This window comes from Dasypus novemcinctus, chromosome 11 (genome assembly GCF_030445035.2).
Source record: "Dasypus novemcinctus isolate mDasNov1 chromosome 11, mDasNov1.1.hap2, whole genome shotgun sequence".
Taxonomy (NCBI): Eukaryota; Metazoa; Chordata; class Mammalia; order Cingulata; family Dasypodidae; genus Dasypus; species Dasypus novemcinctus.
This window is the reverse complement of record NC_080683.1, coordinates 7,348,518-7,485,061: the sequence shown is the minus strand read 5'-3', so window position 1 is coordinate 7,485,061 and position 136,544 is coordinate 7,348,518. Positions and strand designations below refer to the sequence as shown.

The following is a 136,544-nucleotide window of genomic DNA, read 5'->3' as shown; positions in this document are numbered from 1 at the left end:
GATTGATGTGGAGACGGTGGCGGTGGGAGCTGCTGAGCGCAGGGAGAGGGAAGAGATGTGATGTGGGGGCATTTTCAGGACTTGGAGTTGTCTTGAGTGATACTGCAGGGTCCGATGCTGGACATTATATATCCTGCCATAACCCACTGGATGGACTGGGGGAGAGTGGAAACTACAATGTAAACTATAATCCATGCTGTGCAGCGGTGCTCCAAAATGCACTCACCAAATGCAACGAATATGCCACAATGATGAAAGAAGTTGTTGTGGGAGGAGTGGGGTGGGGTGTGGGGTACACGGGAACCTCTTATATATTTTTTTTTTCTTTTTTTCCTGTCTGGTTGCATCATCATCTTTTTGGCGTGTCGCTTTGCCACACCATGCAGGTCTGGGATGCCTTTTTTCTTTTTTTTACCAGGAAGTCCCAGGACTCAAACCCAGGTCCTCCATATGGTAAATGGGCACTCGATTGCTTGAACCACAGCTGCTTCCCAAGAATTGTCTTTTTTAAATTTTTTCTATTTAAGTTAATTTAATTTTTATTTATTTCTCCACCCTTCTCCGCCCCCCCCCCCCCCCGTTGTCTGCTTTCTGTGTCCGTTCACTGTGTGTTCTTCTGAGACCGCTTCTATCCTTTTCAGCAGCACTGGGAATCTGTGTCTCTTTTTGTTGCGTCATCTTGTTGTGTCAACTCTCCGCATGTGTGGTGCCACTCCCGGGCAGGCTGTGCTTTTTTCACATGGGGCAACTCTCCATATGGGGTGCAATCCTTGCACGTGGGGCTCCCCTATGCGGGGGACACTCCTGTACGCCATGGCACTCCTTGCGCACATCAGCACTGCACATGGACCACCTCACCACACGGGTCAGGAGGCCCTGGGTTTGAACCCTGGACCTCCTATGTGGTAGGCAGACGCTCTATCAGTTGAGCCAAATCCGCTTCCCTTATATTTTTCAATGTAATATTTTTGGTGATATATGTATCTTTTTTTAAAAAGGCAATTAAATTAAAAAGTACATAAAAGTAGAGCAAAGGGGGCGGCAGACTTGGCCCAGTGGTTAGGGCATTCGTCTACCACATGGGAGGTCCGCGGTTCGAACCCTGGGCCTCCTTGACCCGTGTGCAGCTGGCCCATGCAAAGCGCTGATGCGCGCAAGGAGTGCCCTGCCACACAGGGGTGTCCCCCGCGTAGGGGAGTCCCCGCGCAAGGAGTGTGCCCCATAAGAAGAGCCGCCCAGCGTGAAAGAAAGTGCAGCCTGCCCAGGAATGGCACCGCACACACGGAGAGCTGACACAACAAGATGACGCAACAAAAAGAAACACAGATTCCCGTGCCGCTGACAACAACAGAAGCGGACAAAGAAACAAGATGCAGCAAATAGACACAGAGAATAGACAACCAGGTTGGGGTGGGGAGGGAAATAAATAAATAAATCTTTTTTAAAAAAAGAAAAGAAAATAATTTGGTAAACATTTAAAAAAAAAAAGTAGAGCAAAGGGAAAAAAAGCTGATGTGGCTAACCAAGAAACTAATGAAGATTAACCTGCAGAAAATGGAGGAACAAGAAATGGGGAAAGTCTAGCCTTCGATGAAGCAGGAGGGAAAGAAGCCAAGTCTTACTAATATCCTATACATAATGGTCCCAGTTTCTTCCTTCTTGTACAATCTAGAGGAATATTTTTATCAACTATTTTGTAAATGCAAGTTTTTTAGTAGATCTGGAAGAAACATTTTTCAGGAGATTGTACTCTCCCCTCAGCCCATTTTGTAAGAGGAGAAATCAATGGCTGGTTATGTATTTTTTGGTACAACCAGAAAATAGTGGGATTTTGAGTTATGGGAGGCTTTGACTCCTTGGATGTCACCTTAGCGTTCCGTAGGGTGGGGGCAGCAGTTTTTATGCCCTGTAATACAATACATACTAAATGGTGATGTGGAATCACAGTTATCCATTTAAAATGTGTTGAACATTTTTAATTACTTCTATTTCCATGTTTTTTAGAATTGTTTCTTAAAACCACTCCTTGATCTTGGCTCTCCCTGTCAGAATTGCTTGTGCTCTGTAACATCCTTGGTCATAGTCATCCAGTTTTTCTAATAACTTTGTTACGTGCAGTGAAAGATTGGAAATGTGAGTACGTAGGGTGTATGATACTCAAATTTGAATTTATGGGACTTACGATATAACAGCTTATCAACATTTGAAGATGTTGGTACTTGAGATCCTTTTTTTTTTTAAGATATATTTATTTCTGGCCCCCCCCCATTGTTTGCTCTCTGTGTCCATTCGCTGCGTGTTCTTCTGCGTCTGCTTGTCTTCTCTTTAGGTGGCACCAGGAATCGATCCTGGGACCTTCTGGAGTGGGAGAGAGGTGCTCATTCTCTTGCATCACCTCATCTCCCTGGTCTGCTGCATCTCTTATTGTCTCTCCTCTGTCTCTTTTTGTTGCGTCATCTTGCTGTGCCAGCTCTCCGCTTGGGCCAGCTTGCCACACAGGCCAGCTTGCCATCACCAGGAGGCCCCAGAAATCGAACCCTGGACCACCCATACGGTAGTTGGGAGCCCAATTGCTTGAGCCACATCTTCTATCCTTGAAGTCCTTTTAAGGAAAACTTGCCTCCAGATTTAAAGCTGGAAAGTCACTGAAATAACTTGAGAAAATAATTATGACTGCATGACTTTTTAGATTTTCTGTATATACATTATTGTGTGCAAATTGTTCATAATGTCTACATGCTGATCTTCAAAAAACCAATGAAATCTCAATTATGAAATAAAGAAATGATACCACTTTCACTTAACACCTACAGACCTGCAAAAAATAAAAACACAAATATGGGGGAAATTACTATTATTATGCATTGCTGGTGAAAACGTGTATCATTACAGCTTTTTCAGAAAGCCATCTGAAAACAGCTGTTAAAATTGAATTACCCACAGTGTCTGACCCAGAAATCCTGCACCTGGGAATCAACCCCCTTAAAAATAGAAGCAGGAGGGAAACGGACTTTGGCCCAGTGGTTAGGGCGTCCGTCTACCACATGGGAGGCCTGCGGTTCAAACCCCGGGCCTCCTTGACCCGTGTGGAGCTGGCCCGTGTACAGTGCTGATGCGCGCAAGGAGTGCTGTGCCACACAGGGGTGTCCCCCGCGTAGGGGAGCCCCACGCGCAAGGAGTGCACCCATAGGGAGAGCCGCCCAGCGCGAAGGAGGGAGCAGCCTGCCGAGGAATGGCGCCGCCCACACTTCCCGTGCCGCTGACGACAACAGAAGCGGACAAAGAAACAAGAAACAAGACGCAGCAAAAAGACACAGAAAACAGACAACCGGGGGAGGGGAAGGGAATTAAATAAAAACAAAAATAAATCTTTAAAAAAAAAAAAAAAATAGAAGCAGGGAGAGGATGTGGTTCAAGCCGTTGAGCACCTGCTTCCCACAGGAGAAGTCCTGGGTTCGGTTCCCAGTGCCTTCTGGAAAAAAAAACATAATTCAGGGACGCTGATGTGGCTCAGTAGTTGAGCGCCAGCTTCAACTGGGTTGAAGGTCCCGGGTTCAATCCCTGACGCTCAGTACCTCGAAATAAAAAAATGAATAAATAAATAAAAGCACAAGTGAGAATGGATCATACAATAATATGTCTTGTAGTATATTCTTCCTAGTGGCAAAAACAAAGCAAAGTCAAACAGCGGGAAGACGGCAGAGGAATCAGTCCCTCCACCAGAACAATTTCTAAACAGGCAGGAAGTGACTCAGTTAACTACAGGCATACCTCATTTTGTTGTGCTTTGCAGATATTGCATTTTCTACAAATTGAGGGTTTACGACCCTGTGTTGAACGAGCGTCATCAGCACCTTTTTCCAACAGCGTGTGCTCCCTGCACGTCTCTCTGTCACATTTGGTAACTCTCACACTATTTCACACTTTTTCACTGTTGTTATAACTGTTGCGGTGATCTGTGATTGGTGATCTTTGGTGTTACTATCGTAACTGTTTTGGGTGCCGCGAGCCACACCCATACAAGACAGCGAACCTAATTAATAAACGCGTGTGGCTTCTGACTGCTCCACCCACAGGCCATTCCCCCATCTCTCCCTCTCAGGCCTCCCTATTCCCTGAGAAACAACAAGACTGAAATTAGGCCAATTAATAACCCTACAGCGGCCTCAAGTGAAAAGAAGAGCGTCACTCTACATCAAAAGCTAGAAATGATTACGCTTAGCAAAGAAAGCATGTCAAAAGCCAAGACAGGCCAACAGGCCTCTGTAGTGAATGCAACAGAGACCAAACAGCCAGCCAAGTTGTGAATGCAAAGGAAAATGTCCTGAGGGAAATAAAAAGTGCTCCTGCAGTGAATACTTGAATGAAAGAAAGCGAAACAGCCTTATGGCTTATATACAGAAAGTTTTAGTGGCCTGGAGAGAAGATCAAACCAGCCACTGTATTCCCTTAAGCCAAAACCCAATCCAGAGCAAAGTCCTAACTCTCTTTAATTCTGTGAAAGCTGAGAGAGGAGAGGAAGCCACAGAAGAAAAATTTGAAGGTAGCAGAGGTTGGTTCATGAGGTTTAAGGAAAGAAGCCATCTCCATAAAAGTACAAGGTGCAGCAGCAAGTGTTGATGTAGAAGCTGCAACAAACTATCTAGAAGATCTGGTTAAGATAATTGATGAAGGTGCCGCCACTAAACAACAGATTTTTTAAAAAAGATTTATTTATTTATTTATTCACTGCCCACCCCACCCACCCCCCCGCCTCGGTTGTCTGTTCTCTGTGTCTGTTTGCTGCATCTTCTTTGTCCACTTCTATTGTCAGCGGCACGGGAATCTGTGTTTCTTTTTGTTGCGTCATCTTGCTGTGTCAGCTCTCCGTGTGTGCGGCGCCATTCCTGGGTAGGCTGCACTTTCTTTCGCGCTGGGCGGCTCTCCTTACGGGTGCACTCCTTGCGCGTGGGGCTCCCCTACGCGGGGGACACCCCTGCGTGGCAGGGCACTCCTTACGCGCATCAGCACTGCGCATGGGCCAGCTCCACACGGGTCAAGGAGGCCCGGGGTTTGAACCCTGGACCTCCCATGTGGTAGACGGACGCCCTAACCGCTGGGCCAAGTCCGCCGCCCCAGATTTTTTAATGTAGACAAAAGAGGCTTTACTGGAAGGAGATGCCCTCTAGGACTCTCGTAGCTAGAGAGAAGCCACTGCCTGGCTTCAGTGCTTCAAAGGACAGGCTGACTCTCTCTTATTAAAGATTATGCAGACCATGACTTTAAGTTGAAGCCAATGCTTATTTACCATTCTGAAAATCCTAGGTCCCTTATCGCTGGGAAGCTGATGTGGCTCAAGCAGTTGGGTACCTGCCTAGCACACAGGAGGTCCTGGGTTTGGTTCCCAGTGCCTCCTAAAGAAGAAGAGAGGGAAGCAGACATGGCTCAATGGATACAGCATCCGCCTACCATAGGGAGGGTCCAGGATTTGATGTCCAGGGCCTCCCGACCCATGTGGTGAGCTGGCTCACGTGCAGTGCTGCTGTACGCAAGGAGTGCCCTGCCACGCAGGGATGTCCCCGCATAGGGGAGCCCCACGCACAAGGAGTGCGCCCCACAAGGAAAGCCGCCCTGCGTGAAAAAAGCACAGCCCGCCCAGGAGTGGCGCCGCACACAGGGAGAGCTGATGCAGCAAGATGACACAACAAAAAAGAGACGTAGTTTCCTAGTGCCTCCTGATAATACAAGCAGATGCAGAAGAACACGCAGAGAATGGACACAGAGAGTAGACAACGGGGGGGGGGGGGGATGGGGAGAGAAATAAATTGAAATAAAATCTTTAAAAAATAATAAAATAAAATAAAACAAAGAAGAGGAGCAAGACAGCAAGCTGACGTGATGGGCTGGTGCCATGAGTTGACCCAACAAGATAATGCAATGAAGAGACACAAGAAAACACAATGAGAGACGAAACAAGCAGGGAGAGGAGGTGGCTCAAGGGATTGGGCCCCTGCCTCCCACATGGGAGGTCCCAGGTTTGGTTCCTGGTGCCTCCTAAAAGAAAAAAAGACAAGCACACAACAAACAGACACAGAGCAGACACGAGTGCAAACAACAAAGGAGGGGATTAATTATTTTTTTTTAAAAAAAGAAGTATTCTAGGTCAACTCTGCCTGTGCTCTTTAAATGGAGCAACAAAGCTGGGAAGAAAGCTCATCTGCTACAACATCGTTTACTGAATATTTGGAGCCTATTGTTGAGACTTACTTTCAGGAAAAAAGAGTTCTTTCAAAATATAACTGCTCATTGACAATGCATCTGGTCATCCAAGAGCTCTGATGGAGATGTACAATGAGATGACTGTTGTTTTCCTACCTGCTAACACAACATCCATTCTGCAACGTCCATGGATCAAGGAGTAATTCTGTCTGTGAAGTCTTATTTAAGAAATACATTTCGTAAGGCTATAATTGCCATAGGTGGTGATTTCTCTGATGGATCTGGGCAAAGTAAATTGAAACCTTCTAGAAAGAATTCACTATTCAAGATGTTATTAAGAAGTTTTGTGATTCATACAAGGAGGTCAAAATTTGAACATTAACAAGAGTCGGGGAGAAATTGATTCTAGCCCTCATGGACAACTTTGAGAGGTCCAAGACTTCAGCAGAGAAAGAAATGGCAGATGTGGTAGAAATAGCAAGGGAATTAGAATTTATCATGAAATTGCCGGTGAAATCTACTCCTGGTGAAGAAGCCGTGAACACTGTTGAAATGACAACAAAGGATTTAGAATATTATGTCAACTTAATTGATAAAGCGTGGCAGAGTTTGAAACAATTGGCTCCAATTTTGAAAGAAGTTCTACTATGGGTAACATTCTATTAAACAACTTACATGATACAGAGAAATCTTCCATGAAAAAAGAGTCGATTGATTTGGCAACTTAATTATTGTCTTATTTTAAGAAATTGCCACAGTAACCCCAGCAACTCTCACCCTGAGCAGTCAGCAACCATCAACATTGAAACAAGATCCTCCACAAGCAAAAGGATTATGACCTGCTAAAGGCTCAGATGATGGTTAGTATTTTTTTAGCAATAAAGTATATTTTAATTAAGCTATGTACATTGCTTTTTTAAGACACAATGCTGTTGCACACTTAACAAGCTACAGTACAGTGTGAACATAGCTATTGTATGCACTTGGAAACAAAAAAATCTGTGTGACTCACTTTATTGCAATACTGCTTTGCTGTGGTAGTCTGGAACTGAACCTTTAATATTTCTGAGGTATGCCTGTTCATTGGTAACAAGTACCAAAAAAGGAGGGGGCATAGAAGTGTATAGGAAACGTATATGTGTATGAATATATTGAAGCCAAGTTGGTATCAAATCATATATGATTGTTTTATATTTAGGATCTTAAAATTTAACCTCCTGGTAGCCACGAAGAAAATATATGAAAAATATATCCAGATAGAAATAAGAAAGCAATCATTACAGTACAACACAAAACAAAATCAAATAAATATGGAAGTAGGCATTAATGGAAAAACAGAGGGACAAAAAGGTATAAAACTCACAAAGACTGCAGTAAAATTGCAGGATAAAGTCCCACATCAGAAGTGACTTTAAATGTAGAAGGATTAAACTCCCTAGTCAAAAGGCAGAGATTGGCAGAATAGATATAAAAGTACGGCCAACTATATGCTGTCTGCAAGAGAATCACCTCAAACTCAAAAACACAGGAAGACTGAGACTGAAAGGATGGAAAAAATATACCATGCAAGTATGTAACCAAAAGAGAGTGTGGCCGCTGATAAGGATAGAAGCGGTCACAGAAGAACACACAGCTAATGGACACAGAGATCAGAGAACTGGCGGGGGAGGGAAGGGGAGAAAAATAAATAAATAGATAGATAAATAGATACATAAATAAATAAATAAGAATCTAAAAAAAAGAAAAAAGAAATGCAAGACCTGAACAATACCTTAACCAATCTGACCTATCAGCTATATATTGAGCACTTCACCCAATAACAAAGTACACTTTCTTCTTGAGTGCATATGGATGATTCCCCAGACTAGACAATATCTTAGTCACAAAACAAATCTCAATTAATTAAAAAATACTGAAATCATATGATGTACTTTCTCCTGCCACAATGGAATGAAGCTAGAAATCAATAAAAGAGGTAGAAATGGAAAATTCACAAGTATGTGGAAATGAAATAACATATTCCTGAACAAACAATGGGTTAAAGAGGAAATAATAAAGAAAATTAGGAACTATCTTGAGGCAAAAAAGAAAGTGGAAACACAATATACCAAAACATACGGGATGCAGCAAAGGCAGTGCTGAGAAGGTAATTCATAGCTGTAAATGCTTACATTAAAAAGAAAGATTTCAAATCAGAGATCTAACCTCAAAACTGGAAAATCTAGAAAAAGAACAAAATAAACCTAAAGCAATCAGAAGGAGGGAAATAAAGATTAGAGTCATGATAAAAGGAGTAGAGAATTGATGGATGCCCCACTCTCACATCCATCCACTGTCCAACCACACCCTTCCACTTTATCATAGATTTTGCCCAAACAATAGAGAGAATCAACAAAACCAAAGTTGGTTCTTTGAAAGGCCAATAAAATTGACAAATCCTTAGTTAGACTGACAAAGAAAAATAGATGCAAATAAAGAAAATAAAAAATGAGAGAGGGAACATCACTACTCACCCTACAGAAATAAAAAGGATAATAAGAGGATACTATGAACAAATGTATGCCAACAAATTAGATAACCTATATGAAACAAATTCCCAGAAACACATGAACAACCTACACTGACTCTAGAAGAAGCAATAGACCTCAACAAACAAGTAACTACTAAAGAGATTGAATTAGTAATCAAAACCCAAACAAAGAAAAGTTCAAGGACCAGATGGCTTCACAGGTGAATTCTACCAATCATTCCAAGAAGAATTAACACCAACCCTGCTCAAACTCTTTCAAAAAATTGAAGAGAAAGAACATTCCCTAACTCAGTCCATTAAGCCAAAATCACCTCATATCAAAGCCAGATAAAGAGACTTACAAGAAAAGAAAATTGCAGATCAATTTCTCTTATGAATACAGATGCAAAAGTCCTCAACAAAATACTTGCAAATTGAATCCAATAGCACCTCAAAATAATTATACACCATGATAAATTGGGTTTTATCCAAGGCATGCAAGGTTGGTTCAACAAAAAAAAAGGAGAAAAAAACACATGATCAGGAAGTGGCTGTGGCTCAATCAGTTGGGCTCCCGTCTACCACATGGGAGGCCCTGGGTCCACATCCCACGGCCTCCTTGTGAAGGCAAAGCTGGCCCATGCACCGCGGAGAGCTGGGGCAGCAAGATGATGCAACAAAAGGAAGACAAGCAGATAAAGAAAAAATGTGCAGCGAATGGACACAGAGAAGAGACAGCAAAGAAAGGAACAAGCCAGAAGGGGGGGAATAAATAAATAAATCTTTAAAAAAAAACCCACATGATCATCTCAATTGATGCAGAAAAGGCATCAGACAAAATTCAGAACTAATTCTTAATAGAAAACACTTAGAAAAATAGGTATAGAAGGAAACTTCCTCAATATGATAAAAGGCATATATGAAAAATCCACAACTAACATCACACTCAATGGTGAAAGACTGAAAGCTTTCCCTCTGAGATCTGGAATAAGACAAGGATGCTCACTGTCACCACTGTTATTCGATATTGTACTAGAAGTTCTACCCAGAGCAACTAGGCAAGAAAAAGAAATAAAAGCCACCCAAATTAGAAAGGAAGAAACAAAACTTCCGTTATTTCACAGATATGATCCTATACCTAGAAAGTTTTGAAAAATCTACAACACAGCCACTAGAGCTAATAAATGAGTTCAGCAGAATGGCAGGATACAATATTAATATAAGATGGCATGATCTTGTATATAGAAAATCCCAAGACATTCACATACTCACAAAACAACTAACAGAACTAACAAACAAGTTCAGCAATGTTGCAGGATAGAAAATCAATATGAAAAATCAATTGTATTTCTATATACTAGCAATAAACACTCGGAAAATGAAATTCCAAAAATGATTCAATTCACAATAGCAGCAAATGGAATACTTAGGAATACATTTAGCAAAGAATGTCAAGTTATATTTACTGAAAACCACAAAAAAATCATTGAAAGAAATCATAGAAGACCCCAAATAAGTGGAAAGATATTCCATGTTTGTGGATTGGAAAACTTAATGTGGTTAAGATGGCAATACTGTCCAACCAATCTATAGCTGCTTCAATGCAATCTCAATTAAAATCACTGATGGCCCTTCCTTCCTTCCTTCCTTCCTTCCTTCCTTCCTTCCTTCCTTCCTTCCTTCCTTCCTTCCTTCCTTCCTTCCTTCCTCCCTCCCTCCCTTCTTTCCTCCCTCCCTCCCTCCCTTCCCAGTTTAACTCCTTTTGAATACAAGTCAATTTTTGCAAGCTAGGAAGCAGAATCACGCTAAGCCAGTTTAGTCCTGTAGAGATATAGGCCCACTGTTCGATCTTCAGCAGAATGCCGTAATACTACAAGGTGTTAGCAATGGGTTGTAAAGAACATTTTGATCTACAAAAGGGACAGAATGACCCAAATGATATGCTAGCCACCCTATCAGTGAACCATACCAAAGCTAGCCAAGGGTCAATAAAATTGATTTCTTTAAAAAAAAAAAAAAAAAAAAAGACGAGGGAACCGTCAGACCCCTGAGGGCGCTGGGTTTTCACACCCGTCTTCCTGCACCAAAGCTGTTGGTCCACATCGACTCGTCCTACAATTCCTCCAGAGGGGACAGTCGAGGGCGGGGAGGGACGAAAAAAAAAAAAAAAAAAAAGCTAGCCAAGGATTGGTGAAAGGAGAAAGTGGTTATGTTTTGAAAACCTACTCCAAGGTTTTAAATTTTCCTGGTTGCTGTCAATAAGAAAGCAAGTAAATATATTACAGATGCACCCACATTAATTTTTTGTTGTTGTTGTTTTTAATATTTGATTTTACCTCAGTCTTCCCTAGTATACAAAATTAGAGATAAGTGTAGGAGATAAGATGCTTGGATATTTTCAGAATAAATTACTAAGTAATAAGAATGTATGGGGTGGGGGTGGGGGGTGTATGGGAACCTCTTATGTTTTTTTTAATGTAACATTTTTTGTGATGTATGTATCTTCAAAAAATACAATTTGCAAAAATGATGGTGGTGAGGGGGTGGGGAGTGGGTTATATGGGAAACTTATTTTTTTTTAATGTAACATTCTGTGTGATCTATTAATTTTTAAAAATGTTAAAAATAAAAAAAAAAGAATGTATACATACTGCATTTTTTCCATTTGCCACAAGAACAATTTGACAGTGAGGACTATTTAAATGAAACACTCATCTGTAAAAAGGGCAACAACACTTCCCACTACAGAATGACTTCCCACTTCCTATACAATTAACACTGCTATTCTTCCATGATACAACTCAAGTGGTAAAACTTGTCAGGAGTTTTTGCCAGAGCCAGGAGATGGAAAATGAAGCATGCCTAGTTGGCTAATTGTAAGCTCCGTTAACATCTTCGGGATGGACCCATAAAACCTGGCCATAGTTTCGTTAAACATCTGTGCACTGCAGAATTCCTTAGCCCTTAGCCATAGTTTCTGCCCAAGGTCTTATAGCTGGGCTCAGTCCCATCTCTGACTCTTCTCTGGGCTGAGGTGGGTGCTAGTCATCAAAGTCTGGAATGTCATATCGAAGTAACCCTGGTAGCCTTTGAATACATAGTGGTGGTGGGCAGATGGTAAAAACACCAGGACACCAGTGAGCAGGATGGGAACTCGCTGGTCGGCCTCCTCTGCTGATGTAGCCCACCAGCAGGAGGGAGCCTATGGTCATGAGAAGGGCACCAATCAAAAACAGCATGGTTGGGAAGTGGATGTGGCTCAAGGGATTGGGCTCCCATCTACCATATGGGAGGTCCCGGGTTCGGTTTCTAGGACCTCCTGGTGAAGACAAGCTGGCCCGCACAGAGAGCTGGTGCAACAAGATGATGCAACGAAAAAGAAACACAGAACAAAAGGCAATGAGAGACGCAACAAGCCAGGGAGCTGAGGTGGCTCAAGCAATTGAGCACCTCTCTCCCACATCAGAAGGTCCCAGGATCGGTTCCCAGTGCCTCCCAAAGAGAAGACGAGAAGACCAGCAGACATAGAAGAGCATGCAGTGAATGGACACAGAGAGCAGACAGCAAGGAGGGGGGGAATAAATAAATCTTTAAAAAACAAAACCAACATGGTAGGGAAGAGAATGTAATTCAAGTGGTTGAGCACCTGTTTCCCATGTATGAGGTCCTGGGTTCGATCCCTGGTACCTCCTTAAAAATACAAACAAACATGAAAAAAACCAACTCTCCCTGGAGAGTGGATGTAGCCCAGTGGTTGAGCGCCTGCTTCCCTTGTACAAGGTCCTGGGTTCAATCCCTGGTACCTCCTAGGGAAAAACAAAACAAAACAAAAAAACAGCATGGTGGCAAGTCAATAACCATATAAGAACCTTAGAAGGGCTTTTCTTAAACTGAAGGTCAATGTAGCCATCATCTGGGCCAGAGAGCCTTGAGTATTTCAATTTACTACTGGGGATTCCCGTAGCCAGGTTGGTGCAAGACGGCATCATAAGCTGACACAGCTACAGTCAGAGCACAGCAGCAGGCCACCCGTGCAGGGAGAGCTTGCCCAGGTAGCAGCCCAGGCATCAGAGCCTGCAGGGCACGCCCCACCTAACTGCCACCCTGCCCACCCCAAACCCAACCTGCTGGCTTTTTGTGGCAGATATTGATTGGCTGATCCTAAAATTCATATGGAAATACAAGAGACCCAGAACCCCCAAACCAAGAACAAAGTCGGGAGACTCACCCATTCTGGTTTCAAAACTTACTACAAAGCCATAGTAATCAAAACCGGGTGCTGCCAGCATTAGGGTAGACAAAAGGATCAAGGGAATAGAACTGAGAAACAAGAAATGAATCATCACATTCATAGTCAACTGATTTTTAACAAGAATGCCAAAACAATTTAGTGGAGAAAAACAGTCTTTTCATCAAATGGTGCAGCGGCAACTGCATATCCACATGTAAAAACATGAAGCTGGACCCCCCACCTCATCCCATATACAAAAATCAACTCGAAATGGATCAAAGACCTAAATGTAAGAGCTAAACTATAACACTCTTAGAAGACAACGTAGGGGTAAATCTTTGTGACCTTGAATTAAGCAACAGCTTCTTAGATGTGACAATGAAAGAACGAGCAACAAAAGAAAAGGTAAATAGGACTTGATCAAAACTAAAAACTTTTGTACTTCAAAAGATACTGTCGAAGAAGTGAAAAAGATAATAGCAGAACAGCAGAAAGTTTTTGCAAATCATATATCTGATAAGGACTTGTATCTAGAATATCTAAGAACTCCTTCAACTCAATAATCAAAAGACAAATAACACAATTTTTTAATGGGCAAAGGATCCGAATAGATAATTCTCCAAAGAAGATATACAAATGAACAATAAGCACATGAAAAGATGCTCAGCATTATTAGTCGTCAGGAAAATGCAAATCAAAGCCACTAGAGATACCACTTCACACCAACTAGGAAGGCTATAATAAAACAAACAAAAAAATGGAAAATAAGTTGTGGCAGTTTGAAATTATTTTATGAATCCCCAAAAGAGAAATACTACGTTTGTAAATTAATCTATTCCTCTGGGTATGGATACCTTTTGATTGCATTAAATTCAGTTGAGGGGCCTTTGATTAGATTACTTGATAAGATTCCTTTAGGGCTTTTGCCTAGACTACTACATCAATGAGCTGTGACTCAGGCTGAGTCTCCACCCCCTTGCTGGGTCTGATATAAATGGACACATAGACAGAGAGAAGAAAAAGGCAGCACTGCCATATTAGATGCTGCCATGTGACAGATGGAAGAGGCTCAAGGAGCCGAGGCCCTGGGGAAAGGCGAGTCATTTGCCTGAGAGCTTGCAGCTGAAACTGGGAAGAAAGTGAAGCAGCAGAGCCTAAGAGACCCAGTAAGAGATAAGCCTTATGCCTGGTTGTCCTCAGCGGAGCTCTGGGAGATGTACAACCCAGGGGGCAGGGACGGCGGAGGCAGAAACCAGGCAGAGAACGCCCGCCATCTTGCTTCAACGTGTGGCAGCTGACTTGGGTGAGAAAGCACCTCTTATGGTGCCTTGAGTGGGACTTTTCACAGCCTTTGGAACTGTAAGCTTTAATCTCAAATAAATACCCTTTATAAAAGCCACACGTTTCTGGTATTTTGCATTAGCAACCCTTTGGCAAACTAAAACAGAAGTGTGGGTAAGGAATTGGAGAAACTGGAACTTTAATACATTTCAAAATGGTGAAACTGCTTTGGAAAGGTCTGGTAATTCCTAAAAAACTTAAACATAGTTGCCATATGATCCAGAAATTCCACTCCTAGGTGTATACCCAAGGTGATTGAAAACATGCATTCACACGAAAACTTGTACGTGAGGGAATGGACAAAGCCAAGTGGTTGAGCACCTGCCTCCCATGTACAAGGTCCCAGGGTTGATCCCTGGTACCTCCTAAAAACAAAACAAACAAACAAATGAAAAAACCAATTCGGGGGAGCCAATGTAGCTCAGTGGTTGAGAGCTAGCTTCTCACATATGAGGTCCAGGTTCAATCCCCAGCTCTGGTACCTTAATAAAAAATTTTAAAAAAACCTTGTACATCAATGTTCATAGCAACATTATTCATAATAACCAAAAAGTGGAAACAACCCAAATACCCATCAAATGATGAATGGATAATCAAAATTTGGTATATACATTGAATGGATTATTATTTGACCAGAAAAAGGAATGATGTTCTGATACATGCTACAAATGTTGATGAACCATGAAAGCAATATGAGTCCATTCATATGAAATGTTCAGAACAGGCAAGTCTCTAGAGACAGGAAGTAGATTAGTGGTTGCCAGGGTTCGAGGGGAGTGGGGAATTATGAATGACTAGTAATTGGTATATTAGCCAGGGTTCTCTATGGAAACAAAACCAACAGGTGATATCTGTAAATAATATGAGATTTTACAAAATTGTCACACGATCATGGGGATGCACAAATCCAAATTTTGTAGGGCGGGCTGTAAGCTAGGGGCCCAAATGTGGGTCCTCACTGAGTTCCCAGGAGATGCTGGCTCTCTGAAGCAGAGATGGGGATTCTCTCCCTGAATGCTGAAATCACTTCTCCTTTTAAGACCTTCAAATGATTGGATGAAAAGGCACTCGTTGCTGATGGCAGTTTCCTCAGTGGATTGTAGATGTAAATAGCCATATATGCAATCAAGTCACTGATGATTAAAGTCCATGAAGTGCCACCGTATTACAATTAGCCCAGTGCTTGCTTGGCCGAACAATGGGGCACAACTGCCTGGCCAAGTTGACACAGGAGCCTAACCATCATAGTCTACTCCTTGTCAACTTGGCAGCCATACCCTTCAGCTTAAACATACCTAGTCTCTAAATAAAAACAATAACAGACATACTTATATATTTCCACCTAACAATATTTGACTATCCTCTGTACAACCAGAAATGCACTAAATCCCTTCAAAGTAGGGTACAAGTCATTGTGTAGTAGTCACTCCTAAATCTAACATCTTTAAATAAGACAACATGAAACTAATACAACTTATGACATAGGTTAAGGGAAAAGGATATGGAAGAAAACAAGATACTCACTTTATGTACGTATACAAACATAACAAAACAAGGAAGAAGTGTTCATGACCATTACAGTCCTCGTTTCTGTAACTGGTCCTGTGGTCAAAGTTGGTATTTATCGCCACCTTCTCCCACTCCCCATTCCATGTCCCCTGCACTCTCAGCAAGCTCCTCAGCTGGCCGTGGTTCTTTGCCTGGTGGGGTGACCCAATTTTTCATTTCTAAAGATTCCGGGCCATTGTTGGTCCTGCCTGGACTGGGCTGTTGCAGTTTTCCACTGGCTTTAATCACAGGGCCTGGTAGTACTAGGAGGTGCCCTGGGGGATCTCCTGCACTCCGGGCAGACTCTTCTTTACCTCCACTGTGTAGGTGCCGTCCTACTTCCCCTTGATAGTCAGGATCAATCACCCCAGCCAGTACCATAATTCCCTCCTTTGCCTGCTGATTCAGAGGCAAGAGGAGCCTAAGGTGGCCAGGTGGCGGTCTTAACTTCCAGTTCAAAGAAATCATTTTGTTCCCTGGTGAAGCACCCCTCCTGTTGGCGCTAGGACCTGTAGACGAGCAGAGCTTAAGGGTGCAGGGACAAGAAGCAAAAATTTTCCTAGCAGGTCACTCCAGGTACCAGTGAGTGGTGCCACTCCCGTTTCTACCCTTTGATCCCTGGACCTGAGAATCCTGCTATGGGAGAAACAGCACCATAGCGGGGACGCTGACTTAGAGCACACACCGCCTCCTGGAGAACAGTGCCCCAGCCCGGCAAGGTATTGCCACCTAGTTGGCATAGTAAGTGAATCATTCCAACCGCTCTACACATGCCTCTGCTGTCACTTTTACTGAACCTGTGATTGGCGCTGGGGTTTCTGTACACTCAGGAGACTGGAATCTCTGGGCCCTGAGGCTCAGCAGAGTTGCAACACCTACTCTAGTTGGATGTACCCAGGTAAGCTGAAGGGGAGGTGAGAATGGTCAACCACCTCACCAGGGAACCAAGAGTGTCTACAACTGCAAGCAGGAGAATTGCATCCTTCAGCCGTGTGGGATCTAAGCCCCCTCTCGATTTAGAGGTGAAATGGACATTGCCATCCCAGGGTCCACAAGAGGGGGGAATATAATATAGATTGGAATGGACTTGCTGGTATTCTACTATAGAACTATTGTGACTCTAGCAATGGAAGAAATTGTATCACTGACATGGAGATGATAGCCACAGGAGTTGCTGAGGGCAGGGAGAGGGAGAAAGAGGTATGATACGGGGCATTTTGGGGACTTGGAGTTGTCCTGAATGATATTGCAGGGACAGATGCAGGACATTGTTAATCCTTCCATAACCCACTGGATGGACTGGGGGAGAGTGTGAGCTACAATGTAAACTACGGTCCATGGGGTGTGGCCGTGCTCCAGGGCATATGCACCAAATGCAATGAATGTGCCTCACAGATGAAAGCAGATGTTGATGTGGGAGGAGCAGGGTGGGGTGGGGAGTGGGGTATATGGGAACCTCTTATATTTTTTAACATAACATTTTGTGTGATCTATTTATCTCTTTTTAAAAAAGACAATAAAAAACGTTTTTTAAGTTCATTCCAGAAATGTGTGGGAACAAAAGCAAGATGGGGGCAGAGTAAGAAGCTCCTAGAGTCAGCTCGTGCTACAGAGCATTTAGTAATCACCCAGAGCTATGTAAAGCACCTGTCTGGGGACTCCAGGAGACCAGAACCAGGAACAGCTAAAGTTTGAACCTGTCCAAGTCAGAAAGAGGCCAGTGGCCGCCATCTTAACTCCACCTGGTATGAAGGGAAGCGGGGTGGACTGAAAATCACAGTGATGGTAGGGACCGGTTTCTTTCACCCAGATCAGCCTGCAGCCCTAGCCTAGAGCAAGGAGGAGCTGGCAGGCCCTGCACCAACCTCTCCGGGTAACTGCAGGTTCAGCTGGCACAGACTGAATAGTTGGAAGTCTACTGGGGCAACTGCGGTCATCTTGGACCTGCACTGCACAGACTGCTGCCCAGGCCTGCAGCTCCATCCCTGCCCCAGGCAAGAGAGCAAGGGGTGTGAAGCCTCATCAGTCTCTCTGGGCAACTACAGTTTAGGCCTGCACGACTTCGATTACTCTACACAACTGTGGTTCTTCCCCTGCCCCTGGTGAAGGAGCAAGTTGGGAGAAGCTTCATTGGTGCCTGGTGCAATGAGGGCAGCTTGAGCCTCCACAGCTTACAGCACCAGCTACATCCTTGGCTACTACTGTACAACCAGCAAGGGAGAAAGGGCAGGAAGCCCTAAGCTAAAGAGAGAAACTACACCCAAAATAAATACATCTAGGAAGCCAGATGCCAAGACACCAACAAAAAATTACAATCCACACCAAGACACAGGAAGCTACGGCCCAGTTAAAGGAACAAGATAAGCCTCCAGGTGACATGAAGGAGTTGAAACAACTAATCATAGATGTTCAAACAAATCTCCTTAATAAATTCAGTGAGATAGCCAAAGAGATTAAGTATATTAAGAAGACATTGGAGGAAGCAGATGTGGCCCAACTGATAGAGCATTCACCTACCATTTAGGAGGTCCAGAGTTCAAACCCAGGGCCTCATGGCCCATGTGATGAGCTGGCCCACGCGCAGTGCTGCCACGCGCAAAAAGTGCCATGCTACACAGGGGTGTCCCCTACTTAGGGGAACCCCACGCACAAGGAGTGCACCCTGCAAGGAGAGCCACCCTGTGCAAAAAAAGTGCAGCCTACCCAGGAGTGGTGCTGCACACATGGAGAGCTGATGCAGCAAGATGACACAACAAAAAGAGACACAGATACCTGGTGCCACCAAGAATGCAAGTGGACACAGAAGAACACACAGTGAATGGACACGAAAGCAGACAATGAGGCGGGGGGAGGGGGGGAAATAAAAATAAATCTAAAAAATAATAATTTTAAAAAAGAAGAAATTGGATGAGTACAAAGAAGATTTGAAAGCATACATAGAAAAATAGCAGATCTTATAGGAATGAAAGGAGCAATAAATGAAATTTAAAATACACTGGAATTATATAATAGCATATTGAAAAGGTAGAAGAAGGGATTGGTGAGCTTGAAGATATGGCCTCTGAAAGCGAACAACATAAAAAAGAACTGATGAAGAGAAGAATGGAAAAAATTGAACAAGGTCTCAGGGAACTAGATGACAGCAAGAGACATGCAAACATGTATCATGGGTGTCCCAGAAGGAGAAGAGGGGAAAAGGGGTAGAAGGAATATGTGAGGAAACAATGGTAGAAAATGTTCCAACCCTATTGAAGGACATGGATATCCATGTCCCAGAAGCACAACATACTCCCATCCAAATAAACCCAAACAGACCAACTCCAAGACACACACTCATCAGAATGTCAAATGCCAAAGACAAAGAGAGAATTCTGAGAGCAGCAAGAGAAAAGCAATGCCTACCATATAAGGAATACCCAATAAAATTAAATGCCAATTTTTTATCAGAAACCATGGAGGCAAGAAGTCAGTGGTATGATATATTTAAGATACTGCAAGAGAAAAACTTCCAACCAAGAATCTTATATCCAGCAAGACTGTCTTTTAAAAATGAGGGTAAGTTTAGAATATTCACAGATAAACAGAAACAGAGAGTTTGTAAGCAAGACACCAGCTTTGCAGGAATTACAAAAAAGTGTGCTATGGGGGAATGGGGGGAAGAGATGAGAAGTGGAGGCATTTTCGGGACTTGGAGTTGTCCTGGGTGGTGCTACAGGGACAATTACTGGACATTGTAGATCCTCTCATGGCCCACTGAATGGAACATGGGAGAGTATGGGCTATGATGTGGACCATTGACCATGAGGTGCAGCGATGCCCAGAGATGTACTCACCAGATGCAATGGATGTGTCATGATGATGGGGGAGAGTGTTGCTGAGGGGGGAGTGGTGGGGTGAGGGCGGTGGGGGTGAATGAGGACCTCATATTTTTTTAATATAATATTTTTTAAAAATGAATTAAAAAAAAAAGTTTTAAAAAAGTGTGCTACAATCTTAAAAGAAAAGACAGGAGAGAGTGGCTTGGAAGAGAGACTAGAAAAGAAGATTATATCAGTAAAAGTAACTAAAAGTCTCAAAAGAGTGGTGAAAATAAAATATGATAGATAAAACCCAAAGGTCAAAATGGGTGAAATAAGAACTGCCTTTAGAGTAATAACATTGAGTGTTAATGGATTAAACTCTCCAATCAAAACACACAGACTGGCAGAATGGATAAGGAAATATGAGCCACCTATATGCTGTCTGCAAGAGACTCACCGTAGACCCAAGGATACCAATAGATTGAAAGTGAAAGACTAGAAAAAGATATTCCATGCATTCAGTAACTGAAAGGAAAAAGAAAAGCCAGAGTACCTGTACTTATATTAGATGAAATAGACTTTAAAAGACACTAGGAATGTGCAATCTGAGAAGGAAGTCAAGGGGAAAAAACTCCATTTACAATAGGAACTAAAAGCATCAAATATTTAGGAATAAACTTAGCCACCAATGTAAAGCACTCGTATTCAGAAAACTACAACTCATTGTTAAAAGAAATCAAAAAAGACCTAAATAATTGGAAGAACCTTCCATGCTCATGGACTGGAAGACTAAATACCATTAAGATGTCAATTCTACCCAAACTGATATATACAGATTCAATGCAATCCCAGTAAAAATTCAACCAGCATTTTTTAAATAAATGGAAAACATGATTATCAAATTTTTTGGAAGGGTAAGGGGTCCTGAATAGCCAGAAACATCTTAAAAAGGAAAAATGAAGTTGGAAGATTCTCCTTTCCAGACTTTAAATCATATTACCTTACTACAGTGGCAAAAACAGCATGGTACTGGCATAAAGACAAATAAATAGACCAAAAATCGGGGAAGTGGATTTGTCCCAATGGATAGGACCTCTGCCTACCACAGGGGAGGTCCGCGGTTCAAACCCCGGGCCTCCTTGACCCATGTGGAGCTGGCCCATGCGCAGTGCTGATGCGCGCAAGGAGTGCCATGCCACGCAGGGGTGTCCCTGCGTAGGGGAGCCCCACGCACAAGGAGTGCTCCCCGTAAGAAGAGTCGCCCAGCGGGAAAGAAAGTGCAGCCTGCCCAGGAATGGTGCTGCACACACGGAGAGCTGACACAGCAAGATGACGCAACAAAAAGAAACACAGATTCCTGGTGCCGATGATAAGGATAGAAGCGGTCACAGAAGAACACACAGTGAATGGACACAGAGAGCAGACAACTGGGGAAGGGGGCGTGGGGAAGGGGAGAGAAATAAATTAAAAATAAATCTTTTTTTAAAAATTGATGGTTAAGAAACACACTCTCACAAGTAATATTTGTCAAACCCACCCAGCTTGGACAGAACAGTTCATTCAACAAATAGTGCTGAGAGAACTTGATATCCATAGCCACAAAAAGGAAAGAGGACCCCTATCTCACACCTTATACAAAAATTAACTCAAATTGGGTCAACAACCTAAATATAAAAGCAAGAATTATAAAGCTTCTAGAAGAAAATGTAGGAAAATATCTTCAATACCTGGTGGTAGGTGGTAGATTCTTAAAGGAGGTAAGAGCAGGACTGAAATGGACTACTGATGTTTAATGTATGTAGAAAAGTTTTAATTAGCTTTATTGTAAAAGTGTGGAAATGTATGGAGTTGATGGTAACACATTAGAGTAACAGCTGGTTTATAAATGGGAACGTGGCTGAAAAGGGTAGTCTAGGGATGTAAATGCCAAATGAAAAAAAGCTGTAGAATAATCTAGGGACTAAATAACACAGTAAACCCAGAGGTGGATGATAATTGTGGTTGATGGTACAGATGCAAAAATGTCCTTTTTGAGCCAGAGCAGATGTATGTCAATATTGCAGGGTGGTGGGAATGCGAAGTATGGGAAAAATACAACTGGAGTGACCAGTGAACTGTGGTTAACAGTAATAATGTAACAGTCATGCATCTAAGCCAAAGAAGTACTGTGCTGATAATGGCAGAGATTGGAAAAAATGTGCCAAATGTACGCTATGGGCCTGGTAAGTCTCATGATATTATCTCATAATCTGTAACAAACGTTCCACTATGGTGTGGCCTGTTGATAGAGGGGTATTGCATGGGAATCCTGCACATGTGCATGATTTTTTTGTACATTTACAACTTTTGCCATAAAAATATATTTGAAAAATAATAATAGGGTGGGTTGGGGGAAAATATACCACATGTAAGATAAATATTATAGTTTTTTTGTGTGTTTTTTAACATTTTTTTAAAAAGATTTGTTTATTTATTTATTTATTTCTCTCCCCTCTCCCCCCCCCGCCCTGGTTGTCTGTTCTCTGTGTCCATTTGCTGTGTCTTCTTCTTTGTCCGCTTCCGTTGTCAGCGGCACGGGAATCTGTGTTTCTTTTTGTTGCATCATCTCGCTGTGTCAGGTCTCCGTGTGTGCAGCACCATTCCTGGGCAGGCTGCACTTTCTTTCCCGCTGGGCGGCTCTCCTTACGGGGCGCACTCCTTGCGCGTGGGACTCCCCTACGCAGGGACACCCCTGTGTGGCAGGGCACTCCTTGCGCGCATCAGCGCTGCGCATGGGCCAGCTCCACACGGGTCAAGGAGGCCCGGGGTTTGAACCGCGGACCTCCCATGTGGTAGACGGACGCCCTAACCACTGGGCCAAGTCCACCACCAGGACTATAGTTAATAGTAAGATTTTGATGATATTCTTTCATCATTTGTAACAAACGTCTCACAACAATGCAAGGTACTGGTAGTGGGTTGATGTATGGGTCCCCTGTATGATGTTGTGCATGTTTGCTTTGTTAAGTTTACAACTTTTACTATACACTTATTGCTTACATATGTTCACATATAAATGATATAAATAATTATAATAATAATATGGTAGGTTGGGGGAAAATACACCAAATGTAAGATACTCTGGTTGGTAGTAATATTTTGAAGATGTTTTAATCATTAGTTAAAAATATTTCATAACAGGGGAAACGGACTTTGGCCCAGTGGTTAGGGTGTCCGTCTACCACATGGGGGGTCCGCGGTTCAAGCCCCGGGCCTCCTTGACCCGTGTGGAGCTGGCCCATGCGCAGTGCTGATGCGCGCAAGGAGTGCCGTGCCATGCAAGGGTGTCCCCCGCGTAGGGGAGCCCCACGCGCAAGGAGTGCACCCATAAGGAGAGCCGCCCAGCGCGAAGGATGGAGCAGCCTGCCGAGGAATGGCGCCGCCCACACTTCCCGTGCCGCTGACGACAACAGAAGCGGACAAAGAAACAAGACACAGCAAATAGACACCGAGAACAGACAACCAGGGGAGGGGGGGAAATTAAATAAATAAATAAATCTTTAAAAAAAAAAAAAAAAAATTTCATAACAATGTAAGGTATTGTTTGTAGGGTAAGGTATGATGTCCCTGTATGATGTTATATATATTTGTTTTTTGAGTTTACAACTATCACTATATACTTATTGTTTATGTATGTGTGATACACTTCAATAAGACCAGTGAATTCCATGGGCATGTGTCATTCCTGCACGACATTTGCTGTGAGGTGGGTTCCTTGATCGGAAGCAACACTGTGTGGAACGCCATGGTGGTGGATCAGACATCTGGTATGACCACAGACAGTAGATTGGGAAGAAGCATTGAGTGCTGGGAAGGCAAATCCATATCCAGAGTATCTGTCCATTCCCGTTAGAACAAATCACTGCCCCTTCCATGGTGGAAGTGGTCCATGTAGTCAACCTGCCACCAGGTAGCAGGCTGGTCACCTCGAGGAATGGTGCCATATCGGGGGCTGAGTGTGGGTCTCTGCTGCTGACAGATGGGGCACTCAGCAGGGGCTGTAGCCAAGTCAGCCTTGGTGAGGGGAAGTCCATGTTGCTGAGCCCATGCATAACCTCCATCCCCACCTCCATGGCCACTTTGTTCATGAGCCCATTGGGCAATAACAGGAGTGACTGGGGAAAGAGACTGAGTGCTAGCCACAGAGCGGGTCATTGTATCCATTTGATTGTTAAAAATCTTCCTCTGCTGAAGTCACCCTACAGTAAGTATTCACATGGAACACAATATTTTCATGTTTTCTGCCCACTCAGAAAGGTCTATCCATACCTCTTCCCCAGACCTCTTTGTCCACAATTTTCTGTTTCTTTGAAGTCCCTGACCATCCAGCCAAACCATTGGCAACAGCCCATGAATCAGCCTGGAAACGTACCTCCAGCCACTTCTCCTTTCAAGCAAAATGAACGACCAGGCATCGTGCTCGAAGTTCTGCCCACTGGGAGGATTTGCCCTCACCACTGTCCTTCAGGGACATCCCAGAAAGGGGCTGCAGTGCAGCTGCTGTCCACTTTGGGTAGTTATATGCATATTGTACAAAACCTTCTGTAAACCAGGCCCAAGTTTTCTCTTCCTCAGTCAACTGATTGTTAGGAATTTCCCAAGAGGCCATAGCTGTGGGCTGGCAAAGAGAGGTTTCTTTGGAGGTAGATGGAACTGTTCTAAAATTAATTGTGGTTTTGATTACACAACTCTATGACTACACTAAAAACCATTGACTTGTATACTTTTGAAAGAGTGAATTTTGTGGTATGTGAATTGTACTCAATAAAGCTGTTATTAAAAAAAAGTTAATATCATTAAAAGAAATGTTTGTGTTTTTTAATTGAATGATAGTGGGTATCAAATTACTAAAGTCTTTAGATTTCACTTGATATAAAAGAGTGATGTAACAGTTTTATTTTTAAATGTCAACAATTTATAGTATTCCAGAAATTACTTCTTTTAAAAAGTTTTTATACTTAAATGAAAACATTTATATGTGAATGTAAAAATGTGTGATGGCCTACACAACTTTTTTCAAATTATTTTAAGGAGTATGCAAGCAGAAAAATTGGAAATCACAGGTGTAAACAAGGCCTTCTAAAAGAATGGCTGTTTATTACTATTATTATTATTGAAATAATGAAAATGCTCTAATAATGATTGAAGTGGTGAATATACACCTATGTGATTATACCAAATACACTTTGGATGAAGTGTATGCTTCATTAATATGTACCAATAATACTGATTTGTTTAAAAAAAAAAAGAAAAGAAAAGAGTGATTGAACAGGAGAAAAGGAGATGGCAGGGCCTCAAGGGGATTGGACAGATTCCAAGATGTGAGACTTGAGCATGTTTATGTGCTTATGGGAAAGGGCCAGAAGTGGGGGGAAAGTGGACGGATGGATTGGGGGAAAAATGAGTGGGGCAGGTCCCATAGAAGCTGGAAGGTGGGGTCTGGCCCACGTCCTCGAGCTGGCTGCGCTTTTCCAACCTTCACATCTGGGCCCAGCTGAAAAGGACTGACTCGGGCCGTCGGAAGGCTGAGCCCAAGAACCAGGGCTCTAAACACACTTCCTCAACAGCCTAGGAAATATATCAATTATGGAAGAATATGTCTAACAAAAGACTTACACGCAGGATATGGAGGAAAGATATTTAAATTAACTAACTGTGGCGTGTAATCCCTCACATCTGGCATCACACATACACACCACGTTCAAGGACTGGGAAACTCGAGAGCGCACAACGCACTCCTCTCTAGAGTCGATGCAACGCCCAGCCCCAAGCCCTCGATTTCTGTGCGGAACACGACAGGCTGATTCTAAAATACGTACGGAAATGGAAGGGCCGGGAACAAGGGCCGAGATTTCCGACAGAACCACAGGGGAGGACTTGCTGTCCCGCACGTGGAAACTTCTCAGCGGCGGCCCCGCGCGAGCGGCGGGGACGGGCGCGGGGACAGGGGGCCCCGCGGCGGCGTGGGCGGCGGGGAGCCTCGGCTGCCGGCCGGGGGCGGGGAGCGGGCCCTGGAGACGCCCGGCGCCCCCGAGGAGGAGCACGAGGGCGCCCCCGAGGGCGCGTGGCCGGCCCGGCGTGCGCGCGCTCAGGCGGCGTCCGCGCTGCGCCCCCGAGGAGGAGCACGAGGGCGCCCCCGAGGGCGCGTGGCCGGCCCGGCGTGCGCGCGCTCAGGCGGCGTCGGCGCGGCGCCCCCGAGGAGGAGCACGAGCGCGCCCCCGAGGGCGCGTGGCCGGCCCGGCGTGCGCGCGCTCAGGCGGCGTCCGCGCTGCGCCCCCGAGGAGGAGCACGAGCGCGCCCCGAGGGCGCGTGGCCGGCCCGGCGTGCGCGCGCTCAGGCGGCGTCCGCGCTGCGCCCCCGAGGAGGAGCACGAGCGCGCCCCCGAGGGCGCGTGGCCGGCCCGGCGTGCGCGCGCTCAGGCGGCGTCCGCGCTGCGCCCCCGCGCGAGGCCGGCGCTAGGGCGGCAGGAGCGCGGGGACGCGCGGCCACGTGGCGGCCTGGCCGGGACGCCCGCGCAGAGGCCCGCAGGCCTGTGACGCCGTCCGGAGAGGTCGTCGACTGTCCAGGGAAAAGGGACCCCAACGCGGTGGCCGCGGGGCTTCAGCCCTCCCGAGCTGCAGCGGGCGTGGAGAAGGTCTCAGGGCGGAGGGAGCAGCGGCTGGACGGCCGCGGCCTCGACCCCACAAAGGCCGCGGAGAGGGACGCCGGGAAGGACACCCCGCAGCCCCTGAGGGGAAGCTCTGGGACCACTTGGGCGGGCTTGGAGAGAGGGAGGCCACGGGGCTTCCAGGGAGCCAGAGTCGAACAAAAGACGGGGCTTCGTGCTCGTCGCCTTTAAAGACGAGGAACCTGTGGCGAAGGTTCTGGAGAAACAACGGTCCAGTGCGAGCCAGTGTGAAATCAAGGTGGCCCGGCCCAAGGAAGTCTGGCAGCAGCGGCAGCAGCGTGGCTCTGGGGGCGCGGAAAGCCACGCGCGGGGCGGCGGGGGCGAGGGAGCGGGGTCAGGGTGGTGCAGGGTAAGGCGCGAGCCAGAGGCGGCGCCACGAGCGCGACCGCCAGCCGCAGAGGGGGACGCGCCCGACCCGCCGCTTGTGTGGCTATTGGGGGCACACAGTTATGTCCCAAATTTAGCTGGGCAGACTTTCTGTGGCCTGTCCCGTGGGCAGTTTACTTACTATTTCACTCTCCCGGTTACTCTTTCCAGAGCGTTCGTTGTTCCAGAGCGCTCGTTGTGTCAGGCAGCGTTTGGTGAGGCCGAGGCAGCCCTGCACGGCTGGGAGCAGGTGCCGCAGAGCGGGGGCGGAGGGGCTGCGTCCAGCTGCGGCTCTCCAGCCCCGACCTGGGGCCCTGGCCGAGAAGAGTCACCTGCATCTAGGAAACCAGTGTCACCATTTTTCACCTTGTGATTTTATGTTATTTACGTCATAGATTTCCTGTAAGGGAAGTGTTCATTTTCCTGTACTTTTGGGTACCTTTGGGGAATCTAATGCATTTTCACGGGTCCTGATTTTGCCACGACCTGGATATTGAAGCTACTGAAGCTTTTGAAATAAAAATTTAAACCCCCTCCCCCCCAAAAAAAAAGTTTTAGGGGAGTGGATGTGGCTCAGGCAGTGAGCACCTGCCTCCCACACAGGCATCCTGGGGTGGGTTCCCCGTGCCTCCTAAAGAAAACGAGCAAGCACACAATGAGCAAACATTCAAAGGAACCAATACAGGGGAGCCAATGTGGTTCAGTGGTTGAGCGCCAGCCTCCCACATACCAGGTCCTGGGCTCAATACCCACTCCCAGTATCTCAAAAAGGAAAAAAAAAAACTTTTTATAAAAGTACAGTGATTAAGATAGGGTGGCGTTTGTGCGAGGATAGACACGAGGAATAGTCAGGAGTACAAAAACTGATGTAGCTATGGACACTTGACTTGTGATTTATGGGGCAGTAAAGGGCACAGGGATGGAAAAGTTTGGGTAATGGGCAGTGATGATGGCAGCACAACACAGTGAACATCGTACCTCAGAACTGTGGACTTCAGAGTAGCTAAAGCGGGACATTTTAGAATGCATATACACTACTAGAATAACAATCTTAAAAATATATATAGGGGAGCGGATTTGGCCCAGTGGTTAGGGCGTCCGTCTACCACATGGGAGCTGGCCCATGTGCAGTGCTGATGCGCACAAGGAGTGCCCTGCCACGCAGGGGTGTCCCCCGCGTAGGGGAGCCCCACGCGCAAGGAGTGCGCCCCGTAAGGAGAGCCGCCCAGCGCAAAAGAAAGTGCAGCCTGCCCAGGAATGGCGCCGCACACACGGAGAGCTGACACAGCAAGATGACGCAACAAAAAGAAACACAGATTCCCGTGCTGCTGCCAACAACAGAAGCGGACAAAGAAGACGCAGCAAATAGACACAGAGAACAGACAACCGGGGTGGGGGAAATAAATAAATAAATCTTTTTTAAAAAAAAATTAAAAAGAGCACGGGGAAAGGTTTGCCTTTACAATGTACAGTATTCATGTAGAAAAATGGAAAACTTGACCCTTGCCCTCACACTATAAACAAACAGATTCCAGGTGGGTTGTAGTCCTACACATGAAGGACAGAACAATAAAACTTATGGGAAATAACAGGGAGAAAAAAAATCTAGGATGAAAGCCTTATGGTGGTGAAAGATTTCATGACATAAAACAAGCCTTAAAAGGCTGACAAATTTGGCTCCGTTAAAAGTAATAAATAACTGCATTTACCTAAATCCCCAGAACTGGTAAAACTAAAGCACAGTGTTTAGGGAAACATGTATATATATTGAAAGATGGATGCTACACGGATTTGCGTGTTCTCTTTGCACAGGGGCCATGCTAATCTTCTCTGTATTGTTCCAATTTTGGTTCTTGCTGAAGTGAGCGCAGGGAAGCACATGTTTTAGGTTGAAAGTGATGGAGCAAAGCAAGGAAGCAGCGTCCATACAAGTCAGGGTGATGGTTCCCTTTGAAGGAGAAGAGGGGACGGTGCCAGGACAGAGCCAGCAGGGCAGCTTTTGGAGTCTGACCATCTCTACTTCTTGAGCTAAATGGAGTGACATGGGAGGTCACTCTATAGCAATGCATTAACTTGCACGTTTGTGTTTTATTCTGTATATATGTTATAGTTGACACGAAGATTTCAAGAGAAATAAAATCTTTCCACATGATTCTAATGAGCCACCCCCTTTAGGGAACTCTGATCTGCAGCCTAGGTGGAGGGACGAAGTGATCAAAAACCATCCAGATGGACCAAACTCAGCTGTTGATTCACATATCTGAAATATCCAAAATTACAAGTGTTTCAAGAATGGCTGGCTCTAGGCACTCCACCAAGATGATAAAGAATTTGCTTCTCTTTATCTCTTTGCTCAACTTTTCTCATTATCCCGCAGGCTCTCTACCCCAGGACTGCCTCCAGCATGTCCAGGCTTCTGTCCTTCCAGCTACGCCAATTGAGCTGAAAGAAAACATCCCCCCTGGATTTTTTTTTTTTTAATTTCTCTCCCCTTCCTCGCCCCCTCCTCCCCCCAGTTGTCTGCTCTCTGTGTCCATTCGCTGTGTGTTCTTCTGTGTCCACTTATGTCAGCAGCACCCGGAATCTGTGTTTCTTTTTGCTGCGTCATCTTGCTGTGTCAGCTCTCCGTGTGGGCAGCGCCATTCCTGGGCAGGCTGCACTTTCTTTCGCGCTGGGTGGCTCTCCTTATGGGCGCACTCCTTGCGCGTGGGGCTCCCCTACACGGGGACACCCCTTCGTGGCAGGGCACTCCTTGCACGCATCAGCGCTGCGCATGGCCAGCTCCACACGGGTCAAGGAGGCCCGGGGTTTGAACCGCGGACATCCCGTGTGGCAGACGGACGCCCTAACCACTGGGCCAAGTCCGCCTCCCCCCTCTGGGTTCTTCGCAGTAGTCCCAGGGATGGTTCTCCACAGCCTGACCACCCCTGACCAACAGCGGTGGCCAGAGGCCTGGAAGGTGGCCTGGGCCATGGGGCTGCCCCTGGAGTTGGGGAGTGGAGGGCAGGGCTCAGCCGAATCAAATAGATTATCCATGTGGGGACAACATGAATTTTTGTTCAAGGAGAAAGTGGAGCCATTACCAAAAGGACAGGGAGGGCAGACGAGTTGGGATCAGTGGGCTGGAGGCCCCAGTGGGGGTCAAAGGAGAGGTGTGGCCGAGGTGAGCAAGCGACCTGCAGGTGAGTGACGAGGAAGGAGAGGAACCTGGCGGGAGAGTGGATGTCTGAATTGTCATTTCAGAGGTGGAGCAGTTTCGGGTGATGACAGACTCCAAGGTGTGGCCGTGGCAGGAGGCGGCGAGGATGGGAAGGAGTCAAGACACCGGGTTTTAGAGGCTTGAGAGCCACGCAACCAAGTCCTCATTAAGGAAGGCGTAGCCCTAATACAGCGAGGCCCATGTGATGCAGGATCAGAACAGTATCTGATTCAGGACGTGCAGCTCAAGAGCACGAAATGCTGTTTAATGAAATTAAAAAGGAATTCCATTCTTCACTCACAGCTCTCAAAGGACCTTAAAGGAACTCACATATTCCACAGCCACGCTAGCTAAACTCCCTCTTCTCTCTTTCCTTCAGACCCCGTAGCTGCTCTGTGCCACTCATTTCAATCTCCATCTCCCAATAAATAAAACTCCCCTTCCCGGGGAAGTTTTTGAGCCCCTGCTTCCCACGTGGGAGGTCTGGGGTTCGGTTCCCAGGTACCTCCTAGAAAAAAAAAACAAAAATTAAACAACAAGCAAAACAAATGAAAAACAACTCAGGGGAGCCGATGAGGCTCAGTGGTTGAGCGCCGGCTTCCCACACACGAGGTCCCAGTTGCAGTCCCCGGCGCCTGGGACTTCAAAAACCAAAACCAAAAACAACTCCCTTTCCCACATCCAGCTCAACTTAGCTACTTTTCTACAAGGGAGAATCAGTCTCCTTTAGGACACGGGGAGACGTGGGGGGGACTGGACTGGCAGTTGCAGGACTCTTTGCAGGGCCAAGAGGGGGAAGTCTGTGCAGCCTCTCATTGCCCATTTTTGTCCTTGTTACAGAGGGAGTGGCACAGGAGTCACACAAACGCAGCCCCTGGGAGGCCCGTGGGTGGTGCAGCAAGATGCCATGGGTCGCCAAAGGACAGGAGTTTCTACATAAGTCCCCAACTCCCCCCTGCCTTGAGAGCCTGGGGCTCCTTGCTGCCTCTGCCCCGCAAGCAGCAGGAGGAGAACAGGGCTTGCGCCGATCGCGAGAACAACCGAGGCAGAAGCTCAAGGAGACAGGCTCTCCTCTTCAGAAACACACCTAGCCCTCTTCCTGCTTGACTTTAACAAAGTTATTTGTTAAGTTTTTTTTTTTTTTTTGGTGTAGTAAGTTGGGAATTAACATTTCAGGGGGAAAATTGAGAGGCTATTTGTCAAAAACATTGGTAAATTCTAGACCTTCCACTTGAGAGCTAATTAAACTTTAATGCCGATGTTAACAATGAAGTACTAGCATCTGCTAAAGAGAAAGAAATAGAATAACAAAACTCAAAGTTGTGAAGTTATTGGGGAGAAAACCTAGATTCCTGCAGTCAGTTGAAGGGGGACTTTGGTGATATTACTCAAATCCCGTTCAGTATCTTTTCCCAAATCACTCAAGGATGAAGAAAGTCAATTTGCCTCCTGCTCCTGGCTGCTGCCACCCGCCAGGGCGGCCTGAGGTTCACGCCCCTCTTTTCTGGGGTGACCTGCCTTCTAGCTCTGTGACCTCGGGCAGGTCGCTCTCCCTCTCTGGGAGCAGAAGCGGTTTCCCAGCAGGGGCTCTGGTTCATCAAGCAAGCTGCGCTTTCCTGGGAGATTCCAACTGTAGGGCCTGGCCTGAGGCCCAGGAATTTGGAATTTTAAAAAACCCACAAGAGCCTCAGGTCATGCTCATAATCACGCAGGTGTCGGCGCCACCAGACACAACCATTCCGAGGCCCGCCGGCTCTGCCCTCCAGGGACCTGAGCGCCCGGAAGAGCCAGTTCAAATCCCAGCCCAGCCGGTCCCCGCGGAGCCGGCTCGAGTGCCTCACCTCCCGGGGGAAGGCGCGGCTCCCACCTCGGGGCTGCTGCACAAGCGAGAGGACACCTAGAAAAGGCTTCGCCCCTTCCGGAGTTCTCAACACCAAACAAGCCCAGGTTCCGGGGGTCCTCCTCGGCCCGGCCGCCGGCGCCCCCGTGGTGTGCCCCTGGCGCCACCTGGTGGGAACGCGCGGTCAGTGCAGCACCCGCCCCCTGCCTCCCAAGGCCGCGCCGCCCCCCTCGGAATCCCCGAGCCCGCCACGGGTGGGAGCCCGAGGGGGGCGGGCCTGGGTCCCCCTGCGAGATCCCAGGAGCCCCGAAAGCCCGTTCCACGGCCCCATCCCAGGGCTCGTGAGCCGCCGGTGCGCTCTGCGCGACTTGGGCCGCCGCCAGGGCCTGGGGGGTGCGGCCGCTCCCCTCACTAGGCAGGCGGGAGCGGGTCCCAGCTCCGCGCTCGGGCCTCGGGGACATCGCCTCCTTCGGCCTCCGCAACCATTTCGTAAAGGGAGGAGGGGCGTGTGCCTTTTCCACAGGTGGAGAAATTGAGGCTCAGAGAAGTTTAGGTACTAGTCCAAAATCACACAGCTTGTATTGATGGAGCCAGGACTCAAACCCAGATGGGTAACCCACAGCTATTTCCATTAAGACACAACACGGAAGGCCTGGGTTCACCCCCAGAAACTCTGGTTGAGCCTGTCTGGTGCAGCGTGGGCATCCAGGTATGGTAGGCTCCCAGGAGTTCTGGACCGGCTGTCTCTTGAGAACCACTGCTCTGATACTGGTGCGTCTGCGTTCCCAGAGCTCTGCACTCTTCTCAGGGGGTGTCCCACTCCCCCAGAGCTCAGAGCTGCAGTGGCTGGGAGGCAGGTGGGCCCCAGCCTGCAGCTGGAGGCCCAGCTCTGAGCCCACCCACTGCTGCGTGCTGCTGCGTGGCCTCGGGCAGTGACTGCACCTCTCCAAGAAGTCCCCTCGTAGGAAAAACGGGTGAAAGTGGCATCCTACCACTAAGATTGTTGTATTAGACACTAATACAAGTAAAACACCACCCCTTCCTCTTAGACAGAAGGGAGTAAGCCAGGCCCTTTTGGGGGAGATTAAGAGAGAGACCTGCAAACATCTTTTGAGCCCCTGGGTACAGCCATGCCTGAAGATGAGAGTGCTCCCGGACATCCCAGTTATAGAGCCAATTAATTCCTTTTTTTTTTTTTTTTAGGTACCAGGCCTGGGGATTGAACCCAGAACCTTTTATGTGCCAAGTCAGTGCTCAACCGCTTGAGCCACATCGGCTGCCTCGAGGTGGTTTTCTCCTGCTTGTCCTTCATTTTTGTTTTAGGAGGCACCAGGGGCCAAGCCAGGCCCTGCCATGTGGGAAGCCGGCGCTGAACCGCTTGAGCCACAGCTGCTGCCTCCAGTTCCCTGCTGAGCGTCTGCTGCTTTGCGCTGGGCCCTGCCACCTGCCCTCAGCGGAGTGCCGCTGACCGGGTAGGGTGCATCCCCACTCTCACTGGGCCGTGGGGACGCAGCTGCAGGGACGTCCAGGGACCGCTTCCCACCTGGAGGCCGGGCTCTGAAGGCGGCTCACAGATGGCATTCATTGCCCGTCAGGGAAAACTGCATATTGCAGAATTACATCCCAGGGAGAAGGAAGAAAACCAGAGAGGCCCACCGCCCGCGCAAGCCCTGGCCTGGCCTCGCTGCCTTTGCCGTAGAGGATGTCATGGGGTAGTTACCCCGAGCCGAGGGCACCCCAGAGTTCCCTCATTACACTCCCCTGGCAGGGCGGGCGTGAGTTTGAAAACCCTTCGAAGGAGAGTAATCCCCTCACACATTTCGCACCGGATGGTCCGCTCGGGCCACACTCACCCCTCCGGAGCCGACGCGGGAGGAAGGGCCGAGGGCTGGGGCGCTGCGAGCTCTGCAGCGGTGCGCCAAGCCGAAGAGGCGCCCATCTAAGTGCCCGCTTTGCCCGAAACCGAGTCTAAATGCTAGAAACACTAGACTCACATTTTGTGGGACACTCGGGACCAAGACAGAACAAGAGAGAAGCAGCAGTTCTCTTCACAGGGCCCAGGCCCTTCCTGAGGCTGCGAGTCAAGTCCACAACCCACAGCGACATTAAACAGCGTGCTCGCCCGCGCTCTCCCCTTCCCACTCCCCCTTCCCCCTCTCTCTCTCCCCCTCTGTCCTTCTCTCTTTCCCTCTCACCCTCTCCCTTTCTCACTCCCCTCCCCTCCACCTCCCCACCCCGTTCCCTCTCCCTCTGTCCCTCTCTCTCTTTTTCTCTCTCTCCCTCTCACTGTCTCCCCCTCTCCTCCCCTCCCCTCCTCCCCCCCCCCAGCACTCCTTCAGCTCTCCAGCGCAGGCTCTGAGCCAGGCCTGCGGGTGCAGCAGTGCACATCTGCACAAGGCCCTCCCTCCAGGAGCTGACGTCCACAGCGGGCGTGAGGTCTCCTCTCTGTGGGGAACTGTGGAGATCTCCACCAGTCCGGGAACTGTGGAGATCTCCACCAGTCGAGTGTGAGGGATCTTTTCCCGAGAGTCTCCTGGAGGCAATGCTTTCTGTGATGACTCCCAAGCTTAGGGGTGCGTGAGCGTCCCCCAGAGGGCTTGCCGAGACGCAGCATCACTGCGCTCGAGCCCCAGAGCTTCTGAGTCGGCAGGCGGGAGTGAGGTCTGAGAATTTGCATTTCTTTCTTTTTTTTAAAGATTTATTCTTTTTTTAAATTTATTTCTCTCCCCTTCCCCGTGCCCCCCGTTGTCTGCTCTCTGTGTCTATTCACTGTGTGTTCTTCCGTGTCCACTTATATTCTTGTCAGTGGCATGGAAATCTGTCTCTTTTTGTTGCGTCATCTTGCTGTGTCAGCTCTCCATGTGTGCAGCGCCATTCCTGGGCAGGCTGCACTTTCTTTCGCGCTGGGCGGCTCTCCTTACGGGGTGCACTCCTTGCACGTGGGGCTCCCCTACACGGGGGACACCCCTGCGTGGCACAGCACTCCTTGCGCGCATCAGCACTGCGCATGGGCCAGCTCCACACGGGTCAAGGAGACCCGGGGTTTGAACCGCGGGCCTCCCATGTGGCAGGCGGACACCCTAACCACTGGGCCAAGTCCGCCACCAGAGTTGGAGCTTTTGATGTAAGGGTTTTTGATGTTGGAGTTTTTATGTTGGAGTTTGATGCTGAAGCCTGAAAGCGGAGCCCCAGTAAGTAAGCCCACAGAGGAAAGAGAAGCCAGGCCCAGGAAGAGAGGAATGCTGGGCCCAGGAAGAAGCAAGCCCTGGGAAGGAAGGAACCCTGAACCCAGAGAGAAGCAAGACCCTGGAACGTAGGAACCCAGGAAGCCTGAACCCTGGCAGCCGTCGGCAGCCATCTTGCTCCAACACGTGGAAATAGACTTTGGGGAGGGAAGTAACTTATGCTTTATGGCCTGGTATCTGCAAGCTCCTACCCCAAATACATACCCTTTATAAACACCAACCAATTTCTGTTATTTTGCATCAGCACCCCTTTGGCTGATTAATACACCCACATAATGATGACTTAAACAAGATAGGTTGGTTTTCTTTTCTTTCTCTCTCCCTCTCTCTCTCTCCCTCCCCTGCCTCTTGGGTCAAGGTTCCCATCTGGTTGCTCCAAAATTGCAGCTCCCATTCCCAAGGTCACCTCATCGTCCAAGATAGCTGCTAGAGCTCCAGCCATTTGGGCCTCTGGCCAGCCAGTTGGAAGGAAAAAGTAACAAAGAAGAGCACACCCCTCCTGTAAAAAGCACTCCCCTGGAGTTTTGTGCTTACTTCTACTTATATTCCAATGACTAGAATTTAGCCACATGATCACATGGCAAGGAAAGCTGGGGAATTTTGTGGGGAATGGGGGTGGTATCCACATGTTCAGCTACAAATCAAGGCTTTTGTTACTAAGGAAGAGACAAACATACTGGAAGACAAGAAAATATTTCCAGACCATTATTCCTCCCTCCCCACCCCCAAGTAGGCCCTCAATTTTGAACCATTTGTTAGAGGTTGAATTGTCTGCCCCAGACGACATGCTTAAGTCCTAACCCCAGGCCCATACATGTGACTTTATTTGGAGATTCGAATGTTTTTGAAGATGTGATTAGTTAAAATGAGGCCAACTAGTAGTATGGACCTTATAAGAAGGGGACACAGTCACAGAGAGGAGAATGTCGCTTGTGGGTGGAGACAAAAGCGTAAGCCCTGTGGACACGGAGGCAGAGATTGGAGTGATGCACTCACCAACCAAGAGTGCCAAGGACTGCTGCAAACACCAGAAGCTCTGAGTCCAGGAGAGGGGCGCAGGTGTGGCCCCAGCAGCGGAGCGCCTCTTCCCACACAGGAGGTCCCAGGTTTAGTTCCCGGTGCCTCCTAAAAACAAAACAAAACAAAAAAACAACACGCAAACAAATGGAAAAACCAACTCGTGGGAGCCAGTGTGGCTCAGTGACTGAGCATCAGCTTCCCACATACGAGGGCCCCCCAGAAAAATAAAAGAGTCCAGGAAGGCTCTCCCACGCGGCTCCAGGGGAGCGCGGGCCTGCAAGTGTCGCTTCTAGCCTCCAGGACCGTGAGACAGTGAATTTTGGTCGCTCTAATTAAGTCACCAAGTTTGTTGCACTTGGTTGTAGGGGCCCTAGGAAATGAGACACCATTCTGCAAAGATCTGGGCTCCTGGTGTCCAGACTCTCCGGCACGTCCCTGTCCTACGTCTTGGTTATTTCCAGAGCCAGGAGAAGACTTCCAATGCCCAGCGGCTCAGTTCCTTGGCTTCTCCCTGCGCCAATCTGTCCTCACCTTCCCTCGGCCCCTAGGTCCCATCTCCACTTTGTCATAACTGCCCCCTCCACTCCCTCCCTGCCCCCCCGACCCACCTCTCCTTCCAGCTCACGCTTCCTGCTCCCCACCTCCCACAAGCTCCCACCTCACCAGCGCCCACGTCCACTGATCTGTCACCATTTCACCGTCCCTTTAGCTTACAAACATATTTCTTCCATCTTAAAACAAAGACCCCCTCTCTTGGGCCCACCGACCCCTCCAGCCACCACCCCACCTCCCTGCTCGCCCTTGTAGCTTCAGGTGCTCTCCAACCCGCTTCAATTCCTCCTCTCTGATTCTCTCTCTCTCCTTCTCTCACTCTTTTTTCCTGGGGGAGGGGTGTACAATTTTATTGTGATTATATATATATATATAACATAGACTCTCCAGTTTTAACCACTTCCAAGGATACAATTCAGGGGTGGTAATTACGTTCACAATGTGTGTTACCATCCACTCCATCTATTACCCAAACTTTTCCACCCCTCCAACCAGAAACTCTGGACCAATGAGGCAATAACTCCGCATCCCACACCCCACCCCTGCCGCTGATAGGCCACATTTCAATTTCTGACTCTCGATTTGCATATTGGGTTTATTTTTCATATAAGCGAGAGCCTACGCAGTCTGGCTGCTTTCCCTCAACGTGAGGTCTTGAGGCTCGGCCACGGCGGCCGTGTACCAGGACTTCCTCCTTTTTACGGCTTCCTCTGTTGGTGGACACTTGGGCACCGCTGCCGTCCGGCATGGAAATAAGGCCGCTGTGACTCGTCCATCTCTCTTAACCCCGCTCCTAGCAGGCTTTCCTCACCGGCCCACGCCTCCAAAACTGTTCTGTCCGTGTCACCAGGGACCTCCAGGGAACTGAGGACCGTGACCGATTTCCTCGCTCGCCTGCCTCGGCCCCTCAGCGGCGTCGTGCTTGCAGATTTGCCCGGGGCAGCCGCGGTGTTTGTCTGTGGTTCTGGTGTGATTGTTAATAGTGCCCATTTCGCCCTTACAAGCATCTTGGCTTGGGCGACAAGTCGCATGGTCACACCCGTCAGCAGCGTCTCACACGTGGCTAACTTCTACACGTTGCTAACTTCTTCCCACACTCGCTTCTCCCCGGCCCCCGGGGCTGCTCCCGGCCAGGCGCCCTGCTGGTCCCTCCTCGTCTCCCTGGACCGCCTAACGTCGCGGTGGCCATGGGCCCAGCCCTTGGTCCTCTGTTCTGCTCCAGCCTCACTCATTCCCGCAGTGATCTCGGGCACTTTAACCACTGTCGATGTGCTCACGATTCTCAGCTTTGTTTCTCTACGTGGGTGTGTGTATGTATGCACACATACACATAAATACATCCATACACATGTGCATGCAGAGAGGAGAGAGAGCGCATGTCTACCTGCTTGTGTGACGTTTCCGTGCATCCAGTTGGCACTTCAAAATAAGTGTGTCAAACACTAGACCCCTGACCTCTCCAAACCTCGTTCTCCCTGCGTCTTCCCCATCTCGCTGATGGAATTTCCATCGCTCCCGTTACTCAGGCCACATCCTTGGCGGCACCCTTGACTCCTCCTAGGTCTCCCACACCCCACGTCCAAAACGCCCGAGGAGCCAGGGCTTCCACCACCTTCTCGCTCACCACTGCCAGGAGGATGTCAGTGGCCTCCTCGCTGGCCCCCCGCCTCACCGTCACACCCCAAATCTTTTCTCCACACAAGAATGAGCTTGTTAAAACCTGCCATGTCTTGATGTTTCCTCAGTTCTCACCAAGCAAAAGCCAGCATGATCTTGGAGGAGGATTGGGGCAAGATGGCGGAAGAGGCAGCTCCAGGAATCTGTCCCTCTGCCGAAACAGCTGCTGGCAGCATCTGTCTGAATCAACTATTTCAAACGCTGGAGTCTGGTGGAACTCCCAGGGAAGAGGTAGGCTAAGGTAAATGTCCGTGAATTTCAACCTCCACGCCGTGCCACCCCCCCACCCCCCAGCCACATGGCAGGCGCAAGTGGGGTCTGCAGCCCAATCCCCTGGCGCAGCTCGCTGGTGCTCGGGGGACTAATAGGACCCAATCTTCCCAATTCCTGGACAGTGTGATCTGATCCCTGATCGCTGCTTTTTTCAGCTAATTCGGATTGCTGGGGGACCAGCCCTCAGGGCGGCCATTGTTCCAACCTCCCGCAGGGAAACTTGGCAGAGGGTCCTTAAAAGGCAGTACCTATATTTTTTCCCCCTTTTTCCTTTCTCTTCTCCATTTGGAAGCAAATATAGCTGGGAAAAGTCACAAATAAATGGCTACAACTCTCAACAACAACAACAACATCTTACAATCCCAGAGGAGTGGGATTTCCAAAGTAATAATAACTTAATACACAGAATGCCCAGATCTCAGCTCTCTCACACACACACACAGTACAGAATACACAAAGACCCAGGAAAGTATGGACCACTAACAGGAAAAAAATAATTTGCCAGAAACCATCCCTGAGGAAGTTCATTCTAATAGTCAAAGACTTTATACATCAACTGTCTTAAATATGTTCAATTTGCTCAATGTATCCATGTACAAAGAACTAATGGAGGGTGGCAGACTTGGCCAGTGGTTAGGGCGTCCACCTACCACATGGGAGGTCCGCGGTTCAAACCCCGGGCCTCCTTGACCCGTGTGGAGCTGGCCATGCGCAGTGCTGATGCGCGCAGGGAGTGCCCTGCCATGCAGGGGTGTCCCCCACGTAGGGGAGCCCCACACACAAGGAGTGCGCCCCGTAAGGAGAGCCGCCCAGCACAAAAGAAAGTGCAGCCTGCCCAGGAATGGCGCCGCACACACGGAGAGCTGACACAGCAAGATGATGCAACAAAAAGAAACACAGATTCCCGGTGACGCCGACAACAACAGAAACGGACAGAGAAGATGCAGCAAATAGACACAGAGAACAGACAACTGGGGGGGGGTAAATAAATAAATAAATCTTTAAAAAAAATAAAAAGGAACCAAACAGAAATTTTGGAGCTGAAAAGTACAGCAATTCAAAGGAAAAAATCAATAGATGGATTCAACAGCAGATTTGAACATGCAAAAGAACGGATCAGTGAATGAGAAGACAAGAGAATTGAAATTATTCACTGTGAGGAGCAGAAAGAAAAAAATAATGAAGAAAAATGAACAGAACCTGACAGACCTGTAGGACACCATCAAGCACACCAACATATGCATCTTGGAGTCCCAGAAGAACACGAGAGAGGGTAGGAGTAGAAAAAGTATTTGAAGAAATAATGGCTGAAAACTTCTTGGCTGAAAGGCAACAGGAAGCTCCATGAACTCCAGGCATGTTAGACTCTAAGAGATCTACACCAAAAAAACATTAGAGTGAGAGTGTCAAAATCCAAAGTCAAATAGGATTTTTAATCAGCAAGAAAGAAGCAATTTGTCACATACAAGAGAACTCCAATAAAATTAATAGTGAATTTTTCATCAGAAACCATAGAGGCCAAAAGACATAAAGTCCTTTAAGAAAAAAACTGTCAACCAAGAATCCTATATCCAGCAAAATTGTCTTTCAAAATTGAAGGAGGAAAGCAGACTTGGCCCAGTGGATAGGGCGTCCGCCTACCACATGGGAGGTCCGTGGTTCAAACCCCGGGCCTCCTTGACCCGTGTGCAGCTGGCCCATGTGCAGTGCTGATGCGCGCAAGGAGTGCCCTGCCACATGGGGGTGTCCCCCGTGTAGGGGAGCCCCACACGCAAGGAGTGCACCCCTTAAGGAGAGCCGCCCAGCGCGAAAGAAAGTGCAACCTGCCCAGGAATGGCACCGCGCACACGGAGAGCTGATGCAGCAAGATGATGCAACAAAAAGAAACACAGATTCCCGTGCTGCTGACAACAACAGAAGCGGACAAAGAAGATGCAGCAAATAGACACAGAGAACAGACAACTGGTGGGGGAGGAGAGAGAAATAAATTAAAAAAATAAATCTTTAGAAAAAATTGAAGGAGAAGGTAAGACATTTACAGATAAATAAAAGCTTGAAGAATTAATTACCAGAAGACCTGCCCTACAAGAAATGCTAATGGGAGCCCTTCAGGCTGCGATAAGAGGACACTGGACAGTGCTGGCTCTGCCTTGAGCACTCCTCACCCCGTCTTGGGTGTGCACTTTCTCTTTCTTTTGCTTCACAGTAAGGCCTTTACTTGCTTGCTTAAAATACAGCACATCCTTAAATTCTTTTCTGTGACACAGCCAAGAACCTGGAAACCCAACACCAGCAGCATCTGTGGCAAGCCAGCCAAGAGAACTGGTAACACCGTCTGCCCAACGGAAGACTAGCTGGACAAAGCAAATGAACGGTCAAGCAAAGATTCCAGCCAGTTCCAACCACCGTCTCCAGTGCACTTCCCCTCACCTTCTACAGCCAGAGAGTTTCCCACCCCCTCAGGCAGAGACTACTGCCTCTAACCAGCAGAAAGCAGCTGCAGAAAAATGACCATCGCCCTTCACCTCCCCCTTAAGAAAAGGGTGGAAACTCTCCGAGGTGGAAGTTGAGGCGTGCTAGAACAGGGACCCGAGGGAAAAGGGTGCTGCAGGAGAGCGTTAGGGCAAAAAGGACAAAACGGTCAGTTCTGTATGAAACTCCTGCTTGCGGGCACCCATCTTTGCCTGCACCTGACAATGAAAAGTCCTGCCAGCAAGGGAGGAGTCAATTACCCAAGGCTGAATACATAAAGACAACAGACAACAAGAAGCCCATTCGTAGCCCCTCCCCTGACCCCTGCTGAGCCCAGCACACGCTCAGACCAATGACAATGTTTCCAGTCCTTCTTTTGCATACTCAGAACCAACGAGAAGGTTGCAACTCACAAGTCTTCACTTACATGGAAGAGGGAAGGAGGGGGAAGCCACCTTAAATAAGGCTGCAGCCCCAGTCCCAGCACACCTCTCTCTCTCTCGAGCACATCCACAGGTGTGTGCTGTCTCAGGTATGCACTTTCTTCTCTTTCACTTGACAATAAACTCTTTACTTGCTGGCTTAAAAAAAAAAGAAAGATACTAGACAGTAACTAGGAGCCATAAGAAGAAATAAAGAACATTGGTAAAGGTAACTATATTGGTAAAGACAGAACCCTGTATTGGACTTCTGATTTGTAACTGCCTTGACTGAGTGGTCATTTATATAGCCCACGAAAGGCGCGAGGACTCAGACTGAGTTACACTCTACTGATGTGATCAAATCAAAGCCCTGATCTTAACATAATTTAATCAAAGACATCTCAGCTGAATCTAATACAATCAAAGGGTATCACACCCAGAGGAACAGACCCGCTTACAAACATAGTATCTCTTTTTGGAATTCATGAATACTATCAAGCTGGCACACAAGCACAGTAATCAACAGAGAGCTGGAATTAATATATTACTGTCCAACAAAATAAAGTTTAAATTTAAAAAAAATTATAAGAAACAAAAAAAAGATTATATATATTTTTTTAAGATTTATTTTTATTTTATTTATTTCTCTCCCCTTCCCCTCCCCCTCCTCCGTTGCCTGCTCTCTTGTGTCCATTCGCTGTGTGTTCTTCTTTGTCTTTTGCGTTCTTATCAGCGGCACTGGGAATCTGTGTCTCTTTTTGTTGCATCATCTCGCTGTGTAAGCTCTCCGTGTGTGTGGCGCCACTCCTGGGCAGGCTGTGCTTTTTTGTGTGGGGAGGCTCTCCTTGCAGGGCACACTCCTTGCATGTGGGGCTCCCCTACATGGGGGACACCCCTTCATGGCACGGCACTCCTTGTGCACATCAGCACTGAGCGTGGGTCATCTCACCACATGGGCCAAGAGGCCTTGAGTTTGAACCCTGGACCTCCCATGTGATAGGTGGACGCTCTATCAGTTGAGCTACATCTGCTTCCCAAGATATTATATATATATATATTTTTTAAGATTTATTTATTTATTCCTCACCCCTCCGCCCGTTGTCTGTTGTGTGTTCTTCTGTGTCCACTTGTATTCCCATCAGTCGGCACTGGGGATCTGTGTCTTTTTGTTGTGTCATCTTGCTGCATCAGCTCTCTGTGTGTGTGACACCACTCCTGGGTGGGCTGCGGTTTCATATGGGGTGGCTCTCCTTGCACAGGGGCCACTCCTTGCACGGGGGGCACCCTTATGCTGGGACATCCCTGTGTGGACCAGCACTCCTTGTGCACAGCAGCACTGCACGTGGGCCAGCTCACCACACGAGCCAGGAGGCCCTGGGTGTCGAACCCTTGGACCTCCTATATGGTAGGCGGACGCTCTGTCTGTTGAGCCACATCCGCTTCCCACGATATTATATGTTGATAAAAGGTTCAACCCAGCAAGAAGAAATGACTATAAACATATATTCCCCTCACAAGAGAGTCCCAAAATGTATGAAGTAATAATTGACAGAATTGCAGGGAGAAATAAATTGTTCTATGTTAATAAGCTTGAGACTTAAATACACCATTTTCAATAATTGATAGAACATCTGAACAGAAGGTCAATAATGAAATAGAGGACTTGAACAGCACTATTAACCAAGGAGACCTAATGGATATATATAGAATACTCCACCCAACAAAAGCAGAATACGCAATCTTCTCAAGTACACATAGAACGTTTTCTAGGATAAGCCATATGTTAGCCACAAATCAAATCTTAATAAATTTTAAAATATTGAAAGCATACAAAGTAACAGCTTTATCAGATCACACTGGAATAAGGCTAGAAATCAATAACTGGGGCAGCGGACTTGGCCCAGTGGTTAGGGCGTCCGTCTACCACACGGGAGGTCCATGGTTCAAACCCCGGGCCTCCTTGACCCGTGTGCAGCTGGCCCATGCGCAGTGCTGATGCGCGCAAGGAGTGCCCTGCCACGCAGGGGTGTCCCCGCGTAGGGGAGCCCCACGCGCAAGGAGTGCACCCCGTAAGGAGAGCCGCCCAGTGTGAAAGAAAGTGCAGCCTGCCCAGGAATGGCGCTGCACACACGGAGACCTGACACAACAAGATGACACAACAAAAAGAAGCACAGATTCCCGTGCCACTGACTACAACAGAAGCAGACAAAGAAGACGCAGCCAATAGACACAGAGAACAGAAAACAAGGTTGGGGGAAATGGGAGAGAAATAAATAAATTAAATAAATCTTAAAAAAAAGAAATCAATAACTGAAGGAAAATTGAAAAATTTACAAATATTTGGAAATTAAACAACACACAACTAAACAACCAAAAATGATTCACAGAAGGAATCACTAGAGAAACTAGGATGTATCTTGAGAAGAATGAAAACAAAAACACAACATACCAAAATTTATGGATGCAGCAAAAGCAGTGCTCAGAGGGAAATTTATAGCTCAAATGCCTACATAAAAAAGAATTATCACAAATCAATAACCAAACTTCATACCTAAAGAAACTAGAAAAATGGGAGCAGATGTATCTCAAATGGTTGAGTGCCTGCTTCCTGTACATGAGATCCCAGGTCAATCCCCCATACCTCCTAAAGACAAAACAAAACAAACAAACAAAAAACAACTCTCACTGAAGAGTGGATATAGCTCAGTGGGTGAGCACCTGCTTCCCATGTACAGGGTCTTGTGGATTCAAATCCCTGTACCTCAAAGAAAAGAAAAGAGAAAGAGAAGAGCAAACAAAACCCAAACTTAACAGAAGGAAAGAAAAAAATAGCAAAGACTAGAAAAGAGATAAAAAGCAATAAAGAATAGAAAAACAACAGAGAAACAACAAAACAAAAGCTGGAAAAAAATAAAAAATTAAAATTAAAAAAAAAGATTGGGTACTTTTTAAAGAGCAATACAATTGATAAACCTTTAGCTAGAATGACAAAGAAAAAGACACAAATAACTAAAATCAGAATGATAGGGGGGATATTACTACTGACTTTACAGAAATAAAAAGGATTATAAGAGGGTACTATGAACAATTATATGCCAACAAATTAGAAGATATGGATGGAATAGACAAATTCCTTGAAATATACAAATTACCTAATTTGATGCAAGAAGAAATAGAAAATTTCAACAGACCTATAACAAGTAAAGACATTTAATCAGTAATTTAAAACTCCCCACAAAGAAAAGTCCAGGACTGGATGGTTGCACTCCTGAGTTCCACCAAACATTAGAGATGATTTAACACCAATTCTTCTCAAACTCTTTCAAAAAAGAGAAGAGGCAGAATTACTTCCTCAATCATTCTGTGAGGCCAAATTTATCCTGATACCAAGGCCAGGAAAAGATACCACAAGAAAAGGAAATTACGGATCAACATCCCTTATTAATATAGATGCAAAAATCCTCAACAAAACCCTAGCAAACCAAATCTCACAGTATACTAAAAGAATTATACACCATGGCCAAGTGGGATTTAGCCAAAGAATGTAAGAATGGTTCAATATAAGAAAATCAATCCATGTGATAACACCACATTAAAGGAATAAAGGGGGGTGGGTATTCCATAGGGCCATTTCAATTGCAGCAGAAAAAGCATCTGACAAAGTCCAATGTTCTTTCACAACAAAAACACTCAGAAGTTTAGGAATAGAAGGGAAGTTTCTCAAAATGATAAAGGACATTTATGAAAAACTCACAGCAAATATCATACTCTATGGTGAAAGACCAAAAGCTATCCGCCTAAGAACAAGAACAACACAAGTATGTCCACAATCACCACTGTTATCGAACATTGTATTGGACATTCTAGCTAGGCAATTAGGCAAGAAAATGAAATAATAGGCATCCAAATTTGAAAGGAAGAAGTCAAGTTATTCCTATTTACAGATGACATGATTCTATATGCACAAAATCCCACAGAGTCTACAAGAAAGCTAACTAGACCTAATAAACAAATTCAGCAAAGTTGCAGAATGCAAGACAAACACACAAAAGCCAGTTGGGTTTCTATACATCAGTAACAAATGATATGAAGTGGAACTCAAGAAAACAATTCTATTTACGATAGCATCTAAAAGAATAAAATACCTAGGAATAAATTTGACCAAGGAGGGAAACGGACTTGGCCCAGTGGTTAGGGCGTCCCTCTACCACATGGGAGGTCCGCGGTTCAAACCCCGGGCCTCCTTGACCCATGTGAGCTGGCCCATGCACAGTACTGATGCGCGCAAGGAGTGCCCTGCCACGCAGGGGTGTCCCCCGCGTAGGGGAGCCCCACGCGCAAGGAGTGCGCCCCATAAGGAGAGCCGCCCAGCATGAAAGAAAAGTGCAGCCTGCCCAGGAATGGCGCTGCCCACACTTCCCATGCCGCTGACAACAACAGAAGCGGACAAAGAAACAAGACGCAGCAAATAGACACAGAGAACAGACAACCAAGGGAGGGGGGTAAGTAAATGAATAAATAAATAAATAAATCTTAAAAAAAAAAAAAAATTGACCAAGGAGGTGAAAAACTTGTACACAATTACAAAACATTAATGAAGAAACTTTAAAAAGAAACTTTAAAAAATATAAATAAATGGAGAGACATCCCATGTTCATGGATTGGAAGACTTAATATTGTTAAGATGTCAATACTGCCTAAAATAATCTACAAATTCAGTGCAATACCTATTAAAGTTCCAGCAGCCTTTTTTTTTTTTGTAGAAATGGAAAAGATGATCCTCAAATTCATGTAGATCCATCAACTGATGAATGGATAAACAAACTGTAGTGTATATACATGATGGAATATTATACAGCTGTAAGAAGAAATGAAGTCATGAAGCATATGACATGGATGAACCTGGAGGACATTATGTTGAGTGAAGCAAGCCAGACACAAGGGGACAAATACTGTATGATTGCACTATTAACTAAATACCTTGTGTAAACTCATGGCATTAATAATAGAATACAAGTCACCAGAAAATAGAGTGAGGGTAAAGAATGGAAAGTTGAGGATTAATCTGTGCAGAATTGGTAAGGGAAAAAAAAAAGATTGTTTGTAAATCTTTGGAAATGAATAGAAATGGTGAAAGCATAACAGTATTTGTAACCAGCAGAACTATTATTATATGGGTACAACAGTGGTTGAAAGGAAAGTCCAAGATCATGTTTGTTACTAGAAAAAAAGCTAAAAAATGTACCATGGGATTGCATAACTTAGTGAAACCTCATGTAAAATATGAATGTGGGTGATATTGCATATATAAAACTGCTTTTACAAAATATAAATACAAATAAACTAGAGAGACAGAAACAGAATAGCAGCTATGTACAGCAAGGGAAGCATAGAGAGACTGAGAGGTGATGAGTTTTGTTTGATTGTTGTTTCTTATTATTGGAATAATGAAAATGCTCTAAAATGATTGAAGTGATGAATGCACACCTATATGATTATACTGAATACCATCAATTATATACTTTGGATGGATTTATGCTTTATTAATATGTATCAACAAAAATTGATTTGTAAATAAATAAATAAATAGGGGGAAAAAAAACTCATTTGGAATTGCAGTGGGCCCCGAATGGTCAAAACAATCTTGAAAAAGAAGAACAAGGTTGAGGGACTCACACTTTCCAATTTAAAAAGTTACTACAAAGCTACTGTAATTAAAACAATATGGTATTAGCATAAGGATAGATATATAGACCAAAGGAATAGACTCTAGAGTCCAGAAATAAATCCACATGTCTATGGCCAGTTGATTTTCAACAAGAGTGCCAAGTCCATTCAATGGGGAAATAATAGTCTTTTCAACCAACAGTGCTGGGACAACTGGAAATCTATATGCAAAAGAATGAATATGGGCCAGGAAGCAGACTTGGCCCAGTGGTTAGGGTGTCCATCTACCACATGGGAGGTCCACGGTTCAAACCCCAGGCCTCCTTGACCCGTGTGGAGCTGGCCCATGCACGGAGTTGATGCACGCAAGGAGTGCCGTGCCACGCAGGGGTGTCCCCGCATAGGGGAGCCTCACGCGCAAGGAGTGCACCCCTTAAGGAGAGCTGGCCAGCACGAAAGAAAGTTCAGCCTGCCCAGGAATGGTGCCAAGCACACGGAGAGCTGACACAACAAGATGATGTAACAAAAAGAAACACAGAATCCCGTGCCACTGACAACAACAGAAGTGGACAGAGAAGAACACGTAGCAAATAGACACAGAGAACAGACAACTGGGGTCGGGGGGGGGGGGGGGAACAAATAGATAAATAAATCTTAAAAAAAAAAAAAAAGAAAGAATGTGGGGAAGTGGGTGTGACTCAAGCAATTGGGTTACATGGGAGGTCCCAGGTTCAGTTTCCAGTGCCTCCTAGAGAAGATGAGCAAGACAGCAAGCTGGCATGATGGGCAGGTGTGGCAAGATGATGCAACAAAATAGCACAACAAGGAGACACAGAGGAAAGACAATGAGAGACACAACAAAGCAGGGAGCTGAAGTGGCTCAAGCAATTGAATGCCTCTCTCCCACACAAGAGGTCCCAGGTTTGGTTCTTGGTGCCTCCTAAAGAGAAGACAAGCAGACACAGACACACAGTGAATAGACATAGAGAGCAGACAGCAAGCGCAAAACCAACAAAAGAGGGGGATAAATAAATTTTAAAAATCTTAAAAAAAAAAAAAGAATGAATGTGGACTCTTACCTTTCAGCATATACAAAAATTAATTCAAAATGAATCAAAGACCTAAATATAAGAGCTGTACTATAAAAATCTACAGGACATATATCCAGGGTACATAAAAATGTTTGGATATTTTCATAGTGGATACAATTAAAAACAACAACTCAGGGAGTGCTGAGTTCCTAGCCAGGGGAGCTCTATCACAGTCCCTAAAGGAACAACAACAATCCCCCAAGTGCAACAGCAAAGGCCAAAAAAGAAGGAAGGTCCAACAATGAGCCCTTGATACTAATGACTATGCTTGTGAGCCTGTGCACCTGAAATAACAACAAGGCCTAGAGCTGCAGGGTGCCTAAGAGTTAGCTCCTGAGAGCCTCCATGTTGCTTGAATGTGGCCAGTCTCGAAGCCAAACTCAGCATGTAAATGTGTTGCCTTCCCCCTACCATGGGACATGACTCCTGGGGATGAGCCTCCCCGGTACCGAGGGATTACTACCAAGTACCAGCTGATGATGTAACTAGAAAATGACCTTGAATTAAAGGTTCAACGTGGACCAGCAGAATATCTCAATCTACATATAATACCAGGAGTTAAAAATGCTTTTTGACCTGAATCAAGGGGGAAATGGAAAGGACAAGTGAGTTTATATGGCTATGAGTCTCCCAAAAGAGCTGGGAGGTTATCAGAGGGGTTGCCCTTATGCACACCTGAGCAGAGTCCCAGAGACAGATAAAGTAGATACAACTCCAGGTATTGGTTCTTCTGAGGGCTACAGAGACCCACAGGTTCTATGGTCATGGCAGATGGAGTTCAGTTCCATGTCAGTTGGCCCTACTTTGGAGTTTGTGTTTCTGTGTGATGGAGCTGGACTCAGATGTGATCTTTGTTCACAAGCCTCTCCTGTTACTTTTACTGGAACTGTAGTTGCTGCTGGGGTTTAATATATACCCAGGGGACCTGAATCTCTGCACTGACCATGTGATAGCCAGGCCCTGAGCCTCAACAGACTTCAGCTCCTACACTCTGGTTTATTGGACTTACCCCATTCAGGTAACATGGAGTTGAAGGTGGTCAAACACCACAATAGAAAGCCAAGAGTGCCTCCAACTGAAAGCAGGAGGATTGCATCCAGCATCCAAGTGGAATCTAAGCCCCCTCTTGACATAGATGTGGAGTGGACACAACCAATCCAAGGTCCACAGGATGGAGGAATAGAGTATGGATTAGAGTGGACTTACTGATATTCTATTCATGAACTATTGTGATTAGTAATCGAAAAAAATGTGGCATTGGTGCGGAGAAAGTGGATGGTGTCTGCTGGGGGTAGGGAGTGGGAGGAAGAGATGAGATGTGGGGGCATTTTCGGGACTTGGAGTTGTCCTGGGTGGTGTATGTTCTCCCACGGCCCACTGGGTGGAATGTAGGAGAGTATGGGCTATGGTGTGGACCATTGACCATGAGGTGCAGCAGTGCTCAGAGATGTATTCACCAAATGCAATGAATGTCTCATGATGATGGAGGAGAATGTTGTCATGGGGGTAGGAGTGGGGTGAGGGGGTGGGGGGTATATGGGGACCTCATATTTTTAAAATGTAACATTAAAAATAAGACAAAAAAATAATAAAGTCACTACTGATAATAATGTAGAACTTTTTCCCATCATTTTCCTATTTAGCCTTTGTATGTCTTATGCTTTTTTTGTTCCTCAATTCTTCAATTAAAGCTGACATTTATATAAAAAAAAAAAACTCTCACAAGAAAACATAGGAAAATATCTTCAGGACCTTGTAGCAGGAATGGATTTTCAGATTTTACACCAAAAGCCCAAGCAATAAAAGAAAAAAGTAGATAAAATGGATCAGCAAAATTAAAACCTTTTGGAGCAGATATGGCTCAAGCAGTTGGGCACCTGCCTCCCACATGGGAGGCTACAGGCTCCATTCCCAGTGCCTCCTAAGAAGATGAGCAAGACAGTGAGCTGATGCAACAGTTTGGCACAGTGAGCTGACACAACCAGAAAACACAATGAGAAGATACAATGAGGAGACACAATGAGAGACCCAACAAGCAGAGAGTGGATGTGGCTTAAATGATTGGGTGTCTCCCTCCCATATGGGAGGTCCCGGGTTTCCATTCCTGGTGCCTCCTAAAAGAAGACGAGCAGACACAGAGAGCAGACAGTGAGCACAAACGAGAGGGGAAGGAGAATAAATAAATAAATCTTTTTAAAAAATGAAAAGCTTTTGTGGATCAAAGGACATTTCCACAAAAGTGAAGAAGACAACCTACAGAATGGGAGAAAATATTTGGAAACCATTTATCCGATAAAGGCTTAGTATCCAGAATATATAAAGAGCTCATACAACTTAACAAAAAGATAAACAATCCCTCCTCAAAATGGCCAAGGATTTGTATAGACATTTCTCCAAAGAAGATACTCAAATGGCCAAATAAGTGCATGAAAAGACGCTCAGCATCATCAGCCATTAGAGAAATGCAGTCGTTGGTCATTTTCTGCTGCGTAGAGGAGACGCTGCAGTCCTTGTTTCCTTCTCTGCACTCCCAGTACACGTGTCTCCCGGCTCTGAGTGCTGTGAGGGCAAAAAGTAGGTTCGAATCCCAATCTTAGCTCCAACAGCCAGCGCCACACAGTCTTCATTCATCAAACGATTGTGAAGCCCTCTGGGGACCCCAGGGGGGCTGCTCTGGGGGTCCCAGGTGGGTCTGCCAAGAGCCCGGGGCTGAGCCCGGCTCTGGAATCCAGGACCTAATATACGGAAACAGGCACTCAAGCCCTGGGCTACATGCACTCCCCAGCCAGAGTTGTTTCTTTCAGTTCTGTTTTTAGGAGGTCCTGGGGATCGAACCCAGGACTTGTATGGGAAGCAGGCCCGCAAGCACTTGAGCTACATCTGCTCCCAAGACGTCACCTTTCTGAGCCCCCTTTCCTCATCTGAGAGATGGGCGGGATCAGACCAGGACCCTAGCACCAGAAGCCTAGCGGGAGAAGCTGCCTTTCAGAGGAGTGCGCAGGGGCTACATGGTAACCATAGAAACTCCATGGCCAGCTCCCAACACCCTCCACAAAACAAAGCCGAGAGAAACCAGCCGTGTCCGGCTCAGGCCTGTTTGACACACCTTCAGGTTTCTGATAAGCCCACTCGAAGGGATCTGTTTGTGATGCAAATGTATTTTGCCAGATTGAGAAACTGACGCTCAGGCCAGAGCCTCCCAGCACAAGGCAAAGCTTGCCCGAGGCTTCCAGGAGAAAGCCAGACACCCAGGCCAGTTTCTGGCAAAATCCTCAGCTCTTAACCTCTGTCTCTAGACCCCTCTCCTTTCACCTCCGAGCCACTACGCTGAGCCAGGGAGACCTGGGTTTGAATCCCCTAGGGACTTGGGCCTCAGTTTCCTCATTATGAAATGAAACTAACATTTCTAGGACGCTTCCTGTGTGCCAGGCACTGTGCTAAGCCTTACACAGTGTCAGTCCACTTAATTCTCACAGCGTCTGTGAAGTAAGTACAATTATGGTCACCACTTCGTAAGTGAGAGAACGGTGGCACAGAAAGTTGAAGCAATGTGCCATCTGCCTTTCAAAGTTTCTGAAGGACTAGAGATAATACGTGTGAACACCAGGCATGGAGTGGGTGCTCTGTCAATGGTATGGCGCCCCCAAGCCCCAGCTGTGTGACCTTAGGCAAATTACTTGACTTCTCTGAGCCACAGTTTTCCCCTGTGGAGAGTGCTGTGAGGGTGAAGTGAGGTAGTTCTGGGTGGAGTACTGGTCAGAGTGCCTGACACAAGGAAGGAGCCATTATCTATCAGCCTCATCGTCGCAGGGAGGGTAAATCTTTGTCTTCTGAAAGTGCATTTAATTTTAGAAAACAGCTTAAATCCACGTGGAACTGTGTCTGCTGACTGATGCCGGCGATCAGGCTGAGATGTGCCATTTTCAGGCCAAACCGAGGTTTAATTATAGAGCATCAAGCCTGTTTTACTTTGGAGACAGGCTTGGTGTACGGGTGTCAGATAGAAGGTACTAGATGTTATTTGTGTTCCAGAGCTGAATCTTACCCCTGAGTGAAACCTGGGCTCTCGACGCTAGCCCCACCCTCACCCACATCTGCACGTTCTCCTGCCACCCCTAAGTTCCCCACCTGCTCGCGCCCCCCCCCCACCGTGGCGCTGTCCCCGCCACCTGCGACACTGCCAGCCTTAGCCTTGCCAACTCCTGCGCATGCTCGTGCTGCCTCCCCACCCCCTCCCCGCCCCACGGTCTCCCTCCCTCCCCCGGGTCCCCTTCCCCCGTGACCACAGCCCCGTCACCGACTTGCCACCACCGCCTCCGCTCTCCCCTCCTCTCGGGTGGGATTTCCTCAGAACCAGGGAAGGCGCCCTGGGCGCTTGGTTTCCTCGGGACCCAGCAACGGGGCCTGGTACAGAGCACGGGCTCGGAACAGGTTTCCTGACGACATGAATGAATGAGTGCGTCCACCAAAGAGGCGAAAGATGTGGGGCCCTTAGGGGACATGGCGGGTGGCAGAAGGCGGCGTTTGGAGTGCAGGGGGCTGCGCTCCAGCCGGCTCTGCCCCGTCCTCGCTCTGTGGCTTTATTCATAATTTCCAGTTTGCCTTTTAAACGTTTATTTTTTTATTTCTCCCCCCTCCCTCGTTTCGGCGCTGCTGTCCGCTCTCTGTGTTGTTTGTCGGGCGCTCGTCTTTTTAGGAGGCCTCCTGGAGCCAAACCCGGGGTCTCCGGAGTGGGAGGGAGACGCCCGATGGCTCGAGCCACCTCCACTCTCAATTTCCAAAACTGGGAAGCAATTGAGGTGTCCCTCGATAGGTGAATGGACAAGCAAACCGGTATGTGCATGCAGTGGAATTCAGCAATAAAACGATACGAGCTATTAAGCCATGAAAAGATGGGAAGGAAGCTTAAATGCATACTGCTAAGTGAAGGCTGCCAGTGTTAAAAGGGTACATACTGTAGGGTTCCAACCGTATGGCAGCCTGGAAAAGGCGGAACAGTCAAAAAGGTCAGTGTTTGCCAAGGGTTCTGGGGGACGGAAGGAGGGATGAGTAGGTGGAACACGGCGTTTTTAGGGCAGGGAAATTATTGTGTGATACTGAAATGACAGAGCCATGACATTATGCATTTATCAAAACCCACAGGGAAGCGGCTGTGGCTCAAGCAATTGGGCTCCCGTCTACCATATGGGAGGTCCTGGGTTCGATTCCCGGGGCCTCCTGGTGAAGGCGAGCTGGCCCGCACGGGAAGCTGGCGCAACAAAAAAGAGACGCATGTGGATTAGAGTGGACTTGCTGGTGTTCTGCTGGGGAACTATTGTGATTAGAAAGGGAAGAAATTGTAGTGATGTGGAGAGGGTGGCCACGGTGGCTGCTGATGGTCGGGAGAGGGAAGAAGAGGCATGGTGTGGGGGCATTTTCAGGATTTGGAGTTGTCCTGGGTGGTGCTGCTGGACGTTGTGTGTCCTGCCGTGGCCCACTGGGTGGACTGCGATGTGGACCACTGTCCATGTGGTGCAAGCAGCGCTCCAGAATGTATTCACCAGGTGCAGTGGATGTGCCGCGATGATGGAAGAGGGTGTTGATGTGGGGGGGGGGGGTGCGGGGGGTTGGGGGGGTATATGGGGACCTCATATTTTTTTAATGTAACATTAAAAGAAAATAAAGAAGAAAATAAATATATATATATTTTTAATAAAGAGACACAGAGGAAAGACCATGAGAGACACAACAAACCAGGGAGCTGAGGTGGCTCAAGCAATTGGGTGCCTCTCTCCCACGCTGGAGGTTCCCGGTGCCTCCTAAAGAGAAGATGAGAGGAGGAGACAAGCAGACACAGAACACACAAGTGAGCACAAGCGGCAAGCGGGGGGAATAACAAATAAAAACAATTTTTTTTTTAAGATTTATTTTTCATTTATTTCTCTTCCCACCCCCACCCCCGTTGTCTGCTCTCTGACCATTCGCTATGTGTTCTTCTGTGTCCACCTGTATTCTTGTCAGGCAGCACCAGGGATCTGTGTTTCTTTCTGTTGCGTCATCTTGCTGTGTCAGCTCTCCATGTGTGCGGCGCCATTCCTGGGCAGGCTGCACTTTCTTTTGCGCTGGGCGGCTCTCCTTATGGGGTGCACTCCTTGCGCGTGGGGCTCCCCTATGCGGGACACCCCTGCGTGGGGTGGCACTCCTTGCGCGCATCAGCCCTGCGCATGGCCAGCTCCACACGGGTCAAGGAGGCCCGGGGTTTGAACCGCGGACCTCCCATGTGGTAGGCGGATTCTCTATCAGTTGACCCACATCTGCTTCCCTAAAAATGAATCTTAAAAAAAACAAACCCATAGAGGGGGAGCAGATGTGGCTCAAGAAGTTGAGTGCCTACCTCCCACGTGGGATGTCCTGGGTTCAGTTTCCGGAGCCTCCTAAAAAAATCAAACAGACAACGAGCAAAAACAATGAGCTGGCGGCGGACTTGGCCCAGTGGATACGGCGTCCGTCTATCACATGGGAGGTCCGCAGTTCAAACCCCGGGCCTCCTTGACCCGTGTGGAGCTGGCCCATGCGCAGGGCTGATGCGCGCAAGGAGTGCCCTGCCACGCAGGGGTGTCCCCCACGTAGGGGAGCCCCACGCGCAAGGAGTGCACCCGTAAGGAGAGCCGCCCAGCGTGAAAGAAAGCACAGCCTGCCCAGGAATGGCACCACACACGGAGAGCTGACACAGCAAGATGATGCAACAAAAAGAAACACAGATTCCCGTGCCGCTGACAACAACAGAAGCGGACAAAGAAGACGCAGCAAATAGACACGAAGATGCAAATAGACACAGAGAACAGACAACTGGTGTGGGGGGGGGGAAGAGGAGAGAAATAAATAAAAATAAATCTTTAAAACAAACAAAAAACAATAGGGGAAACTGTGTGGGAGGTATTTATGGGAACTCTATATACTTTCTGTGCAATTTTTCTGTAAACCTAAAACTGCTCTAAAAAATAGTTATTTGGGGCGCCAGGATGCTGTCACGGTTGGCTAGCAATATTTTGATCAAAATCTTGTTTGTGACTGTAACAATTTGTATGAATCATTTTAAAGAAATAAAAACACCAGAAAGAAAAAAAACTAGTTTATTAACTAAAAAAAAACCTCCATGCTTAGAGTGCATCCCACAGAAACTGAAACGTGACTGACACAGATATAATTTCAAATAGTTTTAATGAACTAATTAAAAGCAAAGAATTTATAATTAGTAAATATCAACTTTGTATTCAAATTTAAGGTGGTTTTGCCACTCTAAAACTCCATCTTGGGGTGGGTGGAGTTGCTTACCCCGGTTTGGACTCAGTCTTGGCCTTGGTCCCCATTCTGGGGACCCCTGAAGACGTGACGTCAGTGGCAGTGCGGCCTGACTCAGATTGGGCTTTAATCCAGATTACTGGGGTCATTTACCAAGCAGAGTGAAAGTCAGACAGAAAGAGACGAAGCCCCAGGGAATAGCCAGAAGCTGGAAGTCACCAGAACCCTGAAGACGACGGAGACGAGGCCACCGGGTACATCGTCATGTGATGAAAAAGCCAAGGAACCCCAAAGATCTCTGGCAGCCCGGAGATGACAATCCCGGGAGAATTCCTGCTGTTAAGCTAGCCCATGGGGCGGTCCTTGTTTTAGCAGCTGGGAAACTAAGACACATCTTATCAAATCATTTTAGAAAAATAGAACCGTTTGCAATGTAGTATCCAATGCCCCACCTGTTGCCAATACAAAGAATTGCTATCAAGCTTTAAATGTATTATATCCAGTCCTACATATATACAAATCTAAAAGTCATATCAATTGTATAACATTGTAAAATGTTCCTTGGCTGGCATGGGCAACTGTCACGGATACTGTGCTAAATTCATGAGAATCTCCAGAATAAGAGAAGCAAGAAAATGGACATTTTTTAAGGCCAGAATCTATCACCTCTTTCCCCTCACCTGCGCGCTTCCCCCCCCCCCCAAAGCCACGTCCCCCTCTGAGTAGGCCGTTCTCCTGCACCCACGGGTGGGTGCCCGCTGGTGGTGGTTGTGCTGAAGTCTTCTATTTCCCTATCATCTAAGGCAGCAAGGAGCAGCTGCTTCTTGGGAGCTCACCGTTATCCATTCTAGTTACTCTTCCCAGAGCAGAACACACTCCAGCCTGGGTTCTGGGAGAGAAATGAGCAGAAGAGAGAGCCACCCTCCTCAGGCCTGCGGGGAATCAAGGGCTTTCTAAAACTACCATCAGAGTCCTGCGCCCTCCGCCCCTGCAGCGAGCTCGTTACCACGCTCACTACCTCCAGAAGGCAAACTGCTCGCCCCCTTAAAACACTGTGCTGTGTTCAGGTAGTGAAAGCAAGAACGGCGGGTGCTGTTGACTATTGCTTTTGCTTATTACAGTACTAGTTAAAACACCACTTGATCCTTTTTTCCCACACGTTCAGCCGTTGAACAGATGCCTGATTCTTTTCCTCTGCGTGGAGCTGCGAGTCAGCACTTCACTGAAGAAAATGTATGAAATCGCAGCATAGTTTCTGAAAAGCAGGAGAGAAATTCCTCTTTCCAGCCTCCCTTTTCAGTCTCTCACTACCCTTAGGCTCCTGCTTGTCCTGGAATTCCTCTCAGTTCACATGGCAGGATATGTACTCGACTGACTTGGAAGAGTGAGGAGAGCAAAAGCCGAGGGCTGGGAAGAGGGCCGGCGCGGGCACCGTGTGCTGCCACCACGTTTTCTCGGCTTCTCTACCTGATTGACTACAAATGAAGGGTTTCAGAGTTTCCAGCGTGTGGTCTGTCTGATTAAATCTAGCCATTGGTTTAGCTCCTTGAAATAACACCATGTTAGGAACAGACAGTGTGCCAAACCTGGTGGGAAGGCCGCTGCGCTGAGACGCACCCAGTGCCCCAAAGTGAAGAGCTAGAAACGCTGGCGCCAGAGAATTAAAACGGGGAGCTAAGCTGGCAGAAAACCTGCAGCTCTGCGCATGGCTCCCGTCTACTGGCAAGGGGGTTTAGTGAGCCCATAGCATCCTGTAACACCTTTAAAACTTTCAGGGTGAAGTGTTATTAACCGCAAGTCGTTGCTCTCCCCGCAGCTCCCCTTTGGGGATCTCCCCGTCCCGGGGCCGGGTCAGCCTCGGCGCCCGCAGCTCTGCGCACGGCTCCCGTCTATCGGCGAGGTCCGCTCCCGGCCGTGCAGGGAGGAAAGGCTCTCCGGGCGACTGTGCACGCAGAGCCCCTCCCCTCGTCCCCTCCCGCCACTGCCCCGGGAGTCACCGCCAGCCTGGCCCTGCGATCGTCCTCCCTGTCCCGTCCCAGCACCGCATCGGCCCCTCCTGCTGACACGTCCCGGCCCGCCGGGCCAGGCGGGGTCCTGGCCCAGGTACGCGGCCCCCACCTGGAGAGGTCAGCTCAGCCCGCGGGACTAGGCTTTGCTCGGTAGCTGCCCCCAGCTGAGGAGCCTCGTGGTGGGAGGCGACCGGGGACCGCCGCCCAGGCCGAAGGGCAGCCGCTGTGGGGTGGCGCCACTCGCCCTCCCACCCCGACCAGGGCTGGGGGAGGACAGCCGCACCTCGGGCTGCAGCGCCCGGAGCCAGGGATTGGGAGCCGTGTCCCCTGGGGCCGGGCGCCAGGAGAAGGTGGACGGCGGGGTTTAGCCGTGCTGAGTCAGCCCCAGCCCGGGCCTCCCCCCACCCTGCGCGGCAGGCGCCCTGCGGCGCTGAGCCCCGGGTCTGTTTGCAGTTTGAGATCCTCAGGAATCTTCTGAAGGGTAGGTCCTGGGCAGGGCCGACCTGCTCGGGTCGAGGGGCTGGACTCCAACGTGTTAAACTCTCCATGGCCTGGAAACATTTTGCATATGCTGTGCCTTCTGCCTGGAACACTCTATCCCAGGCTTTGAAATCCACCAGCTGTCCCCTTAAATATTCCCTGCACAGACAGTGGTCTCAGCCAGAGGGGCTCCCACCTGCTGTTCTCGCTCAGGGAACCCAGGTCTTTTACATCTTGTCATTGACCACAGGGAGGAGACGGCTGCTTCGTCCCAGATGATGAGATCGTTACCACCCATGTGTGCATTTACGTCGTTACTGCCTTTCTCGGGAATGTAAGCTCCATGAGGGCAGGCACCACGTTTTTTTTTTTGTCGGTCTCTCTATGACCTGGGCTTAGCGTAGCATTTGGCACGTAGTAGGTGCTCAAGAAATGACTGCTCTGACGCCCAAGTTTCCTCACCTTTAGAATCAGGACTTACCATCTGCCCATAGACATTATCGTGAGTGTGGAGAGAGGAGAAGCCAAGGCCCTCACGCAGAGCGGGTGGCGGTAAATGCTATTATTCTGATATGTTCAGAGGCGGGTGAGGACTGAGCACCCCTGGAGGGGGGACGTGAGGTTGTTTCCATTTGGATCATTTTGTGGCGTAGGGAGGGCATTCCAGGATGGACTAGCTTGAGCAAAGGCACGGAGGAGGGAAAATACACGTGCAGCAAGTAAACCCACGGGGCCGGATGAGGGGTACGGTTTGGGACATCCCTGCCCCTAGAGAGGCAGATTGGGGCCAGATCAGGGAGAGCCATTAATGTCAACCCATTTAAACGTGATCCTTAGGCAGGAGGGAGCCAATGAATGTGTTTGAGCAGTGGTGTCAACTGAAGAAGTGGTATTTTAGAAAGATTAATTGTAATTATGGCAAACCAAAGACGTGAAAAAAGACAAAAGCATGACCATGTCCTTCGGAACCCATCTGTGATCCTTAAAATGGTGTAAAACATGCAAGGATTAGGAGAAGAACCTCTGGCAGGAGCCAGAGTTGGATTCAAGCCCTGGCTCAGCAGCTTTACTCTCTGGCTAACTTTGAGCAAGTCGCTTCACGGCTCGGAGCCTCAGTTTCCCCGCTTATAAGATGGAGATGATATCCTCTACCCTGCCTCTTCTCAAACACCGAAACCCAGTCCTGTGTCAAGCTGTAATTGCACATGCTGGTGAGACGGATAAAGTGGAAGTGCTCTGTAAAAGGGGGTATAATGACCAATTATTGAGCACTTACTGTATGCAGCCTTCCACCCATCATCTCATTAAATGCGCCCCAAATCCCTGCTAGACCTGTGCTATTATCCAACCAATTTTCTAAACAAGGAAACAGAGGCTAAGTCACTCATAAATGGTAGAACTCAGGTGGAAGGGGCTACCTCCCTCCTCCGCTGGACCTTCCAACGGGCTACTCCCCCCGCCCCCCGCCCCGCCGGGGCTCTGGCCTGCTCTCCCCGTTCAGGAAATCCAGCTCCGCTTTTTTTTTTTACTTACCTTTTATCGTCTTATTCCTAATCCAATGCCTAATCTTCCAAATTTTGGCCCTGGCTGGGACGCCTCCGGGGCTCAAGGCTGGGCGCCTTCTGGAGGCTTCCCCAGCGCAGAACCAAAGCCCTCCTCTGGCTTTAACCAAACCAACAGGTACAGCCGCGGTCTCCAAACTTAAAAAACAAACCAACCACAGTTCACAACCATCATACACTTACTGTTCATGTATGCTTATGTATGAGTGATATATTTCAATAAATTAAAACAAAACAAAACAAAAAAACCACATCCCCTATGTCGGAGTTGTCTGCTTGAGTGTTTTGTTTGTTTGTTTGCTTGTTTGTTTGAGGTATCAGAGCCGGTGCCGGAGCCCAGGACCTTGTACAGGGGAAGCCGGCGCTCAACCACTGAGCCACATCAGCACCCCTGAGTTGGTTTTTTCGTTTGTTTGCTTGTTGTTTGTTTTGTTTTTTTAGGAAGCCCTGGGGACCGAACCCAGGAACTTCCCATGTGGGAAGCAGGTGCTCAGCCTACTCCCTCTGCATGAGTTTTGCATTATTTTTGCAACTGCCCTGAAGTTTATTACTTCAAAATAAGAAGTTTTTAAAAATCGTCGACACAAGATGATGCAACAAAAAGACACACAGATTCCCGTGCCGCTGACAACAACAGAAGCGGACAAAGAAGAACATGCAGCAAATAGACACAGAGAACAGACAACTGGGGAAGGGGAGAGAAATAAATAAATAAATCTTTAAAAATAAAAGAATAAAAATTGTCCATTGGTTAAAAGGGAAAGCCTAAAGTCATGTATGTTACTAGAAGAAAAGCTAAAAACTGTAGCATGGGACTGTATAAGATAGTAAAGCCTCATGTAAAACGCGAATATGGATGACATTGCATATATAAGACTTTTTTTTACAAAACCTGAGTATCAGTATACTAGAGAGGAAAACAGCATGAAGTTACATACAGCAGGGGAAGCATAGAGAGGTTGAGAGGTAATGATTTTGTTTGTTTGGCTTTTGTTTATTATTATTACTGGAATAATGAAAGTGCTCTAAGAATAATCAAATGATGAATGCACAAGTATGTGATTATACCGAATACCATTGATTGTACATTTTGGATGGATTTATCCTTTATTAATATGTATCGATAAAATGGATTTGTTAAAAAAAAAATCATCCCTGATCAGGAAAAACTTTGTGAGTGTATGCCCCCAGTAGAGACATATGACTTTATGAATTATATGCATATGCTTCTGCCAGTCCTTATATTAAATATTAGTAAATCCTCTTTCTTTTCATGAGAAAGAAAGAGAGGACCTCATGTTTGCTCTTCACAGCCCCCTGCCCACTGATGCATTCTGAACGGGAGCCTCTAGTCCGAGGCTGGGTTTTAAGAGGCACCTGGGCTTTTCCCTTGGGGGTCTGGCTGCAGGGTGGGGGGCTTTTCCCGCGGGTGCTCAGGCTCAGCCCCTGGCTGGGGCTCCAGGCCGCACCGCCCTGCGCAGGCGGAGGCGGGGGCCGAGGTGAGCGGGATTAGCGGGGCGCGGCTGGGCGGCTTCTGGCGCCGCGGGGCCGGGAGGAGCGGGCGCAGATCGCGGGCGCAGCGGGCGCAGATCGCGGGCGCAGCATGCCGCTGCAGGACGACGCCCTGCGGGAGGTGTGGGCCTCCTCGGACAGGTCCGCGCCCCCCCCCCCACGTCGCCCCTACCTGCACCCTGGGGTCCCACTAGCAGGGTCTGGCGAGGAGGGCGCGGGCAGGGAGGGCCATGGGCGGCGGCTGATTCCTTTGCCCCCTGCAGCGGGCATGAGGAGGACGGCCGGAGCCCGGGGTCCCCGCGGCGCCCCAAGCAGGTACGCGGTCACCCCTCTTTGGAAAGGGGCCTGAAAGATCCCCCCACTGCGTGGAAGCCCGCGGCGGAGCGGGGAACCTGGGGGTGGGACGGTCTTACTTGGCAGCTTCTGGGCGTGGGTGTCCGCAGCTGGTGGGGAGGGGAGGGGTGCTGGGGGGCCCGGGGGGTCCTGGGGAGGAATTTTGACTTAAGGCATTGGGGGGTGTTGGCATATGGGAGGGGTCGCCCTCTCTCACCCCGAGGAGGGGGGCTGCCGTTCCCCGCGCGATAATCTGAGGTTATTTCTGGCGGCTCGAGGGATTAGAGGGTTATCGCAGCCCTCTGAACCCCCCTTTCCTTTTCCTCCCTCCTTCTGACACCCCCTCCGCAGCCACCCGCCCCGGGACAGAAGCTGAGGAAGAAAAGGACGGAGGTCCCAGAGGCCCCCTGCCCGACGGCATCCAAGCCTCCGAGGGCTGGCGGCCGGAGGGGGGCTGAGTCTGGGGGTGGCCCTAAGGGTGAGGGACGCGGGAAGCGGGGCGCAGCGAGGAGGGGCTTGAGCCAGGGGTACTCCCCCCGACGTGCGCGCGTCGGGGGCTGGGGGGCCTGGATGAATGAATGCAGGCGGGCGGGGCAGGTGCACGAGGGGCGAGGAGCCGGAGGGGGGCTGCGCCGTCGCGGTGGGGGGAGGCGAGGGGTGCCCCTCCCGGACCCCCTGGCGGGCTGCCGCCTGACCCGCGCCTCTCGGCTTAGCGGCGCGGAGGGGGAGGCCGCGGGGCGAGCCGGCCCCCCACCCCGCCGAGGCGCGGGCGCCGCAGACCCTCTACAGCAAGTTCCTCAGGGACCCCGAGGCCAAGCAGCGCGACCCCCGGGACACCTTCCTGGTAGCGCGCGCCCCGGACGCCGAGGAAGGTAAGAAAGAACCCGAGGCAAGCGGGCAGCGGCGCCAAGGGGCGGAGCGGGGGCCCCGAGGGAGGGGCTGGCGGGGAACCCCTGCGGGAGGGGGAAGGTCACAGGCGCCCGGCTGAGCAAAAGCCTTAGGAGGTTGATTCTCTTTTCCTCCTGCCCGCCCCCGCCCCCGTTATAGAGGGGGAAACTGAGGCACAGGGCGGTTAAGGCTTTGCCTTAGACTAGAGCTAGGAGCCAGAGCTAGTCCAGAGGAGTCAGTCTCAAGGTCAGAAATAGAGACAGGAAAGGGCTGGGAGGAGCAGAGCGGGGAAGGGAGCAGGTGCAGCCTAGGCGGCAGGGGAGGGGGGCCCAGGGAGAGGAAGGGCCTGCGGGGAAGGGCGTATCCCCAGGAGAGGCTTCCCAAGCCCCCAGACCTCCCCTGTTCCTCACTTTACTGCCCTGCAGGAACCCCCCACAGGGCTTTGAGGTCCCCCCCCATGCCTGGAGAGAGGTGCCAGGGCTCCTTCTCCTCCCGTTCCAGAAGGGTGGGCTCCTACGCCCCGTGCGCGGTCACCACCTCCCAGCGCTCCCGCGCGCCCCCGTGCTGAGGCGTTTCTATCTACAGAGGAGGAGGAGGATGGAGAAGAGGAAGAGCAGGAAAAGAAAGAGAAGCTCCCGCTGCCTCCCAGGAAGCCCCGGAAGGAGAAAGCCGCTGCGGACGGCAGGGAGAGGAGGGCGGGGGCCCAGGGGCCCAGTGGTGGGTCTTGACCCAGGTCCCAGGGGAGACACCGCGAAAGAGCCCCTGGGGGGTGGGGGAGCGGGGTGAGGGGGTGGGGGAGCGGGGTGAGGGGGTGGGGGGTATATGGTGACCTCATATTTTTTTAATGTAATATTAAAAAAATAAAGACAAAAAAAAAAAAAGAGCCCCTGGCCCCGGGGGCTTGGCATCCCCCCTATACCAGGAGAGACACAGCTAGGCTGCCTTCACCCGAGGGTTTCGTCCCCTCGTGGTCCTTAAAGAGGAGATCAACACGCACCCCCGCGTCCCCAGCTGCCCCCCCCAGCCTCCCCGCTGTCTGCCCTGGGCCCAGGACACTCTGCCAGCCAGGAGAAGGCGGGGAACTTCAGCTTTCTTCGTGATGTTGTTGAGCTATTTTCATTCTTTAAAAAAACTCTCTGAATTACCTTCATAAACTTTATAAAAGTATCAAGGTAACCACTGTAGAAAACAGACTACCGAATCCATGCGGCGAGCAGCCCAGCCTGCGTGCTCCTCCCTGCAGAACCAGCCCGCGGCGTGCACTGGGGGGCAGGCCGAGGCCAGGGGTCCCCCGGAGGTGCTGCGCTGGGAGGTGGGACGCAGGGACTCCTCAGAAGGCCCGGACCCCATCCGTTCATTCATTTTGGCTTGTTACGCTGCTGCTCTTGGCCTGGCCCTTTTTTGGCCTCGGGAAACCAGACAAGAGAAGCAGAAGGCAGATTCGGGACCCTGGTGGGGCCTTCGGCCACCCTGGGGGCTGAAGGAACGCTGGGTGGGAGGAAGGAGGCCCTCAGCCCCCAGGCCCCCGCCTCATCTGCCCCCACCCCCTGTCCAGGAGCCCTGGGGAGCCCCGTCTCTCCGCCCAAACCTCTGCGTGCTAAGAAGAAGGCAACCCCGGCAGGAGAAGGACCCAAGATGAGAAAGACCAAGAAGAAAGGTGAGCTGGGGTGTGCAGGTAGCGGGGCCTGGCGCGGCTGTGTCACGTCCACGCCCCTCTCCGCACGCAGGGTCCCAGGAGGCTGAGGAGGACGCCGCGGGGAGCTCGGCCAGAGAGGGGACGAAAGTCCCTGCAGCCTTGTTTCTGGTTGGGGGAGGGGCCCCGGCCAAGAAGGCTTTGAAGAAAGGTGGGTGGCAGTGGCCCCCGGTGCCGTGGCATGGGGAGGCAGCCCTGGGGGTGGGGGGCTGGAGGGCCCTCCCATCACACGGTACTGCGCAGGGTAAGAAGACTTGGGGGGCGTCTTGAGCCCAGCATTGGTAGCTGTGTGGCCTCAGGTAGGTGCCTTAACCTTTCTGAGGCTCGGATAATAATAACACGGGGCTGACCCTCGTGGAGTTGCGGGAAGGATCCGAGGAAGTACTTGGCAAACCCCGAAGGGCTCCACCAGGTAAAGGGTTAACAGGCTTGTTTCCCCTTTCTCGCCCAGGCAATCCCAAAGGCCCAGAGGAGGAGAGCAAGGAGGAAGAGGAGGAAGAGGAGGCCGCGGCCACCGCCAACAGTAACCAGAAGGGCAAAGCAAAAGGAAAGGGCAGAAAGGTTGGGGCCCGGAGGGACAGAGGGCTAAGGTCGTGGCAGGGAGAGGCGGCGACCTTGTGTTGGGTTCTTGGGGTCACTGGGGGTTAGTCTCTTGGCTCCCCGCCTAGTGACAGGTGGGCTACGAGGACCAAGGGCCCCAGGTATCCCAACCACCAGACCCAGCTCAGGTGCCTCCACCGCCCCCCCCCCAGAGGCTCCTGTTTTCTCACCCAAGGAGGTGGAGCCCAGGGCAGAGGGGCACGCGCACACCCCCTGGCCGCCATCAGGCAGCTGTCAAGCTGTTAAACTATTTCCAGCTGTAGCCCCGAGCCCCTCAAGTGCTCTATGCCAGCCAGGCCCTCCCAACCTTCCCACCATCTAGCAACTAAAGGGTTAACAGTGGGCCCTCAGGGCCCCGGGATCCTCCTCCAGGCCTACCGGTGTCCACTCTGACTAGTTGGTGCATGAGCAGAACGGGTTGTTAAATATTTTTTAAATTGCCCTGCCTGCCCACCAGCAGGGGCTCATGCACCAACACGCACGAGCCTCAGGCAAGAGGGGTCCAGCTGGGGAGAGAAAGCAACCGCAATTCCTTGAGTAAGAGGTTTCCACCAGTGGAAAGTCACCCTGAAGGCAGGGCCTGGGCCTTAGCTTTGTGGGTTTATTAGTTTGCACAAGAGTGCTCAGATCTGAAGGGACTGAGTCCCATTAACCAAGCTCCCCAGGGGCTGATGTATAAACCCGAGGGCCGATCTGTTATCTCTTAGGGGAATATAACTGCAGACCGGGCTTCAGAGAGCCCTTGCAATTCTCGGTTGTGGAAGTGTTTGAATAAGCTCTGGCTTTCTCCCTCTCACATTCCAAAAGTAGTCTCGTGTTTCCCGAGCTGCTTCTGGAGCAGCCTCGGGTGAGAAGACACGGCAGGTAGACGCTGGCTGCCCTGCCCACTGGCTAAGCCCCTGGCCCCCTCACCTGCCTCACCTGAGACCCAGAGCAGACCTGCCCTCGGCAGGCTGGCCAACCCCGGCACATCCTGGGCCCACGAAGAGAATGCCATCCCTGCCTGCAGACCCCCGGGCTGCAGTCCCTTCCCACCCTGGGGGAAAGGGGGGGTCAAATCTTCGCTACTGAAAAAAGAAAGAAAAAAATCTCAGCTACTTCTTCTGAGAGAGAGAGAGAGAGGTTTTGAGGGCAGAGGGCACCAGGTTTGTGAGGACAGAAGGGAAGTTGCAGGGACACTCGTCCAGGACAGGCCAACGCAGGGCCTTAGGCAACCAGCTGCTCTTAGGAATTTCTCAATGAAGAAAGTGAGCGTATTTATTCATTCATTGTATTAGTTATCTATGGCTGCGTAACAAGCCATCCCAAAACTTAGTGGCGTCAGGCAGACATTTATTATCTTGTTGGGTTTGTGTGGGTCAGGAATGCGGGGGCAGCCTAGCAGGGCACTTCTGCAGTCTCCTGAGGATGCAGCTCAAGCTACTGAGTGACTGCTTCCCACACAGGAGGTCCCCAGTTCATTTCCTGGTGCCTCCTAAAAAAAAAAAAATCAGTTGGGGCTGCAGACATTCTGGAGACTGGATGGGGGCTAGAGGATCTGCTTCCAACAAGGCCCCTCCCACGGCTGGTGGCGGGAGGCCTTAGTTCCTTGCCGCGGCCATCTGCCCACAGTGTTGCTTGTGTCCTTACAACACAGCCATCAACTTCCCCCAGAGCAAATGAGAGACACAGCAAGGCAGAAGCCACAGCACCCTTTACCACCTAGCCTCACAAGTGACACCCCGTCACTTCTGCCACATGCTATAGGTCACATAGACCTAAATACGCATTGTGGGAGGGGGCTACAGACGCGTGTGCCTAACGGGACGGGGGGATCACTGGGGGCCGTCTGGGAGGTTGGCTACCACATTCACTAAGTATTACGAGATCTAATGAAAACGATTGCAGCTAACGCTTCTATAGCGCTTCCTCTGTGCTTAGCACACAACAACCCTTGCCCTAAGCCTCAGTTTACCCCTGGGATAGTGGTCACGTGTAGGAAGTTCTTTCTAAAGGCTCTGGATCTTGCAGGAGACTGGGCAGGATTCAATCCCAGCCTGCCTCTTACTAGTTCCATGAGCATGGGCCAACTTCTCGGAGCCTCAGTTTCTTCATCTGTATAACGGGACAGCGTCCTAGGTGGCTTGACAGGAGGATTAAATGAGTTAATATCTAGAGAGTGCTTAGCACTATGCCTGGCACATTGGTAGATTTTATGTAAGAGTTTGTGAAATATATAAATTAAGATCTGTCCCAGGTAGCTACCCCCTCCCCTTCCCAGGTGAAAAAAACTTAGCCACAGTGTAACCAACATGAGGCAGTGGTAGAGCCAGGAATTTTTTTTTTTTTTTTAAGATTTATTTTTTAAATTTCTCTTCCCTCCCCCCTGCCCCCGTTGTCTGCTCCCTGTGTCCATTCGCTGTGTGTTCTTCTGTGCCTGCTTGTATTCTCTGCTGCACTGGGAATCTGTGTTTCTTTTTGTTGCATCATCTTGCTGTGTCAGCTCTCCGTGTGTGCGGCGCCATTCCTGGGCAGGCTCACTTTTGCACTGGGCGGCTCTCCTTACGGGGCGCACTCCTTGCACGTGGGGCTCCCCTACGCGGGGACACCCCTACGTGGCAGGGCACTCCTTGTGTGCATCAGCGCTGCACATGGGCCAGCTGCACACGGGTCAAGGAGGCCCGGGGTTTGAACCTTGGGCCTCCCATGTGGTAGGCGGACGCCCTAACCACTGGGCCAAGTCCGCTTCCCCAGAGCCAGGATTTGAACCCAGGCTGTCCCACTCCTGAGCCTGGGCTCTTTAACCACTGACAAGGCATGAAGCTCCCAGGGCCTCCTGACACGGGGGCTGGGCCCTGGGGAAGCGGGCGGGGGTGGCGGCCCAGCGTCAGGGGGGCTGGACGGTGCGCCCGGCTGGCCCGTGTCCTCTCCCCAGCCAGCGGTGAGTTGTCCTCCCTCCTCGGCCTCCGGCCGCGCTGGGGTCCTGCTGGGGGCGCGCGGGCCGGCGATCCGGGGCTGATGCACCCTCTGCCGCACCCAGGAGGAGGAGCGGGCCCCCTCGCCGCCGGTGGAGGTGGGCGAGCCCCGGGAGTTCGTGCTGCGGCCCGCCCCCCAGGGCCGCACGGTGCGCTGCCGCCTGAGCCGGGACAAGAGGGGCATGGACCGCGGCCTGTACCCCTCCTACTTCCTGCACCTGGACACGGAGAAGAAGGTGGGCGGGGGCCCGGGGGTGGCCGCGCGCCCTCAGCCCGCCGCCGCCCCCGCCGGGGCGCCCACCCGTCTCCTCTCTCCCCTAGCTGTTCCTCCTGGCCGGCAGGAAACGCAAGCGGAGCAAGACGGCCAATTACCTCATCTCCAGTGACCCCACCAACCTGTCCCGCGGCGGGGACAACTTCCTCGGGAAGCTGAGGTGGGGCTGGGCCTCCCCAGGGGCGCTGGGGTGGGCCCCGGGTTGCCCGCTCTTGGGCGTGCACAGATCACTTGGGGCTCCGGGGAAAGGGATTGGGTGGGTCCGGGGTGGGCCTGGGAGTCTGCGTTTCTAAAGAGCACCCAGGCGAAGCCCGCGCTGCGGGGCCGGGGGCCTCCCTGGAGCAGGACAGAAGCTCCGGGACGCAGGGCCGCGGACTGTCTCAGTCGCGGTTGAGGTCCCAGCTCTGGCACATGTAGCTGCTCGATAAACACTCTGCCAGTGACCGAAACAACGAGCTTCAGCACCCACGCTGGGCAGGGTACCCACATCGCCCTTTTGGTGCATGGTTTCCCCGCGCAGGAGGGGGGGGGGTCTTGCGTCTCCTGCGCAGGTCTGGGGCGCCTTTTTTTCTATCATAAACGGGAGCCCCGTTGCTTGAGCCACAGCCGCTTCCCAATTTACTTTAGATATATAACAAACAAATAGGGTCTGCTTACATACCAGACATAATTCTAAAGTAGCTTCCAAGTATTAATTCATCTAACTCTCTCATCAGCCAAATGAGATAGAGGCTGCTTTTATGCCCCTTTTACAGATGGGAAAACCAAGGCCCAGAGAAGTTAAGCAATTTCCTTAGGGTCACACAGCAAGATGGAGGTCTCCGAGACCCAGAGCTCTTAAAAAGACCTGCCAAGCCGGGGAAACCTGGGGTAGGGGATTGGCTTGTTCCATCCTGCCACCTTCCGCTGCCACGGCGGAGGAAGCTCTCGCCACTGCCGCGCGGTGTGGACGCGTCCGAGGGCAGAGGTGTGGACGCGTCTGAGGGCAGAGGTGTGGACCCCCCACCACTTCCGGCTCTGCCCGGCTGCAGGTCCAACCTCCTGGGAAACCGCTTCACCGCGTTCGACAGCGGGCGGAGCCCGCACGGCGGAGGAGGGGGCGCCGCGGGGGAGAGCCTGCGGCAGGAGCTGGCCGCCGTCATCTACGTGAGACCCCCGGCCCGTCCCCGCCCCGGCCCGGCCCGCCCCGGCCCGGCCCGGCCCGGGCGGCCTAACGCGCCTCTCCCCCAGGAAACCAACGTGCTGGGCTTCCGCGGCCCCCGGCGCATGACCGTCCTCATTCCAGGCATGAGCGCGGACAACGAGAGGGTTCCCATCCGGCCCCGAAACGTGAGCCCTGCGCGCGCGCCCTGCCGGCCCCGCTCGACGCCTGCTCACACGAATGCACCCTCCCGGGTTTGGGGGTTTTGGGGTTTTTTTTTTGTGGTTGAATTCATTTAAAACAACCCCGATGTTGTGGTTTTCACAATTTACATCAAATCGTTCATTCGTGAGCGCACACAGAGTGCTTAGCGCTGGTCTAGGCAGCGGCAGGCACCCGTGGACGAGGACCTCTGCCCCACGGAGCGCACAGTCAGCCAAGGAGACGCAAGGCGGTGATTGTGCAGAGTGAAGTGTACGCTCTGTTAGAAGGGGATAAGTGCTGCTGGAAAAAAGTAACAGTTGAGCAGAGGAAGTGTGTGTGTACACTGCAATATTACAGGGGAGCCCGCGGGTGAGTGCTGGCTTCCCACAGCCGAGGTCCCGGGTTCAACCGCCAGCCCAGGAACCTCAGATTTTTAAAATTTACTTATGGTGATCAGAGCAGGTCTCACTGAGGTGAGATTTGGGCAGTCATGAAGGAAGTGGAAGAGTAAGCCTGCAGATATCTGGGAAAAAGCATCCAGGCAGCGGGAACAGACCGTGCAAAGGCCCTGAGGCAGGAGACTGCCTGACGGGTTTGAGAAACAGCGAGGTGGCCAGTGTGGCTGGAGGGGGACAAGGTCAGACGGGCAAGGGTTAGGGGCAGGCTGCGCTGTCTACCTGTGCTTTCAGCTCTTTTTTTAAAGATTTTTTTTTTCCATATCATACTTATTTAGAAACTAACAAGCAGCTGTTTGTTATTCATTATGATATAATGTGGTACAGGTCATACAAAGTTCAAATGCTTTTTTTTTTTTCCCATTTCGATGACATTTATTTGATTTTTTTTTTAAAGGAAGTACCAGGAGTTGAACTCAGGCCCTCATATGTGGGAAGCAAACATTCAGCCACTTGAGCTACATCTGCTCCCCATGATCTCTTTTTGTTGTTTTTTTATTTTATTATTTTTTAAATTTGTTTTTTAATTCATTTTTTTAATATTACATTCAAAAAATATGAGGTCCCCAAGGTTTATTTATTTATTTATCTCCCCTCCCCCCCCCAGTTGTCTGCTCTCTCTGTCCACTCGCTGTGTGTTCTTCTGTGACCACTTCCATCCTTATCAGAGGCACCGGGAATCTGTGTTTCTCTTTGTTGCGTCATCTTGTTGTGCCAGCTCTCTGTGTGTGCGGCGCCATTCCTGGGCAGGCTGCACTTTCTTCCACACTGGGCGGCTCTCCTTACGGGGTGCACTCCTTGTGCGTGGGGCTCCCCTACGCGGGGGACACCCCTGCGTGGCAGGGCACTCCTTGCGCGGATCAGCACTGCACATGGCCAGCTCCACACGGGTCACGGAGGCCCGGGGTTTGAACCACAGGCCTCCTGTATGGTAGGCGGGCGCCCTAACCACTGGGCCAAGCCCGCTTCCCTGCTTTCAGCTCTGAGACACAGGAAGTCATCTCAAGGGCTTTGAGCAAAGGAGTGCTGTGGTTTCCCTTGGTTTTACAAAGCGAAAGTCCGTTTGTTCTGCGTGCATGTGAGGTATAGGGTGAGATGGAGGGCTGTCCCGGGGCCAGGTGGCCTCCCTTGTTATCGGTCCTGCACACTGCCCCTTAGCCCTGCAGGCTGGCCGAGCCCAGGATTTCAGACTGACTGACATGCACCGTACTCACAGGAGACTGATGTCACTTTACTCATTTACAATGAAAGATAATATCCCTGTCAGCTGATCACACCTCCCTGCCTGTTAGAAAGTCACGCTGAATGCAGAGGCTGGGCCAACCTGTGTGGCATATGCCACGGGAGGCACTGGTCTCGAGGGACAGTCCACTCGGCCAGTGCGTCCCACAGAGGTGCTTGTTCGTGCTGGATTGAATACACAAATCCTCCCGAGGGCCTCCCACCCTTGCCTGGGTTTGGTAAGAACTGCCCAGTGCTGCTAAGGGTCTCTCCTCGTTGTCCCCCAAATCATTCATTCTACAATCATTTCTTAAACACGTGCTCTGTGCCAACACTGGAAATCCAAAATCAAAATAACCACCAACATCAAAATATTATCTAGTATTTACAGAGCACCTACTCTGTGCTAGGAACTGCTCTGACGCTTTATGTGCTGTTTATTTTTTATTTTTTAAAAGATTTATTTTACTTATTTCTCTCCCCTTCCCACTCCCTCCCCCACCCCCCGTTGTCTGCTCTCTGTCCACTCGCTGTGTGTTCTTCTGTGACCACTTCCATCCTTATCAGCAGCACCAGGAATCTGTGTTTCTCTTTGTTGCGTCATCTTGTGTCAGCTCTCCGTGTGGGTGGCATCATGCCTGGGCAGGCTGCACTTTCTTTCACGCTGGGCGGCTCTCCTCACGGGCGCACTCCTTGCGCGTGGGGCTCCCCTATGCGGGGGACACCCCTGCCTGGCAGGGCACTCCTTGCACGCATCAGCACTGCGCGTGGGCCAGCTCCACACAGGTCAAGGAGGCCCGGGGTTTGAACCGTGGACCTCCCATGTGGTAGACGGATGCCCTAACCACTGGGCCAAGTCCGCTTCCCTATGTGCTGTTTATTTAACCATCGCAACACCCCATTATAAAGGAAACTGAGGCATGGAGACGCTAAAATACTGCTCCTGCCTTAGACCATCTAATTCCGTCTGCAACAGCGCAGCGGCAGGGAACCGGTAAGAACGCAGTGTTGTGGGCGCTCAGCGCTGGCACAGCTCCATCAGACTCGGGTGCCGCAGGCTTTCCTGCAGGAGGACGTTTAGGTGGAGGTGATCTCAGGTGCACCCAGGTGACAAGGACGCTCAGGAAAGAACCGTCGCAGGAGCACCATCGCACAGGCACTGCTCCTTCCTTTCCAAACTCCTCCAAGAGCCCTTGATTCGCCCCACTGTCCTCCTGGCTCGGAACGCCTGGCTCGTGGTCGCACCCGGTGCCAGCAGGTGGCCGTTTCTCACCGCCCCTTGGGTACCAACGGCACGTGGCAGGGCCCGTTTCCCACTTCCCAGCCCCATTTCCACAGAGGTACATCCTGCCCAAAGGACACCAGAGAGACCGGGCACGGCAGGCCGAGCCGACACAGACGTCCACCCACGCACCTGCGGAAACGCGCAGGGACACGCGCGGCCCCCCGCCCGGGTGGCCCGAGCCGCCCCGGCCCCCTCTGACCGTCCTTCCCTGTCCGCTCTCCCTGGGCCCCCCAGGCCAGCGACGGGCTGCTGGTGCGCTGGCAAAACAAGTCTCTGGAGAGCCTGGTCGCGCTTCACAACAAGCCGCCGGTCTGGAACGAGGACAGCGGCTCCTACACCCTCAACTTCCAAGGCCGCGTCACCCGGGCCTCGGTCAAGAACTTCCAGATCGTCCACGCCGATGACCGTGAGTATCCGGGGCCCACCCTCGGCAGGCGCACTCTAGCCTGACAGCTGCCTCTCAGCCCTGGAGCTGGAACACCCGGCAAGGTCACCCCCTCTCCCGGGGGCGTCCACACTGGGCTCCCAGGAGTCTCAGATGTCTCCAACAGGTGTCTGGGAGTGCAGAGGTCCAGCCCTCCCCCCAGCACTGACCAGAGCCCTGGGGTAGATTCTGGGGTGGTCAGGGTGAGATCCTGTTGACGGGAGGGTTGAGCTGCTAGAGACTGAAAATCACTAATAGCCCAAACCTTCTGTGGTCAAAGAGGATACAGAGGCTCAGAGAGGGCAGCCCCTTGCCCAGGGTCACTCAGCTCCTCCCGGCAGTTATACTGGCCCACCAAGTTTATTTCACAAACACACAGTGCTCTCTATGAACCAGGTACCGTGCTCAGGATTTTACAGATATTGAATCATTTAATTCTTACAAAAATTCTATGAGGAAGGTACTTTCATTCATATTTGACAGATAAGAAAACCAAGGCACAGAAAGGTTCAGTGACTTGCTCAGGGTCACACAGCCAGAAGGAGGTAGACCTGGGATTAGCAATCCAGCTTGGGTGCGTGCGCTAAATGACTCCTTTGAGCAGTGGGGAACATTAGTCAAGCATTTCTGAGGGCCTCCTCTGTGCCCTCTCTCCAGCGAGGTCAGAGGCCTGCTGCTCTCCAGGAGTTAGGGAAACAAGATGTACCCGGAACACAATTAAGTAAATACGTCCTGGTGACAAGCCGGGGGGAGAGGCCCCACTGGGGTGAGAAAGTTTGGGGTATTTCCCAGGGGACTCCAGGTTCACAGGGTTGGCCTACCACGGAGCAAACCCCTCATCCCCACTCCATCCTGGGGAGGTGCTCAGTGTCGCCTGTCCCGTGGGCTTGGAAGTCTGCTCTCCAGATCACATTTCTGGTGAAGCCTGCTCTGGTGGAGGCTGGAGGTATTTTTAGCAGCTTCCTGTCCCTATGGATGCTGGGGGAGGTGTTGGGATCTGGGCTGGGAACCCGGGCCAGAGGGCACGAGGGCTCTGTGGGGCCCCCGGGAAGGGACAGAGTGGAGGGTCTAGGGCGGCGCTTGGGAGCGGGGAGTAGGAAGAAGGTATGGGGGGCCAGAAGAGCGCCGAGAAGGTGGAAGGGAAGGTTTCTGGGACTGGGTTAGAGCGACAAGCCTCTATTCTTGACTTAAGTGCCTGCTGTAAGCATGGCGCTGGGCCACCCGCAGAGAAGACCGGGTCCCAGCCCTCGGCGATTTACAGCGGCTGGCAGAGCCGCTGCTGGGGCTGGTTGGGTGAGAAAGGGACAGAGGGCCCCGGCTGGAGGGTAAGCTGGGGGCTGGGGCCCAGTGCAGAGCGGGGAGACTTCCTCTCACTGCGGGGGGGGGGGCGCTGCCTGCGGGGGGTCTCAGCCGCCCCCGCTCTGTGCCCACAGCCGACTACATAGTGCTGCAGTTCGGCCGCGTGGCCGAGGACGCCTTCACCCTCGACTACAGGTACCCGCTGTGCGCCCTGCAGGCCTTCGCCATCGCCCTCTCCAGCTTCGACGGGAAGCTGGCCTGCGAGTGACCCCGGCACCCCGGCGGCGGGCGCGCGGGAACGGCCTCGGGGGCGCCTGGCCGGGTAACCCTCGCCGCAGCCCCCGCGCACGACGCCTCCCTCGGCGAGGACTGACCCCGCGCTGCCTCCCGGTGACCCGCCGTCCCCTCTCCAGCCTGGCACGGGCCGAGGCAAGGAAAGGGCTCAGACGGCGGGCCGGGCGGAGATGAAGAACATCTGGAGCTGGAACCGCACATCTGGTGGCGCGGCTCGCCCGCGCGCCCCCCCCCTCCCCGCCCCGGTCACTTCCTGTCCGCGCGCCGTGGTCGGTGTTGTCGTAACTCCCGGACCGCACTGGTTATCCGCGGAGCTGGGGCGGGCTCGGAGGAGGGGGTAGGTGATGCGGGGCGAGGGCGGGGTGCCCGCACCCCAATAAAGCCGCGTCGTGGACCGAGCCGACCAGTGTGGTTCTTCCGCGCGCCGGGAGAGCAGGGCGGGGGGGGGGGGGGCCCGGGGCGCCCGCGTCCCCTCCCCCGCGCCCGCGGCGGCTCCCCCCCCAGCTTGCCGGCGCGCGGGGCCAGACGCCCGCCGCGGGGGCCCCGGGGACGTGGGCTGGGCGGGCCCCGGAGGTCCGGGAAGAGGGGGAAAGGGGGAAATTCGAGAAACAAGCCTCTCGGGGAGAACCAGACAAACCGGGTCCGGGCGAGGCGGGCGCAGCCGCCAGGGCGGGGCCGGGCTGGGGCCCCGGGAGTGGGCGCCGGGCTCGCGGGCCGGAGGGGGCGCCCGGCCTGGGCGGCGCGGGGCGGGGGGGGGCGGGGAGACGGGCAGGGGGCCCGGAGGCCCGAGCGCCCGGCTTCGGCCCGGCTCCTCGTGACGCGGCACCCCGAGCCCGCGGCACCCACGGGAGCCCGGCCCCGGCGGCGGGAGCTCCGCCCTCGGCCCCGCCCCCGCCCCGAGCCCCAGAGCCCGGCGGGGTCCCGGGGACGCGGGGGAAGGCCCGGGGTGCCGGCGCAGGGTGGGGGCGGCGCGCCACCCACTCAGGGCCGGCGCGCCCCGGGGGGCCGTGCGGCCCCCGCGCCGTCTAGGGGCGGCCCCGCCAGGCCCCGCCCCCCGCGCCCCGCCCCCCGCGCCCCGCCCCCTCCTTCCCCGCAGCCCCCGCCCCCGCCCCGGCTCCTCCACACAAACTTTCCGTCCCGCTTGCGCCCTCCTCCGCGCCCGGCGCCTCCCGCTCCAGCCCGGCTCATTCCGCACATTCCGGCCAGCCCCCTCCCCACGACCCCCCTTCCCCGGCCCCCCTCGCGGCTCCCTCGGGCCCGGCGGAGCGGCCCGGCCGGAGCGCCCCCGCCAGCTCGGACCAGGTAAGCCCGGCGGGCGCCGGGAGGAGGCCGTGCTGGGCGAGGGGGGGTGCTGGAAGGTGGGCGCCGCGCGGGGCGGGGGGCCCCGAGCTATTGTCCGGCCGGAGCCCGAGCCCAGAGCGGGGTGCCGGGAAGTTTGGAGAGAAGGGGCGCCGAGCTCTCTGGGAAGCCCCGCCCACCGCCACCCCCACTCCCCCCCGCGCCCGGGACGAGCTGGTCCGGGGAGTCCCGGCGGCCGAGTGCGTGTCCCGGGCCGTCGCCCGCCCCGCCGTCCGCGCCCGGGGTGGCCGCCCGAGGGCCCGGGGCCGCACGGGGCGGGGGGCCGGGGCCGGGGAGCGAGTCCTCGGGGCGCCCGTGCCCGGGCCCCGCCGCCCTTTGGACTCGGAGCGCCTGGCGCCGCCGGGCCCCAGCCAGCCGCAGGCCTCGAGCCGGGCCTCGGCGCCCCCGGCGGGTCCCTGTGCGCGCTGCCCGGGCCGCCCCGGGGCGCGCAGGCCGTCGGGGGGCAGGAGGGCTCGCCCAGGGTGTGCGCCCCCGAGGGGCGGGGGCTTCAGGCTCCCGGCGCTTCTGCCGCCTGCTTGGCCGTGGGGGTTCGGCGCGCCTCCGGGCTCCGCGAGTCCAGCAGCGGAAGCGCCTGGATTTGGGGCCTTCTCTCCGCCACGCTCGCCCGGGGCCCGTTGTTCAGACTTTAGAGGGTTTGGGGACGGCTGCCCTCATCCCACCCACCACCCCCCAGTCCCTTCCATTGTCTGTCAGGCCTTTTACTCCTGCCTGGGGAGGGCGGGTCGGGGACTGCCAGCCTGCCCGTCTCTAAGGCTCCCAGCCGCAGCCAGGTCCTGGGGCGCTGGCGCTGAGACCCCACTCTGTCACCTTTCAGGAAGAGGGGCCTGAGAGCTTGCTTAGGGGGAGGGGGCCGGGGCCCTGGGGGAGGGCCTCCCAGGGGCTACCTTCCCTGTCTTCCCTCTTGTGGTGGCGGCAGAGCCAGGTCAGGCCTGAACTTGCAGCCCGGGAGAGCAGGGGCCGAGGGTGGGGGCTGGCCACAGCTCTAGGGGGCTGGCCCTGGGCCTCCCTGCTCGTCCAGTCTGCTGCGGCCTGCTCCTGTGCGCACACAGTCCACCCCAGTGGAGGGCCTGGGACACGGTGGCCGGATTCTGGGAGCAGCCCCAGGCAAGGAGGGAAAGCAGAACACCCGGAAGGTTGGAGACTGGGGGGATCTCTGTCCCTCTCCCTTCAGACTGTCTGTAGCTTCCTCTAAAAGACCCCTCCCCTAGAGATGGCCCCCGGGCCATGGATCTTTGGGGGGGTGGATGGATAAGTCTTTCAGGACGAGGGTCACTTTGGGGGTCCCGGCTGTCCCCTCCTGAGGGAGGGGCTGGGAGCCAGTGGGAGTCTCAGCCTTTTGGGCTTTCGCCACCCCTCTAGGGAGGGAGCTGTAATTAGTGCTAATTAGCACATCGCTGGGCAGCGGCGGAGTGGGATGGTCAGTGGCTGGTGGGGTAGAAGCGGGGCAGGGTATGTCCTCTTGGGCCCCAGGCACTCCCACACTCGCCCTCAGGTGTGCGGACCCTGCTCCACCCTGCTGGTTCGGAAAGTAGTAAAACCAAGAGGAGACAGCTCAACAGGGGAGGTCAGGAAATCAGGGCCCTGGTGCCGGCTCGGCCCTCCAGCGGCTGTGTCACCTTGGTAGGCCCCCCGGGGCCTCAGTTTCCCTGCTTGGAATACGTGATTAACCAAGGCCTCCTTTCTCTGAGCGCCTCCTGGAATCCCTGTCTCCCAGCCTCCCTTCCTTCTCCTCCAGATACGGAATCTGGACCTGGTGGGGCTGGAGAGGAGGGCTGGGTGGTCCAAGGAAGAAGAGGAGAAGAGGGACTGGAGGAGGAGGAGCCACATCAGGCGAACAGGGCTGCAGAGGGGGCAGGTGGCACGTGTGGAGGGACGGGGAGGCAGGGTGGCGTTGGCAGAACTTGCTCTCTAAAGTGCGGTAGGGTCTGACAGGGCCAGCCTGGATGAGTGGTGGCCTCTTGGATGGCCATCCCCTCTGCCCCACGCCCAGGGCACTGCATGTGGAAGGTAACAACAGCTGTCAGTCCCGCCTGCCTCCTGACCCAGGAAGGTGGAAGACGAGCGGAGGGGCCTGGTGGTGCCAGACATTGGGGGTGGGGGGGCGGCTTGAGGGCTCTAAATGCTGCAGCTCTCTGCGGAGGTGGCTAGAAGGTCACAGCCTCTCCTTCCCACGTGGGGGCTGTAGAAGCTGTGGGGTCCAGTGGGTGATCTTGAGAACACAGGTGCCCATCGACCCTCTGGGGTAGCCAGGGGCCCATGCGCGGAGCCGCTCTGGTCAGAGGAGGGGAGGCCAGCGGCTCGCACGCGGCCCTGTGCCCATGGCCCTGCCCTGCCCTCCCGGTGGTGTGCCAGGCTGAGAGGCGGCCCTCTGGGGAGGGGGTCGGAGGGGAGGGGGCTTCATTCTCTCAGGGAGCCGGAGGCGAGAGCCCGAGAATTCCTCCTTCCTGCAGACGGGCGCCTCAGCCCTTGGGGTTTCCTAGAGTGCCGATGGTTTCCTGTCCTCCCACCAGGCCCAAAAGGACAGGAAGCGCTAGAGAGTGCAGCAGTGTGGGACACGCTACGCGGGGTGTGCGTGTGACAGCGAAATCAGGTGAAGGCCGTGTGTGTGTATGTGTGTATGTGTGTGTGTGTGTGGCCATGCGGGCGCTGGGTGTATGGGAGAGGCATCTGTGCGACATGGTCTGGGACTTTGTAGTGTCGTGGGGAGAGAGACGGTGTGTGCGATTGTACATCGGGGCATGGAAGGGTGACACTGTCGTGGCTGAGGGAACACGGGGCTGTGTGCGAGTGTGAAGGAGCTTGGCTGTGTGTCCCCGGGTCTGACTCTGCATGTGTTATGAGGCTGTTTATGGACGGTTGGGAAACCGTTTATGAGCCTGTGTGGTTGTGTGATGCCGTGTGTGAGTGTCTACAGCGCTGCGTATGTGTGTCAGAAGCCGAAGGAGCGACATTCTCGGCGGCGTGTGAGGCCCTGTGTGCGTGAAACGGTACGTGAGATCACTTCAGGTCAGAAACTGAGACCGGTGGTCTCTGCCTGTGAGCACGTATGACACTGTGTGTTTGAGAAAACCCATGTGACAACATAACGCGTATGTGCTTGTGAGAGAGAAACCCACTGTGACGCCGTGGCCCTACGTGTGTGCTGAGCGACTGTCGTGAGAAGCGAGTGTGAAGCAAGGTGCGTTGGTGCAACCGAGAGTGAAGGAAGCGGGTGTGAAGGAAACACGGCCGTGGCTCTGTGGGTGGTCTCTGTCTGGGGTCGTTCGGGGCCGTTGGGACAGTGTGGGTGACAGCCTTTGGGGCTGTGTCCGGCAGAGCGTGGGATCCGTGCGCTGTGCTCGGGGGCCCGTGACCCCACTGACGAGGTGGCCGCAGCGAGGGACAGTCGCTGTGGTGAGAGGAGGGGCGGGGAGAAGGCCAGTACAGTGACTGCGTGCCTGCGGTGATGGGGAGGGGTTGGTACTTGGCGGGGTGCAGGGGTGACCCCGTGGGCCAGGGTGGAAGTGGAGGTGTGGCCCTCTGATGTGTTCATTGAGAAAGACGGTGAAGCCGAGAGCTGACTGCATCCGGGCTCCCCCTCCCGGCCTGTCCCCCGCTGGGCACCTGGCCCTCCTGGGAGTCGGGCGAGGTGCGGAGGCGGGACAGAGTCCCGGAAGGAGGTGCTGGGGGCTGGGACCCCTCGCTCTGCAGAAGGCTGAGGGCTCTGCGTCTAACCTGCCCCACCCCCAGTTCTGCTCTGAGGATGAGCCTGGGAGAAGGAAGCCCGGGGGCCACCCACCCCCCACTGCTCCCCGAGAAGCCCCTGTCCTGACTGGGGCGTCAGAGAGCTTTGCTTTCCAAATTGGAAGCACATTGGGAGGCTGGGGAGAGGGGAGCAGCCCCAGCCCCCCCACCACGGGCTCTGCAAATTGCTTCCTCCTGCTCCAGGGAGGAGGGTCCTCCTTCCCCAGCCTGGCAGGGTGTGGCCACTTGGCGGGGTCCCTCGGGGGTCCTTGGGCTGGAAGAGGGGGAGGCAGACGCCATCCCCGCCCCCTCCCGGGTCCCAATCTGGTCCCATCCAGAGCATGGCCACTGCTAGGGTGGGAGCCTCTGGCAGCTGGAGAACAGCTGGCCCCGCTGTGGGGGCGGGTGAGGAGGAGGCAGGGAGAGGCAGAGGGGGTGGGGAGGCTTTGCTGCCCTCCCCCCGCGAGCCCCGGCCAGCCCAGCCGGCTCGGGGGGCAGCGCTTGGGGAAGCCATTGCTGGTTTCGCTGAGGTTCCCACCTGAGGCGGCTCTGGGCTGGAGCCCCTGCAGGGGTGGGGGTGCTGGCCTCTGGGGGGCGGGGGCGGGGGGCGGGGTGGTAAAGGCGGGGCTATGCCCACCTCCCCCGACTGGCCGTCGTGACCTCACGCGGACAGTGGCCCCGGGAGCCCACGCTTCAGGCCTGTCCCTCTCTCCTTGGACAGGAGGAACCGGGGCTGCTCCCCTGGAGGCTGCAGGGCCTGTGGGGTGGGGGGCCGGGGCGCCCGCAGCAGCTCCAGTTCCGGCCTCTCCCTGGAGCTGTCCAGCCAGTTCTTCCGGCAAGTCTGGCCCCAGGGTGGGGAGTGGGCAGCCAGGTGCCCCTGTCCTCCCCCAGGGCTGCTGAGCCTGCTCGCCCTGCCCCCGGCCCCCACCCAGAGGCGCCTTCCGACCCTAGCAGGCCGGGGGCCCTGGGAGGGGGGAAGCAGGTGTAGCTGGGTGGGACAGGGTGGAGGCGCAAGAGCCCACAGGGGGTCTGTAGCCCTGTTGGCAGGTGTGCGGGTGGGATTGTGTGGGGGACCCTCTGCAGAGGGAGAGGGAGGCAGTGTGTGGGGTGGAGGCTGGGAGCGGGTTGGACGGGAATGGAGGGGGGCAGGAGCTGGGGCGCAGCTTAGCGGGAGTTCTTGGCCCCAGAGTCTGCCCTGCAGGGAGAGCTGGGACTGCTCTCTCACCCGGGGCTCAGCAGGAGGGACGGGCTGGGTGACTGTTGGGAGAGCGCAGAGGTCCGTGCGGCTCCGGGGGGGGGGTGCTGGGGGCCTCTTTCTTGCTGGCCATGGCTGGAGGTCACCCTCCAACGGGGAGCCGCCCAGGTTCTCGCCACAGAACCCGCGTCGTCTGGGGCTTGCTCTTGCTCTCCTGGCCCCCGGCCCGGGCTCACCCCCTCCCTCCGGGACTGCCCAAGTCCCTGGGCCCCCCACTTGAACCCGGAAGGCCGGGTACCTCCATCTCCCTCGCTCTCAGCATCTGGTTTGCTGATCTCGTGGGTCTCTCTGTACCCATCCCTGTCCCTGTCCCTGTCCCAGTCCCCATCCCCCTGCTCTGTCTGCTCTCGCTGACTCTCCTCCTGGAAGTCCCTGCTCCCCTGTGGGTCTCTCTCGAGGCCCTGTCTAGCCTTGCATCCCTCTGAGTAGGTCATTTCTTATCTGTTCCCTTGTGTCTCTGTCTCTCCCGATCCGTCCGTGAGTCTTTCTCCTCTTTACCCCCCCCAGGCCTCCCCCGTGCCACGCCTGTCTGGCTCTGGCTCTACCTGCCCCCATTCCCACTCCCTGCCCACCTGCTCCCCGGCCTCTCTCCTTCCTCTCTTCCGCCCTCTTTGGTGGCGCAGCCCGGCAAGGCCCCTGGGGGAGTCCACAGCAGCCCGGGCGCTGCCGCCCCAGGGCCGGCCCCCCGCGCCAGCCGGCCCCCCACCAGGCCGAGCCCCACGTGTGCCTCCGGCCCGCCCTGCCGCTCTCCTGGCGCTCCAGCCGCCTCCCTCAGCCCGGGCTCGGCCGCGGCTTGGGGGCCTTGGGGGTCCCGGACGAGGAGGGTGAGTGCACCCTGGTCTCCTCCTCCCCCCCAGAAGTGGCTCCGGAACACTGGGGCAGCCAGTCCTCACCCCTCACACCTGCCCCCCGCCCCCCCCCCCCCCAGCGCTGGCTGGGGCAGAGGGACCCCATCCTGCCCCCAGCCCCGCCTGCCTGGCGTTGCCCCAGCGGAGGCCTCAGCTTCGGGGTACAGGTGTTCTCGTTTGGGTGTCAGCCTGGGCACCCGCCCGGCTACCTGCACACGGGCATGGCTCTGTACCCGGGGGAGGGTCACCCACAAGCCCCCTTGGTGCCTCTGTCCACAAGACACCCCACCCCCCAGGGAGTGAGCCCTGCGGGTGCTGCGGGGCAGCGGAAGGGGCAGTGGTCGGCGCTCCCGGGCTCCTCCCGGGGCAGCCCCCCTCCCCTCCCCCTCGCCAGCTGCCCGCGGCCCGGCCAGGGGCGGCCGCCCTGCCCCCTCCAGGCGGTCCCGGCTCCCTGGCGCTGCTCTGTTCGCCATATTTGGCCACAGTGCTCTGGCGGGGGGCGGGGCGGGGCTGACATCACCCCCGCAGGAGGGGGGGCCCAGCCTGGGCGAGGGGAGGCGGGCAGAGGCTGGGGGGAGGCAGAAAAGTTGCTTTTGGAAGCCCTGGGCTGCCAGGTCCCCCTTGCAGCTGGGCTCCTGCTGCTCTGAGGGAGGGAGGCCTCAGGAGGGGATTTGGGGGGAAGGGGCCAAGCACTCCGGGGGTTGGGGTTTGGCTCGTGGTAGCCCCTCTTCTCGCTTCCCTTTGACAGACCCGTGGCAGGGCTGGGCCGCTCCCTGCTCCCTGGGGTGAGACGCTGCACCCACTTACTTCAGCCTGGGATTCCCTGGGTCCCTGGTGTGCCCCTGCCTGCTAGCACCCCTACACTCTTCTAGGAACTCCACCCCCGGGGCTAAGGTTGGGGCTGGAGGTCAGGGAACAGGCTTTCTGGGGTGATGGGAGTTGGGGGCACCGTCTTCTCTTGCTCCCTGCCTGACCCCCTGGCCATGGGACAGGCTCTTTCTGGTGATCTTGGAAAGGGCTGTACAGAGGTACGGGGGTCCTTGAAGTTGCTCCATCCACTTGGGCCGAGGGGTACCCCCCCCCAGTGTGCTTGCCATGCAGCTGACCCTCCCTTCTCCCCGCCAGGTGGTGGGGTGTCCCAGCGCCCCCTTGTCTCACCCAAGTTAGAACAGCCCCGTCACCTGAGTGCAGATCCCGGCGCCCGCGCTCAGCAGCCGCGTGTTCTGGGACACGTTGCTGCTCGGTTTCCTCATCTGTAAAATGGGACTGACGATAGTGTCTACCCCACGGGGGTCTGGCGAAGATGAAGTGGGTGGCTGCATGACCTCCCGGAGCAGGGCCCCCAGGGCAGGTGCTGTTGGCAGCAGGCAGATTACCTCTAAAGTGCGTCTGCCTGGGGCTCAGGCCCCGGGCCCTCCCCACCCCATCCCGCTAGCAAGCCCCCCAAGCTTCCCGAAGCAAAACAGGTGGCCCTGCCGCGAGATGCCCACTGCCACCCCTTCAGCCGGACGTCGCGGTCGCCGCAGAATCCCAGGATCTGGCGGGGGAGGGCTGGAGATCCACCCAGATCCGGCCCAGGCCAAGGGCTCTGGGACTGAAGGAGCCTTGGGGCGAGCCTTGGGGCTGTGGGGGAGGGGGGGCCCTGGCTGGGCGTGGCCTGAAAGAAAAGCAGCGTGTGTGTAGGGTGTGTGTAGGGGAGATGGTGTGTATAGGAAAAACAGATTGCAGACCTGCTGTCGGGCAGATCTGCTGTGATGCAGGGTTGTTACGCGCGGGGGACCGGCTGCAGTGGGCAGGCTTGTGGTCTGTGGGCTTCCTCTGAACAGGAAGTGGGAGGGGGGGCGGGGGGAGAAGCAAGGTTCTGGCCCCCACCTTCTCAGCTACTCCCTGCCCACTCTGCTCCCCTCTCACCTTCTGGGGTGGTTCCTGCCCTGCGCGTTGGGCCCCCGCTGTCACCTAACTGGGGGGGGACCCTCCTCGTCCCGCAGCAGGTCCTTAGCAGGGTGGCCTTGGTGCTGGCGAGAGGAAGGGGGCGGGGGTCCCTGTGGGGGAGCCCGGAGGCCAGGGAGGAGGGGCCGACCGTGAGAGCTGCCCCCTCCTGCGCCTCTCTGCTCACCAGGAGCCCCTGGCAGCTGAGTGACTTTGGCAGCCCGGGCCCTTCTCACCTGAGCGAGGGGCGGTCGCCCCTCCTTGTGATTTTGTGAAGACTGAAAGAGCGTGCTGTTGTCGATCACCACGAGGACTATTTTTTTTTTTTGAGGGGCCAGAGCCAGCAATTGAACCCAGGATCCAGCGTGTGGGGAGCTGGTGATCAACCACCGAGCTCCACTGGCTCCCCTGAGTTGGTTTCTTTTTTGATCTTGGTTTTTAGGAGGTCCCCGGGAATGGAAACCGGGACCTCGTACATGGGAAACAGGTGCTCAACCCCTCGAGCCACATCCGCTCTCCTCCCCTAGTCCTGTTCTTAAGTGTCACGTGGGGGTGGGGTTTTGTGCCTTCAGGATAACCATTTGAATTTTTTGCCCTCACACCTCACGGAGAGCCTTTCCTTGCATTAGGAAGGGTTCAGAGAGGTAAAGCAACTCATCCAAGGTCGCACAGCATTCACGCCAACCTCCGGTTCTCACCCCCCACCCCTTCCCCAGCCTGGGAGCGGGGTGGGGGCCCCCGGCGCTCACCGCCCCGTCTGTCCGCAGGCTCCCTCTGCCCCGTGGGCTCAGGCGCAGAGCCCAGCACAGCCAGCACAATAGCGTCCAACAGCTGGAGCGCCAGCAGCAGCCCCGGGGAGGCCCGGGAGGATGGGCCCGAGGGCCTGGACAAGGGGCTGGACAACGACGCGGAGGGCGTGTGGAGCCCGGACATCGAGCAGAGCTTCCAGGAGGCCCTGGCCATCTACCCGCCCTGCGGCCGCCGCAAGATCATCCTGTCGGACGAGGGCAAGATGTACGGTGCGTGCGGGGGCCGGGCCGGCGGGAGGCGCGCTCTGCCCTCGCCCGACCGGTTTGGTGACGTCCCGCGGTCGCCGGCCAGCCCGGGCCTGCCGCCCCGCAAACCAGCCGGGCTGCCCCCCTGCCCGCGCGCGGCCTCCCCGCCGCGGGCCCTCCCCGCCGCGGGCCCGGAGGCGGCAGGCTGACTCAGTGGGCTCGGGAACTGGGTCAGTTCAGCGCGCCCCGGGAGAGGGGCTGGGGGCCAGCCAGAGGCGGGGGTCCCCCCGGGGCCCCTTCCCACTCACCCTCCGGGGTGCGCCGCGGGCGGGCCCGGGCTGCGGGCTGCTGCGGGGATCCCCTGTGCGAGGGCCATGCAGGCAGAGTGCCGGGCGCCAGAGTTCCCCTCCAGGTTCTCCTGCCCCTGCCCCCTGGCCCGTCCCCTGCCTCCAGAGGGAGTGTCCCCTCGTCCAGCCCTGCCGGGGCTCTCCCAGAGCCGCATTTTTGGGATAACTCAGCCCCCTGGGCCTGGCTCCGGGCCAGCCCCCTCCAGCCCTGGCTGGCGCAGGTCACCGAGTGCTCCAGGCCCTCAGCCGCCCCTCTCCTGGGCCAGAGGGAGGTGGCGGGCCTGGTCCGTGGGGCCTGGGGGCCTGCGGGGACGGTCCCCTCCCTGGGGCGGGGCCTGCCTGCCCCGGGGCCGGCTCCCTGGCCGGGGCAGCCCCACGGGGTATTTTTAGACCAGGCGAGGGAGTGCAGCCGAGGGGCCACTGGGAAGGAGGCGCCCGGCCGCCTCTGTCATGGGAGAGGAATTTGGAGAATGGGGCCGCTCTGGGGTTGGGGGGCAGGGGGGCAAGATGTGGGGGTGAGAGATGTGCCCCCGGGGGACCCCGACACCCTTAGCCCTGTGTCCCGAGCACCTTCCTCGGGCAGCCAAGCCCCTGGGGCACTGGCCAGCCGCCTGTCCCCCAAAGACCCCCGGGGGCTGGGCGTCCCTGGTGCCCAGCAGGGCCCCCACCCAAGCCCGACGGACAGCTGGACTCCCCTCGCAGGGTGGGGGAGAAGTGGTAGCCGGGGACACAGGGTGCTGGGTCCCAGGGACACTCAGGGACACATCCCGACACGGCACCAGGGGAGGCGCCACCGCATGCGTTCAGTCCTCCCGCCTGCAGAGGGGAGGGGGCTCGTCCAGGAGCTCCCGCGTGGCAGGGGCGGAGCTGGGGGACGGACACTCGTGGGGACGCGCGCTGGGGCGTCTTCCACCTGGACGGGGCGCGTCCACGCCGGGCGCAAACGGCAGGACCCAGGCGGCAGGGTGGAGGCTGGCGTGGAGGGAGGGCCCCCGGCCGCCCTGCGCCACGCCTGCGCCACACGTGGGACACTGGCCAGGGCAGCCACTCGTCGCCCCACCTCCCTTCCGCCCTCTGTGTCACCTGGGCCTGGAGGGTGGGAGGTGGGGGGTGCAGTGCTGGGGGTGGGCCCTGGGGTAGCTGCCCTGACCTGGGTGGGGGTCTCCAGCCCCCAGCACCACCCTCGGCTGACTTTGCTTCCTCTCTCCCGTCCAGGGCGGAACGAGCTGATCGCCCGCTACATTAAACTGAGGACCGGGAAGACTCGGACGAGAAAACAGGTAAGGAGGGGACCTGTGCCCTGGCCCCCTGCCCGTGCCCTCCCAGCTGCCCGCTCAGCCGCCTGCCCACGCCCTCCCCCGCTCCTGCCTGGAGCTCTCCCCTGCCCCTGCCCAAGAAGTGCCCCCAGCTGGCCCTCCTGCCGCAGCGTGGCTGCCCCCGCCTGGGGCGCACACACTCTCCCCAAACTTTGTTCACTCTTCCCGCTTCTCTTGGAGAGACAGCCCCGCTGCCCGGAGGATGGGGCAGTGGTCCTCTCTGACCTCCCGCCACCCCTGCCCGAGGCCTTTAGTTCAGGACTGCAGAGAAGCCCTAGGCTGTCAGGGAGATGGACGGTTACACGGACGAGTGCAGAAGGCAGTGTGGCTGCACACTGTTGGGCAAGCATCTCACCCGGCCCAGGCAGGGGGAGGGAGGGAGGCTTCCTGGAGGAAGTGACACACGAGATGCCCTTTTAAGAAGAATAGAAGTTAGCCGGGCAGAGAAAAGGAAGAGGACCCTTCTGGACTACAGAGGTTGCACATATGGCTAGTGATCATGAACACGTCATAGAACTTAACTGGATCTCAGTTCACTTAATCCTCACAGCAGCCTTGTGGGGTAGGTATGGCAGGACTCTCCATCTTGCAGATGAGGAAACTGAGGCACAGGGAGGTCGAAGTACCTCTCTCAAGGTCCCTCAGGCCGTGTGGGTGGTCGAATCAGGACTCAAACCCGCGGGAGGAGCGGAGGGTGGTCGGTGGAGCGGCTGGGGGCGTGGGGGCGGGCTTCCCGCGGGGGCCCGGAGGGTGTGGAGCAGGGAGCTGGGGTCGCTGGTGAGGAAGGATGGCCCTGGCGCAGCGGGGGGCTCGGAGGGCCAGGCGGGGCGGGGAGAGCAGCCGGGAGGCCGGGCGGGTCACGGCGGGGTAGTGGGCATGGCTGGGCAGTGGGCATGGCGGTGACGGCACAGCAGGGCAGTGGGCACGGCGGGGCAGAGGGCACGTGGGGCAGTGGGCACGGCGGGGGCGGTGGGCACGGCGGGGGCGGTGGGCACGGCGGGGGCGGTGGGCACGTGGGGCAGTGGGCACGGTGGGGCAGAGGGCACGCGGGGCAGTGGGCACGGCGGTGGCGGTGGGCACGGTGGGGCAGAGGGCACGCAGGGCAGTGGGCACGGCGGTGGCGGTGGGCACGGTGGGGCAGAGGGCACGCGGGGCGGTGGGCACGGCAGTGGCGGTGGGCACGGCGGGGCAGTGGGCACGGCGGGGCGGTGGGCACGCAGGGCGGTGGGCACGGCGGGGCGGTGGGCACGGCGGGGCGGTGGGCACGGCGGGGCGGTGGGCATGGTGGTGACGGCACAGCAGAGCAGTGGGCACGGCGGGGCAGTGGGCACGGTGGGGGCGGTGGGCACGGCGGGGCAGAGGGCACGCGGGGCGGTGGGCACGGCGGGGCGGTGGGCACGGCGGTGGCAGAGGGCACGCGGGGCAGTGGGCATGGCGGGGCAGTGGGCACGGCGGGGCAGTGGGCACGGCCGTGGCCTCAGGCGCAGAGAGGACGGCAGGAAGCGGGAGGAGGAGTGGGTTGGGGTCATCCAGGGGAGGCGGCGCCCCCAGCTGTGTCTCCGAAAGGCCTAGAGCAGGGCGCAAGGCAGGGCTGGGGCAGGGCCCTGGGCGAGTGGGAGCCGGTGCCCCCCACGGCCCTCCCACCTCCCTGCCTGGGTGGGGTCGAGGCCCCCACACCCCCCAGGTCCCCACATGGGCAGGTGACAAGCCTGCCCCGCCTGCCCCAGCGGGTCCCCACTCGGGGGGCGCACAGACCACCCCTCATTTTTCGAACATTTAGCCTGCAGCCTCCCTGGGCCCGGCTCACGGAGCACAGTTTTTCCGCACTTGGCAGTGCAGTGAGCGACGCTGCGTCCTGGGCGCGAGGGCCGGGGCGGGGGGCACTCCCTGGGGCCGCCGCGGCCCAGACGGGGCTCGGTCAGGGCCCTGCCTCCCACCACGGCCCCGCGCTAGAGGGCGAGGCGCCTGGCCCCCCAGCCCCGAGCCTCAGCCCCTAGACAGGCGTACCTGGAGGCTCTCCGCATGGTGAGCGCCGCCCGCCGGTTTGCCCCTGGCGCCGGCAGCACGGTGGGTAGCGTAGAGGGGGCGCCTCGGGTGGGCGCGGGGCTCTGCCTGCCTCGCTTCACCCGGAGCGGGCAGCGGCCAGGGAGGGCAGCGCGGCCACTTCGTCCTGCGCCCAGGGCGGCCAAGAGCTGGGCCTCATCTCCCACCTCCACCTCCATTCAGTATTGCTCCTGCCCCCGACGCTGTCGGCAGACTCGGAATCTCACCACCGCTGTCCTTCGTCGTTCTGCAAGGCCAAGACTCTGACTTGGCTGGGTTTTAGATCCCCAGGTTTCAGATCTAAAATCCCCTTAAAGGGATACCAGCCTATGGCTGTGGAGGGAAGGCATGTGTTGCAAAGAGTACCCAGATCGTTTTTATCTTGGTAAAGAAATGCAGTTTTAGTTTTTACCAGATGTAAGTACAGATACAGTAACTGATAGGAAGCCCCATGTGCCTTTGGGCTGTCACAGAGTTAACATTTGGGGAGGTGATCCCTCTGTGCTGAGGATGTAAGAGGGCCCTGGGAGCTTGATTTGGTGGTGAAACGAGGGGGTTCTGGAATCTGAGCGCATGGGTTCAGATCCGAGATCTAGCATCCAGCTGTGTGACCTAGAAGGAGTTGCTTAACCTCTCTGTGCTTCAGGTTCATCGTCTGTCAATCGGGTAATACAAGTACACTCATGTTGTGGGGCTCCAAGGAGCTGGTATGGATGACGTGCTGAGAACAGGAGGGCCGTGTTCAGTAGAGGCAGTTCTTGTCGTGGAGTGGAGTGAGCCGTGATTTGGCCGGGGCCGGTCTGGCTCGTGTGCGCAGTGTGGCCCTGGCCCCTGGGGCTGCCCAGCGTGGCAAACTTAGTGGCTTCCAGCCTGCGACTGAAGAGAAAAAGAAACGGTTTCCTTGTGGGGCGGAGGACGGCGGCAGTTGCTGAGAGTGCGAGCGCGGGGAGGAGCTGTGCCTCCTGGGGGAGCCGGCAGGCGGCTTCTCCCAGGCTCGGCCACATCCCTGACCACGGCAAGGGCCCGTGGCGCAAGCTCGGCCCGTGCACCCCCACGCCGCGCCCCCAGAGCCCCCGCGGCTCGGGTTTGCCAGGCAAGGCCTTAGGGCCGTCAGTGCAGAAGTGCAGTGAGGACGGCTGCTGTATACACACGTGCGCTGACGTGCGCTGACGTGGAGGAGGGAGGGGTGTTGCAGAAGCCGCGTGCTCAGAGCAGGAGCGGGCCCGGGCCTGGCCTTCGAGGCTGGCCGGCTGGCGGGGGGCGCGCCCGTGCAGGACATGGCCCACAGGAGCCTCGCTGGCTTCTCTGCTGCCTCCTCTGAGGACGTCAGTGAGAAAAAGCCATCCCTTTGGGGAGAAACGTAAGAGACATCACTGGCCAGCAGGGCTTGGGTTGGATTTGAGCGCACCCTTGTGCCGTGAGCAGCCCACACAGCTGTGCCCGGTGGTCCTGGAAGCCACTGTAGGCTCTTTATCAAGGCAGCGCCAAGAGGAAAGAAGAGCCCGTAGGTCCGAGGAGGGTCTGCCCACAGGGTCCCATCGCTGTCACCCCCACTTGCGTCAGGCCCCCCCAAGCGGAGGGCTGGGCCGCCCCTTCCCGCGGCCGCCCTGCGGGTTTGCCTTCTCACTGTCTGTGTTTTCCTCTCTGGCGGGACGCGGGCTGCCCCAGGTGTCCAGCCACATACAGGTTCTAGCTCGGAAGAAGGTGCGCGAGTACCAGGTTGGCATCAAGGTATGTCGGGCGCCCGGCCGGGCCTCCAGCCCCGCCTCGGGCCCTCCACACGGCCCCCGCCGCTCTCTCCGCACAGCTCCGGCCTCCGCCTCCGCCAGCTCTGTCTCCGGCCCGCTGTGCCGCTCTCCGGGCTGGTGCTCTCTGTTCTGGCCTCTCCTGCTTTCTGCTCTCTCTGTCTCTCTCTCTCTCCCTCTGCAGGTCTCTAGCCACTTGCAGGTTCTAGCCAGGCGGAAATCTCGGGAGATTCAGTCCAAGCTGAAGGTATGGGGCCCCCTGCCCCCTGGCGTAGCCTTGCCCGGCTCCTCTCAGGCCCAGGCCTGCTGATGCTCTCTGACCCCAGCCTAGGGCCGGGAGGGAGCAGAGGAGCTGTGAGGGGCCCCAGGTGGCAGCAAGAAGCCCAGAGACCGCTTCAGCCTATGCCAAGCCACGGCCCACGGCCTGAGCAGAAGCACAGGGAGACGGCCAGCCCTAAAGTGAGGGAGAGGGAGACCATCTGGGGGCCACCAAGACCTACTGTCTTCTTCTCCGTGTTCCTTATTCTCTTTCCTCCTTGCTGCTTGCTAATTGCATGGGGACTTGAGGTGGGCAGAGAGGAGGCTCTGGGGGACCCTGGCCCGTGGGGTGGCAGTGATGGGCATGACATGTCCTTGCATCAGACACTTAGTCCTGGCTGCTCTGTGGCCTTGCCCGGGGTGCCGTCTAGGTGGCACCCTCTCTCACCTGTGCCCACAGCCTGTCCAGCAGGCTGGGCCTCCCTCCCCCAGCACCCCGCACCTCTAGCCCAGCTCCAGAGAACCTGGCCAGACCCAGGTGGGAGCAGCTTGGCCCCGGGCCCGGTGTCCAGCCCGCTCCGTCCTCGTGCGCCCCTTGCAGGACGCCCTTGCGGGCCGGCACCCCTCTGGGTGGAGGGGTGCAGGGCGTGGGGGTGGCCCCCCGCCCCGGCCCTCTTCTGATCCACCCTCCCTCTCTTCCTCACAGGCCATGAACCTGGTAAGTAGCCCTGCCCCTCCCCTGCCTCCCACTGCTGGGGGTGGGGGCGGCGAGGGTCTCCGGGCTCAGTTAGAGGATTTCGAACTCTGGCTTGTGAAACCCATTCGATCGCGAGCAACATTTAAAAAAGAATAAAAACGAGAGCGTGGCACCAACGCCCTGGCGAGCACCAGAGCTGCAGATGCGCTGGGTCGGGGCTGGTGCCTGAGAATCGGCATTTCTAGCGTGTTCCGGGGGCTGCCGGGGGCTGTGCTCTGCGGCCCGTGCTTTGGGGCCCCTTGGCGCAGTCGGGTGGCTGGAAGGGGCATGCAGGAAGGGGCGGTGTCTGGTGTGTGCGGGGCCAGCTGCCCACGGCACAGCGGGGGACGGGGCGGGGAAAGTGGACGCCCCCCACGGCCCCACGCCCGCCCCCCGCGTAGCCCCCGGGCGAGCCTGCCCCAGGCCTCACCTGGCCCTCGCGTCCCCAGGACCAGGTGTCGAAGGACAAAGCCCTGCAGAGCATGGCCTCCATGTCCTCCGCGCAGATCGTCTCGGCCAGCGTCCTGCAGAGCAAGTTCAGCCCGCCCTCCCCGCTGCCCCAGGCCGTCTTCTCCTCCTCCTCGCGGGTATGGGGTCCCCTGTGGCGCGGGGCGGGCGGCGCCTGCGGGACCGGCCTGGGGAGGGGGCCCCGGGCGCTGAGGGCCGGTGGCCGTGTCCCCCCCTGCAGTTCTGGAGCAGCGCCCCCCTCCTGGGACAGCAGCCTGGACCCTCTCAGGAGTGAGTATTGAGGCTCCCCCCCCACGTCCGCCTCTTCCCCTGGGCAGCCAGCGGGCTCCCTGGAACCGCCCAGCGGAAGTTTTCATTCGGGAACAGAGGACGGGGCGGGGGTGGCTCGAGCGGTTGAGCACCTGCTTCCCATATGGGTTCCGTCCCGTTGCCGAACAAGCAAACAGAAACAGCTCGGGGGAGCCAGTGTGGCTCCGCGGGGGAGCGCCAGCTTCCTACATAGGAGGTCCTGGGTTCAATCCCCGACCCTGGTACCTGAAAAAAAAACCAGAGCTGGAGTAAGATCCCGATCCTCGTTCACGCCGTGGTTCGTTCCTCAGTCTCCCCCACTCGTCCTGCCTTCCCCTGTCCTTGCGTTTCCGTACCCCTTGGCTCCTGGCCGAGTCAGTCGTGCGGTCAGTAGGGAGTCAGGTGCGTCCTCCCGTGTGGCTTCGAGGCTGAGACCGCTTTCCTGGAACACACAGCCTCGGTTTAACCGCCGTCGGGGCGGGAGGGTGGGTTGAAACGTGCACACGGGAGATGCGGCGGGATTTCATCGCGACAAGACGTGGAGAAGACGAAAGGGCAGCTGGCGCCCGTCTCCCGGCCTGGGCTTCCGGGCCTGAGGCGCAGGGCTGGGTGGCCGCCTCCGGGGTCCCGGTGGGGGGCCGGGCCGGGTAGCAGGCGGGTGGGGGGCCCGCTGAGAACTGTTCTCCGCCTACAGCGTCAAGCCCTTTGCACAGCCAGCCTACCCCATCCAGCCGCCCCTGCCGCCGCCCCTCAGCAGTAAGTGCCCCCGCTCTGCCCGCACCCGCTGCCCTGCGGGAGGGCTGGGCCCGGGGTGCTCGCGTGCGCCGGAGGGGGGTGGCGTCTGCGGGGGGCAGGGGCAGGCCGGGTCTAGCCCCTTCTCACCAGGTTGCCTCCAGAATTCTGGCACAAAATCCTGCAGCCAACACAGTTCCAAGTGCACATCCCCAAAAGTATCCCATCTGTGCCCGTGTGTGTGTGTGTGTGTGTGGAAATGGGTAGAGGCCTCCCTTGAGGAAATCCACCAAAACCGTAATAGGGCTTCGCGCTGTCGGGGGTGGGATCCTGGTTAATTTTTATTTTTTTTAATTCTCTTTCTTTTCTCTCGTTTTATTTTGTTCTTTTGTTTTCTGGGTACTTTTTACTTTTCCCTTTGCACTCTTTTGAGCACATGTTCATAGTGAAGTAAAGCGAGTGCCTTGCGGTCTCCCCGAGGGGCTACCGCGCCCTGCCGCGCAGGCTGTGCACTGCACAAAGACCCTTGCGGGGGAGGCGGGTGGGAGCCCAAATCCAGCCTCCTCCTCCGAAGGGCGCGGCTCCCGGTGCCACCAAGGCCGCCCGCAGGCTGGGGGCAGCCGGGCACCCAGCCGCACGGCCGCGCAGACGGGCTGGTCTCGCCCGCAGGTTACGAGCCCCTGGCCCCGCCGCCCCCCGCCGCCGCGCCGGGCCCGGGCTGGCAGGACCGCGCCATCGCCTCGGCCCGCCTGCGGCTGCTCGAGTACTCGGCCTTCGTGGAGGTGCAGCGCGACCCCGACACGGTACAGCGCCGCGGGCGCTGCGCGGGGGCCCGGGGCCGGGGGTGCTGCGCGGGGCCCGGGGCGGGGCGGGGGCGCTGTGCGGGCCCCGGGGCGGGAGCCGCTGCAGTCCCGGCCCGCGCGCCCCGCGCCGCGCCCTCGAGCGTCCTCTGACCCTGCGCTGGGCCCCCCCACAGTACAGCAAACACCTGTTTGTGCACATTGGTCAGACGAACCCCGGCTTCTCGGAGCCGCCCCTCGAGGCGGTCGACGTGCGCCAGATCTACGACAAGTTCCCCGAGAAGAAGGGGGGCCTGAAGGAGCTCTACGAGAAGGGGCCCCCCGACGCCTTCTTCCTCGTCAAGTTCTGGGTAAGCCGCCCGCTCCCCCCCCCCCCCCCGAGGCCTGCGGACCCCCCCCCCCCGGGCGGCCTGTGCCAGCGCGTGCCCCTCTGCGCCCCCCCTCCAGGCCGACCTCAACAGCAGCATCCAGGAAGGCCCCGGAACCTTCTACGGGGTCAGCTCGCAGTACAGCTCGGCCCACAGCATGACCATCAGCGTGTCCACCAAGGTGTGCTCCTTCGGCAAGCAGGTGGTGGAGAAGGTGGAGGTGAGTGGGGCCCGGGCGGGGCCGGCGGGCCGGGGGCGGGCGCGCGGGGTGACGCGTGCGGGGGGCCCCCCTCTCCCGCAGACGGAGTACGCCAGGCTGGAGAACGGGCGCTTCGTGTACCGCATCCACCGCTCGCCCATGTGCGAGTACATGGTCAACTTCATCCACAAGCTCAAGCACCTGCCCGAGAAGTACATGATGAACAGCGTGCTGGAGAACTTCACCATCCTGCAGGTGGGCCCTGCAGGTGCGCGGGGGGCCGGGGCCGGGGAGGGGACGCCCGCCTGACCGCCGCGCCCCCCGCCCGCCCCAGGTGGTCACGAGCCGGGAGTCGCAGGAGACCCTGCTGGTCATCGCCTTCGTCTTCGAGGTGTCCGCCAGCGAGCACGGGGCGCAGCACCACGTCTACAAGCTCGTCAAGGACTAGGGGGGGGCCCTGTGCTCCCCGCCCCCCCCAGCCCCGGATCCGGGACGAGCGTCTCTTTCCCCGTGCCCGCCTGGCGCCCCCGGGGTGCCGGCGTCGAGGCCGCGTCTGCGCGCCCGGCCCGGGGGGGGGGGGGCCTCCCACCTCCCCCCGCCACACGCACTCCCTGCCACTGTTCTGCGCTTTACCTGGGGGCGAAGCACCCCCCGGCTCGGCCCAGCCTCGGCCACCGCAGAGGCGGGGGGGGGGGGGCGGGAGGGCACCTGCGGGCTCAGGCGTGCGTGGCCGCCACCCGCCCGGGGAGCCTGACGGGCAGGCGAGGGGAGAATGGAGCCGGGGTGAGGGGCCCCAGGAAGGACCGGATCGGGTTGGCACCTGCTGCGTGCCGGGCCCCTCGTGGCATCCGCGGGGCCCGCGGGGATCTCTGCTTCAGGGGAGATGCCGAGGCTCAGAGATGCGGGGGCGCCCGCGGGAGGGCTGAGCAGAGCAGAGCCGAGCCCTCGCCCAGGACCCCCGTCCCCAGAGCCCAGGTTTACCTACCTCCCTGGCCGGGGGCTGGCTCCAGCGGCTCGAGGGCACAGGTCTGCCCTGCGGGGCCGGGGCAGAGCGGCGGGCAGGGGGTCGGGCCCCTCGGGGCTGGCGCGCCTGAGGGCCGGAGGGGCGCACGCTTCCCCAGAGCCTGCCCCTGGTGCAGGGGGCCTAGCGGGTCCTAGAGCCCCAGCAGCCCCGGTCCAGGCCCAGAAATAGGCCCGGGGACCCCTAGGGGGATGTCACCCCAGTTTCTGGGCAGAGCGGCGGCCCCGGGAGGAGGTAGCAGAAGGCTCGGGGTCCTCCCTCGCCCGCGGCACGTGGGCGCAGCCCCCTGCCCTCGCCCTGCCTCCGTCCGCCTGGCCCGGGCCTGAAGGTCCGAATGGCCCTGTTGTCCTTCCCAGCGGCGGGGCCCCGGAGCCACCCAGCCTGTCGCCAGCACCAGCAGCCTTGGGGCATTTATGAGTGTCATATGAAGTACTGTCCCCTTCCCCTCCCCACGCCCCGCCCTCAGCTCCGGGCCTCACAGTTCGCGTATCGCTCAGGCCACCTCCCAACCCAACCTAGGTTTTGTAATGTATATTATATATATTTTTGTGTATTTTTTAAATCCAGCTGTGATGGGTTGTATCGTCAATGCGGTGCGGGGCTGGGGTAGAAGCCCTCGAGCCCGTCTCCTGCTCAAAAACAGACAAATAAAGAATTAAAGTGATTTATCTGTGGGTCGGTTGTGTGGCCAGCCGCGTGCCAGGCTTCTGGCTGGGGCAGCCTGGAGCGGAGGGCATGGCCTGGTGTGGCAGCCCCCCCCTCTGCCCATAAAAGCTTTACTCGAAATCTCTCCCATCCGGTCCTGCCACCAGCTGAGCACTTATATAGGCACGACTTTCTACCTTTCATTGTCTCCCCCCATAATCCCAGAGAGGTGAAGTGACCTGTCTAAGGCCACACAGCTTCTGAGAAGGGAGCGCCGGGCCCCAGTGCTCCCACACTGTCTTCACAGACAAGGCGCGGTGGCTGTTGGGGGCGGTCAGCTTCAGTCTGCATGGGAGCAAAGAGCCTCAAGAAGGGCGTGTTGCTCTCCGGAGCTGACGGCTGCTCGGCAGCAGAGGGCAGATCCCCGCCGATGTGGCCGCCCCGCAGGCACATCTCCCCGCCGAGCCCCCAGCCGGGATCGTTGTCCCCCAGCCATCCCTGATGGACACTTCCGCAGGGAGGCCTGTGGTCTGGTGTGTGACCTGCGCTAGCCTTTTCACTGGCAGTTAAATACGGGTGAATTTGCTAGACTCGGCCAACTAGGTATCTCCAGAGCATTTGGCGCTGAGGGGCTGTGACAACACAATTGAGCATGGGATGCTGAAGGAGAATGAGATGAGACGCTAGAATTGGGGCACAATAGAATACAAGACACCAATTAAATTTGATTTGCTCACACACAGTACATATATTCTTTAGTTTAACTATGTCCTTTGCAATACAAAAAGAGTATTCATTGTTTATCTGCAATTCGAATTGAATTGGGTGCCCTGAATTTTTGTTTGTTAAACCTGGCAAACTTTACTAGCATCTAGTCTTCCAAAGCACCCGGGCCAGGGAAATGGACTTTGGCCCAGTGGTTAGGGTGCCCGCCTACCACATGGGAGATCCGCGGTTCAAGCCCCGGGCCTCCTTGACCCGTGTGGAGCTGGCCCATGCGCAGTGCTGATGCGCGCAAGGAGTGCCCTGCCACGCAGGGGTGTCCCCTGCGTAGGGGAGCCCCATGCACAAGGAGTGCGCCCCGTAAGGAGAGCCGCCCAGTGTGAAAGGACGCAGCAAAAAGACACAGAAAACAGACAACCGGGGGAGGGGAGGGGAATTAAATAAATAAAAATAAATCTTTAAAAAATAAAAAAATATAAAGCACCCGGGCCAACCTTCAGTTTTGCAAATGGGGAAACTAAGGCTTACATTTATTTATTGTTTTTTATCCCCCCACCCACCCAGTTGTCTGCTCTCTGTGTCCATTCACTGTGTATTCTTCTTTGTCTGCTTCTATCCTTACCAGCGGCACGGGAATCTGTGTCTCTTTTTGTTGCGTCATCTTGCTGTGTCAGCTCTCCGTGTGGGCGGCGCCATTCCTGGGCAGGCTGCACTTTCCTTCACCCTGGGTGGCTCTCCCCACGGGGTGCACTCCTTGGGCGTGGGGCTCCCCTATGTGGGGGACACCCCTGTGTGGCACGGCACTCCTTGTGCGCATCAGCACTGCGCATGGGCCAGCTCCACATGGGTCAGGGAGGCCCGGGGCTTGAACCGTGGACCTCCCGTGTGGTAGGCGGACGCCCTAACCGCTGGGCCACGTCCGCTTCCCGAGGCTGAATTTACATGCTTTACTCATTGCAGGATTTAACGCAGGCGAGCCTGACTTGAGCCCCTGTGCCTAGTGACATGCTCGAGTGACAATCAGGTGGCCTTTTGTCTGGGCCCACTGGATTGGAAGGTGCCTGCAGACTGCAGGCCAGCAGCCAGCCTGTTCCAAATCCCAGCCACCCACCGCGGCTTTAAAGTCCAGCACTCCAGGCTGTCGCTTGGGAAGGGGAGGGTGCCCAGAAGCTGAGTCAGGTTGGGGGGGAGTCCTGGAGGCAGAAACGGGTTTATGGAGCACCTCCCGGTGAGGAGAGGGGCGCTCGGTCTCTTGTGCCACCTCAGCTGCCTGGTCTGCTGCGTCTCTCATTGTCTCTCCTCTGTGTCTCTTTCTGATGCGTCGTCTTGCTGCGCCAGCTCTCTGCTTAGGCCAGCTTGCCTTTACCAGGAGGTCCTGGGCATCGAACCCTGGACCTCCTAAATGGTAGATGGGAGCCCAGATGCTCGAGCCACATCTGCTTGCCTGGGTCTCATTTACAGGGAGAGAAAAGGGCCCACTGGCCTTGCAAAACCCAGGCTTTGCTCTCATAGCCACATCTCGTGGGTGCTTGAAGCGTCAAGTGCGGTGTTGCCATCACACCTCTCCCAGAGTAAACAGCCTTCTGAAAATTGCCTTTAGACCATGGGTCTTTCTCGTGCAAGTAACTTAAGGACTGAAATAGGGCCCCGCCCAAGGCTCTCCCGGAAGTGGTCCTTCCTGCTCAGGGTCCTGGGGAAAGCTGTAAGGAAAGACCGAGAGAGCTGGAGACCCAGAAGCCCCTCTAATAATGGCCCGTCTCTTCTGCCCCTCAGTTGCCCTGCTCTGCTGTGCCTGGGAGGAATTCAGTCGTTTTCTCGGTTGTGCAGCCACGGCCCAACACTCTGCCAGTTTTCTTGGGACTCTACCTCCCTGCACACAGAGGCCTGGTCCCCAAATTGTAACTCCGGTGTACACTAATATCCCAGAGCTGGGATTTTATTAAAATAGCTGAACCTGCATGGACAGTCTGGAGCACCTGTCCCCACACGTTCTTCCCATTTTTGCCATTTTCCCTTGTTCTCCTGGCTCCTCTCCCTCTCCGTTTATCTTGTGGTGCTGCAGGCTCTGGAGGGCAAGCAGCGTGACTCAGCTTGGATTCCCCAGAGTCCAGCAGTCGTGAGTCCATCAGTATTTGCTTAATAGTTGGGGGAAGCAAATGTGGCTCAAAGAGTTGGGAACCCACCTACCACAGGGGGCAGGTCCCAAGTTTGGTTCCTGGTGCCCCCTAAAGAAGACGAGCGAGACAGTGAGCTGACGCAATGAGATGATGCGACGAGGAGACAAAGAGGAAACAGTGAGGCACAACAAGCAGGGAGCAGATGTGGCTCAAGTGATTGGATGCCTCCCTCCCACATGGCAGATCCCGGGTTTGGTTCCCATGTGCCTCCTAAAGAGAAGATGAGTAGACACAGAGTAGACACAGAGCAGACAGAGCACAAATGATGAGGTGGGGAGAAATAAATTAAAATCTTAAAATATATATTCAGTTGGTTTTTAAGGAATCCTACCCCAATGTATGAGGCCTAATAGATTTACAAAGTGGAATGGATTTGATTTAAGTGTAGGCATTTCAAGTAATAGTCCAGGAAGACTCATGTTACCAAGTACACCAAGTGTTTTGTAAACATACCTGTTTACCTTGCCTTTGAGTTTCTAAAGTAATTTTTCAAGGATTCTAATCCTTGGTTCATTTTAAACAGGAAGGTCTGGCCGATTTTGAAGGCACCTTCTCCCCGTGCACCGGGAAGAGACGAGCTAGCCTCAGGTATTGCCCCACTGAGAATCTGAGCTCAGCTGAGAGGGGCTGGAGGCCGTGCACTTGAATGGAATCGTGCATTCCCCAAGATTCACGGAAGGCCCCCCAGGCTGAGCCCGACCAGCAGGTGTGTGCCAAGGCTAGCACAGTGAGTGGGTACTACGTGTGCACAGCCGAGAGGTCACCATCTGGGCGCCAGGTGCCTGGCACTGCACACCTTTGCGGTTAGAGGCTCGCTTGTCTCCAGAGCGGCACGGCTGGGATTCAAACCCAGGCAATGGGCTGGAGTAATTTAATAATAATAATTTAACTGCACGCAGCTCTCGCATGCACCATACTGTTGAGTGTGCATCTGGGGGGGTCATGAGAAACCCCCCCACCCGGGGTGCCGTGAGACCACTGTGCCACCGACAACTTCCTTCTCAAGAGACACCCGCTGGGCTCGGCCCCACATGGCGCGAGCATTTGCTGTTCTCATGGACCCCACACGTGTGCCCTTCAAGGGCGCCTCAGAATTGGCCGCCAGAGCTGCAGCTGGCGCCCACCGCGGCACACGGCAGGGGCTGCAGTTTGTTTTTGCTGTACTTTGGGTCTTGTTAGCAGCTTTGACTGTTAAGGTAGGGCACAAAATGTATGCACACTTGTAAAGTTGTTTTATCATCTTCCTTTGGTCATGAATTTTGGCTTATTTTAGGTGTTGCCTTTTTTCCAATTACCTTTTAAAAACACAAGAAAAGCTCACGAAAAATAGCAACTACTCAATTTTAATTCCCAGTTGACTTTGGTTAACAGTTGGCTATTTAAGTTTCCAAATCATTTTTACTATGCATACCTTTTCCCCCTTGAATTAAACTGGGTCCGGCCTAGTTTTTTTTTTTTTTACGAGGTCCTGGGTGGAACCAGGGATCTATCTCATGGACTGGAAGCAGGCACTCAACCACTGAGCCATACCCGCCCCGCCTACCTAGGTTTCTTACCCTTCTCCCTCCTTGTCAGGAGCACTGCTGGACAAGACTAGCTCTTTTATCACCTGCTTTCTAATACTACGCTGATAGGTTTGCTCCCTCCCCTGGTCTATCAGCTCCAGGACCGCAACCGCTGTCAGCAGCAAGAACTAGAATGCACTGCAAGCCGTTACTAAGTTTTAACCGCAAGCCTGGTGTTCTTCACAGTTCAAGGACGATAAAGCTGGTTTCAAGTGCAGTGTTTTGCATCTACGTTTTTCTTAAAGCTTTGGATTAACCTTTCAGCTCTACTTTAAAAATGGAAGGATGAACTGGTTTCTGTTTACCCAAGTTAAGTGAAGCAGATTCAAGCCAAAGGTTAAATCACAGGCATTTCCCACACCATAATCCACCTTTTCAGTATTGGGCGCCGGACATTTAGTGCCTCAGAGGGCCACGGGAGGGGGCCGAGCACACCTAGGGCAAAGGGCCTGGAAATTTCCACTGCCTAACTCCAGCCATGTTTTTTTTTTTAAAGATTTTTTTCTCTCCCCTTCTCCACCCCAAGTTGTCTGCTCTGTGTCCATTTGCTGTGTGTTCTGTGACCGCTTCTATCCTTTTCAGAGGCACCAGCAATCTGTTTGTTGCGTCATCTTACTGCGTCAGCTCTCCATGTGGGTGCACCATTCCGGGGCAGGCTGCACTTTTTTCGCGCTGGGCGGCTCTCCTTCCGGGGCGCACTCCTTGTGCGTGGGGCTCCCCTAAGCGGGGGACAGCCCTACGTGGCAGGGCACTCCTTGCACGCATCAGCACTGTGTATGGGTCAGCTGCACATGGGTCAAGGAGGCCCGGGGTTTGAACCGCGGACCTCCCATGTGGTAGACGGACGCCCTAACCACTGGGCCAAGTCCACATCCCTCCAGCCATGTTTTGACCCCACCCTCCACACTAGAAAACTAAAATTTAAAGTCTGTGAATTGCAATTTTGTGCTCATGCTCTTCCCAAACCATCAACTTGCCCAGTAAAATGATCTCAACAGGTTTTCAATTGGGGGTCAGACCCCTCAGAAATGCCTACAAGTTCCTCTGATTTTAGGGGGTGTTTGTTAATTACTTCCACCTGAAACAATTTCAGGCCCACTGGAACTCAACCTCCATTTTAACTCCCCCAGTGATTCAAACACAAAAAACTGCAAATTAAGAACCCAATATACATGGAAGCAGCTTCAGGCTATCAGGATAGAGCCCGATGGGAGTGGGTGCAGCTCAGGCGGTTGGGTGCCTGGCTCCCACATGGGAGGTTCTGGTGCCTCACAAGACAGTGAGCAAGAGCCATGGGGTAGGGGTGGAGAGAACAAACCCCTTAAAAAAAAAAGATCCTGCCCTCATTCCACTACTGAACTGCCCCTTTCCACCCTGCCTAGGCCACCCGTGCTATCCCGTGCTCTCAGGAGAAAGCAGGACTCTGAAGGCACCAAGAATGCCCTCCCGTCAGTAGCACGGCTAACTTAGTGGCTACCCATCACCAAGGTGCCAGAAACACACTATGAGCTCACGAAGTCCCTGTCTCCCCACCACACATGCCCAATCACAAGCAGACACGGTAATGGCGGCACCAGGGTTTACTGAGCTGTGACTTAGTACAAGCGCTGGGGCTTGCCCATGGTGCTCTTGATGTACAAGGCCCGGACATTCTGCCAATTCTTCTTAAGCAGTGACACCAGGAAGTTCACAGCTAGGTGAATGTTGTACACGAGCTCGTCGTCCGTCATCTTCACGTGGCCAACTGCCACAGCTAGACACAGCACCTGGAGGCAAGGACAGACAGCACTCAGGCCAGGACGGGGGAAGCGGCCAGACGGCCACTCCACCATCCCCCAGGGACTAAGAGCAGGGCTCAGTCCCAGGCTAAGGAAAAGCTTCAAGTCTGATCAGTGACCCAACTGGGTAAGGTCTTACCAAGCTGTTACACAAACCTGGGCCCCTTCTGCACCCCCTCACCTGCAGCCTTGAAGGAATCCCAGAATGCTGCCAGCACCCCCCAGCCCACAGCAACCAGCCTGGCCTCACCTTCTTCATCTGGAACTTGATTGTGGACTTCACTTCATCGACTTTGGCCACCATGTTCTCGTTGTGGGTCAGCAGGGAAGGGAACTTGCCAGCCTTATTCAGGCCTGGGCCCAGGATTCGGGGAATCTGCTTGATCAGGGACTCTGAGGCCAAAAAGGCATCATACTTCTTGGCTTGAAAAGAGGAATACTGGATGCTTAGGATCTGGCCACAGGGGCAGACCTCCAAACGCGGCACGCACAGCCAGGCCAGGGGGGTGCTGTGAACAAGGCACAACATGTGGCCTCCCAACAGCACCCCCTGCTCCTCTCCACGTACCAAACCGTTTACACACCCACCCCCAGTGCCAGCGAGCCCCATTCCATTCCCTGGGCTTTCAACTGGTATAAAGCTCACATAAAACCGGGTCTCAGAAAACCAGGAAGACCCACAGTCCATGGGAAGTTACAAGAGAATATCTCACACTCAGACTGTTTGGGTTCAAATTCTACCTTCCTACTTCCTAGCCATGAACTTTGGGCATGAGACAACTCGGGACACCTTTTCCCTTCCTGTAAAATGGGTATAATATCGCTACCTAGATCACACAGGGGTCCCAGGAAGAAGAAAACAACTCAGAGCGCAATAGCACCTGGCTAGTCAACTCTAGCTAGTTCACCTATTTATGCAGAACCAACGCTGCCCGCCCCCCACACTGAACCACCCTCACAACTGTGGAAAAGCTACCGAACATCAAGTCACTATTTAGACGTCCCAACCAGATCCTTTTCCTATCCATTCGCCATTTTCCGTTAAATCCAAGTGACAGAAACACTACTTTTTTCCCCCATAGCCCTATCCCGGAGGCCATGCGACAGCAGCCGGCTCACCCAGCTTCTTCACCAGCTTTTTGTTCTTGTTGAGCTTCTTCAGAGCCTCGATGTCCATGTGGGGGATGTCCACAGCCTTGGCCTCATCGCAGTGCTGCTGGTCCCCCAGGACGCACACAGAGAACTTGGGGCGGGGAGTGGACTTCAGCCTGCGCGAGGGGGAACAGGACAGGTGAGGCCCGCTCCCGGGCTGCAGGGACAGGTGCAGGGGTCTGGGGCCGGGGCGGCGGAGCCTTACCCGGCGCGTCCACATTCACCAACAGCTGGTCTGGCTTCTCAGACCAGCCGGCGGGCTCGGCCGGGGCCGCCCCACGCCTCCCCTCATGTTTTAAGACCCAGGGTGGGGGTCGTCCAGCCGAGCCCGCCCGGGCCCCTCAGGACCGCGCGCGGCCGCCTCGGGCTCGGCTCGGCAGGAGCCTGCAGGGGAGGCGGCGGTCCGCGGGCGCCGAGGGCCGGGCGGGGGGAGAACGGTGCCAACCTGACGGTGCCCGAGAAACGCTTGTCCTTCTGCGGGTCGTAGTTCTTCAAGCTGATCTGCAGCTCCACCGTTTCCAAAAACCTGGGCGAGAGGACCCCGGTGAGCCGCGCCCCGGCGGAGCCGCCCCGGGCGGCCCGGCCCTGCCCCGGGGAGGCCGCACTCACTTCCGGCGCTTGCGCTGGTTCCCGTGCAGGACCTCCCGCACCGCCTCGTAGAGGGTGTCGCGCGACACTTTGCTGCTGCGAGGGAGAAGGCGACGCGCGCTCAGGGCCGGCGCCCTCGGCGGGGCAGCGGCCAGGACCCACGCCCCGGGGCCGGGCGCGGCGCGGGGCCTCGTCTCCCGACCCGGCGGGGAAGGGGTCCCGCGGGCCCAGCCCCCGTAAGAACATGCCCCGCGGCGGGACTGGCACAAGAGCCCCCCCGCTTCTGTCCACAGGGCCCCCAGCCCCGGCGGGAGGCGCGGATGGGCGCGGATGGGTCCGGACGGGCGCAGATGACAAAACTCGGCGACACGTACCTCATGGTGGCCCACGCGCGGTGACCGGAAAAGAGACTAGCACACGCCGCGCATGCGCTCAAATAGGGCCGCCTGCTCTCGCGAGAGCCGCCTTCTCCTGGGCCGGCCTCCGGAGCGCGTTGCTGGCGCTAGGTCCCCGGGGGCGCCGCCCTGTGCGGCCGCTAGGGGGCGCCGCCGCGCGCGGCTCCACTCGGCCTGCGCGGAGGACAGACCGCGGCTGCTCCGCTGGGGATGTGCGCGGGGTTCTAGCACCCAGTTACCCGTACTGGGGACTGCACCCTAAAGATCGAAGAGCAGGCGAGCCTGGCGGAGCCCTCAGGCCTCCTCTGCCCCTTCCTCCCGCCCTCCACCCCACCTTCGGTTCTCAAAAGCAGGTTCTACTTTATGACCATGTTTACTTTCTTGATCCTGATAACTACTTACGGAGGTTACAAAAGTATCTTTGTTCTTAGGAAACGCACTTGTAATTATTAAGTATGGAAGGAGGAGGATGGATTCGACCTACTCGCAAATGTTTAGAAAATAGATAAACGGGGTAGATGGATGGATAGAACTGCAAAGTTGGAGGATCTAGGTATTTGGATGGGGGTAGGTTGGAGTTCTTCATGTGGATCTTGTATTATTTCTGGAACTGCCCTGTAAGTTTGAAATTATTTCAAAATAAGCAACTTTTAAAAAATCACCCGACCCTTACCACCCAAAAAGCAGGCTTTATTCCTGGGCCTGACCTCCCTCTCTCATCACCTGCTCTAACGGGATTCATGGTTTCTAAGGACATTGTGGTAAGGAAGAAGTGTCAAGAAAAGCCCCTCAAAGCCTCCAGCAAGCGAAGGCTGGGAAGGTACAATCACAAACTTTCACTTGGTAGTTGACTCAGTAGCATCCACTCATCAAGTTCACTAAGAACCAGGTGCCTAGCAGGTGCAGTGGGGAGGATGCAAAACAGACATGCCCACAGCATCGCATACCCATAAGGTGTCTTTTCAACCCTTCCCCCTGCCCAGCAGCCCCCAGGAGCTATTCAGAGCCCTCCTCAATTGTCACCTTCCCTAAAGCCTTCCCCAACTCCAGAATGAGTCACTCACACCTTTAAGCCCCCCAGAGGTCACTGCATGCTTCACAGAGCCCACATGCAGCCTCAGAGGTAGGGCTGGGGTGGGTGGTATCATGCCTTATCTGACCCACAGAGCGTGTACTTCTCCACCCTATACTCAGAACTAACCTTCTGCCTGTGGAACATTTCACCAGGAAAAAAAGATGTCCCTTTTCACTGAGCTGGGAGGGGATGGGGGCTAGCGCCAAATACCTAGAGGTAATGGGAAGGCAGGCACCACCGCTTTTTAAAATTTTTATTTTTCACATATTTTTAATGGGAGGGAAGTGCTACAAAATTGTTTTGAGGAATGTGTGGACAGGAAAAGCGATGCTGTCACTCCTTTGGCTTTCTTGTGTTCTGAAAAGACTCAGGTTATTTTAGCACTAGAAACCTATAGAAAGCTTTCCTCCAACATAGGTGTTTTTCTCTTGCCAACAGACCACGCCTCTGCCCAGCTACCGGGTGGTCACGTGCCTGGGGAAGGCCAGGCCTTTCCTCAGCCCCAGGACGTGGTCGCAGCGTGAGCCAGGCTCTTAAACTCCAGCGGCGTGGGAGGCACCTGGAGGCCTGCTCAAACAGACTGCCGGCTCCACCCTCAGGGGTTCTGGTGCAGTAGCTCTGAGACCCGCCGAGGGTGTGCATGTCCAACAGGTTTCCAGGGGCCACGCTGGAGAAGCCCGACCTAAGCCCGTCCTCCCTTTGACAGTGATTGGCTCAGGACTGACCGTGGACCACAATTTGGGCAATGATCACTAGGAGGCAATCTGCTGTAGGGGGCAGGGAGGGTGTTTCCAGGGCACTAGAAGTAATGAGTTCTCTGTTCTCTGTCAACCTTTGGGCATGACCACTGCTTCTATTGACTTTCTGTTTTTTATTAAATACACTGATAAATTATTATTCACGTCAGAAATAAAAACACATATAGTCATAACATACTTTTTTTTTTTTAAAGATTTATTTATTTTAATTCCCTCCCCCTCCCCTGGTTGTCTGTTCTTGGTGTCTATTTGCTGCGTCTTGTTTCTTTGTCCGCTTCTGTTGTCGTCAGCGGCACGGGAAGTGTGGGCGGCGCCATTCCTGGGCAGTCTGCACTTTCTTTCGCGCTGGGTGGCTTTTCCTCACGGGCGCACTCCTTGCGCGTGGGGCGGGGACACCCTTGCGTGGCATGGCACTCCTTGCGCGCATCAGCGCTGCGCATGGCCAGCTGCACACGGGTCAAGGAGGCCCGGGGTTTGAACCGCGGACCTCCCATATGGTAGATGGATGCCCTAACCAGGGGGCCAAAGTCCGTTTCCCAACATACACTTTTTTAAGATGTTTATTTCTCCCTTTCAATCCCCACTGTTTTGTGCTCGCTGCCTGCTCTCTGTCTGTTGTTAGTCATGTGCTTTCTGTGCCTGCTCGTTTTCTTTTTTTAGGAGGCACCAGGAACCCAACCCATGGGAGGGAGGTGCCCAATCACTTGGGCCACCTCCACTCCCTGCTTGTCTCCTTGTTACGTCATCTTGCTGCATCAACTCGTTACACCAGCCCATCACGTCAGCTCACTGTCTTGCTTATCTTCTTTTGGAGGCACCAGAAACTGAACCTGGGACCTCCCATGTGGCAGGCGGGTGCCCAACTGTTTGAGCCACATCCACTTCCCCACAACATACAATTGAGCACAGGAGATGTGTGCTAAGCACAAAAGTCCCCTGGAGTATCATATGTCTACTAGGGTCTATCAGAAAGTTTCTGTCCCTGTGCCCTGAGAAAGAAATAACAAGGAATGGGCTTGGGGTCAGCAGTCCTTGCAAATGACACCTGGCCCCCTTAGGCAGGGAGGCCAAGACATCCCCTCTGCAGCCTGGAGCAGAGCGGCAGTGGGCCCCGGGATGGCCAGGCTCAGGCTTTACCGCAGGCAAGGGGCCAGGGTAAGCTGGGGAGGGCAGCAGTGTCCTCAGGGGGCTGGGGAGGGAGCTGCTGGGGGCTCCTGGGTGATGGTCAGGGGGCCAGGCGTCTCAGGGCGGCCTGCAGGGACTTCCTCAGGAAGGTGGTGTTGAGCTCCAGGGCTGTGGCCAGGGCCGCCCTGTGGGTGTCGGTGATCTGCAGAAAGGAGAATCAGGCCAGGGCTCCCGGAGCCCACCCCTCCCCAGTCCCGGGCTGTGCAGGGGAGAGGCAGCGGCAGGCGGCACGCAAGGACGGGAGGAAGAGGAGGACACCGTCCCGAGCAACCTAACGTCATTACTTCACCATGGGTAAGCAAGGTCTTTGGATCTGGGTGGGCCTGGGGTAAACACAGGCTGCACAGCTCACCAAGCTGGCCACACTAGTAACGGCTGACAATGACCGTGCTTACCAGGTGGCAGCACTTTACGGGCACTACTCGTCACAGCCCCTTCGTGTTACAGATGAGAAAACACGTTCGGAGACATGTGAAGGAAGATGCCACCTTCCTTCTGGGCCGCAGGTTTTCCTCCTGCCCTGCTGCTATGACCTCCTGACAGGTCTCCAGCCCCATATCATCACAGAGCCAGAGGCTTCTTTCTCAAATGCTAATCTGACAGTCACTCCCAGCTGCCCGCCCTCGGGCGGCTCCCCAGGTCTCACACTGGAGGTCCTCCTGGGATCCGTGCAGGGCTTCAGGGCATCCACAAGCCCCTGAAATCATGCATAAGATGTGTATTCATATTCTTATTTTTTTGGGAGAGTCTGCAGCTTTCACCAAATCATCAAATGGGTCTGTGACCCCTAAGAAAAAGGCAAAGAGCCAACAGCCAAGAATTCTTGGCCTTCAAGATAAAGTCCAAGCTCCTTACCATCATCTACAGAGCCCTCCATAAAGTCTATCATGTCCTGGCAACGCGACCTTGGACACATTAGCTTAAGCTCTCTGGCTCTTCATTTCCTTGTTGGTAAAAGTATCTCTACAGGGCAGTCACGGGGAATGAAGAGGTAACACATAAAGGGCTTAGATCAGTGCCTGAGGCAGGGCAGGGCTATGGAGGTGTGAGCTATTAGTATTTAGCTTGCTCACCTTAGCCCCTCACACCCTCAACTCTCACTTTTTTAGGTCCCAGGCACAAAGAGCTGCTTGAGACTCCCCTAGACATTTGCTGCTTACACTGCGTCATTTGCCTGCTATGTCCTTTCCCCCATATCTGGCCCTGGATTAACCACCACTCGCCCTTCGAGAGTTAGGAGGCTTTCCCAATTTCCAGCCACAAATAAGGCTGAGTTGCCCCTTTCATCCTCTGCCACCGAACAGCCTGTGCGTACCTCTTAGCCGGCTCCGGGCAGATGCTACAATTATCTGTTTAGGGTATCTTCTCCCTCTCACTAGCCCGGGGTGGGGAGGGAGGGTCACCTCAGAAGGAGGGCTCCGTGGTGATCACTGCTGGTTCCTCACTGCTCCACACGGCATCTGGCCAGAGGTGCTGGCTGGCTGAGTGACCTCCTGCGCAGGTCCTGGGCTTGAACCTGCGGCTTCCCTGGCTAACGCGGAGGGCTTTACCCCTGGAAGGCTATCTGTAGCCTCGTGGCAGGCCCTGGGCAGGCCCTGTCAGTACTCACGTGGGCCTGGTACTTGGTCATCACCGTCAGCATGAGCTTGGCGTAGGCCATGGACGCGGCAGCTGCCAGCCCGCCTTCGCAGAGCTTCTCCATGAGGACGCCGAACTTCTCGGGGGTCACCTCGACCTGCACCCGTTGGGGAGATGGAGCACTATCACAGGAAAGGCCTGGGCTCTTCACGCTGCCAGCCCTGGACTCCATTCCCAACTCTACCACGTCCAAGCTAAGTGGCCCTGGGCAGGTCACTTAACTAAGATGAGCCTCAGTTTCTACGTTTGTAAAGAGGGAGTTCATAATATTTAACTTTGAAGACTGTGAAAAGGATTAAATGAGGTGATGCACATAAGCGTGGCACATACGTCTGAGAAAATGAAAAGGCTCAGATGAAGACCAATGGGAGGCCGGGTAGTGGAAGCGGCTCCGTGGCTGGAGCTACAAAGGCGTTAAGAGGTCTGGAGGGACAGCGCCAGCATGATAGAACGGCTCTTCATATACGGGAGGTGCCATTTAATAAGCACGTAATACGTGTCAGGCACCGTTCCTAGCACTTTGCACCAAGTATCTCATTTAAACCTCACCATAGTTTTAGTGGTAGGTACTATGATTAATCCCTTTCCACAGATCAGGAAACTGAGGCATTAAGAGGTTACGTTGACTATCTAAGATATAAACAAATGAATCTGAGGTCTTAATATGGAAAAATTGCCAAATATACATAAGGAAAAAAAAAGCAAGGTATGTAACACTGCATATATATATATGGCATCTCTGGAAGAATCCCCTAAGACTAGTAGCACTGGTTAGCCCTGGGGAAGGGAATCTGGATGTTTTTGAACTTTTAAAGCTATTGCCTATTCGAAAAGAAAATTCCGTTTAAATATACACATCAAAAAATACCTCCCCTAAGTCCACACAAGTAGTAAGAGGGTGAGCTGGGATCTCCCTGGCTGTCAGCGCTCTGCTAGGCCTTCGGAGGCCCAGTGACACCCACTGACCCGGCACCCTGCTATAAGGCAGCTGTCCTGCTTGCCCCTCCATCACTGAAGGATGGGGAAACGCAGGAGCGCCGTGCCCCCCACAGCACCGCAGCACTTCTTAGTTCACTTCCCAAAGCAGAAGGCTCACCTGCCGCTCCAGGAGTGACTGCACCACCAAGAAAGTCTCCTCCTTCCAGGGCAGCTCCAAGATCTGTCTGCAAAAGAGAGGCCCTCATGAGGAAAGCCCAGCCTCCTACCCCAAGCCTGGGTAACCAGCGCACCTGCCCTGCAGGCAGGGCAAGGACGGGGACTCTAACAGGAGGCAACAGAGGAGCAGTCCGAGCGCCGCTGATGCCGGCAGCCATCCTAGGAGCCACTGCTGCCACAGTGCTGGGCAGGCCACGCCAGGTCCCCAGGAGCTGACGATGGAGGACTTGGTAAGAGAGATGTACAAAGATCCCCAGATAACCGTCGGGAGCCCAAGTACACCCTGAGTCTACTCCCAATTCTACCTCTACTCAGGGAGGGGGATGGTGATGGCGTGAGATGACACACACGAGGGCTTCCTAGGGACCTTCCCACAGAGCCTGACCCATGGTCACGTCCACTCCACGAGCTGCGCTATCCTCCGATTGGAAAGGCAGCGTGTCATGGTGCCAACAGTACAGCTTCATGTGGACAGACTCGACTTCATCATTGCTTGGCCCGTGGGCCAAGTCCCTCACCCTCTCTGAGCCTCAGTTCTCCCACCTCTGAGGAGGCAGCAGCACCCACCTCACAGGACTGTGCGAGGATTAACTGAGAGAATGCATGTGGAGCTGCAGAAGGTGCTAAACAAGTGGCAGCTGATACTATATTTAAGACTAGTCCTTTCTTATATTATATTTAGTATTCTATATTTCCTATCTGTATCCAATGGGTTTTTTTCAAACAAATCAATTTTACTGATACATATTAATAAAGAATACAATTCAGCCAAAGTGTACAATCAGTAGTATTTGGTATAATCACATAGTTGAGCATTCATCACTTCAATCATTATTAGAGGATTTTCATTATTCCAATAATAATAAACACAAGTCAGACAAAGAAAAAAGCACACTCTCAATCTCTCTATGCTTCCCTGTAGTACACAGCTGCTATTTCTGGCTATTTATACACATTATTTGTTTTAAAGCAGTTTTATCACATACCGTATGATCTATCCAAAGTGTATAATCAATATGGCTTTTAGTATAATCAAATTGTTCTGCATTCACCACCACAAAAGATTTCAGAACAATTTCATTAGTCCAAAAAAAACCCACAAAAACCCACACTCCTTAGCAATCAATTCTCAATCCTTCTATCCTTCCCCAGCTTTACATAATCACTAATCTAATTTCATCTTCATAAATTTATTTATATTTACATTTGATTTATATAAGGGGAATCAGAGTATGTAGTACTTTGTGTCTGGTTTCTTTCACTTGGCATGTTTATTTTATTTTTTATCTCTTATTAACATCTTGTAGTATTAACATATATTTAGTTTCAAAGAAAAATGGTCTTATATATGCAGTTTTTACCCATATTCATATTTCACATGCAGTACTACTATGCTATACAGTCCTATGCTACATTTTTTAAAACTACTTTTTTTCACTCTTTTTTTCTTTTTTTTTGAGGTACCAGAGCTGGGATTGAATCTGGGACCTCACGTGTAGAAAGCCAGCACTTAGCCACTTAGCCACATTGAGATGGCTTTTTCATTTATTTGCTTGTGTTTGTTTTTAGGAGATACCAGGGACCAAACCCGGGACCTCCCATGTGGGAAGCAGGCGCTCAACTGCTTGAGTCATACCTGCTCCCCATTTTTGCTTTCCTTTTAATAACATACATGACCTTAGAATTTCCCTTAAACCAGTCTTAGCCACCTAATGGTACTGCTAGTTACAAAGACTATGTTGTGCTTTCACCTTTTCTATTCATTTCCAAGGGTTAACACACATCCTATTTCAGCCACAGCCATCTGTACAAGTGAGCCCTCAGCTTTATTCTCTCACCTCATTCTCTTTTCTGACAACCTATATTCAAGCTATTAATTTCAAGAGATTAAACAATATATTTACTTCTTAGTAACACAATCATATAGTATTTGTCCTTTGTCTTTTGTTTTAATTAATTTATTGAAATATATCACTCACACACAAACATACATAAATAATAAGCATATAGTAATAGTTGTGAACTTACAAAACAAACATATATAACATCATACAGGACTCTCATAACTCACCCTACCACCAACACCTTACATTATTGTTAAACCTTTTTTATTTTTTTTAAATTTTCTCCCCACCACCCCCCAGCTGTCTGCTCTCTGTGTCCATTTGCTGTGTGTTTTTCCATGACTGCTTCTATCCTTATCAGTGGCACTGGGAATCTGTGTCTCTTTTGTTGTGTCAGCGCTCTATGTGTGCGGTGCCATTCTTGGGCAGGCTGCACCTTCTTTTGCGCTAAGCAACTCTCCATATGGGGCACACTCCTTGCGTGTGGGGCTCCCCTACGCGGGGACACCCCTGTGTGGCATGGCACTCCTTGCGCGTATCAGCACTGCACATGTGCCAGCTCCACATGGGTCAAGGAGGCCCAGGGTTTGAACTGCGGACTTCCCATGTAGTAGGTGGACGCTCTATCCATTCGGCCAAGTCTGCTTCCCTAAACCTTTTTAACTAATGATTAAAGAGCACTGTCAAAACGTTACTACTAACCAAAGTATTTTCCCCCAACCATCCCTATTATTATTAATATCTGTCATTTATATATGAACATACATAAACAATTACGTGTATAGTAAAAGTTGTGAACTTACAAAGCAAACATGCATAACATCATAGAGGGGTCTCATACATCAGCCCTCCACCAACACCTTGCATTGTCGTGAGATGTCTGTTACAAATTACGAAAGAATATTGTCAAAATCTTACTACTAATTATAGTCCTTATCTTACATTTGGTGTGTTTTTCTACCAACCCACCATATTATTTTTTAAATATATTTTTTATGACAGAAGTTGTAAACTTATAAAACAATCATGCACATGTGCAGAATTCTCAAGCAACACCCCTCTATCACACACCACACTGTGGTGGAATATTTGTTACAGGTAAGATAATATCATCTAATTGTTACCATGTCCATAGTATGCATTTGGCTCATATTTTCCATACTCCCCTTTTATCAACACAGTACATCTTTGGCACAGATGCAAGAATATTATATTATTACTGCTAACCACAGTCCATAGGTCATTCCAATTGTATTTTTCCCATGTGATATATATATAGTGATATACATTTGCTGTAGCTCACAAAGAACACTGTTGCATCTGTACCATCAACCACATTTCTCACCCACCTCTTGGTTTACTGTACTATCCAGTCCCTAGATTATTCTCCAGCATTCTGTCCATTGGCATTTACATCCCTAGACTACCATTTACAGCCACATCCCCATTTATAAACTAGCTGTTACTATGTGTTATCATCCACTCTATACATTTCCACTCCTTTTACAGTAAAACTACTTAAAACTTCTACATACATTAAACATCAGTAGTCCATCTCAGTCCTTCTCTTATCTCCATTAAGAGTCTACCACCTACCACCAGGTCTTGAAGATATTTTCCTACAATTTCTTCTGGAAGGTTTATGGTTCTTGCTTTTATTTTTAGGTTTTTGATCCATTTGAGTTAATTTTTGGATAAGGTGTGAGAGAGAGGTCCTCTTTCCTTCTTTTGGCTATAACCAGTTCTTTCAGCACCATTTTGCTGAATGTACTGCTCTGCCTGAGCTGTGTGGGTTTGACAGGCTAGTAAAAAATCACTTGACCATACATGTGAAGGTCTGTTTCTGAACTATCAGTTTGGTTCCATTGGTCTACGTGTCTGTCTTTATGCTAGTACCATGCTATTTTTACCACTACAGCTTGGTAGTATGATTTAAAGTCCGGAGATGAGGGTTTGCTTTTCCTTTTTAAGATGTTTCTGGCTATTCAGATATACTCAGTTATCTGGATAGAATGGTACAGAGCTAGCCAGCCTCCTCCCTGCCAGGGGTGGGACTGAAGCCTAGGCCAGGGCTGCAGGCTCATCTGGGTGAAAGAAAACGGGTCCTACCGTCACTGCAATATTTGGTCAGGCCGGCTTCCCCTCAGGCTGGGGGCAGAGTCAAAACGGCAGCTAATGGCCTTTTTCTGACTTGGACAAATTCACACCCTAGCTGTTTCTAGGGTTATTCCTCAGCCATCCAAATCTACCAATCAGTAGCTGAAATCGGCTGTCAACCGTCTCTTCCTCCCCTGATTTTGGGAAACGGAGCTTCCAATTCCAGTCACAGAATAGCTCCTGGAGCAGCTTGTACCACCAGAGTAGGACAATCACTGGCCTCCGTGGCTTGGCCGGCAATTTCCCAGAGAGGCTGGCATAGGTCCCTGTAGCTTCCTCCCTGTCAGAGGTGGCGCTGGGGCTTAGGCTAGACCTGCAATCTGACCTGGGTGGAAAGAAGCCGGTCCGCACCAGCACTGGGATTCTCAGTCCACCCCACTTCCCCTCATGCCAGGTGCAGAGTTAAGATGGTGGCTCCCAGCCTCTTTCTGACTTGGACAAGCTCAACCTTTAGCTGTTCTCAGGATTATACTGTAGCCCACTGAATTTACTCCTCAGTAGCTGAAGTTGGTGCCCAACCGTCTCTTCCTCCCCCGCTTTTGGGAAGTGGATCTTACAATTCCAGCCATGGAACAGCTCCCGAGGTGGCTTGTGCCTCTGGTGGAGGATGGGTACTGGCCTCCAGACCATGGAGCACTCTACTTAGGAGTCTTCTCTGCAGATGGGCAGCCTCCTTCTTCCACCCCTTCAAGGATGTGGCAGGATGCTCTTCTGGCCTCCTGAAGCCCCTAAACAGGTGCTTCACCTAGCTCAGATAGCTCTGGGTGTTTACTAACTAACCATCTTGCTATTCATTCATCAGTACTTGTCCTTTGTGTCCGTCTTGCTTTGCTCAACATGTCCTCCAGGTTCATCCATGTTGTCGTATGCTTTACAACTTCATTTCTTCTTACAGCTGCATAATATTCCATCATGTGAATGCACTACAGTTTGTTTATGCATTCATCAGGTAATGGACACCTGGGTTGTTTCTATCTTTTGGCAATTGTGAATAATGCCATTATGATCATCGGTGTGCAGATGTCTGTTCGTGTCCCTGCTCTCAGTTCTTCTGGGAATATACCCAGTAGTGGTATTGCTGGGTCACATGCCAAGTCTATATTCAACTTCTTTAGGAACTGCCAAACAGTCCTCCATAGTGGCTGTTACCATTCCATATTCCCACCAAAAGTGAATAGGTGTTCCTGTCTCTCCACATCTTCTCTAACACTGTCGTTTTATTTATTTTTTAAAGATTTATTTCTCTCCCCCCCCCCACCCCAGTTGTCTGTTCTCTATGTCTATTTGCTGCGTCTTCTTTGTCTGCTTCTGCTCTTATCAGCAGCACGGGAATCTTTCTTTTTGCTGTGTCATCTTGTGTCATTTCTCTGTGTGGGCGGCGCCATTCTTAGGCAGGCTGCACTTTCTTTCGCACTGGACGGCTTTCCTTATGGGGTGCACTCCTTGTGCATGGGGTGCACTTCTTGCACGTGGGGCTCCCCTACGCGGGGACACCCCTGCTTGGCACGGCACTCCTTGCGCGCATCAGCACTGCGCATGGGCCAGCTCCACACGGGTCAAGGAGGCCCGGGGTTTGAACTGCAGACCTCCCATGTGGTAGATGGACGCCCTAACCACTGGGCCAAGTCCACCGCCTCTCTGTTGTTTTAACAGTGGCCATTCTAATAGGCATGAAATGATATCTCATTGTAGTTTTGATTTGCATTTCCCTAATCATTAGTGATGTTGAGCATTTCTTCATGTATTTTTTTGCCATTTATATTTCTTCTTTGGACAAATGTCTATTCAAGTGTTTTGCCCGTTTTTTATACAGTCATTTGTCTTTTTATTGTTGAGGTGTAGCACTGCTTTATATATCATGGATATTAAAGCTTTATCAGATATTTGATTTCCAAGTATTTTCTTCCATTGAGTTGGCTGTCTTTTCACCCTTTTGACAAAGTCCTTTGAGGTGCAAAAGTGTTTAATTTTGAGGAGGTCCTATTTATCTGTTTTTTCTTTTGTTGCTCATGCTATGCGTGTAAAGTCCAAGAACCTGCCAACTACCATACGGTCTTTAAGATGTTTCCCTATATTTTCTTCTAATAGTTTTATGGCCTTGGCTTTCAAATTTAGGTCTCCGATCAATTTTGAGTTGATTCTTGTATAGGGAGTGAGGTAGGAGTCCTCTTTCATTCTTTTGGTTAGGGGTATATAGTTCTCCCAGCACCATTTGTTGAAGAAACTGTTTCATCCCGTTAACGTGGCTTTGGTAGGTTTGTTGAAAACCAGTTGGCCATAGAGGTGAGAGTTTATTTCTGGACTCTCAATTCTATTCCACTGATTGACGTGTTTATCTTTATGCCAGTACCATGCTGTTTTGACCACTGAATCTTTGTAATATATTTCAAGGTCAGGCAGTGAAATTCCTCCCACATCACTCTTCTCTTTTAGAATGTTTTTGGCTATTCAGATGCACTTTCCCTTCCAAATGAATTTTTGTCATTGCCTTTTCTATTTCTGTAACGTAGGCTGTTGGAATTTTGATTGGTATTGTACTGAATCTATAAATCAATTTGGGTAGGATTGTCATTTTTAAGGTACTGATCTTCCAATCCATGAACATGGAAATGTCTTTCCATTTGTGTAGGTCTTCATTGATTTCTTTTAACACTGATTTGTAGTTTTCTGCATTTTGGTCCTGTACTTTGGTTACATTGATTCCTAGGTATTTAAGTCTTTTTGTTGCTATTGTAAATGGAATTTTTTACCTGGTTTCCTCTTCAAATTGTTCAATACTAGTGTACAGAAACATTACTGATTTTTGTGTGTTGATCTTGTATCCTGCCAGTTTGCTGCACTTGTTCATTAGTTCCAGTAGCTTTGTTGCAGACATTTCAGAATTTTCTAAATATAGATCATGTCATCCATGAAGACTGAGAGTTTTATTTCTTCTTTTCCTATTTGGATGCCTTTAGCTAGAACTCCTAGCACAATGGTGAATAACAATGGTGACAGTGGGCATCCTTGTCTTGTTCCCAATCTTAGAGGGAAAGGTTTCAACCTTTTCCCACTGAGTGTGATGTCGGTTACGAGATTCTATTTGCAAGTATTTTATTGAGAATTTTTGCATCTATATTCATTAGCAATATTGGTAATTTTCTTTTCTTGTAGTGTCTTAATCTGGTTAAAAGGGTATCGAGGGGGTGATGCTGTCTTCATAAAATGTATTGGGTGTATATGGGGACCTCATATTTTTTTAATGTAATATTAAAAAAATAAAGACAAAAAAAAATGTATTGGGTAATTTTCCCTCCTCTTCAATTTTTTGGAAGAGTTTAAACAGGTTTGGTATTAATTTTTCTTCAAATGCTTGGCAGAATTCACCTGTGAAGCTATTTGTCCTAGACTTCTCTTTGTTGGGAAATTTTTGATGACAGATTTAATCTCTTTAAGTGTGACTGTTTTGTTAAATTCTTGTATTTCTTGTAGAATATAGGCTGTTAGTGCATTTCTAGGAATTTGTCCATTTCATCTAGGTTGTCTAGTTTGTTGGTATACAATTTCACTTATGAACCTTTTTATTTCTGTGGGGTCAGTCATAACTTCTCCCCTTTCATTTCTATTTTCTTTGTTTTCCTCTTCTTTTTTCCTTTGTTAGTCTAGCTAAGGGTTTCTCAAATAACCAGCTTTTGGTTTTGCTGGTTTTCTCTATTATTTTATTTTTTTTTGTTCTCAATTTCATTTATTTCTACTCTAATCTTTATTATTCCTTTCCTTCTGCTTGCTTTAGGAATGTTTGCTCTTCTTTTTCTAGTTTTTCCAGTTGTTCAGTTAGATCTTTGATTTTAGCTCTGTCTTTTTTTTTAATATAGGCATTTAGGGCCACAGATTTCCCTCTGAGCACTGCTTTTTCTGTATCCCATAAGTTTTTTTGGTTTTTGTTTTAAATCTTTTTTGTTATTCTTAATTGTTCTACCATAAGTTTTGTTTTTTTTTTCCATGTGGGCAGCTCTCCTTGTGGGCACACTCCTTGCCCATGGGGCTCCCCTTCATGGGGGACACCTCTGCGTGGCATGGTACACCTTGTGCGTGGCAGCACTGCATGTGGGCCAGCTCACCACACAAGCCAGGAGGCCCTGGGTTTGAACCCTGGACCTCCTATATGGTAGGAGGATGCTCTATCACTTGAGCCACATCTGCTTCCCTACCATAAGTTTCTGATAAATTGTGTTCTCATTTTCATTTCAATATATTTCAATATATTTACTAATTTCACTTACAATTTCTTCTTTGACCCACTGATTAATTGTTCAGGAGTGTGTTCAGCCTCCACACATTTGTGAATTTTCTCCATTCTGTCTATGATTGATTTCCAGTTTCATTCCATTATGATCTGAGAAGGTGCTTTGTATAATTTCAATCTTTTTATATTTTTTGAGCCCTGCCTTGTGACCTAACACGTGGTCTATCCTGGAGAAAGATCAATTAGCACTTGAGAAGAATGTATATCCTGCTGAGTTTGGGTACAATGTTCTGTTAAATTTAGCTTGTTTATCATATTGTTCAAGTTCTGTTTCCTTGTTGATCTCCTGTCTAGTTGTTCTAATGATGTGAGTGGTGTGTTAAAATCTCCAACTATTATTTTAGAGATGTCTATTTCTCCCTTCAGTTTTGCCAGAGTTTGCCTTATGTATTTTAGGTTACCCTGGTCAGGTACATAGATATTTATGACTATTATTACTGCCTGGTGGATTTTCCATTTTATTAATATACAATGGCCCTTTGTATCTCTTATAACTTTTTTGGATTTGAAGTTGTTTTGTCTGATATTAGTTTAGTTATCACTGCTCTTTTTTGGTTACTGTTTATATGGCATATAATTTTGCAACCTTTCGCTTTCAGCCAGTTTGTATCCCTGGGTCGAAGGTAAATCTCTTGTAGGAAGTATATGGATGGCTCATGTTTTATTTTTTTTTAAATCCATTCTGTCAACCTATATCTTTTGATTGGGGAGTTTACTCCATTCACATTCAATATTACTATAAATGCGTTATTCACTTCCACCATTTTATTCTTTGGTTTTCATATGTCATATCTTATTTTCATCTGTCTTCTTATTCTTTTGGTTATCCTTTCTGCTATTCTTTCTTCTATACTGTCTTCCAAATCTCTCTCTCCTGACTTTTTCTTTCAGGCTGTAAGGCTTCCTTTAATATTTCCAGCAAAGGAGGATTCTCTTTTAGGAACTCTTAATTTCTGTCTGTATTTTGAACTCACCTTCATATTTGAAGGATAATTTTACTGGATAAAGAATTCTTTTTTTTTTTTTTTTAAGATTTATTTATTTATTTAATTCCCCTCCCTCCCTCGGTTGTCTGTTCTCTGTGTCTATTTGCTGTGTCTTGTTTCTTTGTCCGCTTCTGTTGTCAGCGGCACGGGAAGTGTGGGCGGCACCATTCCTGGGCAGGCTGCACTTTCTTTCGCGCTGGGCGGCTCTCCTTACAGGGTGCACTCCTTGCGCGTGGGGCTCCCCTACGCGGGCGACACCCCTGAGTGGCACGGCACTCCTTGCGCGCATCAGCACTGCGCATGGGCCAGCTCCACACGGGTCAAGGAGGCCCGGGGTTTGAACCGCGGACCTCCCATGTGGTAGGCGGATGCCCTATCCATTGGGTCAAGTCTGCTTCCCCTCAATGTCTTTTCGATGTCCTTTATCTCTTTAGCCATATTGCCTTTCAACTCATTAGTGGGTTTTTTTTGTATCCAAAATGTTTATTGGGATGGTATCCCACTCATCTTCCTTCAGGGTGCTTTTAGTGCTGCTTCCATCTGAAGGAGCATCCTTCTTTAAGATTCGCTTTTCCTCCAGTAGGTTGGCAGAAGACAGTGGAGCAACCCACACACAGAAGTCCTGTTTGTGCATGGCTAAAGACCATGGCGATGTTATGGCATCCTGGGCATTTTACATTCATGAAGTAGGAACTGGGGCTCTGCACCAGGCACTTCTTGTGTTTCCTCTTTTCCTCTTCTGGAGAGGGATGGAGGAGGTCCTTGATGAGAGGCATGTTCTCATGGGAAAGTCATCACCACCAGAAAGGCCAATTTGATTTTTTATATTTGTGTGTATCTCTTTGATTGTCTCAAATCCTGTATCTCTTCTGGGGCTTTGATATATTCCCTTTTTTTTTTTTAAGATTTATTTCTCTCCCCCACCCCTCTATTCCCCCCGTTGTCTGCTCTCTGTGTCCATTTGCTGTGTGTTCTGTGTCTGCTTTATTCTCATTAGGTGGCTCTGGGAACCGATCCTGGGACCTTCGGAGTGGGACAGAGGTGATCAGTCTCTTGCACCACCTCAGCTCCCGCCACCTCAGCTCCCATTCTGCTACATCTTATTTTCTCTTCTGTGTCTCTTGTTGCACCATCTTGCTGCACCAGCTCTGTGTTGGCCGGCACTCCTGTGCAGGGTGGCTTTTCCCATGCAGGGCAGTTCTCCTGCAAAGGGCCGCATCCCAGCATGGGCTGGCACTCCTTGTGGACCAGCTCACCACATGGGTCAGTTTGCCCTCACCAGGAGGCCCTGAGCATTGACCCCTCGACCTCCTACATGATAGATGGGAGCCCAGTTGGTTAAGCCACATCCATTTCCCGATATATTCTTTTTCTTGGGCCATTTCTTCCATTTTTGTAGCATGGCTTTTAAGTTTTTACTGATGTCTAGGCATCTGACTAGGATGGTGAGTTTACTCAGATGCTCAATTTCTCTTTTGTAGGGGTTTAGTGTCAGAAGGCTGTGTATTACTCCTGTTCTTTGATTCTTGGTTCAGTCTGTTCTGAGTCTTTAGGATTGTTCCTGCTATTTGCTCAAATCTGGGGCCTAGACCCAGTAATGGGTTGCAGATCTGCTTCCTAGGGCCCTGGAGAGGGAGGCTGTAAAGGCTGGAAAAATGCTCTCATTTCATTTCCTCACATGCACTTCCTTGGCCCGCCACCAGATGGTGCTTTTCGACAGCCCTCTCAATTCAATGCCTGGTCAGTGTGTGTTTGCTGCATATGCACAGGATCAGTGTTTTAGAGGACCCTGCTTGGAGGCTAAGAGCCTTGTAATTCAAACTTCCTCAGAGGCAGATCTTCAACTGTTGCTGGCAGCCCCCTATCTTTTCCTGAGTAGGAAATAATTCCACTCTCCTCTGAATCATCAACAACCATTCTCGGACAGTAGAGAGAGAGATTGAGAGGGTTGAATCTTTTTGGTCCCTTCTCAGCTTCCAAGGCAAAAAACGGCACAGTCTCATCCAGCCTGGAAGGGCTTGTGGGACACAGTAGACCAAATCTGTGGGTCAAAAGTTGAGTCAGCCTTAAAGGGCTGTGTTCCTCTTTCTCCCCTTTCCTGGGGAGTTGGGTCCCTGGGGCCCCCTCTGTAGCTGCCAGCTCTGAGGCCAGAAAATTTAAAAATGTCTATAGGGTAGGGGCAATGGCTGGCAGTTGCAGCTGTGACTTTTAACTCACGGCTTTGCCGTTGCAATTCCTTTCCTTTGTCCCTCTCACTCCTGGGCAGTGTTCAGTCTACCCCTGGTGTCCTAAACCCTAGATATCCCCCCCCCAACTGTCCTCTAGCTATTTTCCTGGGAGAGAAAAAAGTCCCATGTCTTTCTAGTCTGCCATCTTCCCAGAACTCTCAATGTCTTTTTGATGTCTTTTATCTCTTCAGTTACATTGTCTTTTAACTCAATAATTTGATTTTGGAAATTTGTAAGCATCTTGGTGATCAGTTGTCTCAAATCCTGTGTCTATATGGGAATCTTCTATATTTTGTATGTGACTTTTTTGTAACCTAAAGCTTCTTTCAAGATAAATGAAAAAAAAAAAAAGACACTGGGGGAATATATGGAAGAAAATGTCACTGTACATACACAGATCTTACAGTGATGAAAAAATGTCAAAAAAAGTATTTTTTATTTCAAATTTTTTCAATTTTTTCAATTTTATTATTTTTAAAACTATTATTACATTTTCTTATTAGTTTTAATCGGTTATTTTGTTGGTTTCATTTTTTAAGAAGTTTCGGATCACAGAAGGATCACAACCTTGGCAGGGAAGGATCACTGGTGCAGGATGTCAACGATGGGGGATGCATGGGAGGAAGTTCGCCTGGGGCATACCGCTAAGGCATATGAATGTGTTCAAGTGTTCCTGGAGCATTGTCATGGTGGGTGGAAAGCCACACAATAACCAAAATACTACTGAATTTCCATCCTGGGGAGCTCTGCCACATTCTCTAATGGGACAGCAAGAATCCCCCAAGTACAAGGGCAATGCCTAGTGAAGGATGGACTGTTGCGATGGGACCTTGATATTGATGACTGTACTTATGAACCTTTTCTTATGAAATTGAACCTTAGGCTAGTAGTATATGTTGCCTAAGAGCTCCTAAGAGTCTCCTTGTTGCTCAAATGTGGCCTCTAAGTCAAACTCAGCATGTAAATGTACTACTACCTTCCCCCAGGCATGGGACATGACTGACTCCCAGAGATGAGCCTCCCTGGCACAGAGAGATTATTACCAAGTGCTAACTAGCAACACACCTGGAAAAAGACCTTGACCAAATGGGGGAAATGGTAAATATGAATTAGTTTTCATGGCTAAAGAGATTTTAAAGTCAGTCGGTAAGTCATTCTGGAGGTTATGATTATGAAATTCTCAGCAGGATCTCATTGACTGCCACAGTAAATATTGCCTCAAATAACAGGGTTCCTGAGGCTCTAGAGACAACCAGACACTATAGGTAGGGCAGAGAGCTCAGGGGTTTGGTGCTGTGTCAGTGGGCCCTACTTTGGAATTTATGTTCCCCAGTGTGACAAAGTTGGACTCATTTGTAGTTTCCCTACATATGGCTCTTCTGCCCCTACTATCTGAACCTATAGTAAGTACTAGACTTAATAGGTGTGTGTCCAAGAGGCTTAAATCTTTGGGCTGTCCATGTATCAGCTGCGCCCTGAATCTCAACGGAATTGCCAATACCTACTCTCCAGTTCATTGGACTCACCCAGGAACAGAGATAACACCCATTCCAAGGAACAGAGAGAGTCTGCAACTACAACCAAGATAGATCCATCCATCTACCCCATGGAATCTAAGCCCCCTCTCAATCAGAGGCAGAGTAGGCAGCACTATCCCAGAATCCTCAGGATTGGGGAATGAACGACGGACTAGAGTAGACTTACTATTATTCTACTATAGACTTACTGTTATTCTAGCAATGGAAGAACTTTTATCATTGATGTGCAGGCAGTGGCCACCAGAGGTTCTGAGAGGAGGAAGAGTAGAAAACAGGTGTAATATGAGGGCATTTTTGGGACATTGGAATTGTCCTGAATGATGTTGCAATGATGGATATAAGCCATTAAATATTTTGACATAACTTACAAAATTATGTGGGACAGAGTGTAAACTATAATCCACATTTAGTGGCAATGCTCCAATATGTGTTCATCAATTTAAAAAAATACACCAAACTAAGGAAGGATGTTGTTAAAATGTGGGAAATGGAAGCAGACTTGGCCCAATGGACAGGGCATCCGCCTACCACATGGGAGGTCCATGGTTCAAACCCTGGGCCTCCTTGACCTGTGTGGAGTTGGCCTGTGTGCAGTGCTGATGTGCGCAAGGAGTGCCATGCCATGCAGGGGTGTCCCCTGTGTAGGGGAGCCCCACGTGCAAGGAGTGTGCCCTGTAAGGAGAGCTGCCCAGCGCGAAAGAAAGTGCAGCCTGCCCAAGAATGGCACCGCACACACGGAGAGCTGACACAACAAGATGATGCAACAAAAAGAAACACAGATTCCTGATGCCGCTGATAAGGACAGAAGTGGTCACAGAAGAACACACAGCAAATGGACACAGAGAGCAGACAACGGGGGGGGGGGGGGGGAGAGGAGAAATAAATAAAAAAATAAATCTTTAAAAAAATAAAAGAATAATAATAAAAAAATAAAATGTGGGATAGTATGGGAGGGGGAAGGAACAGAGCATATGGGAATCCCCTCTATTTTTTATGCAACATTTATGTAATCTAAAGTTTCTTTAAATAAGTAAATTTTTAAAATTCTGTGTCTATCTGCAGCTTTGACATATTCCTGTTCTTGGGCCATTTCTTCCATCTTCTTAGCATGGCTCATTAAGTTTTTGCTGCTGTCTAGGCATATGATTAGGATGGTGAATTTACTCAGATGCTCCATTTCTACCTTTTGTAGGGGTTTAGTGGCAGGAGGCTGTGTGTTTCTGCTGTTCTTTGATTCTTGGTTTAACCTGATCTGAGTCTTTAGGACTGTCCCCGTTATTTGCTCGGATCTGGTCCCTGGACCCAGTAATGGGTTGTAGACCCGCTTCCACAGACCTTGGGGAGGGATGCTGTAAAGGCTGGGAAAACCATCTCTTATTTACTTTACATTTCCTCACGTGCACTCCCTTGTTCTGTCAGCAGATGGCGCTCTCCCAGCGCCTTCTCAGTTCAAAGTCTGGTTGGTGAGTGTGTGCTGCAACAGGGACTGGATCAATGTGACAGAGGATCTGCCTGGATCCTCAAACTTTCTCAGAGGCAGTTCTCCAACCTCTGCTGCAGCCTCCTCCCTTTTCCTGGGTAGGAAGTAATTCCACTCTCTTCTGCATCGTCAACAACCAGTCCCAGTCAGTAGAGAGGGAGACTGAGAGAGTCAGACCTCTGTAGTCCCTTCTTGGCTCCCAAGGCAAACAATGATGCTCCAAGGCAGCCCCACCCAGCCTGAAGGGCTCGGGCTCACGGGCCAGAGGAGACCAAATTGGTGGGTCAAAAGCTGAGTGGGGAAACGGACTTTGGCCCAGTGGTTGGGGCGTCCGTCTGCCATATGGGAGGTCCGCGGTTCGGGCCCCGGGCCTCCTTGGCCCGTGTGGAGCTGGCCATGCGCAGTGCTGATGCGCGCAGGGAGTGCTGTGCCACGCAAGGGTGTCCCCCGCGTGGGGGAGCCCCACGCACAAGGAGTGCGCCCATGATGAGGGCTGCCCAGCGTGGAAGGAGGGAGCAGCCTGCCCAGGAATGGCGCCGCCCACACTTCCTGTGCCGCTGATGACAACAGAAGCGGACAAAGAAACAAGACGCAGCAAATAGACACCAAGAACGGACAACCAGGGGAGGGGGGGGAAATTAAATAAATAAATAAATCTTTAAAAAAAAAAAAAAAAAAAAAAAGCTGAGTGGGCCTTAAGCTGTGTCCCTTTCTCTTCCATTTCCTGGGTTCGTGGGTCCCTGGGGCGCCCTTTGTCTGTATCTGCCGACCCCAAGGCCTGAGAATTCAGAACGGTCTATATGGCGGGGGAGGATGCTGGCAGCTGCAGGTGCTGCTTTTAACTCACAGTTTTGCCATCACTATTCTTTCCCTTTGCCCCTCTCTCATCTGGGTGGTATCCAGCCTTCCTCTAGTGTCCTAATCCCTAGAAGAATTTTTCCAGGCCTTTTCTGCCTGTCCTCCACCTATTTTTGTAGGAGAAAAGAGAGTCCTGTGTCTTTCTAATCCACCATCTTCCTGGCACTCCCCTAATGGGGTCTTACTAACTTATTTCATGTGTCTTTATCATGTTTCCCCAAGTTTAATACTCAAATTGAATAAAAATTTTTGAGTACTTACTAGGTACCAGATATTGTTCTAAACTCTGTACACATACTACTGCATTTAATCTCCAGAAAAATCCTACAAAACAAATATTATCCCCATTTTTCTATGGAGAAACAGGTTCAGAGAGATGAAATAACTCATTTGAGTTCAGACAATTTAATAAAAGGCAAGGTTGAGATTTGAAGCCATGTCTGTCTGACTCCAGAGTCAGTACTCCTAACCACTGTGCCATATCCCGAGTGCACTGTGAACCACTCAAGAGCAGGTAACACCAGCCCCTTCTCTGTCCGCAAGGCACCTGGCAGGGAGCCAGCCCCACACCTGGCAGAGGCTGGGGAAGGTTGCAACTTGGGCTTGGGAAGATGCACAGGATGGCAACCTGCATGTGCCCACAGGCAGGAAGGCTTTAGCCAGGTGCAGGCAACAGTGGAAGGGCATTTGGCAGTGCCACTGCCTGACTCTGAGGCACGGGCCTGGCGCCCAGCCCCCTCCCACCTGAGTGCCAGGAGCAGCTCTAGCCTGGGGGAAGCCAGGGGCGGTCAGCGTGGAGGTCTGCACTCACCCCAGCAGGAGAACCTGTGTGTTTGGCTCCAGAGCCGCATCCTCCATAAGGCGACAGAGACACTCTGTCTGAGCTGGACCTGGATGGGGGAGAGCAGAGTGAAGGGCTGGGGGAAACGGCAGGAGAGGACAGGCCTAGCAGGGGGAAGGACGGCCCAGTTCATTAGAGGGAGCATCATCAGGGAAGCAACAGGTATCTGCCCACTGAATACCCTCCTCCTGCCAGGCCCACCCTGGGGTGAAGGGTTCTGGGAACAGAGAGGGCAGAGCTACAGACCTACGGCTGGACCCAGTATTACCTGTGCCTGGGGCCTGGAGCACAGGGCCAAGGAGGGCCCTGCAGACAGGGTAGGTATACTTGGCACAGAAGGCTGTCAGGGCAGTTGTGAGTAGACGGGAGGCTGAGGAAGTCAGGGAGAGGATCTTCAGCCAACAGGGAGGAAAATATTAATTAATCCATTTCTTCTTTCTTTCAATAAATGTTTATCAGGGACATATTGCAGATAGTAATAAGAATTATAGAGGAAAACAAAACAAGTTCTTTTATCTGTGACTCATACAGACCACACGTTGGAAAAGCCACACAGGTCCCTCATCTTTCCCCACTGCCCTGAGCTCCCAAATCCCTGAAAGCCCACTGATCAGTCTCTAGAAGGGAGAGCCCGGGGGACCATGCCCAATGAGCGAGTACCCTTTTCTTACTTTAGTGCTTCCCCAAGCACCACCCTCTGAGAGCTCAGACTCTCCCCAACTGTCCCGGCATTCCCAGGTGCCTCCCAGTGCACCTACCCGTCCAAGAAATAGGTTCCGGGTCAGCACGGTAGCACTGCTGAAGCTAAGGTCTGGTGAAAGGGCCAGTAGCCAGCTGCAGAGCTGCAGGAGACCCGAGTCTGGAAGCTGGGGGAGCTGCAACTGGGCACAGAGAAGGTCCACCTGCCAACAGGAGCACACGTGGGGGTGAGGCAGGGAGCAGAAAAGGACAGGAGATGTGTATACAGGGATGTTCAGTCCTGCGAAGTGGTCTCGAGCCATCGGGCTGTGGAAGCAGTGGGATGAGGGCACTCCAGAGTAAGGACAGCCTGGGAAAGCTGCCCCAGAGGAGAGGAACCACGGGCTAAAAGAAACCATTCAGGGTGATCCCATGCCCCTAAGGGACAGAAAAAATCAAACTCCCCTCCTCAAATTCTCACATGAGGCTGGGAAGCAGTGTGTGTGTGTGGGGTAAACTCAGGCGTAGGCAGCCTTTCTGGCCTCACCTGGCTGGGACTGCATTCGTGGAGAAGCCGCAGCTCAACTGGGGGGGCACCCTCCAGGCCCTGTGGAGGGAAGCCCAAGGTCAGGGCCTGCAGAGCCCTCAGCAACAAATCCATGAGGCCAACCCTTCGGTTGACAGAGAAGGGAGCTAGCTCCCTAGAAGGCACTTCCAGAGGAGAGGAACTTGGCTGGGGTTAGATGATGGCCTATCTACACCTGGACCAAGATAAGCCCTTCTGTAGCCACTGTCTTCATACCTCGCTCCACCCCATGTCCTGTGCCTCACTGCACTGGGGCTTCCCTGGGTACAACTAAAGTCCCAGGTGGAAGGAGAAGGGAGGGCTGTGGCAAGAGGGGAGGGGCCGGTCACCTCTCCAGAAGTCTTGAGCAGCTGCTGCAGCTTGGGAACCTGGTCCTGCAGAGAAAAGCCTATCACTGCCAAGTCTCTACTCCCACACTGCCCCCCGCCCCCTCCCCCCATATACACACACGGCACACAGCCCCAAGTCCAGTCCTGGCTCCCTCTCTTGAGAAGGCTCTAGGGAAACGGACTTTGGCCCAGTGGTTAGGGCGTCCGTCTACCATATGGGAGGTCCGCAGTTCAAACCCCGGGCCTCCTTGACCCGTGTGGAGCTGGCCATGCGCAGCGCTGATGCGCGCAAGGAATGCCGTGCCAAACAAGGGTGTCCCCCGCGTGGGGGAGCCCCACGTGCAAGGAGTGCGCACGTGAGGAAAGCCGCCCAGCATGAAAAGAAAGAGCAGCCTGCCCAGGAATGGCATCGCCCACACTTCCCGTGCCGCTGACGACAACAGAAGTGGACAAAGAAACAAGACACAGCAAATAGACACCAAGAACAGACAACCAGGGGAGGGGGGCGGAAATTAAATAAATAAATAAATCTTAAAAAAAAAAAAAGAAAAAAAAAAAAGAGAAGGCTCTAGATCAGTGGGAGCTAGAGAGCAAAAATGAGTTGAGTGAGCCAAGAGCATGAAGCCTCTATCTTGAAAAGGTGTTTGAGAACGCAGAGGAGACCAGGCCCGTGTGAAATCCAGCCGGCTGGGTTAGTCTTCTCTACACGCCTTGGGCTAGGAGAGAAGCTGGAGGAGGCAGAGGTAGTTCCAAAGCGCCTCCTCTTGCCTGGCACCCTTTTACTCCACATTATAGATCATTAGGATGAGAGTGTCCCACCTCCGAGAACCCCCTTGCTGTCTCCTCCTCGGAATCTGTAGACTACATTCTCTCAACCTCCCCACATCCCCTGGCTCCATGGACCACAGAATCATCCCAAGTAGAAAAGCGTCCCAACCAGGTTTTGCCATGGGCAAACCCTCACTCCAAACCCAGTCTCCGCACCTTAATACCTGGATCGCTTTGGGTAACTCCAAACTCTCAGCTGGGCCACCAGCAGCCTCCAGCATCTGACCAGCCTCAGCCTCTGCGCCCACAAGGGGCTGGTTCTTCCTAGGCGATGCACCTCCTCCAGCGGCCAGGGCTGCCAGGGATTCATGTGCAGATCTCCCCTCCTCATGACGTTCTTCCTCCTCCTCCCTTTCCAAATGCCGGACTCTTTTGGGGGCCTTCTCTTTCTCAGGACTGGCAGGCTCAGGCTCTGGCTCCTTTCTACGTCTCCCAGGCTGCTGGGAGTCACTGCCTTCTTCCTCTTCGGGGTCTGGAGCCAGGGGCAATCGCACTCTCCTGCCTCCCCAGCCCAGCTGCCTACACAGGCCTTGGAGCTGACTCTGGCACCTTTGGGACAGTGGGGAGGCTCCCCTGACAGAGACCCCAACCCCCAGATCCCTCTGCAGCAATTCTGCCAGGGCCCGGAGCCAGGCATCAGGGTCAGGGCCTGCGTGCTGCTGGGCAATCTGCAGCACGGGGAGGAGGCTGCTTTCAGGCAGCGATGCCCGAACAGCCATCAGCAGTGACATCAGGTTCCTCTGGCATAAGCGGGGCAATCGCAGCAGCAGTGGCTTCCTAGGGATAAGAGGGAGAGCCAACAGTTAAGGGTGTCTAACAGAGGGAGCACAGGGCAGACTAGGAGAAGAGGGGAGTGGATGACGGTGAACAAAGAGGGGGTCTGACGTGGAGTTGTCCTGGATAGTGCTTCACGGACAATTACGGGACATTATAGATCCCCCCAGGGCCCACTGGATGGAACGTGAGAGAGTCTGGGCTATGATGTGGACCATTGACTATGGGGTGCAGTGATGCTCAGAGATGAACTTACCAGGTGCAATGGATGTGTCATGATGATGGGAGAGAGTGTTGCTGTGGGGGGAGTGGGGGGCGGGGGCGGTGGGGTTGAATGGGACCTCATATTTTTCATAATGTAATTAAAAAATAAATAAATAAATAATTAAAAAAAAAAAAAAAAGAGGGAGCCTGGGAAGCCAGAGCAGGGGGAGGCAGGACCTGCAAGTCCGTGTGGACGGAGGAGACGAGAGTTCTTCAACAAGTCTTCACTGAGCATCTATCAATCTATCATACGCCAGGGACTGCTCAAAAACTTTTTGACATTTCCTATTTCCACTCAAAAATTCATGTTGGAAACCAACTCCATGATAGATCTGTGTTTTATATTAAAAAGTTTCCCAAACTTATTCAAAAAGTAATATTCTAGGATGCTGTACAATGCTTAGTCTGCAGCCCCGTGGCTCCCCGCAGCAGACTCCCAAAACTCTCAGTTACTTATCTTTCCAGCTCTGATGCTCCTTTCACCCAAATGTGAGTTCCTGAAAGGCAGAGTCAGTGTCTCCCTCCTCTGTGTCCCAAAACCCAGCAAAGCACCAGCCCCTAACAGGCCCCTGGTACACATTAAATGCATGAATTAATGCTCTGAGAGTAAGTGTCCAGAGACCACGCAAGAGCTCTAGACAGAAAAGGCTTCACAGAGGAGGTGGGACTTGAAACAAAAGGAATCAGATAACTCTTACTATATCACTTTAGTTTTCAAAAAGTATTTACAGAGGCAAAGCAGAGAGAGGGTGTGGGGTTTTTTTTTTGTTTTTTGAGTTCTAGGGGCTAAGAACAGAATGCAGAATAAATGCTCCAAGGGTTTCTAACCTTTTTATGTATCAGATTAAGTCTTAAATGCATAAAATGAAATACATTACAAAGGAAACCAATTACATTGAAGTAAACAGTTCTATCCAGGGACCATAGGTTAAACATCTCCTCCCTTTATTCTGTACTGAAAAAGTCAAACAGCTGGACCACATTTCTATAGACTCCCATATGGAGATTCAGGAAGGTCTCCAGCCCCATCCCTTCAAAGAAATTTAAAGTGGAGTGTGGGGAGAAAATATTAGAACTTACATCTCTACTTATTTATCTAAAGATAAGAAATTAAGCATTACAAATATTTAATATCTGGATTGGCCCTCCATTCAGGGGGAGGAGTATCCAAGGAGAAGACTAAAAGGCCCATACAACGAGGGGCTGCAGCATCTCACTCCTTTTTGCTTTCTGTGTATTTTAGTTAACTGTCTGGCTAAGTACATTTTTGGATATTATCTTTTTTAACAAAAACACATCCTTACAACATTACTACTAACCCCACAGAAATAAGAGATCATAAGAGAATACTATGAACAATTGTATAACAAAAAACTAGACAATGTAAGTGAAATGGACAAATTCTTAGGAACAAATAACCTATACTCATCCTAGAAGACGTCAACAAACCAATCACAAGTAAAGAGACTGAAACAGTCATCAAAAATCTCCCCAAAATGAAAAGTCCTGGACCAGATGGCTTCATAAGTAAATTCCACTGAGTAGTCAAAGATTTAATACCAGTCTTATTCAAACTCTTTCAAAAAATTAAACATGAAAGAATGCTACTAAACTCATTCTATGAAGCTGGCATCACTCTAATATCAAAGTCAGATAAAGATAATACGAAAAAAGAAAAAGAAAATTACAGATCCATTTCCCTAATGAATACAGATGCAAAAATCCTCAACAAAATACTCGCCAATCAAATCCAACAACACATTAAAAGAATTATTCATTATGATCAAGTGGGTTTTATCCCAGGAATGGAAGAGCAGTTCAACACAAGAAAATCAATCAGAGTAATATATTACATTAATAAATAAAAAAAGAAAAATCACATATGGGAGGTCTGCGGTTCAAACCCCGGGCCTCCTTGACCCATGTGGAGCTGGCCCATGCGCAGTGCTGATGCGCGCAAGGAGTGCCGTGCCACGCAGGGGTGTCCCCCGAGTAGGGGAGCCCCACGTGCAAGGAGTGCGCCCCATAAGGAGAGCCACCAAGTGCGAAAGAAAGTACAGCCTGCCCAGGAATGGTGCCGCACACATGGAGAGCTGACACAACAAGATGACGCAACAAAAAGAAACACAGATTTCCCGTGCCGCTGACAACAATAGAAGTGGACAAAGAAGACGCAGCAAATAGACAGAGAGAACAGACAGCTGGGGCGGGGGGGAAGGGGAGAGAAATAAATAAATATAAAATAAATCTTTAAAAAAAACATCACATGATCCTCCCAAGTGATGCATAAAAGGCATTTGATAAAATACAGCATCCTTCTTGATAAAAGCACTCCAAAAGACAGGAATTGAAGGAAACTTTCTCCACATGACAACGGGCGTATATGAGAAGCCCATGGTTAACACTGTACTCAGTGGTCAAAGACTGAGTTTTCATGTTGAGACCAGGAGCAAGATAAGGATGTCCACTGTTACCACTGCTGTTCAATAGAGTGCTATAAGTTCTAGCGAGAGCAATCAGACAAAAAATAAAAAATAAAAGACATCCAAACTGGAAAGGAAGAAGTGAAACTTCAGCTATTCACAGATGATATGATCCTATACTGAGATTATCCCAAAAAATCCACCACAAAACTACTAGAGCTAATAAACAAATTCAGCAGAGTGGCAGGACAGATTAGTATGCAAATATCAGTAGTGTTTTTATACCTTAGTAATGAGCCATCTGAGGAGGAAGTCAGGAAAAAAATTCTATTTACAATAGCGACTAAAATGATCATATTTAGGAATAAAGTTAACCAAGGACATAAAGGACCTACATTCAGAAAACTACAAACCATTGCTAAAACAAATCAAAGAAGACCTAAATAAATGGAAAGACATTCTGGGTTCATGGATTGGAAGACTAAATATCATTAAGAAGTCAATTCTACCCAGATTGATTTACAGATTCAATGCAATTCCAATAAAAATTCCAACAGACTTTTTTAAAGAAATGGCAAAGCCAATTATAAAATTTATTTGGAAGGGTACGGGGCTCTGAATAGCCAGAAATGCCTTAAAAAGGAAGAATGAAGTTGGAAGACTCTCACTTCCGGACTTTAAATCACATTACTTAGCTACAATGGTAAAAACAGCATGGTACTGGCATAAAGATAGGCACATAGGCCAAAAGAACCAAATTGTCTGCTTAGAAACAGACCCTCACATCCACGGGCAAGTGATTTTTGACAAGGCTAACAAGCCCACCCAGCTGGGGCAGGACAGTCTATTCAACAAATGGTGCTAGGAGAACTGGATATCCATAGCCAAGAGGACCCCTATTTCACACTGTATACAAAAATTAATTCATAGTGGGTCAAAGACATAAAAATAAAAGATAGAACCATAAAATTTCTGAAAGAAAATGTAGGAATACATCTTCAAGACCTGGAGTAAAAGTGGTGGTTTCTTAAACCTTACACACAAAGGGCAAGCAATGAAAGACAAAAATGGATAAAAGGGACCTCCTCAAACTTACACACCTGTGTGCTTCAAAGGCCTTTGTCAAGAAGGTGAAAAGGCAATGGGAGAAAATATCTGGAAACCACATATCCAATAAGGCTTTGATTTCCATTCTACATAAAGAGGGCAAACAACTCAATGACAAAAGGGCAGTCAAGCCAATTTAAAATTTTTTCCAAAGAGGAAATGCAAACAGCAAAAAAAAAAACCATGAAAAAAAGTTCAATATTACTAGCTATTAGGGAACTGCAAATCAGAAGTACAATGAAATATGATCTCACACTTCATAGAATGGCTATTATTAACAAAACAGGGAGCAGATGTGGCTCAAGCAGTTGAGTTCCCACCTCCCACATGGGAGGTCCGAGGTTCGGTTTCCCAGTGTCGCCTGAAAAACCAAAAAACGAATAACAAGGAAAACAAACAAACAAAAAACAACTCAGGGAGCTGTTCAGTGGTTGAGTGCTGGCTGCCCACGAGGACTTGGGTTCAATCCTTGGCCCCAGGTACCTAACGAAAAAAAACAACTACAAGTGCTTCAGAGGAGCAAGAGAAACACTCCTTCACTGTTGGTGGGAAAACAGAATGGTGCAGCCTGTGTGGAAGATAGTTTGGAGGTTCGTTAGGAAGCTAAACACAGAGCTGCCATATGATCTGGCAATCCCTCTACTAGGACTATATCCAAAAGAACTGAAAACAGGAATGCGAACACAGGTGCACATGGGTGTTGATAGCGCATTATTCACAACTGCCAAAAGATGAAAGAAAACCAAATGTCCATCAACAGATGAATGGAATAACAAAATGTGGTATATACATGATGAAATAGCATGCTGTGGTAAGAAGAAATTAAATTGGGACACATATGACAACGTGGATGAACCTTGAGGACATTATGCTGAATGAAATAAGTCAGACACAAAAGGACGAATGTAGTACGGTCTCACTAATAAGAACTTAATATGAAGAATAAACACAGGGAGTTAAAATCTAGAGTACAGGGTACAGGGAGGTAGGATGAGGGCTGAAAGGGAGTACTTAGGCTTAATGTATGTAGAATTTTAAATCAGCTTGACTGTAAAAATGCGGAAATGGATAAAGTTGATAGTAACACATTATAGTGAGTAGAACTAATACAGCTGGTTTATAAATGGGATTGTGGCTGAAGAGGGTAATCTAGGGCTGTAAATGTCAATTGAAAGAAAGTACAGAATAACCTAGGGACTGAATAACATAGTAAACCCCATGCTGGATGAAGATTGTTGTTAATAACCCAAATACAAGAATGTTCTTCTATGAACTAGAACAAATGTACATCACTATTACAAGGTGGGAAGAATACGGTAATGCATGGGAAAAATACATTTAATATAATTTATGGACTCGTAGATAACAGCAATATTGTACTATTCTTCCACCAATGTCAAATAAGGTACTATATCAATGTTAAAGGTCAGTAACAGGGGCGTGTGGAATTTTTCTTTTGGAGTAAGTAAAACATTCAAAAATTTACTGAGTGTGGAGTGGGTGTAGCTCAATGGTTGAGCAAAGACTTCAAATGTACAATGTCCTGGAGTCTATCCCCAGTACCTCCTAGAAAAAAAAAAAAGCTGTGATGATGGCACAGCTTTGTGATGAAAGTGAGAGTCATTAAGTGTATACTTCAATGGATTGTACAAAGCAAGGGACTCTACATCACAATGAACTATTTGGTGGATGATGGACTGTGGTTAACAGTACAAACATGAGAGCTTTCTCTTGAGCTATAACAAGTGTACCATATTAATACATGGCATTAATAATGGGAGTGTATGGAAAAAATATACCTAATATAAGCTATGGACCATAGATATTAAGAGTAGTAATATTTTGATGATATTCTTTCATCATCTCCAACAACTGTTCCACAGCAATGCAAAGTGATGGTGGAGTGGTGATATATGGGAATTCTGCACATTATATATGATTGTTTTGTAAGCTCACAACTTCTCTAATAAAAAATATTAAAAAAAAAAATCCACAAAGGGACATTCAAGAAAACAAAAACACCATACCCTTACAAAGTGGAATGGATGTGTGGCTTAAGAGGTCACTTGCAGGGAGGCGGATGTGGCTCAAAGGATAGAGCGTCCACCTACCATGTAGGAGGTCCAGGGTTCGAACCCAAGGCCTCCTGGCCCATGTGGTGAGCTGGCCCATCAGCAGTGCTGCTGCGCACAGGAGTGCCATGCCACGCAGGGATGTCCCCCGCGTAGGGGAGCCCCACGCACAGGGAGTGCGCCCTACAAGGAGAGCCACCCCGTGGGAAAAGCGCAGCCCGCCCAGGAGTGGCACCACACACACCGAGAGCTGACACAGCAAGATGTCGCAACAAAAAGAGACAAAGAATCCCAGTGCTGCTTGACAAAGAATGCAAGAAGACACAGAGCAGACAATGGGGAGGGATGAGAAATAAACAAAAAAATTAAAAAGTCACCTGCAAAGAAACTGAAGGTTGAAGGTGATACCAATAATGGAGGCACAACCAAATAACAAGAAAAAGGCACAGACAACATATCTGCTCCTAGTAAGAGCAGCCACACCAGGAGGTTAAAAAAAAAAAAAATTTTTTTTAAAAGTCCAGTCATGCAAAAAACTAGAAACGGCCAAGAAGACCAAAAGAAGACTACTAAATCATCCTTCAGGAATATGCTCTTGCTCTCAGTACTCTGAAATATTGATAGAATAAAGCCACCAAAATTGATAGAATAATACACTTAGATGTTTAGTCCATTTATGACATTTTAAATTTATATTTCTGCATATTTACTAATGTACATATTTTAGCACGTGTACAATTTATACATTAGTATGCCTATACTGGAAGTACACGTTCAATTCTATTAGCGATGGAACTATGTGAACGAAACCGATTTGAAAAAACAAAAATCGACTTTACTTTACTGATTTATAATCACTTATTCACACCCAAAACAAGTCTTTGTACCCTCGGGGTCCGACGCTGCCCCGACAGTAGGTGCTCAGTGAAAGTCTGTTGGATGCCCTTTGTCATGGGGTGAGCGGCATGGACCCAGGAGCCGGGGTTCCTCCACAAACTCGGGCTGCAGGTAATTATTTAGCCCCTCCGGGCCTCAGGATCCTTATCCGTAAGAGAGGGATGGTGGCAGTCCCAGCCTCACCGGGCAGTGGAGGGCCGCGGGCGGGGGACTTACAGCTCCAGACGGCAGTCCGGCCCCTCCACAACCGGCTCCTCCCGGCACAGCGCCTCGAGGAAGCGACCCCAGGCGAAGGGCTCCCCGCGGCGGCTGCCCAGCGTCCGCAGCACCCCGAGGCCGCCCCGCGCCCCCTCGGGTCCCGCCTGCAGGGCCTGGAGCAGGAGGCGGGCGGGGGCATCCAGCTGCGCCCAGGGAGCCGAACCCGCGCCCTCAGGCTGAGGGGTCGCCATGTCCCGGGCAGGGCTCCTCAGGTCGCAGGCTGGAGAAAACCGAGAAGGGCCCGCGTCCTGGCCTCGGGGCCGCGACAGGCGTCGGCCCGCAGCCGCCGCATCCCCACCCTCGCGATTGAGCACCCTCAGGCGCCCGGGCAATCCCAGGAGATCGCGCGCGACCGGAAGAGGAACAAGGAGGCCGGAAGAAGCCCACACAGGACGTGGGGCGGGGCGAAGCCGGGGCGCCGCGGTCAGGCCGGGGGCGGGGCGACCGGCGGGCGGGGCCCAAGACTGGGCGGGGCCTGCGAGTGGGCGGGGCGAATCCTGAGCGCGTAGACGGTGGACCTGAGGGGAGCCGGAACGGGCTAGGGAGAGCCTCAAAAGGTTTAGTTTATGTGGGGGCCGGCCCCGAGAGGGCGACAGAGCAGGGGCGCGCCCTCGCCCCTCGGCTTCTTGCTGCCTCCATAGCTCCCTGAAGTAGCCGGGGCAGAATGGATGTCCATGGTGCGTGTAGATAACGGGCTTTGGATTTGACCACCATATACATACACCGCATCCTAACTTCACCTCTTCCACAGGCCAAACGATGCCATCATTTGGGTTTCCAT

General features: G+C 52.1%; 4 protein-coding genes and 1 pseudogene across 4 annotated transcripts; 2 read left to right on the top strand and 3 right to left on the bottom strand.

Annotated features, from left to right (window-relative positions):
* Nucleotides 1-28,466: 28,466 nt before the first annotated feature.
* On the bottom strand, nt 28,467-28,566 carry LOC111764105 (U6 spliceosomal RNA; annotated as a pseudogene).
* A 32,526-nt stretch (nt 28,567-61,092) lies between these two features.
* On the top strand, nt 61,093-74,459 carry TULP1 (TUB like protein 1). Its single transcript, XM_058306621.1, has 14 exons — nt 61,093-61,142; nt 61,265-61,316; nt 61,686-61,776; nt 62,048-62,223; nt 62,810-62,939; nt 63,778-63,879; nt 63,950-64,066; nt 64,367-64,482; nt 67,535-67,705; nt 67,791-67,903; nt 68,775-68,889; nt 68,974-69,072; nt 72,284-72,455; nt 73,907-74,459. The coding sequence occupies exons 1-14, from the start codon at nt 61,093-61,095 to the stop codon at nt 74,038-74,040; spliced, it is 1,638 nt and encodes a 545-aa protein (XP_058162604.1). The 3' UTR covers nt 74,041-74,459.
* Nucleotides 74,237-94,039, top strand: TEAD3 (TEA domain transcription factor 3). The gene is made up of 15 exons (XM_058307688.2): nt 74,237-74,403; nt 74,974-75,368; nt 83,948-84,199; nt 85,738-85,802; nt 89,550-89,612; nt 89,811-89,873; nt 90,591-90,602; nt 91,070-91,207; nt 91,309-91,358; nt 92,071-92,132; nt 92,778-92,911; nt 93,085-93,258; nt 93,356-93,496; nt 93,578-93,730; nt 93,810-94,039. The coding sequence occupies exons 1-15, from the start codon at nt 74,237-74,239 to the stop codon at nt 93,921-93,923; spliced, it is 1,983 nt and encodes a 660-aa protein (XP_058163671.1). The 3' UTR covers nt 93,924-94,039.
* A 7,132-nt stretch (nt 94,040-101,171) lies between these two features.
* RPL10A (ribosomal protein L10a) lies at nt 101,172-103,586 on the bottom strand. Its single transcript, XM_004458310.5, has 6 exons — nt 103,499-103,586; nt 103,146-103,220; nt 102,982-103,062; nt 102,504-102,652; nt 101,635-101,807; nt 101,172-101,372 (listed from the first exon to the last, which is right to left on the bottom strand). Exons 1-6 carry the CDS (start codon nt 103,501-103,503, stop codon nt 101,202-101,204), a joined length of 654 nt encoding a protein of 217 aa, XP_004458367.1. The 5' UTR covers nt 103,504-103,586; the 3' UTR covers nt 101,172-101,201.
* Nucleotides 103,587-105,530: 1,944 nt separating this feature from the next.
* FANCE (FA complementation group E) lies at nt 105,531-136,113 on the bottom strand. The gene is made up of 10 exons (XM_058306618.1): nt 135,722-136,113; nt 128,133-128,745; nt 127,141-127,185; nt 126,773-126,832; nt 126,306-126,449; nt 125,816-125,939; nt 125,518-125,596; nt 109,272-109,338; nt 108,147-108,272; nt 105,531-106,679 (listed from the first exon to the last, which is right to left on the bottom strand). The coding sequence occupies exons 1-10, from the start codon at nt 135,952-135,954 to the stop codon at nt 106,578-106,580; spliced, it is 1,593 nt and encodes a 530-aa protein (XP_058162601.1). The 5' UTR covers nt 135,955-136,113; the 3' UTR covers nt 105,531-106,577.
* Nucleotides 136,114-136,544: the final 431 nt, after the last annotated feature.

Bases quoted from the DNA above. Each gene is read 5' to 3' on its own strand.
- TULP1 (XM_058306621.1), top strand. From the start codon at position 61,093: ATGCCGCTGCAGGACGACGCCCTGCGGGAGGTGTGGGCCTCCTCGGAC. The intron at 61,317-61,685 runs GTACGCGGTCAC...CCCCCTCCGCAG, and splicing joins CCCCGCGGCGCCCCAAGCAG to CCACCCGCCCCGGGACAGAA. The intron at 67,706-67,790 runs GTGGGCGGGGGC...TCTCTCCCCTAG, and splicing joins ACCTGGACACGGAGAAGAAG to CTGTTCCTCCTGGCCGGCAG.
- TEAD3 (XM_058307688.2), top strand. From the start codon at position 74,237: ATGAAGAACATCTGGAGCTGGAACCGCACATCTGGTGGCGCGGCTCGC. The intron at 84,200-85,737 runs GTGCGTGCGGGG...TCTCCCGTCCAG, and splicing joins GGACGAGGGCAAGATGTACG to GGCGGAACGAGCTGATCGCC. The intron at 85,803-89,549 runs GTAAGGAGGGGA...GGGCTGCCCCAG, and splicing joins AGACTCGGACGAGAAAACAG to GTGTCCAGCCACATACAGGT.
- RPL10A (XM_004458310.5), bottom strand. The intron at 103,063-103,145 runs GTGAGTGCGGCC...CCTCTCGCCCAG, and splicing joins AACCAGCGCAAGCGCCGGAA to GTTTTTGGAAACGGTGGAGC. The intron at 102,653-102,981 runs GTTGGCACCGTT...CCCCTCGCGCAG, and splicing joins CGTTTCTCGGGCACCGTCAG to GCTGAAGTCCACTCCCCGCC.
- FANCE (XM_058306618.1), bottom strand. From the start codon at position 135,954: ATGGCGACCCCTCAGCCTGAGGGCGCGGGTTCGGCTCCCTGGGCGCAG. The intron at 125,940-126,305 runs GTAGGTGCACTG...TGTTGGCTGAAG, and splicing joins GGAACCTATTTCTTGGACGG to ATCCTCTCCCTGACTTCCTC. The intron at 109,339-125,517 runs GTGAGTGCAGAC...TCTCTTTTGCAG, and splicing joins ACACAGGTTCTCCTGCTGGG to ACAGATCTTGGAGCTGCCCT.